Source organism: Trichoplusia ni, chromosome 7, assembly GCF_003590095.1.
Source record: "Trichoplusia ni isolate ovarian cell line Hi5 chromosome 7, tn1, whole genome shotgun sequence".
In the NCBI taxonomy this organism is placed as follows: Eukaryota; Metazoa; Arthropoda; class Insecta; order Lepidoptera; family Noctuidae; genus Trichoplusia; species Trichoplusia ni.
In genome coordinates, this window is record NC_039484.1 from 15,080,594 (window position 1) to 15,224,772 (window position 144,179).

The following is a 144,179-nucleotide window of genomic DNA, read 5'->3' on the forward strand; positions in this document are numbered from 1 at the left end:
CTATAATTAGTTCTCGAACTTTCTACAGTTCTGTATAAGAAAGTTGAAAGTGAAAATGATTGCTTATATTAATCGAGTAAGTGTGAGCCCCGGCCATGTTTATTCGATTGCACTAAGATACTGAACAACCACGCTATTAAAAAATATTTTTACATTGTCCAGCCGCATACCTAATTCGTACCGAGACTTAATTGTAAAGATATTAAAATATGCGACAGCGAAGTAATAAATTGTCATTAAACAGTGTCCAAATGTCTCCGTGATATTTATGTAGCATGAATTGTCTTAGGAAGCCGCTGATTAGCGGCCGGCGGCCCGCGCCACGCACCCTCTGCGTGCGGGCTGAGGGGGAAGCCCGCACCTCGCAGGTTCATTACGACCCATCTCGGACCTCGCACCGCCACGATAAATTTATTCAGATGCATGCACATTTTAATATGGCAGCCATACTTGCGCAACTACAATTTGAATTTCAATCTTTCGCTGTTATGATAAGTCATTTTTTGGAATCGCACGTTTTATTTTTTTCCTCTTAACGCTCCCTTAGTGCCTTTATTACTTGGAAATGGTTGGGAACAAGCTAATATTCAAATGTAATCGGAGTTTAATCGAAATGTTTTGAATTAACTTTTGTGGTGTTGTGTTTTCGATGGGGGGACGGAATTAGGTTTCAAGAATAAAACTGAACGCTTCAAAAGCTGTTAAATGTTTAGTCACTATTTTAATTGTTTTTTGATAGACAATTTTAAGGCCACAATTTCTGCAGCCGCGTGAATCGTTCGTTTCATAATTCCCAACCATTATGTCCATGACTAACCGCCATGTCAATTTTCTATTGAACGTGTGGCGAGTATTGTCACTAGCAGTGTTGGTTTGTTTTCGTAGAGAGGCATTTCAATTACCACCCAGTAACGCAGCTGACAGCACACTGCATACATTGTTATACCTCCGTCCTTCAATACTCGCCGCAGACTAGATACGAATTGTTGTCTATTGGGTAAGCTGCCAATATACTATTAAAGATAAAAAAGCATTTAATAATATTCCTTGGATAATCGATCTTTTTCGATTTCATTTTAACCAGATTATTCTTTCAAACTCGTAATTCTTCGCCTTTCTTTTATTTCTAAAGAGTCTTTTCAAAGTCGTTCAAGTGACGTTTCTTGTCTATTGGAAGCGCACCTGATATAGAATTTCATATGAAATCTGTATTAATACGTGATGCAAAACTTAGTCTTCTACGAACATTGCTCTAAGAAGGAGTATGATATTTCACCCGCTTTTAGTTTATATAAAGGAGAAGTGCAAAATAGTAGCCAAAACATGAATTTTCAGTATTGAACCAAAGATATAAGCAACGAAAATCTAGTGGTCGAATTTACATTCATAGTTAGTTCTAAACTAATAAAATCTGAGGTATATCATTATTTTGTAATTGTATCTAAAAAGGTTATCACTCCGCTATAACTATATCCACATAAAACAAACAGTAAATTCAAAAACAACAACCCTACATCCTATCGGGAAGGAAAGTATCAAATGTTACCACAAAATATGCTTTTAAATGGCACTACAGCATATAAAAGTGGTTTTAGCTGTGTAGGTGTGATTGCAGTGTTTATGCATATCCGTACGTGTTTGGAGTTTGAATCATAGAAATCAGTAACCCACTCACTGTGGGCGGCATCACTACAGATATAGCGTAAAATATGAATAGAATTTGTTTCTATTCAGGCATCGAGCTAGAATACGAGTATATTGTTTGCTGAAAGGGTCGAGAGATGACGCCCTCTTATCCGTTTGAGGATTTTACATTATAATTCTTATTGCCTGCATTTGAAGGAATGCGAATAAGAAATGTCGCTAACAGACAAAAGCGTCGGATTGGCGACGTTAAATTAATGGCCGCCATTATCAAACCTTTCGCGCTCCTAACAAATAGAAATTTCTATGGAAACTCCCACTTCAGCAGAGTGTGTGCTTTCCGCAGTATTATTGTTTGTAAATGCAAAAGACCAAGTGTATTTGGGAACTATATGTGGGTGTTTACGTTTTGTTGAACTAAATATACTGGACCGCATGAAGCGTGTGCTTTTGATCGGAATAAATCCGACGAAATAGCTTGTGAAGCACGGAGTGAATCAAACATTCTACTATCATGTTTGTTCCTCGTATGAACTACACGCTGGCCTCAGCCGCAAACCCCACAGCTAGCCGTGCACCTAATTACCAAATACCTGTTACGTATTCTCCTGTACCTAAATACTTGTGCTACTGTTGCTACGTATATCTTAAACAACTGATTATTCGACGTTACCTTAATTAAGACCCCTCGGATATTCTCTACTCTTTTAATAGGTCTGCTAATGTTTATCAATTTCTGCCACGATATTGTATAATTCCTGGCGCTTTATTGTTTAAATAGTTTAGAGAACCAATTAATTAAGAGCCCGGTCAAAGGGCTCTGTAACAGTCTGGTGGTTTACAACAACACATTTTGTAATGCTGGCTGACAGTCTGTAAAATAGGTTTGCATTTTAAGATTTAAATAAAACCTGATTCTTCGAGACGCCGACTGTTCTGATCCCGTCTTTAATACGAAAAATAATATGCATGCTCTGTCCTTCGAACATAATAGATAGTCTGACTCTTTCGATCATATCAGTTCATGTATAAATAATATAGGGGAACATACGTGAAAATTAATTTGATGCTTTACTGAAACAGCATAATTTAGCTATTGCGCACATAAAACGCAATGTGTAAAATGTATTTTTAACATGTACGAACCGAAAAATATGAATTAAATTTTTTAAGTACGTAATTTTTCGGACGTTAGTTGGTATTTCCCGGGAATATTAACAAAGCCTCACTTTTGCAAGTACTTGGACGAATAAAGCAGACAACAATTAGTGTTGAAAACTGATTGTCGCATCAATTACGAATTCAAGTTCCGAATGTAAATGAAAGCTATTATTTGCATATGTAGAATTGATCAAAAATGCAAAAATATGCGCAGTTATTTACATTTCAACTCAACGAAGCTACTGCGTATCAAATTACTGTTCATTATTACACATATTCTATTCCGCCGGGAACACAAACAAATAAAGCCGGCTGACGAGATGATTGTATCGCCAATAGCGGATTCAAAAATAACCTTATTTAACTCTACAACCGTGTATATTCAAATAATGACATTTTGGATCCAGTTATTCGTGGAACATCAAACGTAAATATCCAAATTCTTATAGCCCGTGCATACTTAACACAAAGAAAAATATTGTAATTGCATTAGGAACTTCTTAGCCAATAATAAGTTTGTCAAAGCGATAGGCATTTGTTATTGCGATAATTTACGATTGTTCTTAAAATTTATCTATATGTCATCCACAAACAATTATAATCTGCTATAATATATAATTCCACCGCCACGGTAACAATTCTTGTCATATGTAGGTACTGTCAGTTCAAAACCAACCCGAAACACGGCCGGAATATAACCACTACGTCATCTCCATACTACAGTGCTACACTGTAAGCTAAAGTTAGTCATAAATAAAACTTCTCATAACAAGACTACTTAATAGATTTATCGTTTGCTCTTTAAGTTGAATTTTAAACGCTTCTAAATTTTACGGTTCAAAGGGTAAAAACGGAACTCTCTCTCTATTCAGGCAATTTTGTGTGTCCGTCTATAGCCTGTTATCAGACTGTATTTCAGGAATCGTGATAGTGAAAGAAATGAAAGCAAATAAACTTGTGTGCGCTCAAATTTCTTTTTCACTTCCTTATATATTTTTATCCAGCTCGTTTGTAAGGAAACTAAAGTTACGCGAGTACGACTCGCACTTGACCGGTTATCAAGGCTTGGCGTGCTCATCTGTGACCTTTTATGGAGTTTCGCTTGAAAACTGTCAGTTTGTGACTTGGAAATTGTTAAACCTTTAATTTTCGGTAAAAGAAAAGAGATAAATCATGCGAGGGCCGTTTTTCGAGGAAGATGACTCGCGCACTCTACTTTTTAAGTATACACAAATTTATTTGTCTTCTACGCGGTTTGTGGAGTAAGTAATCCACGATTTTTTGCCGTCGTTTTTGTCCTATCGTGATTTGTTGGTGATTTTACGAAATGTTACTCCTGTTTTTGTAGATAACGGTGTTTGTGCGTTAATTTATAGTAATGGGGATTCCTTGTATAAATTGTGTTTGACAATGATTTAATATTACAATTAATAATAAGTCGTTTAAGCAGTGCGTTATCGTAGAAAGATGCGGAGAAAATTACATTGAGTAAAAACATATTACGTGCGCTTTTTATTGAGTGTGTGTATTTAAGAGTTAATGCAAAGCTCATTAGTTTAATTTCACTTATCTCTGTAACAAAATCTTTCGATTATTTTTAGTCCTTGATGCTTCCTGATGAGATGGATTGAAACAGAGTCCTACGTAGATATTTTCGTCGTTTTTTGTGAGAAATCGTTCAAATGACTCGCCATTTTTCTTACTCTTGTTCCTAAATCCCTTCGCTTAGGATTGCGACCGCATAATCGAGAATTATAATTTGCATGTCATGTCAAGTGACTTTGATTTAAAGTTAGTTTTGTAAATCTTATAATGTGATGCACTACTGAAGCGTCATATTAGGACAAAGAGCTTCATTTTGGCACTACACTTATATTCAGAAAGATAAAAGTTTATTACCAATTTAGGCAATCAATATTTGATGGATATTTTCTTTTTAATATGCAATTATTCTTTTTACGTAAAATCCATAAATTTCTATAGCTAACATTTCTTAAAATTTTGACATCGATGAGAAATACACCACCGCACGATGTTTAACATCGGTAAACATTGATACAGGCCAATATACAAGTTGGTTATAACAGTCCGCTCAAGTAAATTAACCCCGATAGTTCGGTAGGAAGACCAGCGTTACATATTGACAAATAGGTCACGGACGCAAACTAACTGCCACCTATAGATTTGTACATCAATAATGTTATAATCTCTCCATCGATGGATATAACTCGATGGGTAACTTCGTAACTAAACTTATCCCGATATTCGCATCTAACTTGATCTAACATATCTATATCCACCAAATGCGGGTAGATAAATTATTGAAAACGACCGTTAGATGTAACTCTTGGCTTACATTATGCGACCTTCATGCAAAAGACAGCTTTTTACGGGAGTGTGTTGTATAACTTTATTTTTCATAAGATTTATGACTCTTAAATTTTCTCTGGTAAGTCATGGCTCTGCGTCTTTTTTAGAGCTCAGAAGAAATGTAAATTTTAACAACGGCGTGTGTACGACTTTCTTTTTTTATTTCATAAGTAGCTCGAACTTGATATTGTATTTAGTTAATTAAAATTGAGAAGACACCTCTGTACAGGTGTCTTTTAGAAGAAGTTTAATAAAATGCCCAAAGTCAGTGTAAAGTCATACATTCATATTACCCTTTTATTTGAAGTACACTTCATCCGTGATACAAGCGAAAGATAATTTATTGGAAACGTTAGCTTGGGCATGTTCGGGGAAATGTTACCGTGTGTTTATAGCCTAAGCATCACAGAATTAAGTCCGAAACCCTGACGTCTGCAACCCGTACTGTCTGTCATCGCAACCCGCCGTCAAGAGCTCCCGTTGCAACCGACAGATACCTTCACTCGCAGCTAATAGTTTGCTAGGATAATCTAAACCGACTAACAGCCTATGCTCAGCAGTGGCAGGACAAAGGCTGTGGTTGATGATGATAATGTAATGTATCTGTTATTTTCGGATATTCAAGCATTTTCTATCTACGCCTCCAATTGTCAAACATGTCACTCCGCTAAGAGGGCTAATTAAATAGATCTAGTCAAGTGTGAATCCGATTCGTGACATTGAGCATTCCGTAAAAATAGGACAAAGAAGTACATATTTAAATATTGGTCAAACATACATTTTTAACGATTCCAATCGTTTCCGATTTATTCGTTGTAATAGCGGTAATAAATTTAAAATTCTAGCTATCATGGTTTATAGGTTTAGCATGGTGACAGACGGACGGACAAGGGAGCCTCAGTGACGGAAGAACTCAGAACGGTTTCCGTTCTTACCCTTTGGGTACAGAAACCTAAAAACCTCATACAAAAATACTTCAAGCTGGATTTTACACTAAACATACCGATAAATTTCAAAAGAATATTTATTTAAAAAGCGCTACTTTTAATTATCTTCTCGTATTATGATAATCGCAGTGTAAGTATGATACAGCTGCAGTGCATTATTTATAGCGATCTTAAACCTGCATTATAAAGTGCACATGCTAAAACACATTATCTTTGCAAAAACAGTATTTTATATCGAATGTGGTAATAAAGCCCCCGCTGCAGTTTTGAAGCTTAACCTGTTAATCCATAAGATAAATCACAAACGGTTTAAAATATTAAAGATATCGTGCATTGAAATTCATTGCGACAAAACTAGCAAATACCGGCGGTGTCACCCGCGTTACATTAAAATTTCTCACAATTATTTCAAAACTGAAACGGCAAGACTTAAAAAATAAATAACCCACCACAACTTTTAAATAGCTCTACCAATTATATTAAACATGTCTAAGTACACTCACACAAAATCCACTTGTATTACAAAATAAACTGAATTGAAATAGCTCAATCCATTCAGAAGCTATTACAGATATACACAGATACATATGTCTAACTAACAATTCCCTCTTTGGGGATCCCCGCGTTGGGGGTAAAAAAATTGGTTCAGCCATTTTCGAGTCACAGCGACACTAAACAAAAGATAGTGCCGTACACAGGGCAATTAGTTCACATCTATTACGTAACACAAGCTCTGATTAATACAAACAAACCCAATAATACATACATTACAGTACATTATCAAGTCGGTAAACAATATTAACAGTTTAACTAGCATACGTAGTTACGTAATAATAGAACACTTCTATGTTTACTCGCAAAACAGATCTGATTCAAACACGAGTCATTGCTAACTGAAGAATTTTTCTCGTATTAATATTGGAATTTTCATCGGAAAATATATTTAAATATCCATTCCCTAAGAAATATTGGCTTTCAGTTCAATTGAAAATATGTATCAGATTTAGATGTAAGATGCGCCGAATCGAAGTCGATACACGCTCTAAAATTCACTAGTGCACCTTCAATACCAATGAAAAATAAATAAAAGATTTGGTTTACATTTGCGTTACAAAAATCTAACCCAAAGTTATAAAAATAAATATCTGTATGAACTCAAATAAACTGTGTATTTATCGACAACAGTATTGTATTCACATTTAAGCGCATAATAATTGTTTAAAATCCACAAAAAAAGGGTTTTGACAATGAAAAACGATTCAGTAAACATTTTACCGAATATCAAATTAATTTTATACCTTATAATAGTGAAAACGTAACCGGACCTTCCATCGCAACTATGCAACAAAAGCGGCCACGTCAAAGCCAATGCGGATAAAAGAGATTCCTAGGAAGAAAATGGGCTTACATTAAAAAGTGAAGGGCTCATCACAACAAGGCAATTTTGGCAAGTCAACAACGCGTGTAGCGCATGACGAGGCATGACGCGAACTGACGTGACGTGACAAGAATGACGTTCTCGGATGAAGAGTATTTATTGACGTCTCAGGACATGTCAACGTCGCGTTTATCATCGAAACGTCGCTCATACATGGTTCGTCTTGTAAACGATACAAAACTAATGCTTGCCATGCACGGTACCGTTATTGCATAGTTTTTCCCAGTGCATTATTCAGAACAGTGATTGGTGGGTAAAAGTGCACATTTAAGCATGTTACCGCTCTGGATTCCTTGCATAGTTCAATTCTGATATCTTGAAGCATTAATTGCAATATTCGGGTACATCTATCCAAATTCCTGTGGCATGTCAAAGCAACATAAGTAGCGTACTACTCAACAGGGAATTTCATTCCAGAACGCCAGATCTGTCTGCCATTAATTTTATTAGTGAGTATCGTAAGACTTGCGAAGGAGAAATACAATATTATAAGCCAATCAGATGAACCTTTGATACGAATCGACGATAAACGACTGCAATTCAATTCGTAATTTATCAAAAGCCTTTATTAAATGAATAATTTACTAAAATAGCGGTCATTATAGAGCCAATACACGAAAATACCTCTTAAATCGTTTGCATGACATCAAAAATATATTTGTCAAATATTCAGTATTGCGTGCCCAGGTCACATTATCAAAAATAATATTTTTTGTTTGCTTATCCGAAAGGCTGACATAAAAGTAATTGGGTTTAGTCTGTTTTGTTTAAGTCCGATGTTACCAATAAAATGTATCGCTTGCACTGCGCTTCAGGCTTCTTGTGTAACCATTGTTAAACATTGACAAACAAGGGACCGGCCTTTGGGTCTGCCTTATGATACCCCTTTGTTTGATGAAACAGTAATTACAAAACCCATTTGTAAAGATAAAGTACAGTTTTAAAACAATTAATTAAATGATCAATACTCTTTCAGCGAGCTGCTTTTGGCATTAGCTTACGCTAGATATAACAAGTCGTCGTCTGCGGAGCTTTCTGTCAAATGCAATCGTTAATCCCGGTTGCGAAGTTTCTCTCTGAAACCACACTGTTCTACACAAACAATGCCCGCGCTAGACATGCTACAGAAAGCCGAGCCGACAATAATAATTATTAAAGTCTCCGTTTGCAACGACTGCCTCGAAATTCTTGAACCAGCAAATAAAAACAGTTTCATTATTATTTTTGAAAGCACGGACCACTAAATTCTCTTTCATCGCAGACAGAGGATGAAACGATGAAAACTTTGCTTCGAGAAAAGCGGAAATCAGAAAACATAACGATGGGTACATTTATAAACGATTCATGGCGTACAATTAAAATAGAACAATAACAGGTTTTACACATAGCGACCGCTTTCCGCAAATATAATAAAAACCGAGATCTAACAAAATCGTTGGGATTGCGGAGCTGAAATTAACGACAGTCATTATAACGCTCACGCTGCTAAAAACAAATAAAAATTGCAGCGCGGTCGTTTAGCCTCGGACTTAAATTTTGGCCTATACAAATGATGAAGAATATATTTTGAATTTTACGAAAATTTCTTCGTTTCAAATAAGTATTCTAAAGCTCCCAACCGAATACTTGAGCATTCATAAATTAGAACTAAACACAGTCGAGGAGCGTTTACTTAATAATTACGTAGATGTCGACAAATGTATTTGGTTCGTGTTATTACAGTTAAGTATAAAGCTTTTAGGATCACGCCGTTCCTATTAAAATACTCGCGGGACAGCCGATATAAATAGGAGTCTAATCTTTTGTTATTTCACCGATCTGGGAGGTCACATTGCTGTAAAAGCAAAACTCGGAGAATGAAATACTCGAAAGCGAGTCAAGGAGCTCAAAGCAAGGCCTTTTACGGCGACTCTTTGAACTTAATGCTTGAACATTAATGTATGATTGTGACGCCCTTTTGGAAGCAACCTTCCGCGGGGAACGTCAACATTGTATTGCGGTTTATTCGACATTAGTATTACCTTGTTCTACGGCATAGTTCGAGGGTTCTATCTCATATCTTCCCGCCTCCAAATATTTATTTAAACAGATTCAAGATGGTTGAAATGAATCTGAATATTCTGTTTAAATCTTAGCGGTTCGTTACCGTTAATATTGTTAATTTAATTATACGATATAGATGTTCTTAAGATACGAATTAAATACAAGCATCAAATTCCGGTTTTGATAAGTCAAATCCACACAAGTTTCGACGTTAAGGCTAACTTTATCATCGTTTTCAATGAGAAGACGCGTAATTAGTTTGTATTTGTTTGAGATGTTGCTCGAAGAAATACTTAAGATTTTTTTTATATTTTGGAACGCAGTTTTTTTTTAAATCTAAATGACCAGTAGTAATTTGGAAACAGATGTAAATCAAAGAGGTGACACACTAAAAGGGTTAATGATTCAGTTCTATTATAATGTGCATTCAGTTTTGCAAACAAAAGCTGACATAATATACTTATTTTCAACCAGTTTTTATAGCGTTCATGTCGCATTGAGTTCCCTCAGCCGCACAATTTTGGCAGAGCTATTTAGGCATGAATAAACAAGTCACAAAAATGCAGGTGTGAACATCGCGTATTAAAAAATAAAGTAGCCCTCTAAACAGCATTAAGAAGTGCGGTAAAAAATTCGTATTTTCTTGTTCCTCTTTAAATTGAAATAGGGCTTTTTAGAGTTTTTACCCGCACCTGTTTCGCCGCATCAACTCGATGTTAAGGGTCGAACACTTAGCAAGGGTACATAAACAATGTACTTTTTTCCTGTTTTATCAGATTTTTTTTTATCAAAATTTGAGATAAAACTATGCCATCAAAAATCGCTAAACACGAGTTAGCGATTTAATTGCTAGCCTATAGTTTCACCAAGAAGTTCATATTTATGTAATGTGACATGCGAAAGAGAAACTTATGACTTTTCTGAAATCTTCAACAGTTAGAGAACGTCATTTGTTTGAATATACAACACGGATGAGCTTCAATTAAAAACAAATACACATCATACAGAGAAAGATCCATCATCTTTATCGTAGACTGTGGATTTTTTTCTAAAAAGTTCTTGTTGATAATATTAGGACACCCACCCCACTATTATATGACGCACACATCAACTTATCCCAATAACTAGCATATTCCAGATCGCAACTTAAACTTGTTAATTCGTAAAATGTAATACCGCAATTCGTCTCTAAATGTGTTATGATTGCTATCGAGTTTGGAACCAGCTGCGCGGAATATGGTATCGAATCAAACTCTCACGTTTGCAAAATCAACGTTTGCAATACCTGAAACTTTCAGTCGAAATCTGTGAGAGCAGCTGATTTTTTTCTCGTAGGCGCAGTGTAAAAGTGCCTCTGTATTTATAAATACCTGAAATGAAATGACATGTAAAGTATTGAAGTAAATGTTGCTAAGGCGCGACTAGATGGTAACTGGATGAAAAGGCAACGGTAGTCCGTTACGGCAAAATGGCATCACGTTTCTGGACCATCCAGTTTTTAAATATTTTAATAAATTAAATATAAAAAAAGCAATTTTTTTTGAAAAAGAACTACTTGAATCGCGTGTGACGTTACACGCACTTCTTTTATTTATTTATATGTAGCCATAACACAGAGTATCTTAACTCGATAGACATGCATATAATGTGTAGGTGTGATTATACTATATAAAATTAATAGCTCCCACTCCACCCACACCGGTTATGTAAGAAAAAAAAAAGATTTTCTTATCAATGTTTTACATTAATCTAGCAGGGATATAAAAAGTCAACTTCTGATGACGGCGTATCAAAATACACTTAATTTTCTAATAACTTTAAAGGTCATTTTCCCGTGTAAATAGATCTTAATAAGTTGTACTTCCGTACTCTTATTGAATTTTCTCCTTGCAATGTAAAATTGAACAGGGGCTTACATCGTCTAGTCTGATTAGTTTTCCGTACCCTAAGAATACACTGCAATTACTAGCAGTCAAGGAGATCTGCTTATAAAACCACTCTATCTTGAACTTAGGTGAAGATCTGAGGGTGATGTATCACAGGTCGTTATAAATTGGATACTATTTATAAAAGACTTCATGATATTAATTTGATTTCGAGACAAGATTAGTTTAGTAGTTTTAATAGACTATTATTTACTTTTTTGTATTAGAAAAACATTATCTATATCTATACTAATATATAAAGCTGAAGAGTTTGTTTGTTTGTTTGAACGCGCTAATCTCAGGAACTACTGGGCCAAATTGAAATTCTTTTTGTGTTGAATAGACCATTCATCGAGGAAGGCTTTAGGCTACAAACCATCACGCTGCGACTAATAGGAGCGAAGATAGGTGCAATGGAAAATGGGAAAAGACAGGGCAGGTATAAATCATAACTTATAACTTCTACCCACGGGAACGAAGTCGCGGGCAACAGCTAATTTTTAATAAATAGGGTTACAAAAACTACAAAGTTTCGATAAAAATAAATAAGAACTTGCTTAAACAACCTCTGTCATAATTTCATACATACAACCTCTTTTAACAACGAGCTGCACAGTGTTCAAGAAATGTAGCGAATTGAACAAAGTTATATCCATAAGTATAGCAGAAAAAAGCTTTTAAATGTTACTTAATACAGAAACCGTGACCTTTGATAGGACTCGCTTTTAAAAATGATAACTCAATTTCTTAGCTCTGATCATAGATACTGAAATTCATCCAGTATTTATTTCAAGTAAAACCTTAATGTTTAGTAGCTTTAAAGATTAATGTAATTTATAACAACGGAAAAAATCTAATTATCAGATTTAGGTTTGAGCTCCAGACAAATAAGCCCACGATTACGATTATGACTCAGTACCGTGAATTGGGGATTTTATCAATATAGGTTTAAAAATAAAATAAAAATTGTGACGTATTTGCTTTTTTTATAATCTTATTTTATGCTGGTACCGACAGGGAAGAAGTTTGTAATCCCGCAAATATTTAGTTAATTGTAGAAACTTGTCATCATTTTAATTGTACTAGGTATTCCTGAATGAGACCGGTCAAGTTCGAGTCGGACCCGCGACTAAAGACAAACTGTGTAGACACAATGTCATAAATGTATTTGTTAGATACCTACCCAGCAACAAATGTCTGTCAAAAAATAGTACGAGTATAACAAACATATTTTGAACTTAGTAAACGTTAAACAGCGCAAAGTAAATCCTTTTTCTGGCCAATGTTTCTAAGTTGAATTACTTTATTACGATGCAGGAAAGCGTACAGTTATGTTGAATATTTAAATAAGCGGAAGCGACTGTCCTCGTCCCTAACAAATACGGCAAGCTCGATTACACCTCACTGGGGCCTTAACTCCTGCCAAATAAGATTAAAGAAAAGGCTCAGTATGAACAAGAATATATTTTATTTAATCATCATTATTATTAATAAATGTAGTAAGTCGTAGTAAGCATTAACGTGCGGATTTTGGTAAGCCTTTTTTTCATTTAATCCGTTGAAATTTATTTTATTACATAACTGATAAGAACTCTTACCCGTATTTAACCGAAATCGTTAATCCTTAAGGGATCGCAAGACGAACTGGTATCGAAAATACACGTAATTATATTGTATTGTTTTAAGTAATCCTAACGCAAGTTACTAAATAATATTAACTAAATGATAACAAATGTAGAGATAGTCGGACAATAAACCTATTTGTGAACCTTTAAACGAAAAGCCTTTGACGGGACACTCCGAAAAGGATCCGAACGTCTTTTGAAGCAAACTGTCAATCCAGTACAAAATGTAGGTACCGTAGCTTCTACTGAAATATAATATTTCATTATAAACAAATGAATGCTCAAGCCTTTCAAACGAACTGTGGTCACGAATAAACATGTCTGAGTCGAACCACAAATAATATGTTTGGGTTAAACAAGTTTTAACGTATCGGAGGCCATTTGCTTTCATCCATTGACAGTCGTAACTTCGAGTAATTAAGAGAATATATAACTATTCAATTAGAAAACGTTTTATTGGCAGTTGCCGATACTAATAAAACTTGTGCTTTAAAATCCGATTCAATTTACTGTCAAAGCTTGGCCAAGGTATCCATTGTAATAAAGAAGAAACGACTATTGATCACGTGGTTTCTTTACCTAACTTCCAAGCCACTACAAGGTTTTACGATTTTTATTAAAGATGGTATTACTCTAAAAATATATATTATCTACAACGGAAAGGGATCATTCTAACTCAAGCGCTTAATAAACCATTATATTAGTAAAGTCTTAAAAATACTGATACTTTTTCCATTTAGTTTTCATATATCGATTCTTTATAGGATAACGTTACAATCGTTTAGATCTTGACAAAGACCTACTTTGATTTTTGATATATAAGAGTTTTCTTCCACTTCATGGCTTGTTAAACAATTTAGTTGAGGAGAGTACCGGCTTACCCATCCTTACTCGGGTAGGGTTAATTTTCGCTGAGCCTCATCATGGCACGTCATGCCGCGTCATACAAGGCTTTCTCGCTTGATTGAATGTTAAACAGACCATATTAGCCAGTACTCGAGACTTCAAATTTGAATAAGTACATGTCTCGAAGCTTATATTCGGATTTTTTGAGTTGGAACTTTTGTTTTTCAATTTCCTGGAAGCTAAAGAAAAAATGGGCAACCGCATCTTTAGCTTTATCTTAAAGTGTATGTGACCTATAATATAACGGTTTTTTTTTACAAGACCCATTGAGGAATTTAATCCTTGAGTCGCGGGGTTTCACAAAAATTCAAGTCACATGCTTTATATATAGCACATAATCATGTACATACATATATTATAGTGCTTATGTGAATTAAATAAAACCCAAACCTTTATCTATCTCAATCATAAATTAACATTTCTGCAATCGTACTAAAAAGCGCAAACATTAGTTAAATTTTCGGCGCAGTGACTACTCGAACAACTTACTACATTCTGATGAAGTCCGCTCTCTGCCAAACAGCATATAAAGCTGCACAGCATGGTCAATGACCAGCGACTATTGCGTACTGATCAAACAGAATTACTGATTCATAAACAGTAATAGTCGGCTTCGTTGCAGACCGCACGGCTTTTAGCCGGGCCCAGAATTATGTATGAACACCATCACGCCTATCCCCAAAAGGTGTAGACAGACCTCTGCCCTAAAGTTTGTTATGTGATAGTGAAGTGGAATTCCTGCATTGGGAGCTAATGGTTCGCTATAATTATAGAGTTGGTTTTAATGTATAGCGATGTTCGTGTGTATAAGCTGTCAAAATTTGTTTTGATATTTTCTAGAGGTGTTTAAATATTACAAATATTATGATAATGTAATTTAAGGAACATTTCTTTTTAAAGTGTTTTTAAACGATTCCCGTATAAGTAAACGTTTTATTCTTTATTATATATCTAGAGCTTAATTAGCGGGACTATTCTAATATTTTATTAAGAAAATAGTGAATACTACAACACTTTGTTTACTTTTATTTCACAATCCCATAAGTATTAACATCGCATTAAATTCTAGCATGAATTATCAAATTCACCTGTACTCAACTTACATTAGAAATGGCTGAAAATAATAATACAAACGTAGGTGGAAAGCTGGCACGTATTAAAAAGGAGAAAGAGCGAAAATAGGATGCTTGAAATCGAATCATAAAATCACTGAAGTGCGTGTAGATTCCCGAACAGGATATTCACATTCTATTAAGTTTGGATGAGAAGCAATAACGAGATCAGACGAATCGACTTGTAGGGAATTCATAAAACTAGCAGACCGCAAAATTATTTGTTATTAAACTGGAATGCGATAAAAAAAGTTTTGGGTCGAACGGTATAGATTGGCTCACGATAGAAGTAGTAAAAAATGAGTCGTGGACGTATGAAGATAAAAATTGTGAATGATGATGAAGACAGTACTCTTGTCACTTGAAGATATACCAAAATCTTACGAGCCGATCATTTTATTATTATATTACACGAAAAAATATGAATATTAGCTTTGTTCGTCTCATAGTAGAAAGGCTCTACAATTTTATCGGCCATGACCATTGGTTTGGTTGCATGCAATAAAATATTGAATCACATATTAAATAAATTAGCGACTGATATATGTAAGAGGTGTATTTGATTGGGTATCTTTTCTGCGGTTTTTTTTTACATAAAGAAACAACAAATTTGTTAACCTTTCCTTGATAAGTACCTAAACAAATGGAGTATTCAGTTTTAATTCGTTGCCTTGAAATCAATTTAACCAAACTAGTGTGCACAATACAAATTGCATTTAAAAACACGATATACTACTAACTAAATAATATCCTCTTCCCTTTTTTTAGTTTTCCTATTATACAACTGTTAAATAAATTACACACAACTATAACTCTGAACAAACGAGGTTAATGAAAAACGTGAACAATCGCAATCGCTTACATATCGCCACTCTAAAAACCTTTCACAATTGCGCTCATAAAATTTTATAGAAGGTCAGAATGAGTACGTTTTGGACTTCAATTAGTAGTTGAACACTGCCCCAGACCAGTTACATTTGTACAAGCGACAGCACTCATCGAAGAGCTCAAACTATACTATGCGTTTGAAGTGACTTGATAACTATTATGATGTCATTTTGACATAAAAACTACTATTATAATTACAAAAAAGTTTTTATGTGCTTTATGTAAAAAGAATAAAAATCGCTGAGAGCTCAAACATGAACGTTTACGTTGAACCTATGGACGTGGATATTTTGTTGTTAGCTGTACTATCATGATGACTGAGGACTGAAGTTACCGGGATCGCGATCATCTTCTCAATTCGAACGCATAGTAAGAACGACCTTTTTTTAGACAATTCACGTGAATTTAACTTGTCAATATACCACAAATTATTGCCGTTTATCATTCAGCACTAACTCTCCTACAAAGGTTCCTTATCTTGGAGACCAGGTAATTAGGTTAGCAACTCCTTCAATATACCAGCCTGTCTAGAGCTTAATAATTTCCAATAATATCCGAGCAATACGGTAGCTAACCACTGCTGCATAATTGAGAATAGATTGGCCTTTAATTAATGCTATGGGTCTTATTGCATGGCTGTGGTCTATCGGCTTAGCCTGACCTCTTGAACGCTAATCTTGATAGAATTAACTAGCTACGGAGAAGCAGCGTTTTTAGAAATAAGAATGATGATTTTTTGCAATTCCGTCCTTTAATTATATGGATTATATAATGGATAATATTGGATGCGTATTTTTCTTTTATTCCGCAAACCTTAAATTGATCAAATTTCAGTGAATGGAACTTACGCGTGACGTCACTTTTTTGTATAAATTTTGTGAAGTGGTTACGTCGCACGCCCACTCTCCTAATCTTCAAAGCAGTTTATGTTTGTCAATTCCAATTGACTATTGACTGCACGGATCACCGAGTGGTTAAGGTCACCACCCCAAACCCACAGAGAGATGTCACGCGTTCGATATCCGCGTAGGACAAGCATTTATGTCATCCACGAATGCTTGTCCAGAATCTGGGTATCTTCGTGCATGTGAATTGAATGGTTGTGAAACCTCCACTACACAAAGTGCTTAATGCGGGAGTCGTTTTTATAAGTAATGGTAGAAATATAGTTGAAAATGATCTATTTAAACATCTAAGCTTTGTTTGAACATTCAAGTAGGTTCCGATTATAATGAAGCATTGAAGAAATCGTAATCGACCCGAGACCGTCGTTCAAATAACTCGACAAGTCAAGGGTAACAAAGAGAACGTGTATTTTGTTATTCTTTGAATTTGGAATCTGATAAAATAATCTTTTTCTTTCACTCCACTCATTCAATCTTACTTTAAGTCGGATTCTCTAAACAATAAGAAAGTTTTACGTGAAACTTTCCGGTCTACCTTCGTTTATACACGTAAATACAAGTAGAATATAAATTGGGTATCTAACGGTGAAAGTACTAGAAACGTGTATATTGTATTGTTATTATATTTTCGGTGAGGAGGCCTACCGTTTCTCAGAGTAAAATTATTATTGTTGTTAAATGTATTTATTTATATTTAACATGTGTATCATTTCTGTTACCGCGTGAACAAAAAATGAAAATGACACAGTAAGATGAAATACCGTGTGTTGTCATTCATCAATACCTACACTTTTTACTGAGTAACGTCATTAACCTCAACTTTCATGGCTTGCGTTTTACCGACGAAATATTGTAACTATTTCAAAACCGTATTCAATTTATTCACTTTAAAAATAGATTTTTGAAATTTTCATTGACGATATTTCTACTTTCTACAGATCAAATAAAGATCGAGGTTAAGCAACGTAACCGAAATAAATGTGTTGATGGATGACAAATAAATTTAAGGTTCATCCAACCGATTTATTTATCTTTAGCTTATTTGCACGGATCCCCTTGTGTCGCGTGTTCAACCTGCATTTAACAGGGGTTTTTTGAACAGATAACGCTGATGGAATTGTTCAGATTTTGGATAAAATAAGAATTTGTGATGACATCATGACTTATAAAGAAGACCTTGAGCGTTGTTTAGCGACATTAAATCATAATCGGTGCAGGTTTAAATGTTACTTAGTATCAATATCAAATGCATAGATTGAAAAACAAATGACAATGGACAAACTGGTAGTAAAATATAAAGATTTAAAACCAATCAAAGGTAACGTTTTTTTTAAAGATAGAAGGTCATTGTTTTTATTCCTAACTACTAAAAAAAGTAGACAGTATTTGTTGCGTAAGTTTTTTTTTAAATATAGAAACTTTTTACTGTACCAGTAAAGTCGTGGTCTTCTATAAACATCTTTGGCTGCCTACAGCGTAATGGCGTAAACCGCGCCACGATGTTACTATGAAAATGCTATCATCGCTTAAAAGAGACCGCAACAATATTAAGTAAACGGGAAATTAACGTTGTATGCACTTTGCTTTAATAGCTCGTGAGTGACAAGTGACAGTGACGTTGAACTGGCCGTGGTTGAGAGCAGACTGATGATGTGATATTTATAGCAAGTATTATAAACGGCTTATGTTGTTATAGGTTGTCAGAAGTACATGCGATATGAGAATCCTAAAAGCTTCTTACAGTTGGCAATAATTGGGAATCCGATAACCAATAGTAGGTAGTAATTAGTGTATCGATTTAATTAATTTCTATCCGATTAATATCTTACGATTATCCGATATTGATAGGAGGCCTGATAAGCTGACGTTACTTACGTAATTATGTTATATCTATTGCTTAACCAATTTCCTTAAGTATACTCGTAGCTAATTACAGGTACGTACACCTTATTTAATCAAGGTATCTATATATCAAGATTAATATGGAAGTAGGTAATTTAATTAATGGTATCACTTAATACGACAAAGTTTCACAACATAAGTATTATGGACTCTTTTGGGCCTATCTAAAACTCAAGTAGCTAAAGAAAGATTAAAGGATATAATAGATTAATAGTTTATCAAGCTAAGCTGTATCCATCAATGTAGCAGCGAGATCAAACTGGGGTCGTTTACTAATGTTCATGACAAAAATTTGTTAAAGACGTCAGATATTCGTAGAGATAACTACACTTATTTTCGATTCTCGTAGCAAATAGTAGTCATGTGAGCTACGAGATACGTGTCGCTACGAACATAATTTTCTATCGGAGTTGTTTTATTATTACTGGATAAGCCAGTCGTTTCGTTTTAAAACTAGAAGATGGGGTTTTCTTAATATAACCCTGAATGAGCTATGTCTTTTATAATTGAAAAAATAAAAAGTAATTAAAAATGAACTTCTTAATTTTTTTTGATCTCACGGTCAAGCAGTAAAGCTTTTCATAAAAACATAATACAATTTAACAACAAAGATTCCATTTTTATCCATTATTTTCAAGGCACATCTCAGTCGTTCCTGTGGGTTACTTTTGGTCACGATAATATGAAAATACGTTATGTCAGTTCGCTTCCTTGGTAAGCTTTACAGATGACATTTCTTATTTTCTTGTCAATGGCAGATCTCGAATAAATTATTTTTATCAAAGAAGATCACTTGATGGTCTTCAATTCATTTCAGAAGGATTGGTTTAGTAAAGGATATTAGTTTTAGTGAAACTAAAAATATATTTCTCTTTTATTAGTTTGAAAATAGTAGTACTTTACAGCTTACTTATAACTTGTCTTTAATTAATATCAGTTGGTATAAAAACTTTTTATGAAATCCTCCGAAATTATCCTTAGATACATTCAAATTCTACCCATAAAACCAGAATAGGTATAATGGAACTATTCGATAATAAAATTGGATGGATAATAAAAGAGAAGTTAAAACGAAAAATGTGCTTTTTTATCGCTGAATACATCAGTCGAGTAAAATAGGTCAGTCACAACCCTAGTACAGCAATCTGTCAGTCCACACATTAGGTGGTGCAATCTTCCGTTCAATACGTTATTGTACTATATGAATGGCTCCCGCAAGCCACAGCCGGCCCGGTGATGATTGGTGTATGTACTGAAACCACTGACACTTATTGTTAGCATCGTATCGAATGCCTTCACCTAAGTTTAGTCCTGCCAGTGGACTGTGGTCAGATTGAATATAGCGCATTCAAGAAATTGAGAAGATTGTGTATCACCATCTTATTATATGAGACTCTTTGAATGGGTTCTAATCTAACCTATTCTATTCTAATTCTAATCTAACCTCAACATTTCTTACGCACTCTCTGTACGAATTTTGACGTATCTCATTTTTAGCTAACTCTTGGAACCTTCTTCTTATGCTTACCAAAAAAAAACAATGAACTGAAATTATTTTTATAGGTTTCATGGACTTTCTCCATATTGAGGTAGGCGAAGAGGATTCTAACCGGCTTAATCATCAAAATTCTAGATCATTCCCTTGTACCATGAACCACGTGAACGAAACAGCGTACAGATCTACATTCCACTGTCCGTGAGCATTTATAGCACAACGCTACCTTTACAGAACTCTAAAAGGTTTCCAATATTGGTGCAGTAACAAAGATATTTATAATACATGGAATATTGCGGCCTACAATAGAATTGCTTCGGGCGTGCTCCAGGATTAGCCCTCGCTGCTATAGCCTCTGTCAGTGGTCAAAGTTTGACAGCTTATGCATTAGAATAGAGGTTCTACACTCAAATACACTTTGCCACCAAATATAGTTTGGACGTATTCAGATTTTTGTTATGATTAACGAGTTAGCTTAACTTTTTGCCAAAATACTTCTTGTTTTTGGTTATCATGTAGAATAAGAAGTTTTATTACCTCCTTAAATTCTCTACTCTTCATTTTTTTTTTACAGTCTCTGCCAGCCTCTGCCTCAGAAACAAAATTGTTATTGAATTAAAAATGATATACCTACTCGATAATTCGACTTTGTTTATACGATTAACTTGTGAGTATTATAATTACAAATCTATTAATAGTTGTATATGAGATGTGATTATGTAATATCTATTAAGTTATTGAATCTAGTATTAACTTCACAAAAGAACAACAAAAGCATTCAGTTTAGTTTACCTTTAATTGACGGTTTCATTAGAAAGATGAACATTTTTCTTTAGCGTCTTGTGAAATCACAACACAACACAGTATTTTTCCGGTCTTTATACGACTCCGAATTTTTCTCCCTTTTTTGAAAGACTACTAGAAGAGCAGTTAAGAGTTTAAAACTGCATACAGATGTTAATTACGAACGTGATCGCTTAAAACTCGTACTAGGCCTCACGTTTGAGCTCGTCCTTTATATACAGATCATTAGGGTTAATTTAAGTTCTTGCAACATGCAGTATTATGACAAATTCTTCGTTCCGTCTTTAAACAACGATAGTGAAAGATGAATAAAACAAAGGTTTTTTATAATATTTTAAAAAGAAAATTCGTTTAAATAAAAGAACGTGTGGTGAGGAAGGTAATAGTCGATATGGCTGCAAAGAGTGTTTCTTGTGAGATGACGTATGGAAGAAGAAGAAATGTTGCGTCGACCCCAAATAAAATGATTGGGATAAGGTCACGGGAATGATGATGATAATGAATAGAGCAGTAAAGCCACGTTTAGTTCAAACCCAAGGGGAGCATGGACTGACTTAAGTAAAAAAAATATGTTTGAGGAATCTGGATACCTGTATGATTTGAGAGATGTATCATTCAGCTATCGATGGATAGCTGTTCACAGGGATTCTTTGTTTTGTTTTTATTAGCACTTCTGAAAAGCCGACCTGATTGATTCGATTTGCAATATTACCTGTACCGCGATACCCTGTAAAAGGACTCCGTTAACGTTCAAAATTAGTTTAATCCTAGTTCAAATTGAAACCACAATCCAATTAATGGTTTCGCTGAACTGTGTTCATGATGGAATACATTCAGGTAATATATTTAAACATTACGCCAGAGTTCATTAAACGGAGTTATCTGTTCAGGATTTGTTAGTTTGCGTTTCTAAAAGCGCTGACGCTGTTTAAATAACTCCAATGTATTGAACTGACACGTCAAATTCACGTCACTCTTCGACAAGTGTCAAAAACTTTATATTCGTTTTCTTTTCTAACGCCTGTAGCATTGTCTAAGCTTTCAGATTAACACCAATAATAAGAAGGCATATATGTATTTTTAAGAATCTTCTTCGCTTTAGTAAACGCAAAAAAAATCAAATGTTTTTACTACTTTTTGTCTCAATAAGTAAAACTTAGGAAAAACTGAACACTATATGAATAGTAGAAATTTTCGCTTATATGATTTTGCGATAAATATTTTTCGCGTAAAATAACTCGGAAAGAACATTTCACTACAGAAAAACTTCTTTTAGTTGCCATTTTTCCAATATTCTAGTGGCTAAGTGGAAATTCGATAAAAGAGCTCATCAAAATCTATAAAATCATTCATTTTCAGATATTTTTATGAAAAAACTTTCTAAGTAAACTAATCGATAAGTGCATTTAAAGATGGAAAGGTTAATATATATATATGTATTTATTTTCGAACTAGGTAATGTTTTGGTACTAATTACATACGGCCTCTGTAAGGCTTCCTCTTTCATGGAATATCGATAAGTATCCTCAGTAATTGAACAAATTAACATGAAAATGATAATTTAATTAACATTTGTAGGGTTTGTGTCGGTTTATGGATTCTTTACCGATACTCCGAATACTTATTAAGTATCATAATTACTGCTTTTGACCCATTATGGCTTTCTTGCGGTTTCCCTCACCATTAATGAAAGGTAATTTTCGTTTATATGATGATAATTAATTAATTATATTTAGGTATTGCTCGTGTTCCGACTACATAGCAATCTTTCCTTGTATTTCCAAAAAAATGCAATAGAGAATTGAAACAGAAAATTGGAATCTACGGTAGTCCACGTAAAATGAGTGTCTTGTGCATGTGACTTGAATGTCTGTGAAACACAAGGACACGATTAAAATATTTTATGCTTGCTTCCTTAAATAACAAAAAAAAACTCAATGTCTTCACCTCAACTTTTTATTAGTTATTACAAAAAATCTCTCCTTATAATTATCACTCATTACAACCTCCGAAAATACTCTTTCTATTTTCATCATTGCATCTATAAAGCTATTAATCTTCAACAAAGTTTCACATGTACCTACATCCAATAAAATGACTCCATGAACCGACTCCTGGCAACTTGTTAAAAGACCAGACAGGAAGTTATATGCAAACAGGTTATTGATTTACCGAAGCATAAACGATGCTACCGAACGAAGTTAGTAACGGACGTACGAGTAACAGAATCCTATGGCCAGTTATAAACCATCCGGTGTTCAACAAGACTCACTCAGCAACGTTACTTAATTTACCTTAACCTGTGGTGATGGCAGAAAATTGCTTTACTCAATCAAACTAAACCTGAACTTCAACTGTACCAGGTTTAGTTTTAGTTTAAACACTGTTCTGAAGTTCGTTTAGTTGATAAGTTAATCATCTGCAGGTTCTTTATTTGCTGTGCATAATTATTTATTTCAAGTCGTGAATGTTGAGGTAAAATTGTTTATCATGGTATGTGGGATTTGAGTTTAAATGTGGGAAATGTTCTATTCTATCTGGAAATGGTTCAATCCTACAAAGACTTTCTATTCAATCCTATTATGTCCTCTCACTCCTTTAGTTAATACACTTTGAAAATCTGGTTTCAGGGTTCCATAACGTAAGAATAGAATCCTATTTTCATCTCCTGTTAAAGTTTGTAAGTCCATCTGGTAGTTTGTCAGTCCGTTCATCGGCTGCATGTATCTCAAGAACGGTGACAACAAAATATCTATTTAGCCTATCGGGGTGCACCGCTGGTACACATAGTCTCTCCTCACTTTACAACAATTAATAACAATATTTTTTTTTTTTTTAAATCTGGCACAATCATTAATATGACATATGATAAATGTTTTTCTATTTTTCCTCCTTGTAGGGAACCTCAGTACCGCGAGTCCTGCTCACTATACAACAGGTTTCTAAATAACTATTGATCTATGCAGTAGGTCTAAGCGCAGGCTTTGAATGCTTTACGGGACTACACACACAGTAAATCCCATTGTATGGACAAAAGTATCAAAGCAAGATACAAAAGAAGAAATAAGAAACTACAGTAGAACCAGAACGTACTTTGTACAGGTCTCGAAAGCCTTTAAAAGCTTAAGCTCTAGTAATCGCACTGTGAACATGGATGTAAAGAAAATAATCTTTCATTTTAAAATCTTCTTCGTTTCTCAAAGTAAATTAAATTAATTCTTATTCAATTTTACTGTGTTCACTTATTGTACTATGAAACTAACTAACGTTCCTCGGTATTAATCTGGTATCAATTCAACCGAACACAAGTTTGGTTCGTTTATAAAAATACCAATCACGTCACCACTGTTGGCTTTGTATGGTGGTGCGACAGAGATACAGTTATATTACAGAAACAAGACAGAAAGGGAAAGAAAAAGATCATGACGAATAGGGTCTTCCAATAATCGGAAATGAATCAACCAATAACAATTAAGTGATAAGCTTTTAAATTAATGATAATAAAAATATACCCTAAATACTACACTACTCTTTACGTTCGACTCTTCAATATTCGGCCAATAACAACTATATAATTGTAGATTAATAATTATCTAAGCTAGTTGGGTAAATTGAAGTAGCAATATAATCGTTTAAATCTCTTAACATGCCTCATATTACCGCTTAATTCAATTCAGCTCAATTATAAATTCACAGAGACAATTTATGAGCTTATATATCTGACTAATCCTTAAGGGATAAATTGTCGACATAACTATTTAAGTGTGTATGTTAGGACTGTATTAAATTATTTCTAATCTTCCTCATCGCATTCAAAGTGAAGGTCCGTAAACTGTTGTTGAAAAGATTAGCTAATTTTTCCCTACAATCTTCATCTTCCTAATTCTTATATCTAAAAATGTAAATAAGATATCTTATGTATTATTTTTTTCTCCTTGGTATGTAAATAAGTTTATATAATTTACATTACGGGTATACTAGTATAATTAGGATAATGTAGTGTTTTATCATGAGCATTTTATGACATTCATTTTTGTACACCTACTTCTACTTTGGAGGACCTACTGGTAGAGAAAGCCTCATTAATTCTGTCATTGCAAATTGTTTATGTATAAGACATAATACCTTGTTTCAGAACTGATACCGGTGTTTGAACGTCACGCCGGGAAGCTGTTCTGTGCGCCAGCCTTTGTCCCGTTTCCTGGTTACAAACAGCCAAGCATTAACAGTCATAGATCAAAACAGTTTAATATGCAAAAGCCAGATGTAACACTATTAATTTAGTCAAAGCAAAGCTGTCTCAAGTACACATATGAGCTACACATAATCCAAAGTCGTGCTCCAAGGAACGAAGGACATCTCAAGATAATCCTGTACACAATTATCAAATGCCATAGCAGCTTGGGAAATGCCAATGTCATTATGACAAACGCTATAAGGGTTTAATCCATCATCGGCAGTGTATACAACAGTGTTTGCCCATTTAGGGAACACATTTATGTGATAGATAACACGCATAGAGCGTTCCACATTGTCCTGCCTACCTCTGTTGCCAACCTGCCAACAATATAGGACTAATTTATTTAAAATACAAGCAATTGCTCTCGAACTAAAGTTACATGTACAATTAAACACTTAGCTCTATTTAAATTGCTCATTGTGGCGTGTTTCGGAAACGGAATAAGTTATATTGTTTCCAGAACTACAACTAATTAGACTGGGAAGGCGTACAAGGCAAACAACCTTATATATATATATACATTCTAATAAACAAATGCTGTGATATGATGAAAGAAGTGTAGTTTTCGCTGGAAATTGTCTACATCCTGGGAATATAAGAAATCTACGCTCGCTTCAGTACTTTCTACCTAGGGGTAAAAACGAAAGCCTATTATTGAGGCTTCGCTGACTCTCCGTCTGTCCGACCACCTGTCTCCAACTTTATCTCCTGAACCGTAATAGTTATAAAGTTGAAACTTTCCCAGATTATGTATTTTTGTTGACGCTATAAAAACAATAAAGAAAGCAGGAATAACGATCGGGGCTAAACAACAGTCGTTACGGTTACAAATTAAATTAGATGACAAATAAATTCGTGGTAAAACTTTAAAAATCTTGGAATAAATCGATTTGTTTTTCTTAGCCTATTTAGTGCGGAGCCCTCAGATTCGAAAGTGGACTCGCCATTGTTACTGATATCGATCGGTTACTTGTATGTCGTTCATTAATAGTTTGATCATAATTTCTGCCAAATACCAATTTCCTTAGTATCTTATATACTAGTACAGGTACATAAATATACGAGGATAGATCACCTATTTTATTATTTATACTATAATTTTACTAACGTTTTCATAAAACTTTACACGGCCAATTCCCAGCGGACAGCCGTGTCGTGACGTGTCGTAGTGACGCAGGTACCTATATTTATAAGAGTCCTTCTAAACTTCATTTCGAAGAAACTGTAATACGATGTAACTATATTATTCTGTGTATATGATTAGAGGTTCTCATGGTCAAAGGAAATTGCAATATTAATGAATTAATATGTTTATGAATATCTTAATGCATAATTTTGTCATACCTATGATTTCATCATCATAAATCCCATCCATGTCATCAACTGAGGGTCTATTTCGCAAATTTTCTGCGCGGAATGTGCTATATAAGAATAATCCGTTTATTTAACTGTTTCAATCGTCAAATGCGTTATTCGTTATAACTGAATCAAATCAATGAAATAAACTCTATGATTTGAATCTACGTAAATATTTGGTAGAATATATCGAAAAAGTATCCAGTCGGGAACAGAATTGATGGCTGCAACAAAAACTACTGCCTTTCGTAACGGATTGACACTTCGACAGCACACGGACAGGTCCAATTGGTTTCCTGGAAACATGCGCTACCAGTTACAGCAGAGAACCTTGTCCGACTAACACATGGGTTTAAATTCAACTGAAAAAAGCTCACTGTATTATATGATAGTGCAACGCAAATCCTGGAATTAGTTAGCAAAGACAAAGTGGGACTAAGTAATTAATTACCGTCATACCTTTATTTTCGCTGGACAGGTCACATGTTCATATTTAAATGATGCATTTTTAAGCTTACTTTTAAGATTAAAAGTTATCTAAAATTATTATGTTCGTGTAATTTTTGCGAGAATCCAATAATATTTGGACAACAGGACGAGCTACGCCCAAACAAAAATATACTTATAAATAGCAATAAGTAGGTAATATGATTATGGCGGAATTTGAGATATCGACGTCCCCCAGATGTTGTTTGACTACTTATTCTTGTAATTGTTTTATTTTTGGTTCGGCTTCGACAAGGAAAATCGTTTACAAAAATAGAACCAATTAGACCAATTTTTAATTGGATTTTTTCATCAACTTATCAGTTTCAATATAATAATTAAGCACGAATTCTTAAAATGGACGGTTCTTACTTTTTCTCAATTTTGAAACAACCTACTTTGATGTAGACGCTCTAGCTCTAATACCATGTAATACATGATACAAATTCATGAAACGTGTGCTTTTTGGATATGGCATTCCATTACCATGGATTTAATCAAGCAACGTAATGTGACTATAACAAGCAGCTAATCACTGCTCTTCGGTCTATAAGCCGCATCTACGACAAACCACGACATTGCTTACTCGATGTCTTGAACGTTAATTAACAATCTCTCGCAAGCGCATGGCTATCGGTTCAGTCCACGACTCAGTGTCATGTCTAATCTTGTTACAGAAATACTCATGCTATCGGCTACAGCAGAAGTTAAACTGAGGAATAGTTGAAAAGTTGGAGACCGAACTTAGAACTAAGATGTTCGACCAAGTTCTAAATGGAGGAAATGTTTTAGAACGGTCATTACGTAGAAGTAAATTGAATTTAAGAATGGTATTTCAATCCACTACCATAATATAACAATATTCATAAAGTTGTATCTGTAGAAAACATCTCAGATTTAAAGAAATCGTGATAACTTTGTTGGTAATGTACTTACCACTAATACCGCTTTAAAATTATCCATGACGAAAATTTATTCTTAATTTTAAGGTGATAAATTTTTCAACTGCATGTAATTCTTTGTATATTTCGAAGAGCTCTGAACATAATTATCATATGGTGACGACTGTTAACGTCGTCCAGAAGCCGGCCAGTGTGTAGTGCATGGCGTAACTTTATTATCACTGTTACAGTTTACGCTTCACATATGCAGACAACAAGGCGTCACGGCGAAAGTTACTATATGAAGATTATCATAATAATTTTATAGTCGTTTCACGCACAGATATAGTTTCTTTTTTATATTCGATGGAATCTTCAATTATAATACCACTGCTGGGCATAGTCTTCTACCCATATACGGAAGGCTCGAGTATTGATCACCACTCCAGCTCACTGCGGGTTGCCGATATCTGATTCCAATGTTTGTTTTTTCAACTTTACTCTTCAAAAATAATAAAACCGAGATTTGCTTTATATAATTCAGAGATTGCGGACCCTACTTTATCAAACAGGGAATCATACCAGAAACAAAGCCAGGGGTTTATCTTCTGCAAACACAAACACATGACTGTGTTTGAGTAAATATCCTCTGTGGACCCGGCGTGCAGACACACTTAAATATTTGTTAAACAACGTGTGCACATATCAGTCCGGCCCTCTCCATTCAAGACATATATAAGCTGCTTATGTAAATTCTACTAAAGCTCAACCCCTGGATATGGCTACAAAAACGACTTCATAAACATTAAACGATTCAGGAAACGGCAATAAATGATAAATTTATAAGATCACTGATACCTATTTACATTTCAAAGAAAGCTCTATTCAGTTGTTTGACAAGTATTCATTAAAGTCATAGAATAAGTATTTATTAATAACTTTTTACTATACATATTTACCTATCGAGTTTGATTACAATTTTCGCTACGCGGATTTTGTTAAAACAATTTATGCATAAATTAGTTTATGCATATTTATCGGCGTCGCACGACTAGTTTCGGACCTAATCTGATAATTCTAATGAAAGCGCGTGAAGAAACTGTTTCGTAAATTAATTAATGATAAAATTTACTTATTCAGAGACATAGAAACAACGCATAGAAACGCCTGTAGAATAGAAATTACTCGAATATAAAAAAATCGCGTGCTTTTCGAAACGAAATGTCATTTTCCTATATTTTGACATTACGTATTGAAGTTAATTATTGTATAAATGTCACTTAGCCAGAGGGGAAGTTTAATTAATCTCACAAGAAGCGGCTTACCTTTGGTTATACTTGTACTATTTAAACTATAGACATTAAATGCGACGACGCGGATATCTAATTACTAGTGATGAAGGTGCGGGAACTACAAGTTACTCCGACAGGTGTGAATATGTATCCTGAGAACTGAACCTCATGTAGGCCTTGCGAGATATGATATGAATTGCAGTACAATGCTGGCGATATCAGATCTGTTTTAATACCACAGCTGCGCGGCTACGTAATGTATGGCAACTTACGCGATATCACTAACATCTTCTAAATGAGAATTATGTATACATGCCACCTGGTAGGTTTCACGCATTATAATAAGTTTCTTAAAATTCTCATAAAAAAATACATTTACAATGAACCAACGACGTTTCTGCATACATTAACAAATTATAATTATAAATGGTTTTAAGTTAAAGAGAAATGATCAATGGACGCTTTGCAATTGTTTAAATAAAAACGAAGCCAAGATTCCAAAAAATGTATACGTTGAACAGAAATTATTTTTCGAAATAACGTCGATAAGCCTTTCATGAAAATAAATAAGTAAAAATTACTCGAGGAAAATTTTTAAATGTCTCTCTACATCTCAACTCAACAGCATACCAGAAGGAAGACTTCGATCAAAATTTATGAATTTTATTTTAATAAAAGTCACCCTCGTTTTTCCATAAGATTTTCAGTGTCTTTGTAGGGGAGAAGGTGTAAATAACGTTGTTTCTTGCATACGATAAAGCCGTTTGCTCAAAACCCGGGGAGCACGGACACTGGACGCCCCGCGGGTCTCATGTAATAACATCTTCAGACTGCAGTACTCAACTTTTGTAGCTTCTTTTACAATATTCTATGGGAAAAGAAAGTAGCTTTAAAAAAGAGCCTTCATGAAATAAATTGTTATTTTTAGGGTTCCGAACTCAAAGGGTAAAAACGAAACCCAATTATCATGGTTCCGGTGCACGCCTGTCCATCTGTCACCAACCTGTATGTCATTTTTTTTTCGGTGATGGCTAAAAAAATTTCCCAATTTTTGTTTTTCTTTACTCTATTTTCACGACTTCTGCAGTGTCTGTGACTCGCACTGGACGGGGTTTTCAATTTTGATATCGTTATTACGAGAGGTAGTCGCGTGACTTGACTGTTGCCTATATCCAGTCATAGACCATGACAGACTGATTTGATATGGATTGATTGACAAGGAATTTTATTATGTATGGGGTAATTTTGTAGTAACGACCTCATTGTCTAGTTACGTCTTAATGTAGACTGCTTATTATAATACCGCACATATGTTGCAGGTTTTGCTTTCAAACGGGCTCATTCTTCAAATTTAAAGAATAAATCCAATATTTAAAGAATAAACTTTTTTGTCGCATTGGAGGAGCGTCCAAAATGATTTTCGTAAAAAGCTGCGCATCTTTTTCGACTTATAGATTGATATTTAACAATATTTTATATTCTGCTTTCTATAATATACGAGTATACCTACCGGACAAATAATCTGAGCTATGTTTACAAACTTCATTTTCCAAAAATATATTTCCAATTCAAAATCAGCTAAAATTTTGCGCCAGACCCCACTTATAAAGAATTATATCAACTCAATTAGCAGTATTGTAAAATTAAATACTTAAACAGGTATTTACCATCCACTTGAACCTATTGAAACATCGTAACGCCCACTGCGATCTTTAATGAATACCACTTGATAATTACACCCCACACCATTCTGTTATACAATTAACATAATTTATTTTTGGAATATTTTGATTACCCCTTCTAATAAATGTTTATCAAATTTATTATTCATTTCATAAAATTTACCGTCAATAAACGTTGAGTTAAAAGGTTCAAAAGATTTTGCGATATTGCTGATAGTAATATTTTCCATAGATAATTCAACTGGCATCTGTTTTCGTAAATAGATTATTCATATTCAAATGCGAGTTAAACACCTACATAATGTTTTTTTACAAGTTTTACCAAGCAGGTACTTTAGGTTATCAGCCTTTTTTGAGACGGGTATTTTTTGTAGTTCATAAATGATCAAAAAAGAGAGGAGCCCACATTTATCACTTATCGAATCATAATGAAAGTATTCAAATCAATGTATAATATTAGTAGAAGTATGGATCGACTTCAATCTATTTCTCATGATAAGCATTATACTTTAGTCAATATAATTGCAAAACAAGCCTACAAAGGCATACTATGACCGAAATCCCTGTCATAGGGTTCTAGTAGATATTCTTAACATGTTTCTAATTACTCCTTATCTCAGTATACGTGTGTACAACGAAAACAATTGAACGACAGCGAGACAATTGTTTTCGATCCGACCGCCCGTCGTATCAAATCAGCAGACAATTGTGGGAATTAAGGAAAGCTGTCCTTTAACACGCATAGGTTTACTAGTATTTTCTTACACCTATTATAATGCTAAAGAAGATTAACTGATCTTACGCTAACGCTAGGTATTAGATACGTGGAACTCCAAATAGAAACAAACTTAGCATACGCCACGTGAGTCGCGTTGCACGTAAATCCAGGTGTATTAAGGCGCTGCATAAGTGGCATCAGTTTAAATCTCACAAAATTAAAATTATAAAAATGAAAAAAAAACAAAACCACACAGAAATATAAAAGAAATGCGTTCATTATTAAGTTTGTGAGATTTTTTATCTTGCTTTGATAACTTTATAATTTGTTCAAAAGAAGTTTCTTGGACTGTTGCATGAAATATGAATGAGCACCTCACAAAAACCTGAATGCGTAGCTGTGGATTACTTGCTAAATCCTTTTCTTAGTAGATGTATTTTTTTTTCTTTTCACTATAAGGCCGGTGGCGCATTGGGCGATACAAGAAACAAAGCAATATCGCTTGCCTTCTTCAGCGCGACCACCGATATGTTTGTGTTTGTTTTCACGAAATTGTGGCCACGGCGCCGTACTAGTGGCAGTGTGGCTGTGGCCTTATACCATTCTCACGAAACCCTAAAACTTTATAAACATTTTCTTCTCTCCTTTTTGGTATTATGTACACGAAATATATAGAATCTAGAGAGCACTTTATAATACAGGTCGTGATCCGCACTTGTTCAGCCGAATTGGAGATTTAACATCATAATACTACGGATTATGCCAATTAGAGCAAACATGAACGAGCGAGTTATTCATAAAATATTCGTTATATTATAATTTGTACCTACATTGCAGATTGTATTCATTTAAACTAGTGAATAGCCATAGCTAATCAAACCTTTCTTAGAAAAAGCGCTTTTACAACTCAAATTATTTTAGTAATAAAACATTTATAAAGACTGTAGCACTGTTTACTTGTGAGACATGCACCCTCCCCAAAAAAGATTAGGCATTTTGGGCTTATAAGATGTGGAGCTGGTGGCGCAAGAAAAAAATGTCGTACAATGAAAAAGTTTCTAGTGAGAATGTGCTTACTGCGTAAGGTTAAAGAAGGCAGAGAAATACTAAATAATATAGAGATACGTCATCTTAATAAGTGATTTAACCAAGGAGAAATTTGTCTAAATTGTTTTGGTATTCCAACAACACATACGCATTCCTTCATCTCGCAGACTGAGTATAAAAGTAGCCTAATGATCTTCTTTCAACATCCTTCAATTGAAAGCTCTAATAAAAAAAAAACATTAAGTATTTTATTTTTATTCAGCGCTAGCTATTGACGAAGCTTAGATTAGACTACCCCAGTTCAATAATGACACGCAATTACCAAACTAATTACAGTAAACATACTGATTACAATACATATTAAGACACAGAAGCGATAAGTTGTAATTAGATCGGCATTAGTCAGCATATAACGACCGTCTAATTTCACCACTCCCGGATTATTATTATGTTATACGAATAAGACGTCTCAATAATCGGACTAACCGAATAAATTTCTCGTTGCGTAATATTAACATTAATAATCGAACATCGAGAAAAACAAAGCATAGAGTACGTGGGCATTGATTTCCGCGCTGGTATTTATGAGTTGTGGAAGTTAGACCTACACAATACATTGTCCCCGGCACAGGCAACGTTATTGCGCCACTTACAACTCAAGAGCCTAGGAATAGACGGGGGGCTAGAAATTCCAACGTAATAACAGGCAAATTGCTAGCTAATAATTGAGGCGGACTGCGACGCTTGATTATCACAGAGAGCTTTCAGTGTTCCACGACGTCAGCGGGTATATCCCTGACCTAGCCTAATTAGTGAGCTGAATAATTGGGAAGCAGCATTATCTTCAGTGCACCTCAGAGCTTCGATCTCCGTGAAGACGTGAGGGGGAAATAACACCTTGTCCGTATTTATCTTGCACTCTCTCGCACCTTTTGTGAAGGAACGAAGACTTGCGCCATATAGCGCCAGTTTATTTCGCTAATTCGTAATCCGAAACTAAATTAACTTGTTTTATTTATTTTTACAGGCATACATTTAATAAGCGCAGGTGGCAGAAGTACTGCCTAGATATGCAATGCATGATAAATACATAAATCTTTTTTTAATCTAGCTGTGTTGCAAACTTTTTCCGCGTTTTGGGGCCACGCGGAGACTAAAAGGAATTTTATTTCTACGTTTTCTGTTAGATATGCAACATGTGACATAAAATTTACACACCTGGACTAGCGCTACAATCCAATAATCCGTTATTACATAACCCTCCCGCTCTCATTGTGGCGCGCAATGCTTTTTATGTCAAGTATTTATTTGTTGTTGGATTTTATTTACCTCATTAGAATTTTAAAACGTGTTTAAATAGATACGGTCAATTTTAAAACACTCTCTCTGCGTATTCTACATATACTTCCAAGCTTATTTTGATCAATTGACTTGAATTTAGTAAGACAAAACTATTGATTGTTTCTTTTTCAACTTTTCATTTTCTTAAATTTACTTAACACGTTCGGTGCGGTATCGGGTTGATTGTATCTGATGCTCATCTTTCCTCCGGTGCGGGGTAAAAATTACTGTGCTAGCCGCTGGTGCGTGACAGATATATTTGGTCTCCCAATGAATATGAATGAGACAGTTAGTGTTTTGGAATTGCCTCGTTAAATAGATAATATAGGTTCGAAAAAATTGCATGCCGACTGAAGCAATATTTTTTACGTCTAGTGCGTTCATCGGTTCTAAATGACCCGATGCCCGATGACCCGATAGACGCACTAGATTACATGCTAGTTGAGCTAGTGAGGTGCGTGTGTTTCGATGCGTTTTTATGCAACTGAACTGAACATGAAGCTATCCGGGAAAATGTTGTTTGAGTCATAATTATGAGGGTGAAAAGCCAAGAAAAAAAAGTGAGCGAAGGTCCCCCAAGACAAATAATATTGGGTAAGCGGAATATGTATGATAATGCCAACCCGTCAACTGGTCAAACATTACACGTCGAAAATACTGCAGTTAACAATCCCCAGCCACCACATTGACCGTCACCATAAACCAGTACAGCTCATAGTGAACGAGTAGAAATATTGGAACAGAAAAGAATTCAGCCAGCTTACGGTATAATTAATTTTACATGTTCAAAAGAAAACATATCATACATTTTATCGATGACGATGTTTTTTTTTTATCATCCACAGCACTAAAAACGTATCGATACTTTTAATAACCAGTGCGGATAACGGATCCTTAAGATCCGACAGACAATTCCTTTATTTACAAACAAACCATTCAGTGCATCTACCTACGATTTCAGCCTTTTATTGAGTGTTTCTTTGTCAACATATTGAAATAAAAGAGAATGCTTTAATCATTATATCTATAAAGATAAGTCCACCTAAACCAATGTAAGTCGATCGGATCTTTTTGACCCACCAACGCACCAGGAACAAGTCGTGCTTCGGATATAATAGACCCCATGCCGCACCAACTGAAAGTCATCAAATTTGACTAACGCAGTGAACGTGTTAAACCAACAATAACGGAGGACTAACAAACTGATCAAAAGTCAAAAACTCACAGAACCCTTTTTAGTCTTTTATTGCATCGCAAACAGCTTACTGTGTAATAAGCAATCAAGTTAATAACAAAATAGTTGTTATTCCCTATTGTCTTATTATTTTGCAAAACGTCTGTCTTCATAGACCTTCCCTTTTATACGGGTTCTTGGGCAGGCCTTTGTTTTAGCTGTAAAAAGAAGACCGTATCTAGAGTCGGCAGCATCCTGTTTAAGTATAAGGATAACATCGGTTTGCTTACTTTTTAATTAGAGGCCCGCATAATGTAGCTGATCTTAATAAAACCTTTGGTCGAGACAAAAATATTGTTTGCTTCCTAAATATATTTTGCATTGTTTTTGATTTTCAAACTAAATGTCGCTTATTGCAGAAACTCTTTTATCGTGAGAATTCGAAAATTAAAAGGACTTTAACTTTTTTTTGGTCTTTCATATTTTAGTCATTGGAGTATTCCGATTTTTTTATGAACTATATTATTAAAAAGCTAGCGATAAAAATAAAAATTAAAATTTACGCTTGGTGCCGTTCTTTTGGGCCTGTGTCAAAGGAAACCTTTTAAGAGGTTTTTCCGCAATAGTTACCACGAATATATTTCTAACTATTTTTTTACCGCCGAAAGAAAAGAACAATGGACCAACGAAATATATATTTACTTAGTAACGTATTCAATAAATTTACTAAAAATAACGACCGTAAAATTGTGTGACAAGATGCGGTGTACATACAAAATTAAACACACCTGTGATCTCTTCATAAAACTCACTTATTAGTAATTCGCTTGCTAAACTATTACTGGCATAAAAACCTTACATTTATCTCACTCACAACGGATTTTAGGTCTCCATTGTTAAAATATATTTCATAGAAACCAGCTAGTGCGAGAAGCAGGTAAGCCGACTGCTACGCCATCCATTAGCACGTAGTACGTAGCTCGTAGCACGCACGTAGCACGTAGTACATTTTTATCCCAGAACAGATATTAAGTTGTGAATGTGCGCACATCAAGGCACAGTATACTCTATAAGCCTTGGCGTCTATATCAACATAATATATCTGTCTGTGTGACCAAATTGACCACAGTTTAATTGTACGAAGGTAACAACAAGGTGCGCTAATGACATCGAATCAATTTGCATTGATTAAATCAAATATTCACGCTTCGATGCACATGATCGCATTATCGCAGTAACAACATGTCGCAGAATACATATCTACTTTATTTCTATTTTACACTTTCCGATAGTGTGTACTACTATTCCATAAAATCATTATAACACTTGTACCTTTTTTATCAAATACTTGATAAAATGGGATTGTCAGAAGCTTGAAAAGTCTGACGGCCAGTCTAACCAAGAGGTATCGTGTTGCCCAGGTAACTGGGTTGAGGAGGTCAGATAGGCAGTAGCTCCTTGTAAAACACTGATACTTAGCTGAAACCGGTTGGACTGGTAGCCGACCCCAACATAGTTGGGAAAAGGCTAGGCCAATGATGACGTGATAAAATGGGATTATACAATCCTTTCCATTACACGACTACAATTCCATCTCCAATAATTTATAAGTAGAACAAAGTACTAAATGAAATATTGACAGTTAAAACTTTCTTAATGATAGATTCAGAACGGGGTCCGTGAATTCAATTACACACAATACCACGGCGAATAGTCCAATTGTAACAAAGTTAAGACGGTGATTCGATTAACCCGGCCTCGAATTATTCAAAGTATAACTTACTAGTCCACAATCTGATAACTGTACCTTTAGTGAGTGTTTCGCTGTAACACAATGTAATGGGTACTTAAATACTGCGCCACGTATGTCCTCCGTTAAACATTAAGCTGTAAGACCCGGCTCACAACTTCGCATTGTTCTAATATGTTTTCGTACACTAGCATTTCTGGTTTCTAGTTCTGCTTTCTACAAAGTACAGTATTGTAATTATTTTAGAATGTAAATGTAAACTATTCAGTTGAAATATAGAAGATATTATTCAAGCAAAATACAAGTTTATGATAGAAACGGACATGGTTACTATCTTATAACTAGCTATGCCAGAGCTTTTGTATGCGTGGAAAACTGATTTTTGGGTTTTGAATATATCTTTTGAACAAATTTCCTACGTATATCTCTTTGGTGAGCTGGCATTACTTTTTATTCTTGAATCAATAAATACTAAATAAACATTAAAGGTATAGCTTACCCCAAAACATCAAAGAAAATTGCATTGCTACTACTGAGTTAATAGCGCCCAGACAAAAACAACAAAAATTGAAAAAACATTTATTTGGCATCGGTATCGTATTTAGACCCCGCAGAAGCGAGCATAAAAAAACAATGTGCAGATTTCACCTCATCGATTTTATGTCTATGGATATAAGATAGGAAAATCAATCCGACTACGTTTTACCCTGGTATATTATTTTATTGAAAAAAACTTACGATTCATTAAAAAATGTGAACTATGATTCTATAGGTCCTTTGGTTCCCCTTTCCATACAAAAGTACGTGGTGATAGTGGAATCGTATAATAATAACAATCTTAAACTTGGCCCCCGGATAAGTCAACAATTCCCAGTCAGTGGTATGGATAACCCTCGATATAACATTATCTGCTTATCCTGGTATACACGAAACGTAAAGGTCTTTAGGGTGTAACTGTCATAAAACTTTCTGCGAAGGTATCAATTAACGGGTATATTCGTCAGATATTATCGATCACTAGTCGATCGAACTTTGCCCGAAGGCCCCCGGATAAGTCAACAGTGTCCGGCCATCCTGACGCTGCAGATTTATTTTGGTCCGGATTACCCTTGTTACAACAATAAACTGATTGTGTTGAATATTGCCGAAGCATTTATACATTGTATATATGTTTTGATGGATGTTCGACATATTTTGTTGAATAAATGCAATCTTGTTAAGTTATAACCGCTGCTATCGTTTGTTTTATTATATTGATGACATTAAGCACACTTTTTTAATAACTCCTGGTTTTATTAAACATAAATCCTTCAGGCGTATTTTTATATAATCTCTCGTGGTTTTTACGTTTATATTCTATTGGTTCATCGCAGTGGGATCGAGATCTGAAGAGAAGTAATATTTTTATAACTGACCAGTTACTTTTAGCTTCAATAAACAGTTATTGCAACGAAACAGCAATCTTGAACCACTTCGTTACTTCTGCAATACCGGAGCTGGTCGCCACTCCAACAAATATTATTTGCTTTCTTGTTCCCTCATTGAAACTGGGAAACCGAAGTTGGAGGCAATCATTATAAAACTACATCAAAAGTTATCAACAGCTAATAAATCCATTGCTGGATTTGATAGCCGTCAACTTTCCTCATCGGTTTTCGAACAAATGGCTCTTTAACAATTGAACTTTCTTCAATCTAAGTCCAATACTGACATGTTACTTTCAATATTTGTTGAAGCAAAATAGAGCGTCATTATTTCGCATTTACTACAGGTTATGCGTAAAATTACCTATCCAAATTTTACTACTTGCTTTATAAGACGTACCTAAAACATTTAATGAAAAAGTTGTTTTATATGTTCGACGGTGACTGAAATTTATTTAGCAGAAATAGTTTCTTTTTTCTGATTTTTATAGATTCAGCGGTTAACGTCTCATCGTATTTCTCAAAGCCTACCGAGTGTATTAAAATAATCCACTAATCAGCGCTAACGAAGGTGCTTGTGAACGGCAGAGGTAACGAATAAGGTTGGCGAGTCCCGGTCTTGGCGCTATCTATTCAATTAGTCTGATGGACACCGGTCAATGATCATTTATAGGTGATCAGTTGTATAGTATGTGACACGGGACGAATGCGTAGTTAGCTAATGACAGGGCGCGCGGTGCGTGGCTGCCAACAAGTCGTGGACCCACCTCGTTAAAAGGCGCTTCGCTCATCTGACAGTAACGATGATCGATGGCTCCGGGACTTCCCCTGTAATATCCGACACCCCCGGGCCCACTAAACAGCCACCTCAACCCCCTCCCCCCCCCCAAGTACAGACTCCATCGAGACCGAGAATTTCTTCTAAACCTAAGCTTAATAACTATTCAGAGATCAATACACATTGATTAATAGCCCTAATCGCGTGTGATTATGCGTACGAATGGGGTGTGTGCTGAGGCAGAACGCGGGCCAAGCGTTTACGTGGCCCGCCGGTATCACCACATTTACATTGTTGCCAAAACGCTCCTGTGAATAATTTGATTGTTTGCTTACACAACCTTAATTAAGTAAACGCTTCAATGACAGTTAATCGCATCGCGTAATTAAAACGTGTTATGCTATTGATTGATATGGTCTCCACATGTAATCAAGGGCGTCTTATCGCGGTATTGAACGGAACAGATAATATCGACTAAGAATAAATTCGCATCATCAGTTTTAACGATAAGCTCAAGCGCGCTTCGCCAACAGTTGAGCATTTTATAACGAGGCCTTAAAAAGAACAAAGATCGGTATCTTGCGCTTGTGTATGAAAGCAAAGAAAACACTTAGACAGGGAAATGTTCTTCTGTGTATGCATAAACAATCTGAGGGTATCCCGAGACCTCACGACTTTTCCTTGTAGCATTATTTTGGAGCAAGGTACTAAACATGAACACTTCCATTATTCGCGTTAACGACATCATTGCATGCATGTTCACTTTGTTCATGTTTATTTTTGTATAATAATCACTTAATTATCAAAAAATTACGGTATTTTCTTAACGATGGTCGATCGATGGTCATAATACATGTTAAACTTTAATTCATTTTCATTCGGATGAAGTTTCGTTCAGTTGTGAAATAAAATTAAACGTCCGTTAGTATTGTTTTCATTAAGCCCGTGATACTTATAATTCCTGTAATGGTTGCCGACCGCAATGTGTTCATAAAAACAATAGGTATTTGTGAAAAACTTTACAGAAGATTTTTCCAATAATCGTGTCAATATAAAATTACCAACATTTTCAGTAGACAAATCTATGAAATACGTTTTGCTAGTTTGGCCACGTATAAACAAAAATTACTTTTACATATCAAAATAAAAACGTTTAAAAATGATTTTAAATAACCCCTACACAATGATTAAGACAAAGTGATTTGTCTTTTCCTTTACTTTCATAAATGTGACAGAAGACAGTTTAATTCAAACATTGTTTAAATATTTTTAGAAGCGAGGGGTTAAGCAAGTATAAGTAAAGGGTTTTGTGTTCGGGCCTTACATAAAAGGTCGGCGGGCGCATTCATGAAATGGTTTTTACTTTAAGCGCCCCATTATCTTTAAGACATGTCTATGTTTAACAATTAGCGTATCAACAATGCCAAAAAGTTAATTAAGTTGGAAGTTTATACAAAATGTTTTCATTAAACTCGTTGTTGGTTCAGAATTGTTAGATTTCTAATGTTTTAACACTGTTTTTGTGATAACAAATAATAGTCATGGTATTAACAGTGACAGAGATAATAATGTGTGATACGTGTCAAATCACTTGACCAATAAATTCATATTAATTAAACAGAGTGCATTTCATTATCGCAATTCTGTATTTGATATAATCATTATACGTGATTGACGGGGAATTTGATCGAATACCGAACATTTGGAATATTAAGCCCGTAGACAGATACTTGGATTGAATGGCACCTACCTTGGCTGATGAAACTATGCAAGGCATGTCTCATTTAATTAATGAGGTATGTTCGACCGGCTCAAGGAGTACGCTCTCCCATTCGCCCATGATTGGTCGCGCAACATCGCAGGAATGTCTAATAGAAAGCTAAATCGAACGAAGCTCACACAGCTGTTTAACGTCACAATATTAAGACATTAACGTCGGTACTCACAATGTCTTTGACGATTATAAAAGAGGTGTTTTAAAGTGGTCGTACTCGCTTTAAGTTGCTGTTAAGTCTTGTGCAGTCACTTAATTGAAGTGTTTGAGTTGTGACGGATAGAGTTCTAAACCCGTCACAAATGTGAATGTCGATACAATTTTTTTTTCTTTAGTATGTGATCTCAAAATTTGTTGTAGTTTTTTTTAACTAAATCTTGCTTATTAGGGGCCCTCTATACTTAGCAGTGAATCACAATAGGCTTGGTTGAATTGCTGATTTTGACGTTAAAAAGATCCACATAGCATATCTCGAACATATATGTAAGTACCTAGGTACTTTCTAACAATTTATAATACTTACAATATAAAAAACACCGTTTCTTAAGAATATACATACGTCTATACAGGAACCGAAGGACATAATAAATAATCAAAGTACATTCCTGTAGCTATGATTTAAGGTATTTCTATAGAACAGGCACGCATTTAGGCCACAATTCTTTTATCAGCCGACAATGGCCTTGGACCAAGCCCTATTTTATCTCTGCGTTTTTTGTTAGCCTCAATATGGATAGCATTCAATGTGATTTATAACAAGTTTTACAATTTCAGTTCGAGTTACTTTTAAACTTATATATCGACAATCGTCCAAAATAAATTCTTTCATTTAATTACTTTTTGAATCTTTTATTTCACAAAAATGTTCGCCCGTGTTCTCGACGAACGTTAAAAAGTCTTAAAAAAATAATATTGATCGGTAGGTAATACAGGACTTAGAACAGATACATGCAGAAGTACTCGTTTTTTTCTGATAGCACGGTCAGCAACATAAGTCGGTTAACAAAATCAATATTTAAAAAGTAATTGCTTCATTTTTCAAATGCAATGAACCCATGCTGCATTTGTTTTTAACAAAATCAGCTAGATGTCTAGACCACTAATAAGACTACATATTGTAGAAAATTTTCTAACAGAATACTGGCGTGTTGTAAATTCGAATGTGTTAACGACTTTTTTCCTGACTGTACCTAGTAGCGTATGTATATTGGGGTAGTTTCGTGCGGGTGATGGTTTATGAAGCACAGTCACGCTTTCCTGCGTTGCTGCTAACATTACTTAGGTAATACATGTATTTATACACACATATACAAACTTGATTGATTGTTTACAAAAGGCTCGAGTGTTCTTGATGATTTTTCCATCAAGGTCGATTTTTGTATTAATTTTGTAAGGTACGAGGTACAATATTATTAACCCTTTCAAACCATAACAATTAGATCTTTCCCCCTTTTTATTTTCGTTATCTAGCTATGATTGTGGCTTTTTAACATTTAATTCAAAATGGTACTCCAAATATCTCTACCGATTTTGGCTCTATACGAATTTGAGTGGACTTTAAGAAGAGTAAAGGCAAGGAGAAACAATTCATTATAGTAGCTACAGTCACTAAATGAGAAGAAAGGACAAAGAAAGAGGCGTTCACATAAGTTTATAAGTACTAAAACTTCTGATTTCCAAAGTTACGTTGGCGTGCTTCCATCGAATTTCCTATGCATCCCCTAGCGGCAAGCCACGGATATCCCTCATATATCTTGATCGGCCTACCTCACGGCGCATCCGTGACGAAACGCTCCTCTTTCAGAGGCCTACGGACACCTCTTACAATACCTTCCAAGTTGTGGAACCGGGAGAGAGCATTACAAAGTATAGAGCGCCTTCTCTCTTCCACATTTCAGCGATGAGGCGTTAGCCAAATGAGGTTACTCGCTCATGTCACTGCCTCTGCTGCAGATTGTGTGTTCATAGCTTGACCAGATTTGATAGCAACAGATGTGCAAATTTTGCGGTTGATTTAGTTCGTAGCTTGGTTAGTACCACAATGCAATAACACTGGCATCTTGATCAATTAAGTCTTCTTAATCCTGCAATATTTAATTTCAGAACAATGAAAATAAAAAAAACGTTCTCCTTTTTGACACGCTGTCGTGCCTTTAAAACCAAAACATTGGGTAATATTTCGGCTAAAATTATTTTACTATTTGAGCCTATGCTAAGCTTTAATTATCATGATACTGTTTGTTTTGGAATATTTACTTTATAATAACAGTGATTAATCCCAAACAATATTGACACCAATCAAAATCCCCATACACAAGCAAAAGCATAATCATTTCACCATTCCATTCAAGCACTACACAAAGCCATTTCAATTATCCCATACGAACTAATCCAACAAATAAATATCATTTAATAATACCCATGTTTATATACAGTATTAATTTACCCATAAATAAATAACAATATATCAAATGAAACACAATACAATATCCTGAAACATCGAATCGCTTATTGCATTTCGATTTTATCTTCAAATAAATTCACGAATCACGAAGACATTTAAAAAGTTTTCAACTTCACAACCAATTTAACAAATCATATTTGCGAATAGGTACCGTCTCGGGAGGAAATATTAAAGTTGTGAAAATATAAATATAGGAGAATATAGCGGGCGCCGCGCCGTCGAATATTGAAGTGCAATTCAAGCAAAAGCTGGAAATCTTACATGGACAAGTGACTGGCGAAGACTTCCCTTTTAAGGCTGCGATTCGACAACAAAGCTTAGCGAGAAGTGTTTTAAAGAACCAATTGTATTGCACTAGCAGTTGGAGTTCGTACAAGTTCAGGAAATAAAATGGTGTTCTTTAAAATCATACCCTCAGACCACATCAATAAATTTATCAAAGACACTATGCTATGTTCTATGACAATTGGATAATTCATTCTATATGAAAAACTAAACAATTACACTCAGAAAATACATATTGTGGCGTATGAGAAGTATTACTGAATAGGGTATTTGATCAAAAAATTGTTTAATCGTTTTACTGTTTGTTTGTTTTATAACGGATACGTATTTTTTATTCTATATCGTAAAAAAATGAAGTTTGACGTCACTTACCAGTACGCTTTTTACTAGCAAGTGATGTTACTTGCCCCCACTAAAATACATTTCATCACCTTAAGTGCTCTTAATCCTGATGTGATAAAATGAAAAACACGCAATCGATATTTTTTTGAAAATTGTCTGACGGGCTAAATAAATTCATGCTATTGTTTTGTGTTTCAACATTACATACGTGGGATTACTTTGTCTTGGCCTTTATAGACTCACATAGGCATAACTGTGTTGACAGCTTTAACGTCTCAAGGTTGATACATTAAAAACAATATCAATTGGTTGTTTTAATAAATATTTAATGTGCGTCATCTCGGAGTTCAAAGGTCGTTCAATCCCGCGCTCTTTGATCTAAGTTTAGATGTTTATTTATCTTTATAGATACCGAGTCACGTGAAATATGAATACACATCTAAGAAATTGAAGACGTCTAGATTTTAAATGAAAGTGAAGTGATTTCTCTGTTGCTGTTTACTTTTCAGATAGGATTGAAATCTATAACTTCGGAGAAATTATTTGCTGTCGAATTGCTGTAGTGTTGATATTTTTTAAGTATCTTGTTCTAGTGCATATTTTTTTGTTGTTATTATAGCGTAAGTAGTATAAACCCCGGTGCAAAAAGAGGGGTTTAATAACGCGCTTGCTTATGTTTTTGATTGTAGCCTCGAAGCAATTAAAGCTAGGAACCGATATGGATGTGGTTTTTGTATGTAAAAGAGGATTTCGTAACGATGCACGATGGATCTTAGACATTTTACCGAAAATCCAAAATCGGTCTAGCCAAGATCATGAGCTGTTTTCTATGAAGGATGTTTTAATTTCCCATAGATAATTACTGGTACTATTACTTAGTTTAAATAATTATTCCTAGTAGTAGTTTAATTACCTTAAAGCACACAGGTGAAAAGTTTAATTATTAATATTTAGTATTAATTTTAAATAACGAGTGAGGTAATTAACAAAAAATCTTGAAAAGTCAATAGGTAGATGAAGCTGTAAGCTTGAGTTTGAGCCTCATTTCTATGATTTTTCTTGATATTAAGAGTTATAAACCTCCTCTAGAGTTTTCCTGTACCCATGTAACTTGCCAACTTAAGGATCTAAAATGTTTGTAAAGGGGAAACGGTAAATTTGTATGACGTACTCCAAAGAAGGTAAACATTTTTGTTTCCTGAAAAGACGATTTCTTATTGAAATATAAGTCATTAAAGTAACTTTATTCGCGAACTTATATACACGTGTTTCATCGTCAAATTTATACGTATTGCATGGAAATACAACAATAGTCTAAATATAATGCGGCGCGTGTAAGTCAGGCTTTTGACTTTGAAGCTAAAGAAGTGGGCTGGAGAAAAACAAATGTGCAAAACTCAAATTCCATCAAATTTATCGCCGTACTGTATCCCAGCTTAAAATTGATATTTATTTTGTATAGTGGCATCTACATTATCTGTGTCTAGTTTAGACTTAATTACGGGACTTTAATTTGGGCTTCTGTTAAGACAGTGCAAGACACTCTCGAAGCAAACTGTTTTCATCAGCTGTTCTATTGTTTAGTGTGTCATGCTCATAATACTTTATAGTCACAAAATGAAAAAAAAAACCCAAATTAAATAAGCAGCAGTAAATGTGACGTATATATTTAAAAGTCGAATATAACGAAAAAAGGAAAAATACATTAAAATGTAAACTCAGACGATTTCGAATAAATTAATACAAATAACAAATAGATCGTTTAATTAAATTTTATTGCATGTTGCAACACAACAGCTGAAGGCAGACAGACGTAAAAAATAAAATGGAATATAAATATAACGCTTCAAATGTTACTGCTTTTCAATCACTTAACTCTTGGTAAATATTTTAACTTTTCAACCTCGTGCATTGTGAAACTTAATATTTTATTAACTTTATTTAAGTCGCACACTGTAGACGGCCAATGCCAACCACTTCTGCCGCGGGCCGGTTGGTAAAGATTTCTTATGAAATAAGTAGCACAATTGTACATCTTTTTCTTTTAAGTTATGTTTTTTGCCACATAAAATATAATATGAATTTAATATTGTCAGTACGGGCTAAGTAAAATAAAGCTATTTAAAATGACATCTATTTCATGTTAAATGAAAAAAAACAACTAAACCGTTTCATCTAATCCGAAGTTCTGAGGTAAATAAAAAAAAGAACCTCCTCCTGTATGAAGTCGGTTAAGGAGTCTTGGTTAGACGATCCGCTCAGCTCAAGCTCAATAAAGCATTATAGTATTCAACAGGAATTACCTACGACTCTTTAACGTATTGAATAAGTGATTTGAGAGAGTTAGCGTGAGCAAACCGGTTGTTCATAAGTACTTTGACTCCACTGGGTCCATGTTCAGTGTTCACGTAGTTTTTAATTGGATAGACCTATGCTCCTATTATATCCAGACTTAAATGCAGGATCAAACTCGATCTTGATGGAGAATCGAGATCACCATTTCTGATAACGTTGATGAGTGTAAGCTTATCGTAAAGATCGCTTCTTAAAGCGCCCCGAGAAAGTTCAAAGCGCTCTTTTATCAGCGACAAAGTGTGTTTCTTTTCTGTAAAATATAAGCACATCAACTTGTTAATTACTCTCGTAAACTTAGGTGACACGTACCGGTCGAAGGAAGGATTGAAAAATAGCTTTGAAACATATTGTTTACCTATCTGTCACCTGCTTTGCATAAATGAGGATATTACTAAATACGTATTTCTATGTCTAATACATATGTAAATAAAAAATAATATTTCTACATCTATACTAAGGTCACGACAATCTTTATTAAATCAATACTTAATTACATGAAGTCACAGCCTGTATTTCATAATTCTATAGGTAGGAGATTTCTCTTATTCTTAAACCGAATATAAAATCCGAAATTCTCGAATATTTGGCAAAGGAAGTTTGATAATTTATATTTAGGTAGTTCATAATACAAGAAAGTAAGTCAATTTTCATAGGAAAATCAGCAAGGTATAAGGTCTAAGGTATAAGGACATAGTACAACAAACAGTCTTCCACTAAACTTGGTGGAAGATTCCCAATTAATATACGGAAAATCGTCAAAGATACGTCCTTATTGGATCAATGTCTGTAAGGTAAAAATATGAGAAAAAGTAATCATGAAACCAACGCAAACACAGACTACATTAATGTCACAAGTATAATTATTACTGAGCGACATTTTTATTATTTCGGTTCGAAAAACACTTAATTAGTTCTATACGTAATACTTCTGAGAACATTCTTGTATTAATAATACTATTTTAGCTAGTAAGGGAAAATATCAAGTATCAACCTATAATACGCAATGGCCGGAATAACCACCCAGATAGGTTAACCACTTAGGTAGGTATTACGCGATGAATTTATAGACCATATAATTGCATAACTACCTATTATAGACGCATTGTTGTAGCAACAAGAACTAACTAAGAATGATACAAGCGCCTCGGAAAAACTCTGTGATCTTCAAACGGATAATTGGATTATCTGTAACATTCAGAGTTGGGGTAAGATACTTACAAACAAGGGGGCTAAATCTGAAGTAAAAATGAAAGCCTAAAATAAAGAGAGTTAAATACACAGAAAAATAAAATTAAAAACAATTAATTAAGATCGAAAGTCAAGTCCAAATTATGAATAGACCCCAAAGGCGGAAAGAAAATCTTCCGGATTTACTTAAGAGCTGATATAATTATAGAGAACCGGATGCCACACCGGCTCACGCGCGCTCATTAAAATATATTCAAATTGCCACGAAAATCCATTAAAATTCTCGGCGTAATGCGGTATCATCTACTCATTATATATACAAACGTATGCGAGTAAACATAAACACGTACGGGACACTGCAATGCACCAAGGCGCTGATTGCCACAAACCTACTTACAGCTAAGTTGATAATAATATAAACAGACCTACATGCAGCAAGGCGACCTTGTTTTACTAAGCCACTTGAGTATTTCTTTCAAACTAAATAAGCCCCAAGAGTCTAATTGAAGTCAAAACAATAAAGCACTTAGCAATTTGGCATGTACTGTTCCTATGGAAATATTTGTATCTACTTTAAGAGGATTTCATAAGAATCTAAAGAGAAACAAATTTCCCTCCAAGATTGTAAACACCGCAGAATTTTTAATTAGATCTTAAATTGTTATCCTTGGTATTCGCTCTGACTTCCTTTCAAAATTTCCTAATAATACTTTCAACTAACATTTTAGATATCATATTATTTTTAGATACTTTCTGCGCTAAATTGACTTAGAGTTCAGTAGAGCGTGTATCAGACACTTAAGAAGATTAAATGAGGCCTGTCAAGGATGTCAAATCTTCAATCCGAAGTTTGTGGGTGATAAATGGTGCATAAATAAATCAGTCCTACTAAAAACTCCATCATTGGTATAAAAATGTTCGGTATAAAGCAGGCAAATAACTGAAAATGGTTTAAGTATTCAAATAAGAATTGTCTTTCAATAAATCACGTAAAACTATTAAGACATTTTTATTAATGAAATACAAACCAATTTTATTCATTGAATTTAATGTAATAAAAAAACGCCTTGCAGTGGACATCATAAAACTACAATGTACTTTTTTACTACCTATATACTTAGACGTCTACTTATCTAAACATTTTCCGAACCAGTTAGATAAAATCGATCTATTTGCTGGCAATTTTGCTCAATTTTTTTTTGTATTGATTTTTATTTTTTTGGTTGAAATATAAAAGTCATCATTCAATCAACTGCACCGCTGGGCATGGGCCTACTCCAAGTTGCGACACAAGACTCGGTCATGCGCCTTCCTATCTTCTTCTTTGGTCATAGGTTCACCAGGCCCAAGGTCATTATACCTATCTATCACACACATTACTTACCTAGAGCAAGGAATAATGACATAACACTAACCGACATACTCAATATTAAATCAAAGAAATAGTAATCCATGTTAAGTTTGAATTTTATTACAAAAAAATACTGACTTCTTGGCAGAAGCATATTATCAGCCCTTGAAATATGAAGAAAATGTTGATATTAAGAAGTATGAAAAACTTATAGCATACTAGCTGTTGCCCGCGATTCCGTCCATGTGCCACAAAATGTAGCCTTAAAACACGCACTACCCGCCCCCTTCCTTAAAATCAAAACCTCTTATAAAAAGTTTCATTAAAACTTTTTCCCCCAGTAGCCAATGTCCTTTCTGACCTTAGACTATCTGAGTACCAAATTTCATTACAATCGGCTGTAGTTTTGGCGTGAAAGCAAGACAGACATACAGATATACTTTCTTTTTTTATAATATTGGTATGGAGAGAATATAATCATACTTAAGAGGTGTTTTCTAATTTGTATAATTTTATTATTCTCAGATATTTTTCTTAACAAGATCTCTACTCAGACGTTACTCATGTATGCCACTTAATGTCGATTTCTTCTTAAATGTCTACTTTACTACAACGATAACGTAAAATAAAATGTTTTTGTTTAGTATTAAATTGCCCATTTGACCAATAAATTCTAATAAACCCAACAGATATTTATTCAAAAACCACCGGAAGTTTTTTTTTTATAATTCTTTTTGTTTTCGATCGCCTCTTTATCTGTTTACCTAATTATAGCCACCTCTACCATATTCTTTATCATTGCCACTACAACGTAGATAGTCCGTCTACATTAATACATTCTTCTAGTGCATTGTATAATTCTGCAGTTCTGTATTCTATAACTCTTGTTCTATATTTGTACTATTGCATGTCACTCAAATACACCAACCATTGGATTTATATGTCGTGACTACTGAAGCTATTATTTAGTATCTGTCATATAACCGGATCAGTCCATTATACGACTAATGTCTAAAGTCTAAAGCATTGACTATTGAAATCCGTAGCCAGTGTACAGATCGTGTGCACAGAGATACATTCACTCAAAGGTGAAGTCGTAAGGCAAAACATTATGTAATATCTTCCATTCATTATATTATACCTATTGATTTCACATAAAGCCTTCCTTACATAAAGTTACAGAAGTTGCATTATCGCCCACAATCTCCAGGCAGGTAGCCGACTATATGAATACGGCAAGTTCAAGGTATGTGATATTCGAGCACAACGTTTCTCGCGGCAGGGTGCGTTCAGCGTTGGTAACCTACCCGGCGTAACGGAAGCAGGAGGTAAAACCGTCAGAAACCGGCGGGAAGTCGCTAGTACATCCGGTGCGACGTTCCATAGAGCACTCTCTATATTATTTTGCTTCATTGTTGTTGTTGATTTACATAAATGATTTACGAGCACCGGCTTTCTTTGGGCGGCCCGAGGGCGAAAACATTTTAATTGACGGCGAATATACTTGCCTGCTAATATACCTGTTTATATTTCTTTAAGTATACCCCGCTTAGGTAAGCGCCGCATTTAATTAGCATCGTATTACTTAAATTAAAATATGAAGGTATGATAACTTTGAAAGTGTGTTGGTGGGTCGTACTTGGTTACGTTATTTCATTTTATACATAGACGGATAGACCCATGGCAATAAGACACTTATTTATCCTTTTTTTTAACCGCTTAGTAAAAAAACCTTACAGTATCCTAATAAACTAAAAATAATATTACCCGGCCATCTGCATTGATATCCACAGCAAATCATTTCAGTTCAGTTCTTATTTTGATTTAATTTATTGTGTCATTTGTTTTTTGTTGCGTTTTATTTGTAGGTATACCTAGTATTAAGACAAAAGGAAATCAAAACTCCTTAACTTTTTAAGTACATACATAAAAAAAAATAAGTATTTTTTTTTTAAAATGTTGTACCTCTTGAAACCCACCCACAAGCTTTTCATTTTTAATGTTTGAACTTTCCAGATAACTTCATTCAAGCCTACCGCATCACGTCCTCGCTTCTTGTTTAGTAGTTCGAACAATGTAAAACAAATTCATTTCTGTTTTTCACAACAATAGGGTCGTTTGGTTAGCGGCTTTAAAGATCCTTAGCCTGACCCAGCCCAGATCATTGGCAAAACTACCAGCTTACGCAAACATCCAGACAGGAAAACGAGACACTAGGTACACATTTTATTTAGATTCTAGTTATTCGGGTATGGTTAATCTAAATTTCATCAAAATTGTTCCAGTCTTTTCTACGTGAAGAAGTAACAAACATACTTCACACAAAACTTGGCTTAATAACATGACTTAAATTTTAGTGGCACGAAGTATAAATATGTCTGTCTTGTAAAATTGAACTTTATTAAATAACTTTTAGTGTGCCTAATACTATGAAAGCCCCTCTCTGGTTTAGACTTTCCTAAGTATTTTCTCTAAGTACCTCCGAGTATAAGGAGCGCAATACAAAACCCGTTTTCCATTACACGAATTGGAATACTTTTTGTGAGCCCCTCAACAACACGCGAAGCTCCGTTCCGATTCTACTTGCACTGAGTTAGATTCACAAAACTATTCTGCTTCGGATAATGGGTATTCTACTCATAATAGGTACCTGAAGACGTATAATCCACTTTAGTGTTTTCATGTGAGTAGCGCACCTATCGTGGCCTGCTTTTATTGAACAGAGTGGGTATAATAAATGTTTTTGTTTAATATTCTTGGCTCTGCAATTATCTAGCTCGTAACTCCAAAAAGGTTTTATCTGTAGGTGGAAGGTCCCAATAATGCTTGTGAACCAAATTTCCGATTAGCCTAAGTAAAGCAAGCGCTGCAAGATTTCTTACGTTTAATGTAGTTATGTATAGTTTAGCGCAAAGTCACTTTATGAGGAAGACTTATTTGAAAAAATAATACTATATTACTTAATCTTTATGCATCATTCGCGACTAAAAAACATTAAGATCAGCTATCCGGTTAATAATTCGCCATTGTTTTTCAGTGTGCATGTACCTATTATTATAGATCAAATAAAAACGTAATTGAAATCTACAGTATGATTTTTATAGTAAGTTAGACATTTTGAAATTTATTATAGGCTAACGAAATGACGGCACCTATTTAATCATACAAGCGCACTAAATGTAACCGTTCATATTATTATTATCACTTTACTTCTTTTAGGACAAACTCTATACGATTATAATATGTTTCAATAAAGTACTTGATTATGTAGTTACACTAAAGTGCACTCACAAAAACTAAGACAAGGGAAGCGTATTTGCATTTCTACCGTTTTTTTTTTAATCCTCCCTCAATAAGGAATGACATCTTTGAGTCGCGTGGGGTTTCACAAACATTCAAGTGTCCCCGTCACGTGTGGTAAGTTTGATACCCGCGCAGGACAAGCATTTGCTTGTTTTGAGTCTAGGTGTCTTATTCTACAAAAAATAAATTGCCTAGTGCGGGATTTCTTTTTATTTATAAAAAAAGACCCAATATGAATCAAACTCCCGACTCGGTGCCGGACGTGCAGCTTATGAAAACTTTTGAAGAGTGAGACGTGTCTTACCAGACACATTGACTGTTGTTTAGGCTAGCGATAAAATTTATCACTGACATATTAGCTACGTAAGTCCATTTATTTTTAGCTGTATTTAATAACTGATATTTTAATCACCACAGATACTTTCTCAGGTGTAACTTATAAAACAGCAGTGAAGGAACAAGCAGGCTCTCTCATGCTTAGTACAGTCTTGTTTAAGCAAACGTTTTGTATTATTGTTTTCATCGCTGCTATGGTTTACTGCTGCCATCTAGGCGACATTTATTGAACCTAACTTTTAAATTGTGGCGCCAAATAAATCAACTAAAACATCACTACACTTTAGTAGTAATAAGTTTACTCTATGGTTACTAAAATGGTTAATGTAAAGCTAACACACTGACAGTAATGACAGTCCAAAACTGACAACAACAATATTTTATGCAATATCAGTATCGTTTCAAATAAAATAAAACAAGAAAATAAATTAAATATAACGCAAACGTTTACCTAACTATTTTACAGACATACTACCTAACCTACCGAAGATACACTGCCATTAATGATTTAATATTCTATTTACATATTACATTTTAATAACTTTGACCCTTGTCACCTTGGGATATTAATTATTAATGAACTGTTATTCTACGGGGTCTTAAATAATAACCGCTGCATTTTGAACTAGTCCTCGGGCGGTATTGTTGTGGTTGACAGCACGCAGAATTACCCGTCTTTTATTTAATAAATTATCGCAAAATGCTTTCTCTGTCGCCAAAATCTTGTGATACCTTCGTCGTGCTGCCTCCGTTGACTAACAAAAATGCAGTTATATTCGGCAAGAACTCTGACCGTCCTCAAAATGAGGTCCAAGAAGTAGTGCTTGTGAAAGGTGGAATCAGAAATGAGAAGCTTAAGGTAACTTGAGGCTGCTTGATTTATTAGTAATGTTAAAATGATGGCAAGATTCCTTAATGTATATCTGTATTGCAGTGTACTTACATAACAATAGAAGAGAGTTCATCTCCAGTGTATACAGTGATACTGAGCAAGCCAGCTTGGATGTGGGGAGCAGAGATGGGAGCCAATGAGAAGAATGTAGTCATTGGCAATGAGGCTGTTTGGACTAACAACAATGAGGGTGATGGAGATGCCCGGCAGAGGCGCCTGTTGGGAATGGACCTAGTCCGGTAAATCTTAATTAAGTCATTGCACAATCCACCTTCCAGCAAATTAATAAAATGTGACCCAATTATCATACTTTGCAATAGCATTAATAGATAAAGTAATTAACTTAAAAGCTTATATAAAATCTTGAAATTAATATGCCTCTAATTTTTTATTCTGTTTCCAGACTAGGTTTAGAACGTGGAGATACGGCTGAAGCAGCCTTAGATGTTATAACATCTCTTCTTCAAAAGCATGGACAAGGAGGGCCCTGCTCAGAGCATGATGATAGCCACTTCTACCACAATTCCTTCTTGATTGCTGACCCTAAGGAGGCATGGGTTCTAGAAACCAGTGGCAAGTTATGGGCAGCTGAAAAAATTGCAAGCGGGTACCGGAACATTTCTAATGGTCTCACAATCACTACAAAGATTGATAAACATTCAGATAACTTGATGGAGAAGGCAAAACATATGGGGCTATGGAGCGGACAGGTTAGTATTCACATAAAAGCTGTAGTGAATATTTTAAGCAATAAAACAATCTTGTGGTGTAGTCACAGATAGTTTGAAGTTTGCTAGCATCCTGTAATTGATTTCCAGGGTGAATTTAACTTCACTAAGTGTTTCTCATCTGGAGGTGATGAACTTAGGCAACAGGAAGGGGAGAGGTTGCTTAAAGAAGGGAGTGCTGCATCATTATTTGATGTAAAGAATATGATAAATGTACTGAGACACAAGGATAGCCGCATTTGCAGGGGATGTGATGACACCTTCCCCACACAGGGGAGTCAGGTAAATTCATTTTAGACCTTTTTTTGCTGGGCCTTATAACTGAGCTATAAAATAACAAAGACATAAAAAGTCTAAAACAAAGACAGAAATCTAATTAACCTACTTAACACTAATACTAGTATGACAAATTCTATCCAGATATATTGATGTTAATTTGGAAGTTTTATTTTTATTATAACCATAACATAACTAGGTTAATGACATAACATAACATGACATTTAGATCAATACTAATTAAACAGAATTTCCTACAGATTCCTATTTTTTTGTAATGGCGAAAAGGGTGTTTGTACCAGAATAGAATACTCCATATTTAATACTTTATTTGAACTTTACAGAGTATAATATTGTGTTATTGTAATTGAACATGTTAGATAAGTTGTTTGGCCATCTTTTCAGGTATCCTTACTCTGCCGTGAGAAAACCAGCATCCACTGGTTCACTGGTACCCCTGATCCAAGTGTATCATTCTTCAAACCCTTCATCTTCACTGAAAAGGCTCAAACTTCTCCATACATAGTTAGTCCTGATGAGGTAAATTATTCACTTCATATTTCACTTATAAATATCATTATTAGCAGCATTAAATATTTTTCTTTCTTTGTCACAGCCACCACGTGAACATCGCTTATACAAGTCACATATGGATTGCATGACAAAAAAAGATGCCGATAAAATAATAGAAAAACTCCGCCAAATGGAGACGGAACGTACCGCTGCAATTGAAGAACTTATTAAAACCCAGTCAGCACAAGATACTCATGATCTCGACAATCTCTTCAAAGACTGTGTGGAGACTGAGATTGAATTATATGAAAAATGCTAAATAAGTGTCAAATTTTACAAATGTTTCTAAAAATGTTTATGACTGTAATCTTTTCGCACTAGCATCAATGTTTGACTCTATCACCAAAGTTATTGTTAATAGCTAAATATTTTTTAAGTAGAATTTGTAGACGTAGGTGAAGCTAATTTGATTTAAGAGTATCTTAGGTATCACGGACCCTACTGTCTGACTTTTATTTAGACTTCTATTTCAAACTTTTGAATGATATGACTTATATAAATATAAAATACGCTTATTTTTTGTAGTACTTTGCTAAAGTTACCTGTTAATGTTTGTAATGAAAGCTATCGTATTTTGCTAAAATTTTAGATCTTATCTATCTCTACACTCGTAGTTAATGTTATATTTATTAAGGCCTAAATAAAAGGAATAATAAATATTCATAAATAATTATATGTAGATAAAAAAATATTATTTTTACATGAAATAGTAATCTTAAATCATGTTATTTGCATTGTATTTGAATGCTTGCTGCCAGTTACGATAAACAATTTATCTGATATAGATATGGCTTTGCTTTAAGCAGATATGACTTATTTAAATTTTTACAAAATATTTACAAATGTTAAGAAATCTGACTCGTGTATTCATCATTCGTCCATTTGCTTGGTACAATGTTGTATTCTTTATTTACACAATATACTAAATGGTTGATGTTGTAAGGTATTGTAATGATAATATACTACTAAAATTAAAAGACATTGCAGTGCCGTTTATTTCTGGTACTGATGCCATTCTGTTTGCAATAATAAATTATCTTTATGGATTAGTTATTGTTAATTTTATGTGTATTTTAAGAGTAACGCTCTTTTGTGGTGCTGGTTTAGCTAATGCAATAAATAAATACTTGCTAGGCTTGCGGCCTTCTGCAATAAGTGTTTCATTGTTATTTTGAATCACTATACACAACCAAGTGTCAAAGAAAACGTACTTAATGCGCTTTACTGAATTGAGACAAGTTTAATAATAGTTATACTTTCAGGATACTGACAAATCATGTTATGAAATGGAGGCTTCGTAGGTTTAAGAAAACGATGAAAGGCCAACCGGTTAAAAGCTGTATTCACAAACGATATGTCTATCTCTATTTGTCTCTAAATTCTGCTTTACAGTGACAGAGACAGCATAAAACTTGACTTAATTAAGTGAAGTTTCTGAATACGGTGTAAGTGTGCCAATTTCTGTTTCCTCACACACCATATTCCTCCTCTGTATAAGAATATTAATATTGTAAGATATTATTTTTATTTATAACTTAGAATCATTTATTACAATAACGTAAATTAAGTTGTACTATTTAGAAAGACCAATTTAGTTTATATTGTTTCGTGCAGCTAGTTATAATATTAGCTATAGCCATTTATTTGAGGACCTATTAAAAGACAAAATAGCATGAAATTTAAGACAATGCGGGTATTTTATGTAGATAACCTGCGTGCTGTGTACTGTAGATGTATTATGTATTATAACGGTTGCTAAGCACGTAAGTGGTCTCCAGCGTGGTAGCTTCGGCAGTATTGGTCTAACAAAGCAAAAAGAATTACTTCACTTGTCGGGCTTCATATGGCTTGAGCTGATTGGGGCGTTCATTCGGGTCAACGCATCATTCGATTCGATAATACTTATATTACGATTATTTAACCTAATGGGATTGCGATCCACAAAAATTCAAGTAGTTATATACACGGCTTTGCTGATGAAGTGAGAGCGGATTTTTCTCGAATACTGATCTATTTACATCCTTCCGATTTTACCTCCCAGCTGTGCCGATTAATGCCGAGCGACCCGCTTGTGTATAGCTACCCAGACTCAATTTTCGTATTCATGTAATGTGCTTGCTTTATCTATTTTGTACGTTTATTATAGAATTGATAAACTTAACAGCAATATGATAATACCGTGATTTCAACTGTGATCACTACTAAAATATCTAAGTAAAACTGGTTGTTTTAATAAATGCACTTTTGAATCACAATGGGGCTCTTTTATTCATAGAATGTTAGTTAATATTGATTATAACTGTTGAAAAATTACAAGATCAAAAGAAGTTAAAATGAAAAATTATTTACAAAAAAATATGTTAATATTGTTTAAATTTGTATTAGGTACTTAATCCCTTATTATCATAGTCGTTCAGAAGAGATACAAAGATATAATAATAAAGGCTTCATGCAAGTCGCAAATAAAAATTTTCATTTCTAGAGACGAAGTTCCTTTATTTCCATGTACTTATACAACTTAGTCTGAAGTATCACATGAATTCGTAATTAAACCGAAGTTAGGAATCTTAAATATACGGAAGATAAATATTTAAGCTACCTAATTCAATAGTGTGTTATATACACTACTAACTTGTACACTGAAATATACCATTTTTGAGATTATCTAATAAATGCCACATTATAATAGTATCTACACAGCAGATTAATTTACATTCATTTTCATTTTCGAAATATATAAAACAAACTACTTTATTATAAATAGTTTTAACAAAACATTAAACATTCAGACAAAATATTACTGAAATCGTAATGTTACTATTTTGTCTAGAGTGATATGCAATTTTCTATTGTTTAAAGTCGGCACGTTAAATACTAAGACGGTACAATGTCAGAATTTGCTTTCGTCTAGTTTGTACCTACATTCCTTATTGTGTACACGACTCATAACATCTATTAGAACAGTTAAATTCCGAATATTAATTAACGATTAATGAGATCTTATTATTTTATGCCAAGTGAACAGTGCAGTAAAAATCGGGTTTAATTGAAAACATTTAACAATCGCCTCGTAACGCTGTGTCATTACTCGAGTGAAACAATTTAACTGCACCGCAACGCTACACACTAACTGCTATTGTTAAAGAAATCATAATTATAAACTTACTCTTAAACAACAATCGTAATCTACATAATACTTAAACTTAACACAAGTCCGTTGTATCATCTCTACAGCCACAAGTAGACCGAATGCTAACGTATTCATTTCTAATTAAAACCTATATTATACAAACCGTAAGCAATTTAATAAAATGAAAATTTGGGACATTATTAAGACGAATTATAATTATTTTATACATTAAACCTTAATATTTATAGACACAGTAAAGTAATCGACAACTATAAATGTATGTAAATTGCTTTGAATTTATAAGGTTAATTTTGGGTTTCCAAATAATGTTTAATGATCATCGTACAGATCAATCATTTAAGCATAGTTGAGGGTTGATAAACCAAGAATGACGGCCAGTGGATTAACCAAAAATAAACAACATTACGCTTAAAGCTTATTGACTAAATAATGCGTTAACATGTCGTGTACTTGTGACTTCAAATCGATGAAAATGCAAACAGGACACCATTGTCATAAATACTCAACTCAACATTATAATATTAAGTTCCCGAAACTTATAAACAACTTCAAAAATCTAACATTTACCTACGACCCTACATACTAATTAAATCTATACATAAAATTAGACCAATACGGTCACAAAGAAAAATCTCATGCAACACAAAAAAAAGTATTGTAAATCAATCATTTTATAATGAAAAATATTATTCGAAACAAAAAGATTTTTCTTTACATTATAAAGAACATATACAAGGCGTACAATTTAAATCATAATTATACATATTATAATAAAAACGGAATTATCAGACAAACATAAAAACACAATATTAGAATTAAATTAATATTCAGAACAAAAATTAAAGCATTAGATTTCTTAAACACACTACACAACTTATGAGAATAATTGTCTTACTTTATATAAGACTTATTGATTTTATTTAATTTCATCAATAGACAGACAGATAATATTATACTACCTTATTTTGTTGCACTCATATCACCTGTTACATATCTCACATTCAAATAGAATTCATTTTAGTTTTTCTACTGTAGTGAATACTGTCAACGGATTGTAAACCGATAAATGCAAAATGGATTCTCTTGTATTATTTATTTATTATGAACTCTTTAATTTAGAACTGTTGCGTTAAGGTGCAGGGAAACTTTGAACCTCACAGCAAATTACACAAAATGTATTTATGGCCACCAATAACAAGGATCAGTAAGAATTTTTCTATTTACAATCCGCTGGCAGTCAGAAAAGGCTTACAATTATTCAATGGTAAAGAACTACATAGATACTATAAGAAGGACGTGATTATCCGGCATTTCGCTGACGTAGTGATAAAGGTGCGTAAATTATTGATCTACTATTTACTGATTTGTGAGGAGAGGTCACCGATCTGGTACTTTGATTTTTAACTTTGCTATTACTTAGGCATTAATTTCACCTTATGTGTGGTTTATGTGGTCAAGACCCTACCTAAATACCAGAGAATCGATAAATATTTTTTAATTGGATAAAGTGCTAAAATGAAAATTTATATTCACTCATCCAAGTCACCAGACGCGCATTAAGCTAAATAATTTGGATTCGGACATTACAAGTATACGCAACATCAAATTCCTACGATCGCAGAACATTTTAGATTATTTAAACTGTAAACGAATAAATCTTATGTTAGTAGACTCTAGTGATTATATACTAAACATTTAATATATATGACTTGGTGTTGTAAAACCAGAATGTTAAAAATCCAGGTACTGGCACTCTCTCAAACAATATGTTTTTGATATAACATTTATATTTCTACTATTAGTATTTTATGTTTACATATAATATTAACTTCGTCCTATCTGTAGAGTAGCCCCGTAGTTCTCTTATGAAGTTGTATTGATTTTTTATTAAGAGTTCTTGAATGGACATTCAACGAAATTTCGGTTGGCTTCTCCAGTACTTATTACAAGAAAAGATTTCTAAGTTTTAATAATTAGACATTGACGGAATAAGTATGCATAAATTCTATTTCTAATGATTAATTTATCACTTTACTATATAGGTAAATCTAGCTCAAATTTTATAGGGTATGTAACATTTAATTTGATTTTGAAGAAAACTAGAAGGGTTTGCAACGAGCTCCGTATTTGTCTATTGTTTATACAGAAGTGAAAGATCTAGAATACGATTCTTACCTATACAGATATAATACCTATGATGTAGATAATTATACATTTTAGTTCTTTAAGAATGTTTGAATCGAAATGCTGTTAGATTATAATTTCATGTATAGTCATATTACCTATCTATATGACCTAACATTAATACATCAGAATACATGATCTGTGACTAAAAAGTAAAGGAAGAGTTAATATTTTCAATTTCATACTTTCACATTACACTAGAGAATATTTTTTATTTTTACATATATTATTCGTAAATGTAGATAATATATCAAGACACAACCTAAATCATCGCCACAAATGTCTATGTTACACATACTCTACGTCAGAGAGAAACTATGTAATGTGCGATTACTTACAATACGTGAATACATTTTTCTATGAAAAGAGTTACGAACGGAACCTGACTGCTAGTCCACCAAACAAAAGAGTATCTACATAGATAATGGGGGCTATGTACAATCTGTAACGAACAGGAGATTAGGTACTCTACAATAATAAGAACGAAATACGTAAATTTACAATTTAATTGTTATTCGTGATAACTATTTTGCATTGTAACGATTGTGTTACGTTCCCAGAAAATCTGTTGCCTATTAAAGCGTATTTTCGGATTCCATGTTGGTTTCATCCTATATGTCATACTGTCCTAAATATAAGTTCTGAAATACTAAACTACGGTATACCTTCATATTCGTAATTTAAACTTTTAAAATGTATGGCCGCGAGATTGTGATTCCAATCGTCATAAAGGACTCGGATATAATAATAATCCTTATTTACGATGAAATCTATTATAATTATGGTAAATAGACTTTTCTTATTAAGAAAGTAATAAAGAATAATGGGCCTGTGGTAAAAGACGTGTTCAAATTTATGAATCGGTTTTTATGTGAAATTATCTACTGAGTAAATACGAAGACTACAACCTACTAATCGATCAAATGACAGAATTTTGTCCACTATTAGGTACATTTACATTTTTACACATGCTACGAATAAAGATTTATTAATGATAATTATCCTATTTTTATACGTTCAAAATGTATATATCCGAAGATTTATTTGATATATGACGATCGAAAAATCGGGCCTAAGGTACGGGAATGTTTTTGTATTTACACTCTACTAATACACATCGGTGAACGAAACCGTATGCATTGTGCTTACGGAAAATGCAATCGGTAATACCAATTAAGATTTTGAATCTACTGGGTAAATACATGAATAGTATCCAATAATCGAATCAGCTACGTATCTACCTATACATAACGGAATATGAGGCTATATACATACAACCTGTACTGCAATGACTAATATTTGATCACTGTATTTTATTTACAGAGCGATTACACAATAAAGTTTAAATAGTCTACGTCTAGACAGATAATAGGTAGGTAATTTATGCAAATGGCAACTTTAGCATCAATTACCTTGGAAAGAGAAACATTTTTTTTTTAAGTATGACTAAGATATATCTAATTCGGATAGCACAGATACAGTACAGGTTAATTAAGAATTATGTACAGGTGACATAAGACGTGCTTCCGTCTGCAAAGCGATTTCCCATCATCAAGTACTGCGTCCCATTATAATTTCTTGCCCAGTCTTCTATAATCACAGATTACCTTACCCCGCGTGTCTTTAGGCTAAAACTTTATCTACACACCAAAAAAGTACATTACTCCCCTAGATTATAACCTAGACACGAATATGCTGAATATCGCTTTACTGATTACATAATCTATACGAACGAATTCACGTGCAAATTTTATCGCACGTTGGTACGAAAAGAAAATCATTTGTATCTAGTAAATATTGTGACTTGATAATGAAAACAACCAGCTAGGTACCCACCTAACAATAAAAGCATTGCAATAAATGTATAAATTAATCAAAAGCTTTTGTTCAACTTTATACAATGCTCAAAATTCTCAATCAATTTGTGTTTATGTAAAATAGTTCATATTAAATTTTAAATACATACATAATATAAATACTTCATGATAGTTTCATTTGGGACCGTGTCTCCACATGCAAAAGATTATCAAATATAATAATAAACTTGCGTTATACGTGCAAGTTTTAAACACAAATCATATTTAGTATATAACAATGCGCGTGAATTTATCCAAACGTATCATTTTATTCCAGTAAATACATGGACATAATTATAGCAATTCAAAACATTAAATTTTAATAGATATAGATCAACTGTTGTAATTTCGCAATTATTCATTAATTTCATAACTATTCACCTAAACTATTTCAATACATCATTAAATATTAATTTATGATTAATTTACGATTATTCATTATTATATAGATTAATTTTGTAAACTGAATTCAATCCTTGTGAGGTTCGATTTTATAAATCTGAAATCACGCGGATACACTATTACAAAATAAAATGGTAAATTGGAACAATTAATTTTGCATTAAGAATGTTATTGCTTTTACGAACATATCTTGAACTAGCGACCCGCCCCGGCTTCGCGTCGAGCAGTGCTAATATACACCACAGAATTTCTTTAACGTTCTTTATTTTGATAAGGATTCATACCATTGTCGCTGCATCGTAATGAAAATACTTTGGAATAAACGTTTGAAATTTGAAAAATTTAATATTTGTTGTATTTATTTTGATGTGGATTATATATCTCAACAAAAAAACAGCTTTGAAAAGAAGTTTTGGAATAAAATTATTAGCCAAAAAATGGTTATGGTGAGTCAAACTTAAAAGATAGACATATGCTGTCTGAGACTTTTTTGTAGATCTCTTTATGGTGTACAACATTGCAGAACATTATTTTGAAGTATCTCTTGCGGTTAAGCCAGTGTTTGCAATGAAAGCGAAAAAAAATAGTAAATACATTTGAAATCGCTAAAATTGACTATGTTCCTGTACGAAAATATACATAGATTATACTTAAAACGTTTTATCTATTAAATAAAACCGCATTAAAATCCGTTGAGTACTTACAAATATTTAAGTGGTCAAGGGGAAATAGGGTCGAAGTTGAAATTAAATGCTTGCTTTGTATGGATAACCTAACGAGGATCGCGATATTTTTGGTGCAATATTATATTTTAAGGGCTATAACTTGATGTTACAGTTTAGTAGAGAAGAGTAAAAAAGTATAGTATATTCATACTTGAATATAAATAATTTTAGAATACATATTAGTGGAGAAATGCTTCACCTGATACCGACTTAAGTTCTGAACTTATCCTTCGAATATGTTTAAAATTTTTGAATAAAACTTGCCAAACCGTGATTCTTCCAATATTTACAAAAGTTGTGTATTACTATTGCAACCGAGAGATTTAGAGAGCTTGCACACCATAGCGTTGCCTAAAATGCCCAACCTTCCCTCGCCTCTTGGCAGGGGCAATAAACTATACAAAGATCATTATTGGCAATGTCTCTTAGTCGAGATAAATAGTGGTAGCCAAGAAAAGACCTAAACTTTGAATGTTTTCTTCAGCAGCTTATATTGAACGCAAGTTAACATACCCAAGTCATGGTCCTAGAAATCATGACAGACGAAATACTACGGCAACCATCAACTATTTGAATTTATCGTCAGACTGCAGTGCGTTCAAACCGTAGCACTCAATTACTATATAGTTCATATCGGCACAGCACGTGGTACACAGATACAATCATGTTAGTACACAGTCGCAACTTAGAACCACTATGTAAATCTCGACAAGTCTCTCCAGGCTCGCCTAACTACAACATTGTGACTAAAACAACAAATAAAGTCTTTAACAGATGTATGCAACTACAATTACACTGCGGCTTGCAGTAATTACTTAAAGAATATACTTAGCATCACTAAAATAGTCCAATTTTCTTGTTTACTAGTCGCATTTGGAGTGTTTGATGTTTTATACAATTCGTAGAACTGTAGTGCTCAGCAATCATTATAAATACCAATTTGCGTTTTTGCCGCCAAATTGTCAGGCGGGCTATAAACGCTAGTGCAACGTTTTCGATCTTTTAGATCTCTTCAAGGCCTTCGAGGTCCTCACCCAAGGCAGCATAAAGTCCCTGGAAATTGAAAGCAGATCTTTTTATGTGTTTCTTTGGACGGTCAGACTTTCGGACTTATTACTTTATTTTTCTTGTGTACAAGTAAAGTAATATATCATGCTTATAATATGATTGCAGTCTACATAGTGAATTGGTACGATACAAAATGTACTAACGCTCTCGGTAAATCCGGGATATTCTCCCCAAAGGCCATCACTGGGATCGTATCCGTAATCTCGATCATACGGACATCCCGCTGCGGCTGCGGCCAGATTGTGTACATCGAGGGCTGATAGGGAATTGGCCCACTGTACCAGGGATCCCTCTGTCTCAAGCGAAGTCGCTCCACATGGCGCTGTTCCCGGATCCTCCGCATATGCCACCTGTAATGCATTTCAACACGATGGAATTAACCCTGCTCATGAGTCTCAATCTCGATCTTTTAATAATTTAATCATAGTATATAAGAAAGAAGTGCTTAAACACAAATTAGTGTAAATAAACCTAGTAACATTTATTCTACTATTTACTACCTGCCTCATTTCACGTTGTGTCAGTTCGGTTCGTAGGTGCATGATGAGGTCCCTTCCACTCTAAGCTGACATTCGACATGCTAGCATTTACTCATTTTTCATTCCTATCATCTTTTACACAAATTCATCATATTTGTCCACCTTTTTATAATACCTACTGGTAAGGTGGTCACTTTAATCGGAAACAAATCAGGACGACTTTAACCTACTTACAAATAACTTATAGGAAATACAGAAAAAAAAATACGACAACAACAATATTGATATTTAAAAATATATCAGTTTGAATTACCTCAGTTAGAGTAACATCAAAACCGCTGGGATTTTGAATGCAATGGGAATGAAATGGAATATGAATTACTTCTTTTTGTCACTTGGATGTTTTAAAACACTTTTAAATATTAATTTAAGGTGGATAGTGTCAAGATGAAAAGTGTAATCAAAATTTGTTTTTATGAACCGAAAGCTGTACGCTTACGTCATAAATAAGTGACAAAAAACATCCCATTCATATTTACACTTGCGCAAGATTTATGGCTCGGCGTACTTTTGTCGCCAAGTCATAAATGTTGCGTCTTATGGCCGGCTCCATATAAGTGCCGTGGAATTAGCGCGTGAATTCGCGTAGTGATTTCACCGCAAAATTCGTGCCATATATTCATGAAAATGATAACTAAAAATTTGGAAAAGATGATACGTTGGTAGATTACTGAAATATATCGAAATATCAATACTACAAGCCCCCCAGTGAAGATTAAAGCGCGGCGCTCCGTAAAAATCGTGAAACTACAGTCGCGATCAAATTTTTTCAAGATGAAAACCCGACCGTGGCAACACCGAAGCATGGAACAGGCGTGAACTTCGAAAGAACCGTCTAAAGTAAGGCCAATTTAATATCGATATCAGTACCCAACTTATACTTTGAACTTTATCGTGTTTCAAGTTGGTTTCATTTTATAACATAAGTCTGTAACACTGTTGCTGTTGCTATTGTGTGGTTGTAGTGGCCACTGCTTTGCGTACATCAAGCGTGAATTTTCATTCCAATGAAAAGCCGTCAATTTCTATCAGTGATAGGGAAAATATATTCATTGTTTTTTTAAGTTTGATAACAATAATGATGTAATAAACTAAACCCACCTTGGGCGATGAAAATATTATTGATATCTCATCTCATTGGCCATACTTAAAGTTCTCGGTCACGCCTGTTCGCAACGCTTCACGGCACGAATTTGGAGCCGGCATCAAGTACGAAATCGTACTTAGACAGCGTTTAATAGATTAGTTCATATACCCTACCTCAATTGCCTTCGTTCCTCAGCTTCCAATTTTTGATGTCGCTTCTCGAAAACTTTATCATCCAAGTTTTCTGTCCCCTCCATAGTGTAACTGCTAGTGTATGGCTTTTCACGCCACCTCGGTACCTATTCAAACAGAAAAAGGTTTTTATGAAACGTGTACTAGGTAAAATGAACTTTTAATTGGTAAAGCGGTGAGCAGACGACAGACAATTATGCAAGCGATTTTTTTAGTCTTGCAATTAGTTTATAGTACGACTTTTAATTCGAGTCAGTAAAATGACATTTGCAACTGTCATTTATACAAAAAAGAGTGACCCGCTACAATAGTGATGTTTGGAAATCTTACTTGGACATTTAGTCATGCTTTATTTTATTATGTATCAAAAATGTATTGTAAGATGATATTGAATTTGTTTTTCATCCAACCACTGTATAATGTCAGAATTCATTCAGTTTGGAGTTGGCTACGCTCGACTTTTCTTCCATGGTGAGGTGCTTCATCTAATACCAGCACCGCATATAGCTTTAATTTTGTAAATTTAAATTAATATTATTTTTTTAACATTTGAAAACAGTCACCGTGTATGTCTTTTGATTAATTATCGTAAATTAAATATTTTTTTATATAAAGTCAATCTGATATTGAATAAAAAAAATGTAAGCTCGACTAACTTTTGAGTGTAACAAGTCGATTCTAACACATCACTATTTATTTGAAAAACCTGCCACACTGGAAATGTCATTTTACTGACTCGAATTAAAAATCGGACTATAGTCACATTCCAGTGAAATTTTATTCACATAATATAATCTAATAAAACAAAGAAAATGTCGGTCGCCTGCCCCATACATGTAAGTTAGACAACCTACCTCTACGGTAGAAGCTTTGCTCTCTTCCGTAGCATCGATGTCGTCAATTTTAACGTCGGGGTCCAGGCCGAGGTACCAGGAGACGTCCGGGTCTCCCACCTGCGTGTGATACAGCTTCCTCGTCATCATTCCCGGGACTGGAGGGTTCTTGCCGCGACACGCAGCTAGAAAACACGCAAACACGTAAGTTCTACTTAACCAAGGAATTGGATGTACTCGAGCGGTGCAACCTAAGTGTGTACAAAAACACTGTAGATTGGTATACAGTCGCAGTTAGCATTTGTCACAGCAAAAGTGATATTGTTTTCAATTATTCATATATAGCTAATTTTTCCGTCGCGCTCAAACGCACTTGTTTATATATATTTATAAGTTTAATAAACAACTTCTTACCTTTACCCTTCGCGGTCCTGGGCTTGGGCCCGACTGGTTTAGGAAAATTTTGTTTGGCATTCTTTGTAAGGCCAGCAGTGGACAGAGCTCGTTTCCTTCCACGTTTGCTGTCCATCCCCCTTTTAACCTCACCAGTTGGGTCCTGAAACTATTTAATTGTACATTGAATCCTATCTACATTACTACGTGCTGGAGTCGAGGATACTATGTGCCATTTCACTAAAACTAGAGAAAAAAAAATGAAGATTATTAGACATAAGACTCATAACTGTAAAAAATCATTTGAGAATTGGCATTTATGACCGGAATTAAGCTCGACTTAGAATTCTCTTGTTTATTAATGTTGGTAAAGTATATTTTAAGATAGCATAATAAGCATGCAGCATAAATGTTTGTATTTACTTACCTCCATGCTAGAAGGCGACATCAAACTCGTTGTTCGTGCTCCTCTCTTTTTAGTCTTATCACCGGTGGTCGTGTCACTGCCTTGTTCATAAGATAGAGTATTCATGTTATTTAGAGTTATAGTAGAAGTAACCGTTGGATCCACTTCGAATAACTTTCGGAACTCGCTCAAGTCCAGATTTGCTACAGGTGTTGTCAAGTTCGAGTTCTCGCCGTACGAGAAATCACACATGCTGGGTTGATTTCCTAGAGATGCAGACATTATTCGCCAATTTATGTCTTGTTCCAAATTAGTCTGCTGCAAAGGTGTTTTAATCGGTGATAGCGGCGACGTCTCTTCGTTTGTTATACTTTCGGGTGCAGTATGAGTGGCCGTAGTCGTGGGTGTGTACGCGGCAGGGGCAGCAAACGTGTTCGTCAGCGGAACTGGTTGCTGGAACTTATTCAGTGGCGAATGCGAAGCCTTGTGCTGGGCCGAGTGCGAGCCTTTATGCATAGCTGAGTGCGAGGCTTTGTGTGACGGCGCTTGGAGGTTCTTGTGAAGTGACTTGTACGACGACGTGTGCGTAGACGTACGCGTAACTGTATGCGGGCTTGAAAGTATTGTTGTATGCGTGGATGTATGCGTAGTCGTAAGCGTACTTGCATGTGTCTTCGTTATCGAATGTGTAGTCGTATGCGTAGACGTTTGCGTCACCGTATACGGAATTATATTTGGCAAATTGTATCTTTTCTCTAATCTTATTTTATTTGGCATTTTGGTACTTGTTTCAGTTGCTGGTGCGTCGTATATCGTACGCCTCGTACTTTCTCCTGGCGTATCTGAGCATATTTTCATTCTACCGTGATTCGTTTTTTGAAGCATTAGTTTTGGGATAGGCGATTGCTCTCTCATATCAGCTTCGCCCAATTGGTAGGGGTCTTCCCCAGTAGGTGTGGTATCGATAAGCTGCAGCCGATCAGACAAAGACCCAGTAAAATGTGGCGTTTTCTTTGGAACAGTAGAGGTCTTTGATTTACCATACGTATTTATCATTTTAGACTTTTTGTTTACACTGAACGAACGTTCAAACGATTTGTCATCTTCAAACACGTTAGCTGAAAATAAAAGAAAAACGTTTTTATCTTAACTTGAATTAAGATTTATAATTATTTAATTACGCCTGGTACATTTGAATGTTTAGGTTTTGTGATAGGCCTTTACTCGCACTTCTTACTCAATCAGGTACATAAGGAATGCCAGGTGCAGCTAGTCTCGCTATAAATTTATTTATCAGTAGAGTACCGTTTTATTTAAAGACCAATCGATTTCAATAAATAATTCTGTTGCAATCATATTGATTAATTGACTATCAACGACGGCAACGTGTCCCTTAAATTAAATGCAAGACGTAGTTACGCGAAGACTAATTAACGTGCTTACTATATTGTAGTGCGCTGTTTCTTTTCAAACAGCAACCAATTATCTTTGAGAGCTTTTAAAAAAAGTACAACATTCTCAAAAATCCTAACTATTCAGACTATCGTTCATTAGTGAGACGTACCATTTTCCGCAGGCTCAGGTTTAACAGGCGGCGCTTTCGGAAGCCGGCTCAAACTGCCTAAACCACCTGAAGTTCTTCTTCGACTTCTCTGAATCTTCTGTATCACCGTGTTGCCACTGCAAGAAAAACAGGTGAACTCTCGTAAGATATAACCACACACGCGCAACTTTAGAACTATAAACTTCTAATATACTGAACAACCTGTTTGAGGTGACGGTGTACAGCGGTTCAGGTCGTGATTCTGTCTTGATTTCCTTCTGAACAAATGACCGCTTATTCTCAATCATTGTGCCGAAGTTGTCTCTTTGCAGATTATTTGGATCCAAAATTGTACCTCCTCCAATGTCCCCTGGTAAGTAGTTAACTACGTCTGAAAAAGAAAAGTACTAACACGTCAGTATCATATAGAATTCGCTTTGTATGTCTGTACAAATAAGGCTGTCAAATTAATGAAACATAAAAAAAATTACAATTGCGCTCAGTAAATGGTAGAAGGACAGAACTATGCTACTCAGTTTATTTTTTAATTATAGAATCATAAAAGGAACCGACTTATTTTTGTATTACCCCTCAAGACCTCACCAAATATTTATAACAACGTAGCACATACGTCAAGTAATAAGGGAATGGGTGAAGAGAGGTTTTATTTATTAAAAGATGCCGCTAGAATATTGCGCAGTTGCCTTTTAAGTCTTCTTAAGAATGGTATGGAATAAGCAATTGACTTCCGATTTTACAAATTTTGACAAGACATTGACACCAATCTATAGCTGTATGGGGATAGTTATCACTGGGAAAATCCTAAACAGTAAGCTTATATCGTAATGCCTATTGAAGATACAGAAGTAAACATTGATACAAGCAATATTACGTAAATACCATCGAACAAAACGAGCGGATTCACGATGCCAGGATGTGTCAAAACATTGGGTTTACGGGGATAATAATAAATAAATACACCAAATATAGGTAACATTGATCTACATACAACATATAAATGATACATACATAATGGCAACATTTGCTACAAACAGGCAGCGTCGTACTACATACTCGGGTACTACTTACCTGACTGTTCCAAGTTATGCCAGAAAGCTGGTTATTACACTATTCGATTTCTATTGAAACCAATAGGTATTCGACCAATGTTCTTAAGCGGGTTTAGTTATTATAATTACACATAAATTCATGATAGTAATACGGACTAACGTTATCAAAGTATCGATTATATAAAGCGTATTTGTGTATTTACTAACACTACCACACGCGCCCGTAACTAACAGCTTCTAATAAGCAGTAATTCAATAAAGACCTAGTAAACAATTCTTAGGTAATAAAATTTGCAAAAATAGCACATGGGAACTATAGCTCATAGTCACCAATTCACGTAAGTGTAGGGTCCAACCAAGTTACACGACAAATCTCATAATACTGAAAAATGCTCTGTTAATCGTTTTGAGTACTCTATTTTCATAAAAAAATATAAATATTCAAATTGAAATCCAGCACAACAGTAAAAACATCGAGAATGAGTCCAGTAATCAAATGATGAACGCTCCTACAGAAGCTTCTACTCAACACTCGGTGTAAGTCTAAATGTATCATATACTCTGTCCGCGCTAGGATGGCCTTTTTGACAGGTTGTCAAATGTCAAATTGTCCATAAAATGATGGGCAGTAAGCTACTGATGCGATTTAAAGTAATATTCGAGGTAATGCTGGAACGTTTGTCAATCAATTTACTACGTAGAAATAATTTAGAAATTTTAAAATAATGCTCGTTTTTTTTATTAATTAAGAAGAAATTAAGTCATGGACTTACTGTCGTTGGTATAACATATACGTTGAATTTTTTACACGGTTTAAACGTTATTTTCTAAATATTCCTAAATTGCTTACACAATTTACAATTGAAGGTAAAGTCAATAGGTGTTTATTAATGTAAACGTTCAAAACGATTTTGTACATAGCATTCCCAAACATTACTATGGCTAGGTAGATTGCAATGGATTAAATTCTGTCACTTTAAAAGAATAACAATTTTGAATGTTATATTTTTGATATAGTATTATTGTTTAAGAACAGATTAAATATGTTTGAATTAAAATTGCGTCATTTCTATAGGCACACAATTAATAGTAAAAAATATTAAAATCGTACTTCACATACTTGCTACATAGCATGAAATATATCAAAATGGTTAACCTAGCGCGAACAAAGTAAAACTTGATAATTTACCATGTGAAAACTCTAGTACATTATTTAAAATGAATCATAATGAACACTGAATCAAATTTGTGTATTTTTCTAGACAAATCTATTAAATTATATAACTAAATAGCAAAAACGATTATTTTATATCATAAAGCCAAACCATAACTTGTTATAATAAAATGTTTTAAATATTTTTGTTAAAGCGTAATTATTTTAGTGTTAGAATAATTTGTTAATACATAAATATTTATAATACGAGGTAATGTTAAGGTAATCAAAAACTGCTGACATGACACATCCTAATTCAACCGCTACTAAGTTCAGAACACTAATTTTCGATCAATTTCGAATCTTATGAGTGTAATCGAACAAGTTCTTGCTATATACATTTTATACTACATATTAACTGCCTACCAAAATTTACAGTAACACAAGTGGTTATTGGAATCAGGTCGGTGAACACAGGCACATCTCAGTGGGACTAACTATTAAGGATTAATTTGTTATAAGTATAAAGTTGTAATCATCAAAATGCTTCAACGGGTCAATTTCTCTATCAGTAATTGTTTAGTATAATCCGGGAGTTATCAAATTTTGGAAGATTTTGGGTTTGGGATAAATAAAATAACTTTTTGGTGTTAATTGTTATTTTTTTTACAATAATTGAATTAGGTAGTTGGATTGTCTTACCTGTTTCTGGAATTCTATTTAATTCCAAACTGTCCGACACATAAGGTTTGATTTTTGGAATTTCATTATTGAAAACATAAGGATTTGTTCTACTAGGCCTATTTGTTCTACTATCTGGTATCAAAAACTCTGATAGAGTATTGCACATCTGAAATACAAAAATATTGTGTCACAATAACAACATAAAATGTTAATCTCATAATACACCTTTTGTCTGCATAGAGATCAAGTGGTACCATATCTATTTTCTCAGACTGAATGTCCGAGTGCATGTGATTTAAATGACTGTGTAACCCTTCTGACTAGGCTCCAAGTTTTAAGCTATATCATTTAAAAACTTAACATGAATAAAATACATACTATAAACTGCTTTTCACAACATTTTTTTCTTATGGAATGAACAACCGCAGTTATATATTAGACAAATGATCTTAAATATGGATTAAAGGATACCACTCATCTCTCAAATTGATTTACAAATGTCATTAAAAACCAAAGTTCTTGTAGATTTGAGATTGACAAACTACAAAGAGCAGACAGATTGGCCCACCAACCACTGCAACCATAAAATCACATATAACAACAATTATTATACAAAGTTTCCATAATTATAAATATCAGCTTTACCTGTGAATCTGTACTACTGGGTTCGAGCTTGACGGTTTGATTAACATTTGAAGGTGGCACATGCGCAAGAGGTAGAGGACTTATACTGTGTCTCTGTCCCACAGTTATTCTTCTATCCATACGATTCACTTTGGATTTGAGCTGAAAATGTCAATGCAAGATTTGTAAATAAAAAAAATAAACTTTTACAGTACACCATTATTTTTTACACCAATTTTATGTAACTATGTATATGATATTCAAATCAGTAATTAGCTACTTATGTACTTAGACTAATCATAGCGTAAACAGCAATAAAGACCAATAGCAAGCAATTTGCAAATTCGCTTGAGCAAGTTATCATTATATTAAGTATCAAATACTAACCTAAATAAGGCAAGCAAATACAATTAAATAAATAAAATGCTTTGTATAATTGGTATCATGTAGTTTCATTCATCTTAACATAAGTCAGGTGTTCTCAAGAACAGCACAACTTGTACAAAAGAAAATGCAGATAATCTTTTTTCCTTTAATTTTTATTACAATCTTTCCTACTAATCTTTAATGTCTTTGTATAGTTATTATATTATCTATATTATAAGTCACAGCTAAAAAACAAATATTTAGCAAAGGCAAAGTGATTTTGTCATAATAGCTTTGCATTTTATTTCTTTTACTATCTTAGAATAGACACACGCTAATCATTATTACATTTGCAGAGCATGAAAATGTATTCGTAAAGCATAGTTGGATGTAAAAACTGCAAAATTGATTGATACATGTAATATGAACTCGTCTTTTAAATGGATATTTCTAATGATTAGACTTAGTTGTGTTTCGTTTGTTAGTAAATTTGTGTCTGTCCTTTTACTTTCAGTTTTTACTATCAACAATATATTTTATAAACAAAAAATGTTCTAGTTTAGTATTAATTATGTTAAATACCACAAGTGAATAGAAATTAAGTGTTCATAAAGCTTCTTTTTGTTATAACCTATAATGTTTTTTGAAAATGACAAAGTGTTATCAATTTATATCGGAAAACGTTTATTGTTAGTATGTTTTTACAGATTTAATAAAGTAAGTATGAAGAATACACATAATATATCTATTTTGATAGAGGTACAGATTAAAAAGCATTAAAACTCTGTATGAGATTACATAAATTATATTAAAAACATGTATATATTACAATGGCTTGAAAATGTATAAGAATTGCATTACACAGCACATCATTTTGTATCTATGGTACATAAAAGATATCTTATCTCAGCATAGTAATAAACAAATTGAGTACCTAATGCATATGAAACAATACTTACAGAATCATTTTCCAGTCTCAATGCTGAATTAACTTTATCCTTGTTAGTAATTAGTTCGTTTTGTTGTTGTATTAAATCCAAATGATATAGCAGCAAACTTTTTAGCCTCTTATTTTGTTTTTCAGCTTGGGTAAGTCTCTCTGAGAGTTTGCTAACCTCAAAAGACTGGTCCCCAGTGGCTACTAGTTCCTTATCATCAGTTAGTAGAGGGATTTCGACTTCCTTGTCTAGAATTGCCTCTTGTCGATCTGAACTCTCGGAATGACATGCGTATAAATGGTCGAACGGAAAACTTAATGCCAGGGATTCCTTTGTATCCAATTGATTTAATGTCGACAGATCCCCAGAGAGATTCACCAAATTCGATTCATTTACACTACTGCGACTGTTCATCTTTATAAGGAGCCAATTGTAAGTCACTTACGACGAGCCTGCCGGCTGTCAAATACTAACTAACCGACACTACACTTTTGTTCGTTTCATTACAACTGAATTGATCTTCTGTTTTGTCACACACACAAACACAATACAAATAATTATTATCCACACTTGTTCAATAGCATCACATTTTAAAGCGGAGATAAATTTGCGTATTTTACCATTTTACTACACTGACATTTCTTTCACGCACATGCAATATGATAAAACGCGCATTATATATATGCATGTAATCCTACCACGGTTGTTAAGCGCCAAAAATGCTCGGATTGAAATCATTTGTAAATATATTTAAATATAACTATTATTAGACTGTTTAAACCACGAATATATGACGAAGTTTTCGAGTAAATTGATTAAAAATTGAAAAAAATCATCAACTAGCGTCAAGGCGTCAACCGTAGACATTTGCCTTTTTTTCTGTAGAGCGCTATAGAGTTGACGCTATGCCAGAGGGCGTCAGTTTGGATTCGATATGATATTCTCGCACACTTTACCGATTAAGTACCGGTTTAGGTCATTTTTATCAATTCTTGGGCATGTGAAGTATTAGTGAAGTAAAAACTGATGGAAATGTTTCAAAGAAAACTTATGTATGAAATAGTGTCATGTATAGTTAAAAATTTAACATTTGCGAAAACTGGCCCATACAACATCCTTATACAATAATGATGAAAAAAAAAACCATTTACCGCCTTTTCTCGCCGGCTAATGTAAGTAATATTGTTGATGTTAATCGTTTAGTTATTTTTCGCATGGTCTAGTACTGGGTTGTTATATTTTGTACCCATAATGGTTATTTTATTATTTGGGTTACAGAGCCTTAAATGTACTAAAAACGCGGGATATTTAAAAAAGTCAACCTAAAACGGCGGGTTGGATGAAGTAAGAAGCACATTGTCATGTTAATTTTTGTTTTTAAAACAAATGACAAAAACAATATTATTGACTTACTTTATTTCCCCTTTAAAGTAATTTGCGATTGAATTACCTTCCATTATTTATTTATTTCTGCGTTGAAGAAAAAAACCAGCATAAATTATGGCTACGATTCGCTCACTATATTTTCCTCATTTTGGAAAACCCGGAGCATTTTCATAAATTATATATTGAGATTAGACTTCTACAAACTTTCACCCTTTTGTCCATCTATAGCTAATAAAAGGCGCAAACCCGAAAAATAAAATATTTACTCGTTTCCACTAGTCTACCAACCAACCTAAAAACGCGCTGCTCATCGATTTACGTCTTTGGCACACGTCAAGCTTGTTCTTATTCGTCCAAAGCTCATCGTCAAGCTATATTGTGCGCGTAACAAACCAACTACGTAACTGACAACGCGGGGTTTAGTTTCCATGACAACATAAATTCAACGATTCGACTTAATTATTTATTACTGCTGTTACCCTCGCGACTCTGTCTGCGTGGACTTAGTTTACAGCGCCCAAAAACCCCTGTGCATAATATATGTTGCATTATTTAAATATACATTTAAGCCAAATTAGTTTTATATAAACTTTGACCCCCATTACAACCCTTTTTTTTAGTTAAAGAGTAGTACGTCCTGACTCAGGTTCTAGACTATATGTGTACTAAATTTCATTACAATGGTTGCAGTTTCAGTATTTTTGGCGTGAAAGCGAGACAGATAGATGGACAGAGATACTTTTGCATTTATAATATTAGTATTGAAGTATGGATTATGGATTAGCTACATTGAGAATTTGACCACGAAGACACGCAGCTGCGTCGCGGTCGCAAGGCGCTCTTCTTTGTGTCTTGCACCTATTCCCCCCTTAATAATCAGATGGGGTCGAGCACGTATTGTGGTCAAATTAAGCATCCTTCGCAACAAGGTCATGATAGATTCATTATTATAAATTAAATAGAAGAAGTATATTTATAGATGTATGTAATATTAGGTCTTACTTTTGACTTAGGTATCTACTGTTTCGAAGATCTGAGAGCAGTGTATTTAGGACACGTACAACCACATAGTTTCCAGTCTCCGCAAAAAATCTAGAGTTAAAAATGTAGATAGTAAATACTAGGTACCCAAGAAAAACTTTATCACTGAATTCTGATTTCTGAAAATTTTATTCTAAATACTTATAAATCGTTAGTGTGTTTCCTTACAACTCATGCAGTTATGTATCCTTACATCCTTACATATTATAAACAAAGTCCCCCGCCGCGTCTGTCTGTCTGTCTGCCTGTTCGCGATAAACTAGAAAAGTGGTGAACGGATTTTTATGCGGTTTTCAACAATAGATAGAGCAATTCTTGAGGAAGGTTTTAGTGTATAATAAGTTTAGGTTTTGTGTAAACTGACGATATTACAACGATTTTAGTTAAACATGTCGGAAAAAATTAAGCCATTCGAGAGCTTTCCTCGAGAACGCTGCCAAAACCTTTTGAGTTACAACAAAACAATGTATGGCGGGTTTGTACCTCTTTAATAGATCTACAAAAAAGTCCGCCGTGGTATATGTCTATCTTCCAAGGATAACCCACAATAACCATTTTTATGTGTTTTCATAATACAGTAAAATTATGGGTTATTCACGAACCTATTTTTAACAATACAGTATTAATCCTTATCCAAATATTATGCGTGTAATATAGAACAAAATTGCCTTTTACACTACACCAAAAAAGTTAATAGGTAATGAGTTATCGTAATATTAAAATCTCCGCGCGAGAAATTAAAAATCGATGAAATGTAGCGAAGATTTCGTTGGCATCTATCTATACTAATATATAAAGCTGAAGAGTTTGTTTGTTTGATTGTTTGAACGCGCTAATCTCAGGAACTACTGGTTCAAATTGAAAAAATATTTTTGTGTTGAATAGACCATTCATCGAGGAAGGTTTTAGGCTATATATCATCACGCTGCTACCAATAGGCGCGAAGAAAAAGTCATAACTTATATCTTCTTACCACGCAGACGAAGTCGCGGGCAACAGCTAGTAAGCGATAAAATCAAATTTTCTGTAAATCTGAGGGCACGGCAGTGCCCCTGCCAAGTCTCGAGCAAAACGGGCACGGCCGTACCATCTTTTCTCGAAGCGATTCGCGGCTGTTTCGCCCCCCCTGTATCTTCGACGTGGACAAAGCTAGGAGTTTAGCTTTTCGGGGAATAATAGTAGGCATTAGAACAAGCTTAAGTTCGAAATTACATGCCAATTGAATTAATGGTTTAGGAGTTACGGTCGATCAAAGTTACACCATTTTGTCACTCACTGACTCACTGACAGATCATCAAAAATCTAAGGTACTTCTAGCAGACTTAGAAACTTCAAATTTTGCACCAAGATAGGTCCTTAGCCACATATAAAGGAAAAATTATAAAAACATTAAAAAATAATATGCCATAGAAAACAATTTTATATTTGCGGTTTGGCAAGAACATTATGTATGGATTTTGACTGCATTGTTAACTTTGTTCGTTGTTTAAGTACCTATTCAATTGGATGAATACATACATAGAATAGAAAAGAATAATATAAATGTAATACACAGACTATCATGAATACAAATTAATACATAAAATTCATAATTCATTAAATTAATAAAGCTAAAACTCCATTGTATTGCGATAAATATTGTATGCGCGCTCGATAGATGGCGTTGTACGTGTCTGAATCGCGCTATGGTTTCGTTACAAAGCGCAGTCTAAGTAGTACTTCAGAATAATTCGATAATTTTCATTTGATAGCGCCACCTGTCTATGAAAAACCATTTCGAAACTAAAAAATATTGTAGTGATAATTGATATTCGGAGAACTTTACGTGTTATTTAGTTTAGTTTAGCTATAGTTTGTAAGTTAGTAGATATATATATGCATATATATATAAGTTTAAGCTTGTTTACATTAGAAGTAACGAAGTCTCAGAGAAGAAACAAAAGAGATAGAGATAGAGAATGGGTTCTAAGCAAAGCAGTAGCTGAAGTCCTAGAAATTATGACACCTAAAAAAAAAGAAAGAAATACACTTACAAAAAATAAATGAGATCCCACCAAAAACATTAAATGTAAAAAAATGCCAAGTCTCTCGATGCAGTCTTTCCATCGTAAAAAGTTTTGAGATCTCATAGAAGCCAAGTCCTATTCAAAATATTTTGTAGTTATAAATCAACATTTAGTAATTGTATCAATAGTTTTCTTTATATTATAATTATAGTGACTTGGCAATGAGCACAAATTAAAAGCTGCTTGATGCCTGGAATTATGTGCAAATGTTACTGACGAGACCAGTGATCAGATTATTTGTTATGTGTGAATCATGATGGTCACTACCGACTACATGCTCCAATACAATAATTAAGAATACCTTACGGGCCATCGCTTTATGAAAGTAAATGAATCGAGAGTACACTAAGACTGACTGCCGTTGCCGAAATTCGGTTGGGACGACACGGATAAACCAAAAGAAAATTAATTTTGTGATATTAATGTTTACGCATGCGGTGTGTGTAACTTTCAACTCCTACAAATATGCCGTTTTATTTGTTTCTTCTTGTGCTCATTGCCAAGTCACTATAATTATAATATAAAGAAAACTATTGATACAATTACTAAATGTTGATTAATAACTACAAAATATTTTGAATAGGACTTGGCTTCTATGAGATCTCAAAACTTTTTACGATGGAAAGACTGCATCGAGAGACTTGGCATTTTTTTACATTTAATGTTTTTGGTGGGATACTTTTTACTCGTTTCAGACTAGTTTTATTGATAACAATGATATTAAATATAATGCAGTAGTATTTATTTTACTGTGAAGCGAAACAGCAAAAATCCACGTTTAAATTACAATAGCACTAAACTTTATTATTCATGTGACAGCTTGTCATAAAATGTAGAGATTAAGAAATATAGAAATCATTAATTTCAGTTAAATATTTAGCTTACCTCTGTGGAGTTGGCACTCTTCCTAATCAGACCCTAGACCTCGAAAAGCTTTTTTCTATATCTAGAACCAAACTTGTCGGGATCTAGACGAAAAAATAATGAAATAAACCTGTTATACCTATATATTACTACATCTATTTTTTTAAAGCTTACTTTATGTTATTTTTAGGTAATTATCTATTTGAGTTTGGAGAAAAAATCAATTTATGAAATTTTCTTTTTAATTACGGCCTACTCTTTCTATTCTGACTCTCTTTTTATGAATTCCAAGGATACTACAAATTGGATCCGTAACTCTTTATTTAGGTACCCTTCATTATGTCAAATATACAAAAACAAATTGTGGTCGAATAACAAAAACAATTTTGACTGACACTTTACCTACTATTAAATTCTTTATGACTTTCATGGAATAAGCAGAACAAGAGTTCTTGATCAGAAAGTATGGAAGATAATATTAGATTAATGGAATAAATATGAGGTGACGGATATTGAATTAAGTACGTCTGTCTGTAAACAGTTTTTATTGCTTATATGCGTTCTGTGACGATCGGAGGGACGAGGACTTTTGCGACGACGACGTAGCGTTGGCATCTTGCCAATCGGTTCCATACAACGTAACTCGTTGTGAATCTACCATGAAAATAAACGTCTATGAATAAAATCTTACGGTTTATACGTTGTTCAGTATTCGGTTGGTGTTCTGTGCGGTAATCGCATTTTATCCCAGAAAGAGTCAAGGTCTTTCTGTACCGTGTTTTCAAGTTTTTAGAGATGGCTCATCAGTTTTGGATTTCGTATCATCCGCCTACTGGTAGGTTTTATTTAACTTCATAGTAGTACGAATTCCTTGCTGTTCGTTTGTTTTGTATTACATGTATAATTAATTATTATCCAATTAGGAGCTAAACATGGGTCTAGCGGAGATGAAACTCCGCCAATACCGGAAGAAGAGCTTGAACAGCAAAAAATTGAACATGAAAAGCATCTGCAAAAGGTAGCACGAAGTTACAATATATTCACACTTAACATTTAATACACATTAATGACTATTAACACTGGAAGCTAGCTCTATATTCGAATTACAATTTTACTGCCTCGATAACATTCCATAAATTATAACAGAGACAGCTGTAAACATTCATGTGTCAAAAAAGCTTTGAAAATTTAAAGGCACTAACATTTTTAACGAAGCTGTAACTCCAGATTGCTCATAACATGTTATTCAAGAAAAAAAAAAAACTAGAAACCTAATTCTTAAAGTAACTTCTACTAAATAAAATCGCAGAACTCATAGAAGAGTTAGTGCATGGTACAACTGCCTCAGATTACATACTTAGTCAACACAAATTACCTATACATTCTGTTAAACATATGTGGGTTAAACATTCAAGGAAAAGGAGTGCCAAGCTAGAGAGGCGGAAGAAGTTAGACAACTTGATATAAAGCTCCTCCACCAACGGGCCATTGAAGCTGAGGAAGACAAAAAAAGAGAGGTAACATACATAGGTATTCTTGCAATGTATATGCGGATAATTCTTACTTATTATCCGAACCCAAAATACCAACCGTCCTTAAACAGCCAGTATTGCAAACTATTATTAAATTAGTTAAATACCTTTTGCCATTGCTTTTGCCTTTGCCTTTTGGGCACGCGTTAATGGTCGATTTTCGGCCATCACTACGGAAGCTGAGACCTGTAAAAGATAATACAAGGACAACTTAATTACCAGATTCTAGTGGAACATGTCCAGACTAGGTAATTAACACTCTTAAGTATAAGATACGGAAATCGGGTAGCATCAATTTTGGATTAACTGAAAACCGAAATCTTTATTATGTCTATGTATAATATTTTTATGACTGTTTGCAAACCCACTGTTCTTTATTATAGCTAATTGTTGAACCATAAAACAAATCTATTATATTAACTCTATTGTCTACCCTGAAGGAGAAAAACCCTTTTAAATTTTCTGGATATGTTCGAGCAATTAGTAAAAATCATTACAATCTCGCTGCGCTTTAATCTTTATCCTTTTCTCCGAATATTATTTCACATTCACCATTGCATTCGCAGAATTAATTCACAATCACACACATTATTTATTAATAATTAATAATGGAATTGGATCACATTTAAAAACAGAAAGAGTTTACTTAATGCAACAAGCTGCTTCATATCTACAAGATTATTAAATTTACTAAGGTAGGATTATCTAAGGAAATGAAATGACATACCTAATAATTGAGTGAAGTTTACGGTATGGTGGCAGATAGCGGAGGCTGTGGAGGGCCTGCGCGGCATGAACACGTCGTGGTCGCACCACCGGCTGTGTGACCTGCAGCGCCAGGCCGCCCGCCTACGTCACAGCCGCCCTTCTATCCCCGACACTACCAAACACCACAGGGTAACCGTTAACTATGCTAGCCCTAACAATTACCATCGATTTATGGAACTTTAAGGCATGCGCATGTAATGTAAGTATGCAGTCATCTCAACTGTATTATGAAGGGCTGTAGCCTACCTTGTTACATTGGTAAAGGGAGTACATGTTATTTGTTTGTGTAGCGCCTTCCCTCTCTGACACAGGAGCTAATGTAGTTCTAGCCCAGCCGCAGGGCGCGAAATAAATATGTATATTGACGTAGATGCGCGCCGAGCTGCGTTTTATCAATGTGGGTGACCGGTGGGTGGGCCGCAAGAAGAGGCGCGAAAATGTTTACAGTAAGGGAGGAAGCAATACCTGTACTACCGTGTATTGTCATATATCATAAAGCGAAGCATCTATACATTATTTTTATTAATTACTTAATTTATAAAAAGCTTTTAGGGTTTTTAAATGTCTACATAAACGATAATGCGGATAAGATAAATTATTTCAAATTTCTGAGAAAACGATAAAAGAAATAATAAAACTTAAAAAAATTAAATATAGTTATTAGCAGTATTTTGTTATAAATTTGAATCTTATTAAAAAAAACAATTATTTTGTTATAAATTTGAATCTTATTAAAAAAACTATTAATTAACAACCTTAAACTTCATTTTATTAAATTTACAAAAAGATATATTAAACAAAATTGCATAATTCACATTTTTATACTCACACTGTCTTATCCTCGTACTTACAAGTCACAAAATGCAGTACTATTTCAGTTCATTAATTTAATCCACCTCACATCCGATAAAAGCTACATAGGTATCATTAGTACAGATAACTGAATAAAATAACTCGCCGAACTAACGCGGCATTTACCTGAAAATTCGAATGTGTGAGTAAAACGCGCACTAAATCAAAATCAACCCACGGACGGTGTCAATACTGCACACAAGCATGAGAGAGCCAGACGAATCAATAAATTACTAATTGAGTTCAACCTATCGGTACTTAATTCTGTGTATAACCTCACCGGTAGCCATCGAGAGCGGCGAAAAATATGGCTGACGCAGCGTTCCGAAAATCTGAATAAAACTGTTGCATGTCGGAAGCATTCGGCAACAAGGCGAAACCGACAAGGAAGGAGAGGTCGAATCTAGGACATCGAGGCCCCGTACCTAGTGCTCATGTCATAATTTATTGGGTTTCGACACATGCGCGAATATATTGACCTATAAAAATGCACCGGGAATAGCCCTGGAGGAGCTACCTACGCCATAAATGCAACAGTCCTGGCTGCAACAAGTCGCCTCCGCGGCGCTCCGCTCGGAATATTAAAATATTTCAATTTCGGTTAAATCGGATAGAATCGTGCTCGAGTGTTAATCAATTGTGAACAATAAATTGAAATGAGTGTTTTTAGTCGAAAATTTTGATTTTTGGTGATTTTTTTAATCGCGTTTTTTTTTTAAAGTGCGGCCCGGGCCGCCGCCCGGCGGTTAGTGCTTGGATTTTATTCGCATTTTATTATATATATCGCCTGCAAAAAACTGTAAAAAATCATATCTGTACAGAGCATGTTGAAAAAAGCGTGCAGCGCGCAGCTCACGAAGCCCGAATCCAGCCAGAGCATCGAGGACAACGACACAGACGGGATCTATTTCAACTTCAGCCGATTTGGACCTTGCCGCGGTAAGCGCTAGTCATTAAAATTAATTTATTAAGCATTAATTGAAAAAAAAGTAGGGCGTGGCGAGTGTAATTTTTAAAATTTTGATTTATTTAATACGGTGGTGTCGTTTTTACGTGTACATCTTATCACTTTACGGCTTTAAAGCCTTAAATAAGTTCTATATCAATTCCCTTTGTCGTGCCACGCCCTTTGTAGAGTGATGTCGGTGGTAAAACAAAGCAAGAAAATGTTTACTTCAGCTCAACTGGTGTATGTAAAACCCTTACAAACAATAAAAGGGGTGACTTTGTAGCTTCATACGTCACACGTTAATGTGCGTTCATTCATACCACGCCCATTGATCACGAGAACAAAGAAAGCGCCCCACACTTCGTTTAATTGATATTAAAACGACTGAATGATTTTTCTTTTTGTTTGTAGATGAGTCATTGGACAGTGACGGTTGTTGTGAAGCTGCAGGTTGTACTATTACGGTCAACGCCGAATGCAATGTCTCTAGTAGGACATGGCGCGGATCCGCAAGTGATGTTGGTGCAGATGCAAATATGGAGCTTGTCCGTGCACCCTCGTGTCCTGGGTAAGTGGAGCTCATATCCCTTGCGAAGCTGATGCCGAATGTTCCTAAAACACGTAAAGTCGCGCTCAAGCAATTTTTGTCATCTGTGAAATTTCGGTATCTGCCTAAACAGGGGATCAGTCGTAATATAGAAAGGTTCTTCTTGAAGCAGCCGCTGGCTTAGAGAGCGCGGAGTCGACGAGGAGAGAACAAAGGATTGGTAAAAATTATTGTGTGTCGTTCATGTATAATCTTTAGCGTCAGCGATGGACTAACGCCTGAAAATATTTTACATAACGTTAAACTCAGCAACCTGTTTCCGTACAGATAGGAGTTACGCTGGAGATACGCTCAAAAACTCTTACAAGACATTCGGTCTCGGTACCTAAACAAAATACTAAAGCGGCTTTTTCTCATACTCAAAAAAATAACTAAATATTAGAGGGTCTAGCAGTTTTTGTGTTAATGTTTAAAATATTAATAACTTAAATCAGCTTCCACCCCGGCCGGGGTCTAGATCGATCTAGCTTGCACCGGCCATCAAATGTTATGTAATACGCACATCGGATGTACTGAAACTTGAAGTGACCGAGTAGATAATAGATTTAGGAATAGCACACGGCGCACATTATCCCGTAGCATCCCTTATTTAAACAAAACATAATAATAAAATCAGCATAAAAGTATAAAGGAAATAGAGATGGCGATCGAGCAAGTCTAGAAATAGGTCAGATCGGTAAAGGCTGAGCGCGCAGGCGCGGGCGGAGGCGGGCCGGCCGCGGCGCTGCGCAGGGTGGTGCGCGGCGGCGGTGGTGGCGTAGCGCCGCGCGCCCCGCACCCGCAATACAGTCGAGTAGGTTCGCAGTGTATCCGACGACGTGTCGCACCGCAACATCACATGTTGAGTACGTAGAACCTCCAGGCCAACCTGGTGAGTGCGACTCCGCTCGTGTACACGGCTCTGTTTTCGCGGCCATCGCCAACTGTTTGTGTTAGCGGTTATTAACTGTATCTACTGTTTCTTTGATTTCTAACGCGACCATAGTTCTACGCTTAGATGTTATTCAACGTGGATCACTCGATTTTGTGTTCCCTTAGTTGACTAGCTGTTAGGGCTTGCATGAGTCTCTGTGTCTATTATCCTTCAGTGTGTTACTTAATTAACCCGCCGTGTCCTATCCTTGTGGGGTCGAATCTGTGGGGTTGAATCTGTGTGGGTCGGTGTGCGGAGACGTATGTACGTTTCGTTACAGATAAGATGTTTGTAGGGAGATAAGATGCCGTTGCTAAGCGTAGGAGCAGAATGAGGCGACACGAGATGCAAAGCAAGGGGGTGGAGGTCGGCGGCGGCAAGGAGGGCTCGCAGATGTCTCGCAGCGAGTCCACCATCAGCCGGTGCACTCCGCACACGCCGCTCGGGCCCCCGGACAGCGTCAGCGTCGACTCCAACCCCATGCCCACCATATATCGGTAACTGTATGATCGACGATCGCCGACCAGGGAGAAGACGTACCGCTACTGCCGCCACAGCCAGTGCCTGCATGACTACATTGCGCTGAGCGAATACCTTCCATTACAAAGCCGACAACAACACCACCGTACACAACATGCCTAAAGCGATACAGTCGGCGCGAACTGCTGTAATCATCAACACAGTTATGTCTTCTCCCAATGGCAAATAAAGCTGAGAGCGCACTCCGCAGCATCGCGCACCGCGATCGTCGCATGCGAGTAGGTATCACGACCCGCTGTTATCCGTGACCACTGCTACAGCAATGGTCTTCCATATCCCGTACATCTAAAACTTGTTGAGCAGTTCTCTAAGATAGCAGCGGGTATAGTTTTACGATCGCTTGGCTTGCCTCATGCTGTTCGACGAGTCAGATGGCGCGCGAAGGTCCCCGATGCACAGGTACGGTGATATACATTACTATTGTGTCACAATGTCTCTTCACCACCTTGCCTTACACCTTACTTCCTTGCTTTAAGTATTTTTCCAATAGTAATCCTTATTTATTCCGTTTTTAGTTTCGGATATTTTTATTCCTTAGTATCGTTTTAGGAATTTTAAAATACAATGCGGTCGTTTGTGAAACATTATTAAATGACAAACGTCATCACAACATAGAACACGTGCCTACTTAGGATTATTGCATGTTTTGTTCACTGTAGTGTTTCTTATGAATTGGGATAGTTTACAATTTCAACAAACTCATTATTTCATAATACCAAATAGAATATCACACAACACGGCAGCTAGTTGTTGCCGAAGTCGTAGCTCTAGAACCGACGTCCATGAAATTAGTTGTAACTTGTAAGCTTATTAATCTTAGTACAAAGTAGTACAATGCATAGAATGTCAATTAAACTGTAGAATGCGTAGAACAATCATTCGAGTACCAAGCACACTAACGTTTCGTACCGCGACGCAATAATCTAATATTATATCCAATCAAACAGCAAATATGTAGGTATCGGCGTTTTGAAAGTGAAAACACAAAATTTATTTCGGAAACTCTTCTCAAACAAACTTTACTACGCCTACGCTTAATAGGACGAAGGAGCGAAATGAATTGTAACAGAAAACAAAACTCCTGAAAATTAATTGCCAAATTTCAGGTAGCAACGATAACAATTAAAATAATAAAATTGGTTAAGAAATAGTTTAGGATTTTTATGCCTACGTTAAATAAAACAATAAAATAATATAATGCGCGTGCCTAATAAAAAGCGGAAAATTGGCGTAAATGAGATTACGGCTTAGTAATACAAACTACTTAAACTGAGTAGTAGATTTATTATAAAAAAATGTGGTCACACAAAACATTATGTTTAGCGGGGCGAATAATGCATATATATTTTTTTGTAACATGGTTTAAAAAACTCCAAGAGAGGCCAAGGATGAACATGTACAATAAAAAATATAACATTCGTTAACATTATCACAATTATTTGGAAATCGAATTTAAATTAACCGTAAATAATTATTTTTGTTTAGGTGTCGGGCACCCATCGCGTCCCTTGATTGTATGGACGACTTCAGTGCAAATTCACAACAGATGTTGGATCAAGGTAGGTCGTAGTTAAAGTAATTACTTACCGTAAATAAACAACACTAATTTCGAATCACGTCACACTAATTTCAATTGAATTATTAATTTTAGTTTAACACAATAGGAAGACTTGGTGGTATCAGCAACGGGATTAAATGGGAAATAGACGTTCTCTGTTAGGATGCGTGCAAAGCTAACACGTATTTGCAAGTCAAGATTCATCTCGTACATAATGCAAAATTCTTACTGATATTTCTAGAATGTTGTTGACTTACATTTTCTTGCTCGCGAAATTTACATAAAATATTCCAAGCGTTGACATATGACTTTTCAGGCTAAAATAAACATTGATGTTCTGATAAGTAAGGTTCAAGAAACGTTTCAATAACTAAGGTGCTAACAAGGACTTATTCAAAATGTTGCAATACAACTTTTGCTATTCTATTATGATCAAATTATGTTTAAGTTCGAGAATAAATTCGCCATTAGATGTTTAAGCACAAAATATTGTCACATTTATTCTTAACTATAAGTGGAGGCGTTAAAAGACACAGCAGCTGATTGGGCTTAATTACAGCTGGTGAAATAAACGTGTCTCGGCACATTTCAACTTATATGGGAAATCACTCCGCCATGCCATCGGTGGTGACTCCAGGACTGCGTTACAAGAACTTAGGAAAGTCGGGACTAAGGGTGCCTAACATCGGCCTGGGGATATGGAATATGCTAAATGAAGATTGCGCTGAAGACGTCATAATGACAGCCCTGGAGAATGGCATCAACCTTTTTGATTTATCTGAAGCACATTGCGGTAATTAACTCAATACCTTCTTGGGATTTTACTTTCTTCGTAAGTTTAAATATTAACGAAAAACTTGTAAAATCGTAGCTAAGGGGGAAGCCGAATTAGGCAAAATATTAAAGAAACGGAACGTGAGGAGAACAAGCGTTATAATTACCACCAAAATATACTGGAGTACCAAGTAAGTCCCATATGAAGAGGTACTTCTATTCCCAACACTAACCTCTACAATCCTTATTATAGCATTATAGAATTAGTAACTAACTGCACGTTTAAATGTGTTGTAAAACGTACGGTAACTTTTTAAACAGTTGAACATTAAATGGATGAGTAGCAATTTAAAATTTAGAATAAATAATATCTTAGATTGGTGTTGTAAACTAGCGAGCTGATTGTAAAACCGATGTAATATGACTAATCGATGTATGTTGTTCTTTCTCTTTAGATGTCTATAGTCTCCTGTCGTCTCTTTTATACTTGTCTATAGCTCTGTTAGAAGATGTACGTTCTCAGCTAGCAGCACTTTGGTGTTCTTGCCTGAAATACGTAGCATACATGTATTAACTAATACATTCTTGCATCTTTAGTGTAGCCACCAGGAATTGTAAATTGTACCATGTAAAGATGAGTGACGAAAGCTTTGGTTTTGCTATAAGGGTTTTGCTGTGTACACATTGATACACTTATGCTTCATTAGTTGCGCTTGTCGCTGTAGTCGCTAACATACTTGAAACTCTCCATTTACTAGGTTTGCTCATACTAATAACAGGTCAGATGAAAGAGGCCTCTCTCGTAAACATATTGTCGAAAGTGTCAAGGCATCTCTGGCACGGCTTCAAGTTGAATATATTGACGTAGTCCTCCTGCACAAGGTAGACCCTGTGTGCCCCATGGAAGGTCAGTACACAATTCATTTTTTTAATTAAACATTTTTTGATTTGTACTTTAGAGCGAATGTTATACAATTATTTTGTACTGATATTTTAACAGAACTTGTTCGCGCAATGAACTTCGTGATAAATCAAGGGTGGGTGATGTATTGGGGAACCGCCCGCTGGTCCCCTTCAGAGGTATGGGTAGCAGCTATTTAAGCTAATTTTATTGTTTTGTTGAAATAGTTATATCACCGTTTTACCTCGTTATCCCATAGATCATGGATGCCTACACCAACTGCAGACAGTTCAATTGCATAACACCTATAGTGGAGCAAACTGAATATCACATGTTCTGCAGAGAAAAGCCCGAGCTTTACATGCCGGAGTTATATCACAAAATTGGTGTCGGTAAGTAAGCTTCAAATAAAATTAATATTTCTTGGTACCTTCCGCTATTAAAACATTTTGTTTACTAGGCATGATGGCATGGTCTGCCATTACAACTGGCAAAGGATTGGGACGCGAAGAAATCACCGGCTTATTCGCAAAATCACGCTTTAACAGGAAATATAGCACCTTTAGCTGGTGCGAAGAGGATTTAGCTGTACCTGAGGTATATTTTAGTATATTTTAGGACAAAATCTAGATATGTAGTTATCAGAAAACTTACGGTATTATTGTGAACGAAACTCTTTTTTAGATGCGTTTATCGGGTAGCAAAGAACAGGTGAATGGGGAAGAGCCACGCACATACGGCGACAAACTACGTGATCTCTCCAACCTGGCTAACTCCCTAAGTATGTTTTTGCTATAGATCCTTTCTTGAGATACAATCTTTGAAGAAATGGTTTTAACAGTAGCCTTGTTTTACAACAGATTGCTCCATGAGCCAGTTGGCTGTGGCCTGGTGCCTGAAAAATGAATCAGTGAACTGTCTCCTTTTGGGAGCAACCAGCGTCGAGCAGTTCAAAGAGAACATTCACGCTCTGCAGGTTGGTTATACTTCTTCAGTCTTGAAGTATTTTCTTTGTTATTTTGAACAGCTGACAAGACGACTTTCTTTTTAGATCGTACCTCAACTGACTCCAGTTGTGATGGTGGAAATAGAGCGCCTGCTGTCGAACAAGCCGCAACGCCCGCCTATGGTATCCACTCTAGCGATGCGCAACCAACAGAACAATAACACCGTGCGAGTTGACATGACGTTAGTTTCTTCAATCATTTTACTTGCGGTACTAAGTTTTACTTCTGGATTGTTCTAGTGAACTCTTTTTTGTATGATTAGGGGTGCCACCACATCTGGAGCCGGCTCACCGAAGCCTGAAGGTGAGGCCGCTGAGGTCGAAGCTTCCACCCCCGGTAAGGAGTCCGGGCGTGGCTTTTGTGAGATTCAGTGACCGTGGTGGCGCGGAAGCACTGACTCTGCTTCCAAATCTAGCAAATCAAAGGTATTTAACAAAAACAATAGTATATCGTAAAACATTGTTTGCTTTGAACAAATTAATAACGGTTTTCTTGTTTCAGGAATCTCTAAAAGACAAGGATAAGGACAAGGAATCAAAACCGAAATTCTTCTTGAACAACGCCGGGGAAGTGATTAAACGTACTGGTAAGAGTCTCGTCTAAATTTTCTTGTTTTTTGTCTGTAACTTTTATTAAATTTATAAACTATGGTGTTTTTTTTGTTTAGAGCAAGATGGTGTATCGACGGACGTTGTGGTGTCGGTGTCTTCGTTGAAAGGTAAGCAACCCGCCAGTGGCGGGAGCAAAGTGAAGAAGTCGAGGTCCGAGCCGGCTCGCCCGCGCTCCGCCTCCTTGCAGAGATCGTCTTCAGGTCAGTTGTCCATCGCTCGAGAGCGCAGAAAGTCACGCCTAGACTTGTCCTCGCCAGCAGACCTGTAAAGCAAAATTATTCTCTTTTGAGTACGCTATATATAGTATACGTGTCTATAATTACTCATCGGATAGACACGGCGTGTCTCTACATTTATGTATGTGTGAAACAAATTGTTTACTCTTTAGAATAAAATTAGGTTAATTATCGTCAAATATTGAAACTCAAATCAAGTTTAAGATTCAATATTTATCCGTCAAGTTCATCTGACGCTTCTTCAGACCGTCAAGTCACAAACACTGATCTTAATTTGACATTCAGTATTTGATCATTAGCTCTCATATATGAGCTGAAAAGTAGTAACCAGTATTATAAAACTTATTTAAGAAGTAAATATAGAGAAAATAGTTCATCTATTGTGATAAACAATAGATGGATAAGCGCAGTTAAAGCACTATTCTTAGTTTAAGTGTAGTACACGGCGGACTCCGAAACCGCGTGTTTTGTTTAAGACAGTTCTAAGCAAGTATTCGTAGGTTAAAACTATATAGAAAATATAATGACAACCTTATCATCTGCACATAATAAAGTAACTGCCGAGCAAAGACCCCAGATTTGACTATTTTACCTATTACAAGAACCTCATCAATGTTTTTTAACACAAATTATGGATTAGGCAAATTATTGGTCGGTATTTGGCTCTTCATCGTAAATTTGTTGTTGGCGACAAAACATCCTCTTTTGCCAATTATAATAGCATGACGTTCTAGACAAATAAAAAAAGAAATTGATCCATCATGTCTGTTTGTACCGTATAAAGCGTAAACTGTCAGCTTTCACGCTTCAACAATCTAACCGGCCAGATGCTTAAACAAAACGCTAGACTTCGCTAATTTACCTAGTTCCAAAAAAATAAGCTTCCTCTGCTCAATTAGCCAAATAAAAAAAAACCAGTAATATTAAAATTATATTCCTGAGGGCCTAGACAATGTTACATGGCTTAAGAGTGGAAGTAGAGTAAAATCTGAGAGAATGATACCTATTCCTTTTCGACAAGCGATAGGACTTTTACTTGTCAGTACAATACGCAAAAGTGATCTTTAAGCTCGTAGAACCGTAACTTGTCTGCAGGCCTTGTACCATACCCTTATAATGCCTTGAAATAATATATTTCTAAAGTTTATTTGAGGTTCTCATAGACAGTAAATAACGCAGAAGTATCTAGCGAGGCGAAACAACTAGTCGAGTGCATGGTCTGTCAAATATATTTATATTAACCATAGAAATTAATGATTAGATAGGTATGGTTCAGAAACATGTGCAGCAATCCCAGTAGACTGTAAATAAAATTATATTGTAGGGGTAAATGAATTATAATGAAGTAGTTGTAAATAAACAACGTTAAGGGCCTATTAGATCGATTCATGTACATATAGCAATGAAACGCAATAGGCAAATAGTCGTAAATAGTCGTATTAACATAGATAATAATTAGATAGGAATTACATTGTTTTTGCATAATTTATCTAACACTTATTGGTCACTAAATACTGGTTTCAAATTCGGACGGACTTCTTTTATATCGTGTCTCGTCATCTGTCACAGACCAACCATGTGACGTAACCAGCAATAAGAATGTTTGCTGGACTTCAATAACCAAAAACCTCGTTTAGCACCCTAAGCGGTTACTGTAAGGGTGGAACTAAAGAGCCAACAATAAACTCGCTCAATATTGAAAAAGTATTAAGAAACCAGTAAAAGAATTAAAAATTGCTGTGAATGAAAAATTAGATCTTATTAGCTAATGCGTGAGATTGCTCTGCGTTCTTACGTAGGCGCCTTATAGTTACAACATCGATGTAAGCGGTTGACGGACGATTTGAGTCTCGCTTGAGGGCGCTGCCTTTGCGCATCTAATTCACAAAACATCAATCGCACATTACTTGCGCAGCTTTTCGCGACACAGCCACGTATTTTATAACTACTCACATTAAATAAAGCTTGTTTAAAAACTTTAATTCTGGCCCTTGTTTTGCAGTAAAGTTTTAGCTAATCTTCAATAATCTTCGACATGACGGCAATATTTGCTGTTCATACTTCTATTAATTTTGAGCTTTGAGTAGAATAAGTTAGGAGTAGGTGCAACGTACAGTTAGTAGTAAGATAATATATACCGACTAACAGATAGAGTTAATTTAAGGTATTTTGCTTCAATAGGGAGCTTGTAAATAATAGGATAGGAGGTTAGGCTTAAGTGAGATATATTTTTATGACCAACTTACCATAGCCAAGTATAATTTCAATTGATATTTTTCGGCCAATCTTCGTCTATTGCTAATACGGGAGTGACTGCCCATGACATCTAAAATGCAGTATAAATGTATTCCAATTCCAATATTGATGATTTCCACCTTTGAAAACTCCCATGATATAAGAACTTGATTCCGAAATAAAGTATAAAACCTGATAGGTACACAGTTTATCTGAAAGATGAGAAAAAAAAGACGAAGATTTAAAATTACATGACATCCGTAACCAAAAAAGTTTAGATTTTGAGAAGTTTAGAATTAAAACGTAATGATTTACGTCTGTATCGAGAGTGTAGGCCTTGAAAAATAGATTGTACAGTTAGTTATAGTTGATATAAACTATAAGTATGTAAATTTGTAAGTAAATATATATATTAGTTTAATAAGGCGTATGTAGTTTATAGTAATAGAATTAAGGTCTTAAGCGAATGTTTTTTTGCGCCATTTACGTTAAATGCTGTGCTGTATGATTCCTAGCATTTTTATTACTGATTTTCGTTGGCTCAATTAAAAAACTAATTTACTAAAAATATGCTGTTTAACACCACTAGTCTCTAGTTCAACGATTAGGTAAAAGATTCTAAAATAAAACCACTAATAAAACTAACTAAAACTGCACCTAATTCACGACACGGTTTTAATAATTAAAAGCATCACCTTATTCTGTGTGGTCACAACCATCTTAACGACAGCTAAATTTGTATTATTGGGTGCAATTGGCTAAGTAGTATTATTTTCGTGCATCGCATTTGTTTTCCCAAATGTAAGCTTATAATTATTTTGCTCGCAGTTTTAAATACATTTAGTTTGAGAGTATATATCTAGATCGTAAAATGTATATAATAGTTTAGGTAAAGTAGGTATATTAGAGTAGTACGATCGAACTCTTGATGACATGCTTTGAAAACATCCGGAAAGTCAAGGATTTAAATTTGCACTGAAAGTGAAAAGAAAAGATCTGTGATGGTTAGCGATTTTGAAAGTACATGATAATCAAGTAGTTTGATGTAATCCTGTGCAACCAATAGTATTCGAATTAACACTAGAATAAATGCTCGTTGTGAACTACCAAGTAGCGATAGGGTAGGTAAGATAGAGACACCCTAACACCATGTGAGCATTGAATAATAAATCACATAGTATATATAGCGAGTACTCATTTGTAGCGTAACATAATTGTAATTATAAAACGTAAAAGTTGAACACACGTTTTAGAAATCATGGTCTCCCAATTACTAGTTGGCAAAGTTAAGATTCGGGGTAGTAATTAGTTCGGCTCTCAAAATTTATTGAAGTAGGTACTTATTAAATCTGACGGAATGTATTTAGATGATTCCTTTGAATACTAATTTTAGAAGTCGAGTCTTTTCAATGATAACATTTTCAATAAATTTTCACAATTAAAAAGCTTTCACTTAACCGCGTTTCTCTTGAAAAATCTGGCTTAAACATAGTAGTATAGATTTTCATTTTTTGCAAACACGCAACTTCGTGACTATTTATTTTATAAAAAGTCAATATTAACATTTCCAAATCACCCTTATTAACAACGTAAGTTTAGTTTAAGTGATCCCATCATTCTAATTTTCTACATTTCATCTAAGTATACTGCATTAATTCACCTAAAGTAATAAAGTTAAAATAATTCGTATGAATGGTCTGATCGTAAGAGTTGTTCGGTTTGATCGTGGTCGCAGCGGCACTGATTTCGACATAATAATCGGTACCCATTGTATTCCTTTTGACGGCAAATGACATCGTATGAATTGGCCGTCGCTCGATAGTTGTTACCAGGTAGCCAAGATGATTGCTGCTGTACGTAGGGTTGTTACAACACTTTGCATTCTGCGAAATAGATAATTTTAATTTATAAACCTTTTAATTTAATGTTAAAATAAGTTTCTAATATTATAAGTCCATTTTATTTTTAAAAACAAAACCGGATTTAAATAATTAAAGTTAAATCCCCACTGTCTAATCAGTCCTAGTTGTAACTTTATATCTACGTAGTAGATGTAAAAATTCTCTTTTATTTCTCTAGTCACGAAACGTTTCTACTATCCCTGATTTATCTCATGAGATAGGGTTTGTGATTTAAAATAAAAAGTACCATGTTACTGCAATAAATCCTACGGATCTATGTAATTGGTACCTAATATAGGAGTTAGTTTTACGCGACGAATCAGTAACCGTCTACTGAAAGATAACATGTACCGCTTCTAGATGCGAAGTATCGGGTTCACCAAGTAAGAGGGATTGCAAAACAAAAAAATAGTCATTTATATATTATTAGTACGTGCAGAAAAATTATTACACACTACTCAAAATAGTTCGAGAAGATCTAAGAATTGGTCAGTTCACATCGATGTGTATGTAATCTTAATAAATGTCTTAGAGAGTATTCATTTTCTTTACCGTAAACATTTAAGTGATGTATATGTATATATATACCTATATTAAAAGACCGCGGAACCGTGTTAGGACTTGAGTTTCGAAGCTTGGCACACCACAAGCCACATAGGTTATTCGATATTAGGTATTCTGTACATAGGCACCCAGTGTCGCAACTCTTAGTTATATAATCTTGTACCTAGTTTTAAACATAAGGTGACCATCACTACACATTTTCGAACATCTTATAAGCAAATTGCGTTCCTACTCAACACCGAAATATTATATTATATGTGAGTCCACCAATCACATTGTTTTAACAGCTTATATCGTAGACGTATTTGCCCACAAGAATAGGTACCTTATATTAGTTTTAATTAGACCTTATTCATATGTATGCTTAGTTATAATTATTATTGTAATAATAATTATGTACACACGAGGTATTATACAAAAAAAAAACTAAATTGATTCCATCTATTACTGTCCAACCAGCATGATGTTCTGAACAATTCACCCTTTGTGCTCTAAAAATATGATACGAGTATCTAATACTATGTGAAAAAAACTGATAGCTACTTAAAACACTGAGCTTAAAACATCTTTACAAGTTCAGGCCTTTTCTCCATCTGATCATAGTAAAAGGGAAAAATATTCTTGGTACAGAAAGTACTTATCAATTATTTGTATTCTGACTCGTGTGTTCATCGTTATTCATTTAGTACGACGCGGAGCATACAAGGGACCGTTTCATACCAACTGATAGATATTGGATCTTCCAACTAAAAAAAACAAGATCACGTTTGATCTTGATGCTTCTTCTCTCAAATATCTTATAGGGAAAACATAAATCCAATTCATACGAAGGGCGCACAATGCATATACTCACATCCAATCCAATTTCGGTCAAATAATGGAACATTTCACACACACAATTTCTTCTTGAACATCTTTATAATATGGAAAATGAGCTCGCAATTAAGTGTAACGGAAACAGGCCGCTCAGCTCCTGAAAGATAAAACATCTTGTTAGTGTGTATGCGCTTGCGCAGATAAATATTCCAAGCCGAAGCCTAGAATTATAAAACGAAGAGCAATTGCGCGACTGTCACTAATTCCAACCAGTAACTATTGTCCATTTACCATCACATTATATGACCACTTGCCAAAAATGTCGCTTTATACCTGACATATCACTAATATTTGGGCACAGCACGTGAGTTAAGTCTACCATCGACTCAGAGTGAGAAAAAACAGCAAACTCTCTCACCGTTCTACAACCCCTAAATTTATAACAGAAACAGTAACTTGTACGCCTCTTGTGGTACTAGTAGTTGTCCTATTGGTGTGCTTTATATAGATACCATCAAAAGATGTGTTTAGTTCCCCGCGCAGTCCCTTAATTGGATAACATAGGATTAATTAAGGATACTAGTGTAAAAATTTCATGAGATACACCAGAGATACCTCCAGATTTTGTACATACAGTTGATGTCTTAGCATTAATTGTACAGAAGAACCGATGTCGTCTAAAGATATATTTATCATTAAGTTGTAATATAAGAGATTATATTTTTTTGAATAAACTAAGCAAAGTATAATAGCAGAGTCTATATTAGATTAAATTAAACATAACTTGCCCTAACATTAGCATCGTAAGCTTGCAAACTATCGGAGTCCTGTACCTGTCGGATTAACTAAATACCTCAATAGCCGATAATTGTGTCGCGAAACAGACTCTAGGATATCAAAGAATCGTAGATGTGTCAACATCTTGGAGTGCCGGAACAGAGTGGGGCAAATACTCATTATCTATGCTTAGGATATCATAGATCTTAACCTAGTAGTAACAGAGTGTATAGTATATTAGAATTAAGTTGTAAGTTGTAAAAATAAAGGAAGAAGCACACGAGAGCCAGAAAATAGTAGCTATACATATTAACTAGGATTAGGCGTATAGATATTAATCAATGTCTATTATCACTAGTCCGTGTACTACCGTATGTAACCACCGTATAAGTTAAGCAAAAACGTCAAAAGATGTCAGGTTAAATATGAATGTAATCTGTAATAATATGTAGTCGGAAATATTTAACCAATTCATGATATAAACTCAATAATCACTTATAATAATTTATTCGCTGATCTCTAAATGTTATAAATGTAAGTCAGTAATTCAATTTATTGTCGTAGGAGTAGTAGCAGTCACATTTGAACGATGATCGTATTAATCTTTATCACATGTACTAGAAGATCAAGCAGCTATTCAATTATACCTTCGATCTGTGTTTTGATGTTTAAGCCAGAAATATGTATTAACAATCATTATATGTCAATAAAAATTAATAAAATTCAATTGTTTCTTATTTCATTTCCCATATACCTTTTACTATCAAAAGAAAATTCATCCCGAATTTCGCCCACCTTTAAAATACCAGATCATACTTTATAAAGAACATGTTCTGCGGAAAGCATGATAGTCGATCTTGCTTTCCACAAATTATTGGTGATAAAATTATGAATGCTGGCCACTGTGAAATCAGGAAGTACACCTTAGGTAAGTATCCACAAGAAAAATGGTGCTACACGTGACACTCTAACGAGGTATAATAAGGAAAATATAACCCAGAGCATCAGGTCGCTTGTGAATAAGACGTACTAGAGAAGTGAATGACCCTAACAGTTGGCAGTTAAGAGAATTGCGTCCACATTTTTTTCTGTTTTTGGTACTTACACTATTTTTCGGTGGAAAAAGACTTAAAAGTATATTCTTGGTTTGCATGACACCTTTAATAAAAGTACCAACACAGTACCTAACCTATAACTCTACAAATCACTGTTTTGTGAATATTTTTCAAGCAATTGCATAGAATAATAATTATAGCAGGTTTTTGATGATGATTTAAAAATCATTTTTATTTTATCTGATAGTTTTTTTTTATAAATACAATGAACCGGATCACTATAGATCACGTGAGTGACGTGAGACAGTTATTAATAAGTGTGGGCCAGTAAGTCATAAAGTACGTAAGATACGACTACACCGGTAACTGGTCAATTAGCCAACCTCATCCCTCAAATGGGTCTGCCCGAGATCCTTCCAAGGATAAATATAGAACCGTTCCAGCTGCAAGTTCCGCTCGGTAAATGCCTATTATATACCGAGATGAAGTTTAAGTGTCATAGTGGACGGACGCGCGGCCTGACTCTGTGCTCGCCACGCAAACTAAATCATGACGGTAATATACTTCGATTGGCTGGACTACCTCGTCTTCGGGGGGATGCTTCTCTGTTCGGCCCTCATAGGGGTCTACTTCGCATTCTTTGCGAAAAAAAAACAGAACACCACGTCTGAATATTTGATGGGCGGGAAGATCATGGGGATGTTTCCCATATCCATGTCGCTGATAGCCAGGTACATATTTAGTTATTACCTAGTGTACAACACATGACTTTCTGTAAGCGAATTCATATTGAGCAAGCGTTGTGTCCCCTAAACTATTTTGTTTATTGTTCCCTAGCTATATCTCGGGAATCTCCTTACTGGGCTTGCCGGCCGAAATGTACACCTATGGAACACAGCTGTGGACGATAGTGCTATCTGAATGGGCTGTTTCACTCACTATAGCAATTGTTTACTTGCCAGTTTTTTATAATTTGCAAATCACTTCAACATACGAGGTATAAATTTCCACTTTCTTGAATTTGATGTTTTGTTATGCAATGCCATTACGCTCAATTAAATGTCACTTTTCTTTACAGTACTTGCGATTGAGATTTAACCAAAATGTTAGACTCCTGGGTTCAACAATATTTATAATAAAAATGATGTTGTACATACCTATAGTGATATACGTCCCAGCACTTGCGTTCAGTCAAGGTATTTTCTTATATTATGCAAATTATTATCGTGCCACTAATTTGACTTGTATTACACTCATTCTTTCCTTTCAGTGACCGGTATAAACTTACATTTGATCACGCCCATCGTTTGCCTCGTGTGTATATTTTACACGACACTTGTAAGTATGTCGATCACATCGTTGTTCACATCTCTCTACTGACCCATTCTATCCCTCGCGAGCAACAAACAAATTGCTATAGTCTAGGACCATTTGTTAACGAGGTCAACTGTATCAGACACGGCTACATTATCCGGATTGGTATTTTAAATAGTTTTGACATCTGATGCCTCCGCAACTTAAAACGAGATTTATTTCGCAGGGAGGACTAAAAGCTGTCGTTTGGACGGACACTTTACAAACTGTACTCATGTATTTTGGAGTAATATTTGTACTTGCATATGGTACATGGCGTCTCGGTGGGGTATCCAATGTTATTGATATAAACAAGAAAGGAGATCGTTTAGAATTCTTCAAGTAAGTAAGCTGTGATAATTCACCTTTTTGTTTAGGTAGGTTTTGAGATCGTTGAGTTCTAAGCGTTGTCTTTTTAGTATGGACGTCGACCCTACGATCCGGCATACTTTCTGGTCAACTGTATTTGGGAATTACTTCAGCTGGCTAGCTTCATGCTCGGTTAACCAGGCAATGGTACAAAGATGCTTAGCTCTGTCTTCACTTCGAAGAGCTCGAATGTAAGTGCTATCAAGGTGTTTTGACCAGGTTCATTAATTACTTCGCTTTTGAAAAACTGAAGATAATATTCATTTGATTTTAGTACCATATTCATAATGGCTGCTGGTATATTTATTATCGTTTCGCTCTGCTGCTACACTGGGCTCGTGATCTACGCTACGTTTGCGACCTGCGATCCCCTCACTACGGGTGCCATCAGGAAGAGCGACCAGCTACTGCCGTATTTTGTGATGACTATAACAGGATCGATACCCGCTTTACCCGGAATCTTCATGAGCGGAGTCTTTAGTGCTGCTTTAAGGTATGGTTCATCACACATTTCATCCGAGTTAAAACGCAAAAAATAATCAAGTCTCATAAATCTATTCAAATTAATGGACTAAATAACAATGGATATTATATATGACTAAAACGGTATCTCTTAGTATCGACAAACCATGACAAAGGGGTATCCAAATGGAAACCACTGCCCAGACCTGTTATGGCAATATATACACGGTGATTTTTTAGTCGTCTTACAAAACCAGCCCAGTTCATGTATCCTACGTAAAATACCCCTAGGCGCGATTTTAATTTTTTTATCATCAACTAAGATAATAAGTACGAAGAAAAATTAAACAAGAGGAATCTGAAATATACTCTTAAAAATGATAAAAACACCGCCGCCCGCAACCCAAATGATTGTTACAAGGCTCGGACCGCGCTCGCAACAGAGATGTGTTTCTAAAAAACTACAAATTGCATCATAATATTGAATAAAAATTGCATTTTAAATTTATTCAAATCTCATAAATACCTATTTTTTCTATCATGAACGTGTTCTAGTCATTGGATACATGAACTGGGCTGCTTTTGTAAGACTAAAAAATCACGGTGTATATGTACAGCCTATTGGCCCTTATCTTGTTTAAGAGTGGTTAATCAAATGTAGGTATACATATATAAACTCTGCACTTCAGACTTTCCTAATAATGAGCAAAAAGCTCTTGATCCCCGAGCATGCTGCGAAGCGTGTCAATATTATCATAATTAAGAACATCTCAAGTCGGTTGTTTGTAATTTTATTAATAACCTTATAATTTCCGTGTTAAAGTTCAATGTCCACTGGCCTTAACTCCATGTGCGGAGTCATATTTGAGGATCTCATTCGACCTGCTTACAATAAACCTATCTCAGAGAGAACCGCCAGCTTTATCATGAAGATAATCGTAGTTGTCATTGGTAAGTGAAAAATTTACGAGAAAAACACTGGTAAATATACTATTTCATGAATTTGCATTGAAATTCATACTAGCACTATAATTAAATTAAAGTGAGTGTGTTCGTTAATAGCTGTTCTGTTATCTTGATCGACACATCGTGATGTTAATTACCTTTATGAATTACACCGTAGCTTCCTATTCCGGGTGACTGTTTCTATAGCATCATTACTCATTAACGCCTTGGTAAACAGCTTAAGCGAATTATATTGCTGTTTATTTCACTAGCTGATGCCGCTTCCGCACTTTAATATTGCCTATCAAATAACTATACCACCAAATTTTAATTACAAACCAGCCCCATGTTCAGCTTCACGCATCGACGCACACATTAAATATTGGTACGGTCTGGCTCGTAATGAAAAATTCAATAAACAGTTTTCCAATTAATGATAGTCAGTACTCGAATCTATACCAATATGTATGTACCTGTCTGTCTACTCAATTAGTGGAAGCTATCAGTGCAAAAGCGCTTTTGCAATTATATTTTCCGACGGATATCAGTGCCAATCGAAGCGAGCCGAGTGGTTCAAAAACTATTGAAGTACGTATATGAATAGGGATTGCACCGGTATTAATTATTATTACTGCAGGGCAGAGGGTGTTTTTGGGTTCCATCGCTAGTTAAAACCATTTTATTGATTCGCGTCTACATAAATGAAAGGTATTTTCTTCGAAACTGGCATTACGTAGTGCTACGAATAGTAAGTAGCCTATTGTAGCGTCGCCAATTTTCTTTATCTGAGTGTGGTCATTTTAAAAAGTAAAGAAATGATTTTATCTATTGGAAATTACATCTAACAGATTGTTTTCACGGCTACTTTAAACTCCCGGTCTATACATTTCTTAATTCTAATAAAAAAAAATCACAAATTTAAAGGACTACCAATGAAGTTCTCAACATTTCTGAAAGATACACTGAAATAGAACGCAGACTACTAAATAAACAATTACCAAAGACGATTTAATTTCCATCCTTCTGAAAACCTTTTGCATATACGGCACCATGATACAACCCTTTGATCTGCTTATAGGTACAACTATCGCGCAATACCAACCGTTATTATTAGTTGTCTAGTTAGTGAATAATTTCGGTTTATCCCCCCTGTACAACCCCCACTCCGAGCCTCCCCTTTCCACCCCTGGTCCGCCATTTTAATCCTCTGTCCATCCCCATGTAATTCGAGTCTACACTGTGCAGTTGCAGACTCAATTTTGTAATAACTCTATTTTAAATAAGCCTGTAGTGAACGATGTGCTGAGAGCACCCCTTTCATTTAATTTTAAAACCGTTTTTGGAAACATTTAGTGTGGAAATTAAATTTCCGACCAGTTTTCATACTGTATGATGGAAAACTGGTTACGGGATTGAATGTTATTATACGGGACAGACATTTGTTTGACAGTAATGAAAATGTTGTGTAAGTTTTTGATGAAAGAGTTATTTTCTTTCATTTGAAGGTAAAATTTTCATGTAAAGCAGTTTGTCAGAGGCTCTTCAAAATTTGCGGTTATTACGTCAACATGTCTGTATGAAATCAAGTTACTAAAATAGATATTAAAAAAAAACACATCATCAAAGACTGAAGGTTTATAAATTCTGACATTTAAACTTCCTCAAGTTTTCCACATGATTGTTGAAAACACGCATCAGCTGACTAGATGCTACGCACTTGACCCTTTCAAGGGCACCATCAGCGTAGGGCTGACAAGGGCGGATCCTTCAATTCACCCTTCGTTGGATTCGCATTAACATCTACATCACCCCTCTTGTTTATCTCTTTCCATTCATACGTGAAGAACAGGCATAGGTATTTTGTTTTTTTATCTACGATAATAACCTTGATAATGTGCTGGTAAGAATTAGTGTTATTAAAAAATGCAAAATGTTTAGCATGCTTAGAAAGTGGGTAAACGTCTCGGGGAAAACCTTAGGCACGTAATCGTTTATTTCTAGGAAACACTAGCGTACTTTATGAGTGCTAATAAACCTGACTATGAACAAACCTATAACTTAGTCTATTGTCCATTTCCAATTGAATACACATAAGGAAAATAAGCGAATATCGGAATTCTGCGTGTAATTCAAATTTCGACATCGGCAACTATAAAACTCTCTCAAATTATAGTGGTTTCTTAGGTTTACGCGAATGTTAGACATTGAAATGAAACTACTTTTACGGATTTTATCGCGGTTTAATTTTAGATTTTAGTTCCCGACGTTTCGAAACCTTCTAGGAAAGTCTGCCCGTGACCATGATACCTGCAAAGGTTTCGAAACGTCGGGAACTAAAATCTAAAATTAAACCGCGATAAAATCCGTAAAAGTAGTTTCATTTCAATCTCTCTCAAATTGTTTTTAAATAAACACCAAAAAAGGTTCAAATGAAGAATAACAAAGAGGTTTATCCTCCCTAATCGATTCAAGTGCTATCCAACTTAATATTCAGAGCGGATATCTGCTCAACAGCCCTTAACAACGTGTTGTTGTTTACTACATTATTTCATACGTATATTGTTAGTGTCCGGGGTTGATAGAATCCTAAACAAGGGCTCCAGGCAATTACCGATAGGGGTGCATATTTCGTTTAGGTAATATTGCTTGTGGTTAATCGGCTAGCAATTAAGCTGGTGTAAACTGTTTAAAGTGATATTGATGTGTTAACTCTTTGCATATTTTTTTTCGGAGAAATTACGAAGAAGTTGTATTGGTAAGTCAGATAGATCCATGAATATTAGACCTATATATGTATATATTAGTATCTTTGCCTTTATCTGAATAATAAAAAAGACACAAACAACACTAAGCCATTGACTCCGCAAAATGTATACACAGAATTGATGTCACGCGTAAGTTCCTGAACTTTAAATTTACACTGTAATTTGAGTAATTTAACTTTGCGGGATACGAGAAAAAATGGTATCTATTATTATTAATTAAAATACACGACGGACATTGAAAAAACTATCATTCCCAATACCCATAGGAAGCAGCAGAAAAATACTTTAAAACATTCTACAAGTTACTAATTAAAATTGTACGTCTGTGAGCGCACCGAGTCAAACGGTTAGACAAATTATCTAAATAAACTCCACCCCCTGAATTTCAGCAGTTAAAATTGGATACGAAATTTAATTGCCTGGAAAGAGCCAGAAGTCTGCTTCTTGCTAAAAATAAAATACAAAAGCAGAATTTTAAAACGTGGAGTACGTTCAAAATTGATTAGGAAGCCAGACGAAACTGGCCCCGGGCACTTTATTAAAAAAACATCTTTAGCGAGAGACGATGCCTCCCTGCTTTGCTGCACTTCTTTTTCATCGCATGAGTTCACATTTCAATGAGGTACTATTTATAATGTGGGTTTATTCACTCACATAATAGCTAATAATCGTAAAACTGTCATTTTAGACAGGTTAGAATTACGAGTTATACATATGTATGCTGTTCGTTTAGCATGTTTTATATTTCCACAGGCTTCGCGTGTGTTGCCTTGGTTTTCTTGGTAGAACATATGGGTGCTCTCATACAAGCCGGTAAGAGTCTGGCGGGTATCACAGCAGGCAGTCTACTGGGTCTATTTTCAATGGGACTGTTTCTTCCTTGGATAAACTCTACGGTATATTTTTCTTTCATTTGATTCTATTTATCGCTAAATTTGTACTACAAACACTTTTGTAAGGCTTATTCTGCATCGTAATTTATTTACCTTAGATTAAACAAAAAGTTGCCTTTACATAATAAAACTAATGTTATATTACATGACAGTTAATATATAAAAGGCATAACTATACCTTGTATAAAAATATCTATACTATACCTACGCTATATCATCAAAAAAAATAACTTATTTAATTACCCATTAATAATCTAGAAATTCATAATTAATCTATATCCGTTAAAAAAAGAATGAATAGTATTTAGTATAGTCTCCATATAACAGAACTTAACTGCATACGGAATCATTCAGTAAAAATCAAATAACTAAATTGAAACCTGGCTTTATGGAATTAATTAAACGTTAAAGCCTGGCCAAGGCCTGAGTGCAAACGTATGTTATCAACCCTCGCAGACAATTTCATTTGTTTGTTTTGTCTAGGGCGCGCTGACAGGGGGCCTAATTTCCACCATGCTTGTTGGCTGGATCTCATTAGGGACGCAAGCGGCGATGATCCGAGGGGATATCGTCGTCACACCGAAGCCTGTGTCGGTCTCCGGATGCCCTGGAAACATTACTTTACCTACCACTTCTGCGTCGCATACCACTGTAGAATTCGACAGGTAAAATACAACTGGTAGAAATTACAATTCTACATTTTTTCTGTCTCTTTGCTCAATTTGATATCTATCTCGGAAAAAACAAGGCTCAAATTCCGTTTATATCACAAAACACTATTTGAATTACTATTAAACATAAGACCATTAAATTTCCAATCTTGGAAACGTCGCATTCAGACAGTGCCACAAACAGTTTTCCTTTGAAATTTAATCGTCGTTAGCGAATAACAAATCCACAAAGTTCCCCCTCCTTTTGACGCTCAAAGCCTAGAAGGGATTACGTGGGGTGATCAGGCTTTGAACCCATCTCCCTGTATCAATACACTCGTATGAATTTCCGTTTTAATATTTCAAAGGATTTTATTGAATTGCAGATTGTTTGTGGTAATCCCCTTTGCTAGGGGGTAGGATAAAGTTGATACACTCACTTTAACGAGCAGAACAATGTAATCTTTCCTTGTAGTGCAATTCTTTACTATGTTTTTGTTTGTACAAGAACGTTGTTTATTGCGACACTGTTTCAATTTACCTAAGTTGTAAGTTTCTATTATTAAACATGGCCTTACACCTGTGTGCAGCAGTATATTTTTAGTTCTACAGCGGAACATTGAATTAATAGATGTATTGTGTAACAGGTCAGGCACGTTCTTCCTGTACAGACTCAGCTACTTGTATTACACGCTAGTTGGGATGGTCGTGTGTATCGTCGTTGGTTCCATCGTATCATATTTCACGGAGCCCAATGATCCCGCGATGGTAAGTGATTTTAAACGTTTTGGAACAAGCGCTCCTGTTAGCCAGAAACTCAAGTATTGTTCTTGCCCGCCTACGCTGACTCTTTACATAAATTTGTGGCCAGCATTTGAGTTTTACAGTTTAGTAGAGTACATTGCTATTTTAAAATGAGAAACCTTCCAAGCATTGATTTAATACAAAAAATCAAACCTTCGTAATTGAAATATTGCTTTTGTGAATTATCAATCCAACAACAAAATATTGCTGAAACAAAAGCTACAGGTAATACCAGACTGAATCTGAATCTAATACAGAACAATTGCATGATGAACCACAGTTAGTATCTAACAGTAAAAAATAGAACGACATTACATTTCCAAGTATCGCAGTAGGTACCACAGTCTGATCAATAAGGAGTAGTGGTATTGCATAACATGTTATTCAACTGCAGTTGAATAATTCAGAGCAAGGCCATTTCAAACAAATATACCACCTGAATAGAATATAGGGACGTGTTTTCTTGATGGTTTCGAACCCAAAAATAAAATTGATCTGTATATATTGATGTACTTGTACCCCTAAATTTGTGACTGTCATTGTGTTGTAGGTGCTCCTACGTGTGAACTAAAGTGGTGTTACATTTTAAGTTCTAGTAAAATTAAAACGTCCTCTTTGATCCCTGCCAAAGTCATCCAAAGTCATGATAAAGTACCACCAGCTCTGGCGAATGGTCGCGACCTATAAACGTCGCATTCATACGTTTGGTTAGTTCTATTGCATGTTCCGTTCGACGTGTCAAATGCCTATAAAGATCTCGAATGCAAGATTGCCATCCCGTCCCTTGATAGGCGATTAGCCAAATTGGTGGTCAAGGCGTGCGAGCCTCGGGCTCTCGGGCTGTCGGACTCTCGGATGATCAATCATAGTAACTGGGTCAATGGTCAGGTGCACCGGGACCTGCTGACGCCGCTCGTCCACCGCTGGCTGCCCGCGCAGCACCCGCACTGCCGCCGCCCGCGCCTCACGCAGCACGACATCGAGCTGCACGCCAGGGAACTAGACCAATTGAGGGCACACACCTCTTACGATGTATGTACCCCTATTATATCGTTACAGCACACTTTATTGCTCACCTCTTAAATAGCACCTCCGACAATCATCTTGATCGATTTGTATCTTGAGATCTTCATTCATAGAAAAAATATTCAACCCATGATATTTACCTGATTTTCAATAAGACTAATTAGCATCATTAAGTTACCTTTTAGAGTTTACTTTGTTGTTTCAGAAAATGGCCGACAGTCCTGATCTAGCAAGGAAGGTGAACAACAACATCGACGGCACTCACTAATTAGAGTACTAAGTAAATAAATAACAATTGTTGAGATTGGTTTTTATAAAAAATAAATGAATTTATTGGGTTTTGTTTCTATTTGCATCTGTTATTTTCCCCTAAACCTGGTTGATGTGGTTTCAATATAGCCGGTAATGAGTCATTTAGGGGTGAACGTACCACCCTCCCCGCCTGTAACATTCAATCAGTGTTACTATACAGCTGTATGTTGTGTTAGCCTCGTGTGGCTGGTTTCAGATAGCCAAACGTATCGATCACCACTAGTGCACGTTTAAATTAAAAGCTGCGCAGAGCTCGCTAAACGTATTTATTTGCATCACGGTGTAATCAGCGCTGTCTAGCTCATGTACTGTAGGCATAACAATAATTTTAATTAAGATTATGACGGTTAAATATTTTCTCATTAGAGATAAATATTCTTCTTTTGAATTTATAAAATCAAAGATTTTGATAACTGCTAATGCTCATGACCAAACTGAGTTTGGACATTTGATCAAAGTGACTGACTCACACTATGTTACGATATAAGTATCAATTTTGTGTGTGTCCTCCGATATTCATCCCCATCAACTATAACTGGTCAATATTACTGAAGTAGTATTTCGAATTTTCTTACGTTACGACATAGGTATAGGATAGACTCATATAATATTTTCTTGACCTGTTTTTCGCTGTAAGCACAGTGTGTTAAAATTATACCAGAGGAGAAAGAAAGACAGAAAAATGAATAAAACATTAAAAAGTCTATAGATATATTTAATTACTTACAGACAGTTACATTACGTCGTATATTATGTATTTACATCAACTTATCTGTATCGAGATTACTGATAGAGAGAAAATGTTGATTGTAGATCTTGCTTTTGTACCAAACACTCAATATAACTAAAGTACTCTTAACGTAAAACATTTACATGAACGATATGGGCCACTAAGGAATAATGAACGATGTTCTTTTATTTTCATAAAATAATATGAATTCTAAGTTTTGTCACATATTTACCGTGTACAATGGCACTAAACATTTTACATAATAATACCGCTTTGCCCTGCTTGTCGTACATAATAAATGAAATATAATAATACTGTGGGGATTATAGTTAATAGGTACTGAAGACGATAGGTCAATGCTCTTAACGTCTGAGGTATACTGCAACACTATCTTTACTCTAATATACTTTGAATACAAACGGAAAATTCGTCGCAATTGATGCTATTCGCAAATCTGCGTCAATTATATCTTCTCAATTTTATAAATAACGTTGAATAGAAATTTATGAAATGACAGAGCTCTCATCTAAACATGAATATAATTAAAATTGAGACATGATCGGGAGAAAATTTCCAATAAAATATGATCGAATGCTTATAAAGTACACGTTAAAGTTTCAGCACAAATAATGAGCATGAAACGGTTTGCTAGAGGCATCACGACTGCCTCTTATACACTTCGTCTAGTCATTAAGTCCAGAACACTTGGCAGCTTAAGATTTGAGTTCACTTCTCTTGCACGTGCGCACGTTGACCGGGAAGAATACGTTAAGCTCTATGAGCGTGGCCAGCACCAGGAACATGGCGTACATGGCGAGGCAGGCGCGACCCACCGCCGCGTCCAACTTGAACTTATTGAACCAAAACGTCAAGTACAGCAGCAACAGCGTCGACAGCAACGATATGGCCGAGTACTCCAACCCCATCGAGTTTATCTTCACCTGTTGACATTATATGTTATTTATCCCGAACGCAACTTAATCGACTCCGAATACGAAAGAGGTAAAATCGCTTGGCATATAACATTTAGTTTCGCAAACTCGCATTGCTACATTTTTAGGACAGGTTTGAACACAAGCAACATTCGCAGAGTGAACTAAGACAAGTTTAAAAATGTTTCAATTCTAACCCAGTAGTGACCAGGCTCGGCAGGAGTGAGCGATGCTTTGATGAGCCACGGCAGCCCGAGGCATAGCAGGATGTCGAACGTATTCGATCCGATGGAATTGCTGATACCCATGGATCCGTGTCCTGTATTACACAAATTTAAAGCATTAGAGGCGAATCATGTACCCATATGAATGAGTCAATTTATCAAAAAATATACAATAAAAAATAAATTAGCACCTTGTTTTGCTACTATTACACTGGATACAGCTTCTGGGACCGATGTGCCGGCAGCTAGGAAAGTTATCCCCATCACTGAATCCGGTATCATTAATGTGTCCCCTGAAATGTAATAATTTAATGAACATTGCTCAGTGATGTTTACATAAATCGACGTTTGATGTTCGCTGCGCTCTTACCAATTATCGTGATCATCCAAGCTACGATGTAGGATAGGGAACCAATCCATACAATGCACATCATAAATGTCAGAGGAAACCAGTTCTTGAAGCGAGGTTTCTCGCAGTCGGGAATCGTGAACAAGAAAACAAGATGGATGGGCCATGTAAGTATCCATGTACACTGAAATTGATCAAAATAATTAGGATACAAAATGTTACACTTAAAAATGAGGTTCTGTATTACTTTATATATCACCTTAGTAAGCCAGCTCCTCCCAGTCGGCCACTTCCAAAGCGAGTGCTCGTACTTATCTTCAGCCTCTTTGTTACTTTCACCAACGCTGGCTGGAGTCACATTTTCCTCAGGGTTTGCAATTTCTATGTCATTGACCTTTGACTCGATATCGATACAAATATTAATTGCTTTGTCACCGTCATCGACCGGCAACTTCTGTGCAGTGCCAATTTCACTATTCTTTTCATTCATATCTGGGAGAAGAGATAACGCACTTTTTATATTCCCATTGTGTTGATGGTGATCCAAAGACAAATCATTTTTGTTTGCAGGTGAAGGCTCTTTAGCATCTTTAAGTTCTGCAAATTCAAATAATAGCACAAAAGACATCTTATATTCAGCTGACTTTTAAATTTATATAGAAAAGTAAATAGATAAGTTACCACATACCGTTTTCAGCCGCAATGGCGTTTTCTGGTTTATCGCCATTTTTCTTCAACATGTCCGAAACACATTTCCAGCTACCTGTGTAGCAACACATTTCTGTGATAAATTTAAGCATATAACTTGATCTTAAACCTAATCACTTTAATAAACACCAACCTTTTGCGAAGTTCTGGATGGACTTGTCATAATACATTATGCAAATGTAGACTCCATACAGCATGACAAGGAGGAAAGCCTCGTACCACTGGACGTACTCATCGTGCATTATACAGATAAGTATGGATACTGTGATTCCGTAGGCAAGGCAGTCTCGTGTCAGCGGCCACCAGTCTAAAGGAACAACCTGAAAAGTTCATGGCGATTAAAACATTTCAGGTGTTAGATGATAGGTAGTGTAAAAGGTTATAGTGTTTACCATCCCTGCCCCTATGCCGCAGCAAGCTGCAACAGCAAGAATGTTGAACACAGCTGAACCGACAATAGTTCCAACTCCGATGTCTCCCTCCGTGATGAAGGTTCCAATCACGTTGACAAACAGTTCTGGTGCCGACGTCGCAGCCGCCATGAATGTTGCACCGGCAACATCATTCGTCATATTTAGAGCTGTAACATGAAAATGGAAAATAGTACGGATGGGCACAAGTGTTTGGAATCTAGTTATTGGCTTCAATCAGAGTAAATGATACACCGTTAAAATATATTCTCTTCTAATATATAAAATTCCCGTGTTACGATATTAGTTACCGTACTCCTTCGAAATGGTTCGACCGATTTTTATGACATTTTGTATACATATTGGGTAGGTCTGAGAATAGAACAACATCTATTTTTCATACCCCTAAGTGATAAGGGATGTTCACACTAAAAAAAAATTATTTTTTATTAAAAATACATACAACTAAAAAAAATATTCGGCAAAACAACGTTTGCTGGGTCAGCTAGTTTTTAGGTGAAAGAATAAAAAAGCGCTTAATTTTACTCACGCTACACGTAAGCATATAAATTTTTATTGATGTCTATGTTACTGTATTATTAATGAGACCAATAATGTAGGAATTCAATTTTTTTCCTTCACCTTTACTTGTAGATATTTTTTATTTTAGTAAAATGTAAATACCAATCTACATTGAAAAATGTAAGGAAAGTCGCTCATTGTCTAATCTATTAAGTAGTACCTGAAAGTCTGTCAAAAAGCCATAATGTGAAAATGTTCTTAAGGAATTATGGCCTAAAAAATTAACTGATCAACGTAGTTACTTTTTTATTAGTAATGCTAAGTTCCGATACTTAGAATGTTTGACGGTTTGTGTCTGATTTTGTTCAGACACAAACCAGATAAAGATATTATAATGTTTTCCATTGTCTTGGGTGTGTGTTGAGTAATAGAAACTAAAATTTACTATTAAACAGAAACGAAAAGGAAATAAAAAGAAAGAGTAAAAATTGTTTTTTTAGGACTAGTGTTTTTGAGCAGGAACCTAGTACTCTTAGATTACAAATAACAATAATCTTGAAGATACTAGGTACTTATTTATGTGAAGAGGCACAATTATGTATAACATATACATACAGTGACATTACGAGCTACCCGATGTTTTCGAACACGGATTATTATTATTTTAATTTTCCATATGTAATGAGAGCACCACGCTTGTGATTGAAGGACCACGACAACTTTACATTCTAGACTACTGATCCCATCCTTTCTCAGACAACGGTATCTTTCTAAATTACACTTAGAAACACTGTCTCATAGACAATGTCCATATATGTATATACATACCATGGCAGATTTTTTCGACAGCTGGTACGAAGAACTTGTCGCACACCACAGCCAGGGCTAGGAAGAGATAGATGGAGATGAAGGCATGGATGACGATGGCTCCGTGCTGCCGCTGCTGTTCCGTGAACAACCCGGCCGGGAAGTCGTCGATGGCTGGCGGCGTGCAATTGCGCAGGTAGCCCTCTGAAACTAAACATCCACGTATGTAATGAAACTCTAACATATGGCGACTATGTTCAGGCAGAGATTTTGGTTTCATTGTATTATGTACTTGTGGAATAGTTGGAGATGAAAGGTGTGTTTCTAAAAGCTTAAGTAAATTATCACTTTTCAAAACCTAATATTTAAATTTTATTGATAATATATAAATGTTTTTGTTTCTTAAAATTACATTTCAAAATATGGCTTCGCTGCCTACTGAATAATTTCAACACATTTCAGTTTAATCAAAATTTGTAGTATAAATTTGTGCAAAGTATAATTTATTCATAATTACTGTTGGCATACTAATTAGTTATTCTAATATTGCTCTCGATGTAAAACAGATATTATCACAGACACAGAATAAATTAACAATTAATACGAACCCATTTCAGCAGAATAATTGTGAATCAACTATCGGTCACCCGACTGACTCTCCCACTAAAGGGACGTGATCTAGGACCTTTTGATTAACCCCAGCGCCCTCTATGATTGATTTTATATTCGAGAACTGAGCAACGGACAAAAATAAACTTTGAAAAGCATATGTATTGACTTTTTCCTCACAATAGATAGGCTAGGAACGACCAATAAGAAAGTAGTCTGGAATACGTTTTGTGGTTTCTGAGAAAACTATTTGCGCCATTTGCTTTTTCTCTTTCATAATATTTTAAATATACTTAGAATATAACTGACCGTGGAGGTGACTTAGTTACGGATTATTTACCTCCCATTGCGTATGCAAAGTAACGATTTTAAAGTTTCCATTGTTAAAATATACAGTTATGAAAAAAAACTGTGTTCGTGATAATTACCTAAATTAGGTCATTTTGATCGAAATCGGCTGGACACTGTTTGCTGTAATGCATGCTACTAGATGAACATAAAACAAGGTTCCTCACAGGTGATAAAAACCATAAAATGCAGTAAAGTCTGTTCCAGTGCCTAAAACAAATGGTATTTTAGAAGTTGTCTCTTTAGACGATGATTCCAAAAATGTCCAAGTTGGTACGCAGTCATCGTAACCGTAATAATCACATCAACATCAAAAAAAATATGTTTTTACTTGTATCAACACTAAAATCAAATAAGTTTACCAATAGGTAGGTACTTGGTACTAGGTGATGAGAGGGACATCTCAAGTAGGCTCAATTGTGCATAAGGTAGCCTTCTACTGGCTTCTGGAGGGCATTGGGATGGCTGGATAGACAGCCTCCTAAGAACCACGTAACCATTATTAATACTGCTAAGAGAAGCCGCACTCGACTGTTCGAGTGTTGAGCTCCGGTACTATTCGCCCATTCATGGATAAATGTTCATGAATGGACGCATGGATATACGGCTTCTTTTCCTCAAAGTCTTGATGGTTAACATACGTCGACCTTTAGCCGATGATTCTCCTAAGCCTCGATGATTTAAATTATTTGATTTTCGCACAGGCAGTTTGAATAAATCGAAATCAATAATAACGATGAAGAAAGAACAATCCAAGCCTAACAACACTTAATTATAAATGAAGGATAATTGACAAGTAGAGAAGGGTAATTACATCATTCATCATGCTAAGGTACTCAAAATTATAAGTGCACTAGCATCAAGTACTTCCTGAAGACCTTAGTGCTATCGATTGATATAATTGTTATCTTTTTATTAACAAATCCTTTGAATTTTATTACCTATTGCAAGTACTCCACAACAGTTTAAGTTCAACGTATCTCAATGTAGTAACTCTGTAGTATTGACTTAAAGTTACATCTTCCAACAACCCATTCAATTGCCATATTAGACTAGTTACCATTGAGACGGCTCGACTACGTACCTACCTACCGCTGAGCGGCGTGCTATGGCGTGCTTGATTAACAAACGCACATCCTGTGCCACTCTAAAAACGGCTCCTTCAAATAGCAAAGTCAACAAGCCAATCGTGAGCAAATTGTCTCAAATTACTGCTGCACTAACTTGTTTAACCGAATTAACTGATTTTAGAAAATACGTGTCGTTCCGCTCGTTATGTTATCGTGCCAAATTGTGCATGTCATGACTCGTTCGTTTAAACTCTCGCATACAGCGAGTGCACTATGGAGGAAATTGACAGATCAAAGATGGCAGGAAGTCCGCATTAGCGACGCATAAGTCGTCTTTCGATCTGTTGCTCTTACTATTGCTCAACGACCTAACGAATGTAATGGTTATCAAATACATGATATTGCTGCTTTAAATCAACGATTTTTGTAAATTTTAAAGCAAAAGAAACCTCATCTTCTTCATTTTCTATTCTTTTATTGTTTCCATGAGTTTTTTAATGGTTTGATAATTTAGTTACTCATTTGTTTTTATAGTCACATTTTTTTCTTGTTTTCGTCTTCTTCTTTGAGAGGGGAATATGAATCGGAAGTACTCGCGATTTCGGACGATCTCAGAAACAGGTCACGTGAAAATGGCCGGGGCTCAACCTTGTTCGCTGACAGCCCTGAGTGGACGACGGCCAATTGACAATTTGCGCGAGGAGCGACCGGATGAGGCGCCGAGTCGGAGCTCATGCCTCCCCCTTCCAACTTAAGAACGATGGCCTAACTGCGGCAAATAGCTATAATATCGAGTTTACCTAATCAAATCATCGCTGGTAGGCACTACATCATTCATCATGCAGATAAACAAGAGGCTGTCAACGGAGCGCCCATTACTCTGCGTATTATGACAAGTGGGTTAACTTGTACACCAATTATAATCGCCACATCAAGGAATATAGGGGAAAAGATGCTAAAAATAGATATCGATCTGAATCAATTACCTGCTGCTCACAGTACATTCTTACTCAGAATTTTCATTTCGCCGACCAAAGCTCGAATGAAACAGCATGTTCTTAATACTATGGTAGTACAGATTTCATAATATTTTCCTAGTCGGACACTATCAGAAAAATCGCCATTGATAGGATACTACTAGCAGCATTTTATTTGTTTATGAATGTTGTCATTATTGAGGCAGGTCAGTCCTCATTTGATTAGATCGTTACAATGGACGTCGGCTTGTAGTAAAACAAGGTGCGGTTACTAGGTACTCTCGTGTTGTTGAGCTATAATCAACACTAATTCGTTTACAGAAGCCACGCCCGAGTTTCGACAATTTTGTCAATAGATTCTGAATAATCTAAAATAGTTTTGTTTAATGAAAATGTTAGATACTTATGATAACAAATTGTCAGAAATAGTAGTATAACAAGCGTTGAAGCAATTTTTTCAATCACTTTTTTATGACGTTATTGGGCAATAGTTTAATAAAGAGAATGTTCATACCTGGTGCGACAGCAGCCATGACGGGAGAGCTGGCTCTTCTATACTTACAAGGCGGTGCGGCGCGGGTCGGGGCGGCCGGCGCGCTCGCGCTGCTTCCACCGGCACTACATTCACTTTCAACACTTGATTCATTGATGTAATCTTCATCGCCACTCCATTTGATTCACTTCTTCAGTGACCTAGCCGTTCAACTGGAATTGGACGCACTTCCGACCTCCTTCTACATAACCTTGCTGTGTTGGTACGCGCACTTCACCAGGATCAGCAGCCCCACGAACGGATCTCCAGCTCGCTAAAAATGTATGGAAGTCCTCGCTGCAGGAACTCAATAAAAGTAAGACATTGGACTCGTACCTCGATCCGAGGTAGTCATATTGGTGTAGTTTCGTGTGGAGCGCGACGCAGGCGACCGAGGACGTCGCCACTGGCGTCCGAATGCCGCCGCTCACGCTCAAACGGACATAATGGACCCGCCGGAGAGCTCGTCAAAAGAAGAATACGGGGGCCAATTATTTATTTCCATACAATACACGTACGTCGGCCGGCGCTCGGGCGCAGTGCGGGAGTGACTCCCTGCGTGAGCATTGTGCTGCTGCCACGTCTCCACGCAGGATACTTGCCGATTTTTTAACACGTACGATTAATGTTAATTCAATCAATACTGCCGAACTTTATCTTTAAAAAAAATAGTGGTGCGATCCTCGTAACCCCAACAAACGAAATGTTCAAAAGCCTTTCATGATACGCTTAGGTTCTTTTTTGACAAAATATCAAATTCACAACACTCTGAAACTTAATACCAAACAACAAAGCAAACATGCAATTACAACATGTACGGAGCTCTCGGGCTCATTGAGCTCTGATTTTAATAATCCGAGGGGTCAAGCGTCAATTTACAGGCCCTTCCCGAGACGCCGCACAGTCGGCACGCGACTTTTACAATTAGAGTTAATTAAAAGATTTGAGCACGAACATAGTAAAGCAGCTATCATGGATGTGACTCACACGGCAATACTGCACCTATGTAGGTGTGCAGGAAACTAAGATCGTTAAAAAACAGATCAACGATGTACAACAATTTACATGCTCCTTGCCAGTGCTTGTTTCATCCCATATTATTCTTTTATTTTGTTCCTTGCCTATAATCAAGACGTAATTTTAATTGCTTCTAAATCTCAGTCTTGTGCGTAGATGTTGAGTTTTATCTGCATCAATCGTAATGTCAATAGTCGATGTTTGCATTTGAAGATAGGAAAGGGGAAAATTCTCTTGTACTTTGTAGTTTGAAACAAAGTATACATTTTAATTCATAATATTTTATTCATTAATATACCGAAGAAATCCGCAGCTTATTCTTTTGATCGGTCGACTGAATTATTCTGAGAAGAAGACAGCAGAAAACGGCACATAGTTGGTCGATATAGGGATGAACAAGACTTGCGAATATGATTACGGAACAGGGCCCCTTTTCTGCTATTTATAATGGTCGATGAATGGATATCAATTGGACTAAGTGAGAAACTATTCCTATTCTCTTAAGCATTTTGGCAACACAATAATTGTAACTTCATTGCATTCACCGCCCGTGAATTTCGAATAATTGTGTAGTAAAATTGCTTAGAATAATACGAATAGTGCCAATTTAATCCATGTCCTTTAGTTCATCGGCCATTGTAAATAGCAGAATTGGGTCCCTGGTCACAAATAGAACTTAGATACTAATTAAAATACTTGATAGGGATGTCAACAGTAGTGACTATTTCCGTGTGCTTTCATACTGTTTCCTGAATTGATAAACGTTCACTTCCTTCTAGTTGTAATCTTACTACAATTACTACGTGTACTATGAGCTCTTGGGGGGTGGAGGATGCATTGAAGCGAGACGGCGAGACGGCTGCACGTAGCTGCGTCTCACGTATGTGCGGATGATGATAAGAGATAGGATAACTTTCAACGGTATTTCGTTCATACTTTTATAACCTTATGCATTGCTTCGTGTTTTTTTTTATAATTGACAAGGACAACTGGAATTGAAAGTATTTTGAAAGATCTCGGAAATAATTTCACACATTATTTTAGATTCGTTCCTTTCTTTTAAATTATAAGTATGTTACATAATATGTACGTCGATTTGGGGAATATCCTCTCCCTATACATGGTGATTTTTTAGTCGTCTTACAAAAGTATCCCACGTAATGTTTATGTATCCGACGTAAAATACCCCTAGGCGCGATTATTATTTTTTTATCATCAACTAAGATAATAAGTACGAAGAAAAATTAAACAAGAGAAATTTGAAATATATCCTTATGGTACATCGATCTATTGACTGTAAATCCTAAACTTCGAATTTTTATATGCACGTTTGTTTTACCGAATAATTTTACTTCTATATATTTCTCTAACTGTATTTCTCAGCACAGATGTCTTAATTAATCAGTCAATCTTTAAGCCTATGTGATAGGCGGATTACCGAGTGTTGTAGCGCCTATATCCAAACATCTCAATGATGTTACTTAAATGAAGTTAGGTTTAATTAGGCTTAGAAACCTACCCCGAATCTCCCCGAAATTATCAAAATATAATTGTTTATTATTAACAACAACTAATAAGTTGAATAACTGAAACAAATACTAGTAACTTAAATAAGTCTATTGTTTTATTGAATTGTTTTAGTGAATCGCAACAAACGCACTGTAAAAAATAGTTTATTTTTTGCCGATTTATTAACTTATTATATCCATTTGTTTTCAGCGATATTTTTACGATACACGATGTATTAGTTCGATAGAATTTTATATGTATTTTCAAATCATCAATTAATTGACAAAAATTAATACGTAGTAAAGGAAGTAAAACTTATTTTACTCTCACTATTGTCTAACAAATGATGAGCATAAGAATTTAATTTCAGTTTCTACCAATCTCATAATCTTCTAAACCTAACCAACTCAAACCGAAAATCGTGCAAACTTTTAAACATTTATTAGCAGTTAATATTTATGTACCTAAGTTTAGTAAACAAATGTTGACTTTATTCAGGGACCAATTCGGGATTAGAGTGGCTATGGTGTCAGGCGGCCATGATTGAGGCATGTGTGGTTAGGTAAGCCCGGTAGCGATAGCAACAGTAAAAGTGAAACTGTGGGAGCGAGATAGCAGACTGCATTGCCTGCGGTAGCGTAGCACGGCATCTCGCTTCTGCATCTGATAGTATTAGGTTAAGGTGTGTTAAGGCCAGGGTACACAGTTTGTCTCATTTGACACCCTATCAGTATCGATAAAGTTTGTTATTGACAGGCTACGCGTACTACGCGATGTCTCGATCGTCCGAGCAAACAGTGGAAACTTACTTACCTACCTGTTTCGAGTGTTTACATTTTAATCCACGGATTACAATGTAATGGAATATTTTTATCCAAGTTAGTGTTGTATTAATTGTTTACTACACGTTAAACCTTGAAAGAGATTAGTTTGTTTATCTATATGCGCAACTAGAAAATAAATAGAATATTATTAGAAACTGAGTTGTGTTTATTGATATTGTCTTTAAGATTTTTTCGTGGATTACTCGTACTCGTTCTGATTCATCATATCTTACTTTTTAAAAGCTATTAAAAAGGTCGTAAGTACCTTTGTATTTTTTAGGAAAGGAAAAACAACAAACACTTTGAACAATAATAATTATATTGAGGTATTTAGACAGCCTCTCATAACCTCTCAATACCAGGATTCGCTAGATTAACGCTTTAATTTTATCAGTAATCTATAGTGCTTTGGAAAATCACTAAAGATTACAAATCTACTCAGCAATACCAACTGCTCAAATATTATTTGAGGTTTAGTCAATTAGTTATCTAGTTATCAAGATATATAACAATAATATAACATAATTGTAGTTATCAAAGTAACATGAGTTAGTAATGAAAAAAATCCACCATTGACAAAAATATAATTTCAATGTTAAATCCACCAAACCGTTTGGGCAGCAAGGAAAAGTTACAACACACAGACATTTGAAATAAGAGAAAATTTAAATAGTAAGTAGGTAGCAATATTTAATATCTACACTATCGCAAAAACCTAACAAAATGATCTAAATAAATCAACTCAGGATAGCATCAAAATCCAGAAAGAAAATACGTGAGCCTAGACTGTTTCCATCGTTTCTCCGATCAAGCTATTTCCTGCGATTTTCCCCCATTTTATCATCATAAATAATACATCAATAATTCAAAACACCTCAATGATATCCATATCTACACATTTTTTTGATTCTTACTCAAATTACAAGGACTGGCCTGACGAAAGTCGATTACCGTAATCCCATATCTTTATATTTTTACTGCAACTACTGTCGATTAGATTGTCTGTTAAAAACTCCAAACAACGCCTAATAATCAGCTGTAAGCTGTAAAAATGATTCAGTATATCCATTAGATTACAGTTAAAACGTGATCTTAACGGTGTAGTATATTAAATTGAATTCCTAGTAAATAAACTTTAGATGCACAATTTAAAATTTGAAATAAAGCTTCTAATATTTAATTTCTTCAAACTTGTTCGCCTTGTTCTGCCTTTGAAGCACTTCCAAGTATTTTAATTCGAATCCCATTTCTTTGTGCTAAACGAGTTCTTATAAGTTGAATGAAATCAAAGTCTGCAAAGTTCTCAACTTAGTCCTGTTTGTTTTGAAATTAATCCTCCACTGAAATAGAAGTACCTCTAGTTTTAGAAAACATACAGAAATTCATGTTTGAATACTCGAACATGCGCTTAATAATGTAATAAGTTTTATAGATATTCCGTGCGCAAGGCCCGAGAGTGTTAACTTTATAACGTTAGCTCCATACATTGTACGCTTTGTTTTCTCTTCCAATATTGACAGCACTGCCGTCTGTACGTACTTATAAAAGTTATCTAATTAACATTACCACATGCAAGCAAAGAAATATAAAATAATCTAGCTATAGATTAGATGTAGTCATCAAAAGAGCCTATTTTATTTACATTGACATCGATAAGAACGATACGAATGTGTACAGAGTACATTATTAGTAATAGTAATATTTTATTGATAAATCATTTATTTTCATCAAGGGCCGCAAGAAATCACCGTGTGCAGTAACTTTCCGACGACTGGTGCAGCTACACGTCTATGTTTACCTAAGTACATCCACACGAGATAGATTCATCACTAAAACTGTTCGGCACTATCACAGTTCGACACTGCACCTCAATATTTCGGTTCAACTTTACAAATTCAAATTCAGTTTCCGAATAACGGTGTTCGCGTTTCAAATAATTAAGTTTTAGTCGTTCTATTTTGTTTATTTCTAAATGGCAAACATGTTAATAAGGACTAGACGGTACAAGTGCTACAAGGAAGCTGCGATCTTAAGAGTGATTTTGTTTTTGGGGATACCCTCGTTTTATTTATTATTTCTTAGTGATAATACAGGACAAGAACATTTTGATGTGGCACCAGGTAAATGTGTAGGTTCAGTTGCTTCAAGTTGTGAGATGAAGTTTGTTTTTCTAATATTTTGTGGTATTCAGGTAATGAGCCTTTTGTGTCACGTAAACTGCTCGGAGTCGTCGAGCGAGCCGAGCAGAACTGCACTCACGCAGCCATTTTGGAATTCCCTCCGGACGGCCTGTCTAGATATCAAAGGCAACATGTAAGCGTTATTTTAATTTGTTTATACTGATGCGCCATTAATAAAATTACAAGAAATTTTAATAAATTTAAAGCGATAGTTTCTTGATATTCATGTTGTTGCAAAACAATAGACAATTATAGCTTGAATTTTAAACTATTCACTACATATTTTTTATAAAGACTGAAATGTTACACAAATTAATTTCCCGAAATTGCACTGCAATAATCCTTAAAGTCAACTCATTATTGTACCGAAAACATATCTCAATTATTATTTCAAACTATATAATTCAATGTAAATCCTTTATTGTAATTTGCGTGTTTCGTGAATGGTCTTACATAGTACTTAGAACAATACCTATGTCTCGTAACCATGTCATTGTTTATATTACAGGGTTACATATTCATTCACTGCGTATTGGCAATATATTGCTTTCTGTTGCTCGGGACAGTCTGTGAGCAGTATTTCGTGCCGGCCATCGAGATGATATGCGAACGTAAGTCTTTCTTGTATAAAACTGTTAATTAATGTTAATAACAAGTGATATTTACGTATGTCTTCGTGCCAAAAGTCTATTAAATATTTATTGCCAGCTAGCAATGCGAATGTATGAATCTAATGTAATTAGTTGGTAAACATGACGGTTGTTCTTGCCCCTTTTGCAGTTACTTAACAAGAACTTAATTAAATCAATGCAAACATTTGGTATGGTATAATTTATTTATTTTAATTTTAATTTTAATGGTTTCATTCATAAAAAGGTGGAAAAGGTTTTTGATGAAATGTAAGAAAAAAGTTTTAATGCTTTACATTGAAAAAAGCAGAAAGAGCTAAAATAAAAAAGATGTTTTCGAATCAACTTACTGTACATTTAACTGTAGACAAGATACATTTTCTCGAATGGTTAAAACTCACGAGTCTCTCATTTTTTTTTTGTACTTATCTGTCGCGTAGTCTTTTTCTGTTGTACCTAATGCGAGCTGACATTTTCTTGACCCTCAAGCTTTTTTTATTTATATAACTGAAAATATTTCAGTTTTCAAAAACGCATAGATGAATCTCAATGTTTATAAAGTTGACTTGGTCGCAAGGAACGCCTACAGAGCGAACGATTTTTCAGACGAAATATAGTGATAAAGTTTTGCCTGTATATTATCTTTGATAGATACTGAAGCCTCCGTTATGACAAAGTATATTAGACACCTGTTTAATAAAATAACTTAAAAAAGTAATGTTTCTTATACAATTTATACTCTCCAATCTTACTAATATTATAACCGTGAAATTGTTATGAATGGATAGATGTTTGTCACTCTTACGAACACAAAAAAGGCGTAAATTACAGTAGGCGTAAACTGGCTGGACAGTTTTTAACGAAATTTGGTACACTGGTAGTTTATAAACTGGATAAACTCAGGATTAACCTGATTTCATATTCCCGTGGTATAATTTTCGATTAGTCTCGGGCGAAGCTGCTGCCAACAGCTAGTATAATACAATAAATATTATGACAAGCTTAAAAAAAACTAGAATCGTGACTGTTCATCGTACACTTAAATAACGGTTAAATTATAGAAATTGTTGATTGATATCACAAATAGTGTCGAACTAGTTTTGGTAAATATCATCAACAGGATTTTAAATTATTCCCTAAGGAAATTAAAAACGAAGTATATTATATTATTCTAATATGTAATTTATTAAACAACACGGCAACCAGCGTCCCCGTTCACTTGAAATAGCTCATCACAACATCCGCGCCACTGAATGAGTTGAGATAAGTATATTTGGTTGTTTCCTCGCGTGTTTCGTACGTGTCGTAGCTTCCAGATCAATTAGAGGAAGAGGTTAATCAGGCTCAAAGTCCACGTCAAACGTCGCCTTTTATGTCACGAACAAATTACATGTCAAATAATACAAAATTGTTTCTCGGATGTTCTGGAACAGGTAATGTAAGTTCTGGCTCTAAATTGCAGTTGCTAGGTAAGAAGGTAATGGGACTAAATTGTGTAAGGAGTTCGTACTGTTTTCTTGGCTGGGAGTAATCTTTGGTCACTATACTCACTATGAACAGTACTGGCAGTGAATAGATCTAAGATTGTTACAGTAGCTTGCTACGAGAAAGATCGTAAAAAATTTGAGGAAAAAAATTACTTGATTTCAGATATGTGTTTTTTTGTGTATGTGATTTTAGTGTTTAAAACTTTATTTGGTTCAGGTGATAAATAAGAAAAACCGGTCCGTGCGAATCCGACTCGCGAAACTGAAAGTTCTGCACAAATGGGTTAATGAAATACAAAAACTATGGCGACGTTGTTTTCCAATTTTGTTTTGTATGTTCAATATATTTTTTGCTATAGCGACAACAGAAATAAATAATCTGCGAAAATTTAAACTGTCTTGCTACGACGTATTAGTAATAGAGTCCCTTTTTTATCCTTTGTATTCGCAATACTTAATATTCAATTAAAACAGAACTTTACCTATATAACCTATATTTTGACCAAAAGTTCTTATTGTAATCGTCCTACTTCTACGAATACAAAGAACAGGAAAAGTGTGACTATCCCTTCCTTTTTAAGAAAGGCCTTTTGTTTAGAACCTCTTTCAAGACAAAGCTTTCCAAGTTCGGAAACACTTACACTGTCTCTGAAAAAAGAATACGACATACATTTTGCTGGCGAGTAGGTCACGGCATTAGTTGCAGAAAAATAGAACATAGGTGAAAGAACTTAATACCATAATTATTTACCGTTTAACGTTCAAAACATGGGCGAAACAATCGCGATAGATTAAAATAATGCAGTATAAAATTTTAAATACAAATTTAAAATAAACCGTTGCAATTGTCTTTTTTTGCAAAACATAGACTCTAACGACATAAAATTTCATTTTAAACGACCCTCATAAGGCGTATAAGTTTCAGTCTACTACTCACACTAATAAAACTCGTTAAGTTCTCTTTTCAAAGGACTATACTGAAAACAGAAATAAGAAAATAATACACAGCCTTTGAAAATAAATTGCCTCCGTGCTCAGCAGATACCATGCTTTGAATGTACTAAAAAGATCTACAAAACGCCCTAGGCTGGGTCTATCATATTTACGAGGGGCCATTGAACGCCTCGTCGAAATCTAATATTACGCTTCTGCTAAACATTATTTCCCCTCTTTGAGTTCACTACAAAGTCAAAGTAAAAATTTAATCAAAGTAAAGGTACACGGGATCCGTAAATAGAAAAAGAAGCATTAAACTTGTTCGGATCGATACGTCGCGTCTCGTAGCGAGACGCCTCTTGTACTGTATACTTATAAAATAAAATATTGAACACTCAATTTAGCTTCCGGCGAAGAGAAAATCTGGGCTTAAAAATATAATGAGCATCTTCTCTGTCGTCTGTTTGAAAAGATATTCATATCGCCCTCTAACACTCTGCTAGACGATGCAAATGTAAGAAACTGAGAAAAATAAAATAATTTTACGATGATTGATGTAAATGATTTTTTTTTCTATCACGAAGTCTTCGTGATAGTAAATTAGTATTTAATAAATTCCACCAAAGTTTCGTGTATCACTTGTTACAACTAACTAGCAAAATAACTTCAAGTATACCTCGAACACTATACTACACTCGAAATAGTTACAATTACAAATTAAGAATAACATGTTAAAAATGAAGCCAACTTGCAGCGTAATGATGATCAGATAAATCCTTCTCTGGATGAGAGATCAGCCAACAGTATCAAAATTTATAGGTTGGTATTTTATTAAAGAATAATTGAAACGTCTTCTGTTTCGTAGGCCTGGACATCGGGATGGACATAGCTGGAGCTACCTTCATGGCGGCTGCCAGTTCGAGCCCCGAGCTGTTCATCAACTGTGTCGGCACCTTCGTGACTGAAGGTGACCTCGGGGTCGGCGCTGTCGTCGGCTCGGCGGTCTTCAACGTGCTGGCTGTGCCTGCGTGCTGCGCTCTTGTAGCTGGCAAGGTTAGCATCACCATTAATTTCATGGATGATTGATTAATTGATTCCTTTCATCCGAGGAAATTTTTGGTGAAATCCTCATGGAATTTGGGTAAAGGAGAGGTATAAGAAGAGTTCTCTACCGGCTACAACTATCTGGATATAATATACAAACTATCTGAACATGTGAAACTTTGTCGTAGCCACAAGAACTGGATCGAAACTACCCCAATAATTCACAAAGTAGTTCCAAGGCTAATACCTACTTAAACTGTCGATATTGCGATGCTTTTCGCTGTATACTTGCGGTATACTAGGTCTTGAACAATGTGTTTGCAAAGCTATCACGAATTCGTGTTATAAAATAAACTACTGAAAAGGCATTGCTCTGATCATCCAAATTTTATAAAACATAGAAAATTCCATCAAACAGAAATGGTGCTACTTTATATGACTATCTCAGTCTTCCAAAGTTTAACATCCCAATTCTAGTGAGCCTAATAAAATTAACGACATAAGACCTTAATACGATCATCATTATCAAGAATCCTAGAACCATTTTCCACACGCACACACAATCAAGCCTACAGTTTGACCTGTTAATGAGGCTTCATTAACACCTTTAATCTACTTACTACATGGGTTACGCCTTCGATAACAGTTAAACAATTTAAAGCTTTTACTTTAGAGCTAATTACTATATCAAAATGCCGTCACTCGATTTTACGACAGGCACGGGTATTCAATGCATTGTTGTTCTTGTTTCAGCACATGTATGCTGTTATCAATTATCTATTAATACTGTACTGACACCAATGATGATACTTAAATACATATAAGTGTGCATACAAACTACATTGTATTATGTATACGAGTAGACCTTTACAAGGAAACGTAGCCATCGAGTTGTTTTAACAGTGATAGTATGAAACAAACACGTTATAAAATAACTCAATGTCGAACGTTCATTTCCGAACGTTCGGTTACAATGTTACGTGAATAGTTAGTTGCCGACGAGGAATATTATTGATTTTCGCATGACATGAACCTTGCTCAATATTGTTCCGTAATATTTTAATTTTTTAAATTGTTCTTGTTGCTATAGCATTTTGATAGCCACATTTTAACTTTAGCTGTTTTTATTAGGTACTTATATCGATTAATAAGATACAAACTTATCTATAATATGTACACTTAAACAAAAACAGCTTTTTTCCAACTAAGCATACTTAAAATAAATTTATTTTGTTTGTATAAAAGCTACATTGCCTTCATCTAAAAATATTCTCGAAAGTTAAAAGACATAGTCTCATTAAAACCGTATTAATCTTCTAATATATAAAATTCCCGTGTCACAATGTTAGTTACCGTACTCCTCCGAAACGGCTTAACCGATTTTTACCAAATTTTATATGCCTATTCTGTAGGTTTGAGAATAGAACAACATCTATTTTTCATACCCTTATGTGATGAGTGTTGCTGACACTAAAAAAATATATTTTATTTCTTGGACGAAATTGTTTGTTTTTATTTTTTTTATAATGTGGCATTAAAACTACATACAACTAGAAAAAAAATCGGCAAAACCACGTTTGCTGGGTCAGCTAGTATTTATATAAACCCTCCTTTCATCAATAGCAAATCAGGCTTTGTTTAATATAACAGTCAGATACATTCCCGAGCCTACATAAACGGATTAACAATCAGTTTATTATTAATAGATTAATCCTCGCCTGAGCAATTGTGACTCGTAAGAGGTGAATACCCGATGAATGGCAAACACATATTCCTTTGTAGTAGGTACATACATATTATACGGTAGGTGTAGTTTCCTACACTACTGATAAAGGAGGAGTCTTTTGTAGTGTGTATCTGAGATTTACACATTGATAAAACCGTTCTCTTTCAAAACGAATCAAATGGATACGAATTAGGAATAATATTTTCCAGTCTAGGGGATTTCTGTTTGATCTTCTTTAGACTTACAAATATCTAAGCACCTTATTAAATTTCGTATTTGTAGTACTTAATTTTCCAGTCTGGGGAATTTCAAGTTGAAAGTATTTTTCATATAATAAATCTTTTGATACAAAAAGCATTTCATTTAGTATCTTGTTTCTGTGTGATGTGATGCTCCAACAAGTATACATAGTCACAGACGTACAAAAAAGTGTTGCAATTTATTCTTGCCTTTCGTGGTGCTAACCGAGAGATTTCACATGACTTTTTCTTTAATATCACCTATGTGCAGACGTCGATGACCCACAACTATTTATTTTTTTAACTAAAAATTAAAAATCGTACAGTGTCATTCATGTTACAGTTAAATGTGTTTTTATATTATAATTTAGGTTTCATGCAGATCTGACTCTGTTAAAATTGGAATATCGAATTTAGGCATTAAAAAAAGCCAAGGTATTATCGTAGCCCATTTTATTTTTAAAATTTAGAACATTTTTTAAAATTCTCTATTGTCTGTACATTTTTTTTTCATTCGACTATTCGTATAATTTTCCATCGACTAATTAGTTTGAACAAAAGCGTCGCATAATTCGAGCAGGTTGATACAAGTTGCATATTGATTGGTGGTCCACCTTGCAGGTGGTGGAGCTGGACTGGTGGTCGGTGTCCCGGGATTGCGTGATGTACGCCATCGCGGTAGTGACACTCATACTCACGCTACTCGACGACGTGATTTACTGGCACGAAGCCCTCCTCCTTGTGCTAATGTACACTCTCTACATATTAGGTAAATTGTACGGATTGTATCATTACTGATTACCTTCCGACAGACGTTGGTGGTATTAATTGAATTCCCGTTCAGTGGTTTATGGATTGCTAACGATATGTTTATTTGGATCACTGATCGGGCAATCAAATTACACGCTTCATCGATTGCATATTATTTTCTTAATTACAAATGATTATGTAAAGAATTATATACTTGAAAACAATGTTTCCAATTATAAACAAACGAATGTTATATTTATTTTGGAACTATTTTCATTAACTTCTCTTCAATTTGTCGAACAATAACAGACATTTAAGACGATGCAAATTTTTCAGCAATGGTGTTCAACGGCCGTTTGGGAACCTTCTTCAAGAGCGGATGCTGTTCGTTCAAAAAACCAAAAGCATACACAGAAATATCACCATTACTCGCAAATGGTAACTTATGACAAAATGTTATAGCATTTTTTAAATTAAAAATAAATGCTTTTTCTTACATGTTATTAGATTTATATTCAAAACAAAATTACCAAAATATAATGCTCTAAGTTGTATACACATAAAATAAAATGAAGTTCGATTTTTTAAATATTTTATTCACAGAAAAACGGCACATCTTAGACGCAGCTCGCCGTATGAGCCACTCTGTGCAACACAACGATGTGGAGACCGGAATCCATATTAAAAGACACGACTCTACAGACTCAGGTCAGTTCCATTTCCTGAGACCTAGTTTCCATTTAGACTCCAGCCTAGGATGAAGGCTATCGGAAAACTATTCATATCGACTCGCCTTTATTTGTGCACCGAGTTCTGTTAGTTCAAAATCTCTGTGTTAGAAGAATACGAATATTTTATAGATTCGCTTTTAAAATTTTAAGTTTACATTATAATTAATCAAAACTGATGGATAGTCTGAGGTTTGTATTTTTGCTCGTATTTCATTGCAAACAATTAGATAATATTATATGTTTATAGTGAGATCCAAACTACGCTTGTCTCGTGGGCCTGAATGATATTAATACATCGTTTACATTAAAAATATCCTAAGACAAGGGTGTAAAGCCACATCAGAAGTCTATGTCTAATTAAAATTCTGACTATGGTTTGTAAATCAAGATACAAACAGGCTACAAATCAGACTAATTGTTTGATCATAACAAACAAAAACCTTATTAATTTTCCTTGTTTCGATAATTGAGCGATCGCCTGCTAACACACGCTTTGTCACAATATGTTTTACCAATACAGCTCTACATAGTTATTAAACAACCGGCTGTAACTGAACTTGATTAATGTTGATTAATTACTTCATAAATCGTATAGATTTCAGTTTATTTGTAGCTCCTTGTAATAGTGTTGTCAGACATAATTGTCGTTTATAATATAATACGGGGGCGGCAAAAAAATGTAAAAGCGTCTAGGCGAATTGATTTACTAAGGTTATTGAGAGACGAGAAGTGGCTTATAGAGAAATAATGAGCTAGTTATGAACAATGTATCTTAATGAGCATATTTTCAGAGAGATTTTGAATAGTGGGGTATAACAATAGGTAAGCGTAACTTTGATATGCAGGGTATGTTACAGTTACTGTAATTAATAAACATACGTTATATAATAATTAAGGTCGGCCTAAATTACGGAAACGAGGAAATAAGCTTATTTAAATTTTAGTCTACATTTTAATAGTAAATTTTTCTTGGACTTCGAATTGTTTAATTTTACATTCACACAACCATACTGTAAAATATAACCGGCCTTCTCCAAAACACGTTGAAGTTGAGTATTTGACAAAAAAAAGTGTTGTCCGTCTTACAGATTTCCAAAAAATATTGGATACGTATCTTTTCTTTCATCTCGTAAAAATGAAGGGTATACAGTGATATAAAATCTTGTATGTAATACATTTCCACATCTTAAACGCTTTCAATATTCCATGATCTGATAAATTGAAAAATACGTTTTTTTATATAGCCTGTTTTAAGATACCACTGCTTTGCAAAGGCCTCCCCCTTATATATTATTATATATCTTGCAAATTAATCTGACAGACCAGACATATATAAATTGGAAGGTTTAGTCTAAAGCCTCCTTTCCATCTCAAACAGATTCGAGTATCAGCTCGCTCTGGTCATGGCCCGGGGAGAAGGTGACGGCCTGGAAGAAGCTGCTGTGGGTGTTCACGTGGCCCATCAGCCTGGTGCTGTGGGCCACCATCCCGGACTGCCGCCGCCGCCCCAGCTTCTACCCGCTCACCTTCATCATGTGCATCACTTGGATCGGGGGAGTTTCGTATCTAGTCGCCTGGATGATCACCGTACTCGGTATTTATATTTTTGTGAATTTATATAATTTGTAACGTTTGCGTATTAAGTATTAAGCTGAAGTTTGTTTGATTTGCGAACGCTGAATACTTAGACAGTTTTACTTGAAAATTATTTAAGAATTTGATTGCTGAAACCTTGAGCAAGGTCGTGCATTTATTAACTGCATCAGAAGGCTTATTAACAGTGCGTTCTTTATTCTTCTTCTGTTTCAGTTTTATCATGTAGGTAAATATGTGTAAGTTGTGCCAAAAAATAATTCAGTGTGTCAATAAAAAAAGACTTTTCTAAAATCTTGTCCCCTTAAGATCTAATAACATAAATTAGAGACAGATCTCCAAAATTAGCATACTCTTTATACCTGAAAGTTAATTATGTTCACAGCAATAATTTGGACATATTTTCAAACGACTTCAAAAACATATTTCTTAATAATCCATGCAGCATAATTTATAATACCTATGCAACAGCAATTACAATACAACAACATTAGCTATGAATACCTAACTTTGTATCAAATCCACCCCTTGCTTGATTACCCAATCTCCATCTCTATTTGAGTAGCAATAATCATTGTTCGTGTTTGCAAGTCTGATTAGTGCGCGGCTAATATTAATTGCCAAGCTTTGGTTATTTGCCGAGCGAATTGATTGGAACTATATGTTTGCATTCAATTTGAAATGTATATTGGCGAAATGCGAGATCGTGTTAATATATATGTAAGAATATGTAGCACTGAATTATGTATAGTATTAGTAGAGAAAATGTAGAGTGCATTAACATGAATCAGTAAATTATTTTTTTCAATTTACATTCTCTAATATTAATGATATTTTCACAACAGCGGCGATTCCAAGATTCAGCGTTTTTTTTAAGTCAGCTGTATGTAAATAACACTAAGTATATATTTAATATTAATTTCGTTTCTTAAGAATACTTGTAATAAAGAATGGGTGCTGTGTAACGTAATTGGATCTTCAGAAAGAGCGACTTAGAAGCTCAATTTGAATAAATGTCTAGATTGTTTTGTATCTGATAAAATGTGTCTTTTGTTTATAGGTGACACTCTGAACGTGCCCGATAGCATAACAGGTCTGACGATCCTCGCTGCCGGCACCAGTCTGCCTGAAGCCGTCTCCAGCGTCTTAGTTACTGTACAAGGTAATGGTATAAAACTCCTTAGATATACTGCATGGAGGGAAAGTTACTATCGACGTGCGCTGATAATGAAATGCTTTTCTAATTATTCCGGCCTAGCTACATGGTAATTGAAGGATCACAAAAGCCCTTTTGGTCAATTTTGGTGCGTATTTTGTTGATTAAACTTAAGAATGAGATTAATACATATTTTTGAGTTTGTTAAAAAAGTGTTTGCTTTTCATTTATCAGGTCACGGTACAATGGGTATAAGCAACTCCATCGGATCGAACACGTTTGATATTCTGCTCTGCTTAGGACTTCCTTGGCTGATCAAATCTTTGGCGTATCCTTCAGTTCCGGGAAACCACTGGGTAAGACGAAAACACTTTATTAAGTTAACCAGAAGCAACTTTGTTGAAACAGACGTCTGAAAGAGAAAACTCTCTTTGAATTACCTGTTCAACAAAGTAAATAACATCCATAGTTAAAGCAAATTGGATTTTCTCCTAATTAAGACGACGTTAAGTAAAGGCTGTCTCTAGTCCTCTTTCATTAAAAGTGGAGAAACTATACTAACAAAGTAGGAGTCTTTGGGAATCCGATTTCCATAAATTACCTTAGTTTTTTTTTCGTCGTTTTTCAAGAGCTGTATAGTTTTGTAATTTTAAGGTAACATTTTCAAGAATACACATTCTTTGTTCTACAAGGTGCTAGCGAGATCTTCCATTTAGTAGCAAATACACTGTATTCCGTAAACCATCGTCAAATTACACTTTTTTCTATTTTTAGGATATATTTAATAAGTATTGGGATTTGGGAATTTACCCGTCGTGTTTTTGTGAAGGTAATATTCTTACTGTCCAACAGACTTTGTTTTACGTTAAAAAATATGTTTACCTTTTCATCAAAGCTAAATTGTAGAAATCTGTCTTAAGTAGACAGGAATCCAGAAACATCATGAATTTTCAGCTAACCTAAGGAATTATTTATTACAGGTCACAATCAACTCAAGCGGTCTCTCGTACAGTGCTATATCCCTATTGTCAACTTTATTCGCGTTGTACGGATGTCTGCTGCTGAACAAGTTCCAGCTGGACTGGAAGATCGGCATCACCTGCGCCCTCATATACGTCGGCTACTTAGTGCTAGCCGCTCTGATCGAAATGAACGTTTTCTTTGTTGTTAACTTACCAATTTGCCCACATTAGAAACCTAGAGAAATAGAATACCTCAGCCGTAATTTTGGAAGGCTGGATTTCAAGTTCAAATTTTTTCGATTCGTAATTAACAATCCATTTTATCAATGGATTTATTCGATGATTTTTTCTGTTGCTTTGAATTCGGTGTTCATATGAGCCCTGGCTTGTACTTACATTTAAGAAAGTTCACGAAGGATTCTGTATTCAGCTTTATACCGCAGAGGTCAATATATCTAGCTGGCCAGATTGTGTTCAGACCCCCGACACCTCTAATAAGATATGCATGGAGGCAATCTATAGTTTGTTTTCAAGGCTTGTTTGCGCATTGCATGGAGTTTTATTTCTAGTACTTAAATATTTTAAGTAGCAAGTAATATAATGGAATCGTAGGTTAAGTAGATTAAGATAATTTCTCGAATATCTTTATAAATTGTCAATTTACAGAAATGCATATATTTTTAATGCATGTGCATTATGGAATTCATGGTACTTAACTATGTTCTTTGTGTACACCTTCATGCCATAATTATTGTTCCGGGAATTGGATATCAAACGTATAATTTGATTACTGTGTGAAAAGAAAAGAAAGAAAATTATTTGAAGAAATACGATAATAAATATAATACTTTTACGTTATTGTATAGCTTCTGTTCATTAAGTATCCGTTACAGTACGTTAATCTAATGATCTATCTGTATCCTAGTTTCCTCCCCTCTGTACCCAGTGACTTTACGTGCTCGGCGTGTCAATATAATGCTTGTTACGCTCTACAGTATGTGTTAAAGATCGGAGATAATTGCAGGTTTATCGACTAATTGGGTTTTTTATAGTTATTTGGCTCATCAACAATTGTGTACACGTAAATTATCACATTAGATTTGAGTAATACAGTATATCCTAGTATATAGACACCGTCAGTTCAATTTCAAAAAAATATGAGTTTCGTATTTTTTATTTATTACATTGACATTGATGCAAACAGTGAGTTCAAATCTTGTATGACGTCACTTGCCTGTACCAATCGATGTAACACTAGAAACACGTTATAACATCCCACTACTTTCACTCAGCGCCATCTAGTCTCGAACGCAGCAATGCTTGTATTGTGAGTACTAGGCAACTGGCTACATATTATATATTTCAAAATACACAACTTTCGGGTTAATTTTACGAATTTACAGTTTGATATTGTTATTCAAGTATTTCTTTTTTAACTTTCTTGAATATAATTGGTTAAACGAGTACAAAATAACATATTTTTTAAATTATTTCCATACTTTTCAGATTCATATTTTACTGCTGTACACTACTTACAACAGTAGCAAACTGTTTAATAGAGCGTAACACTATGATCACTTCCATTGCCAAGAAGGTGTCGTTACAAATTTTGTTCAGCTCATTTTTAACTTTATTCAAAAATACCACTTATTCCTCCCTACACAAAATGCCTTTTTACATAAATGATTTAATTCACGTTGAATTATAAATCGACATTCACAACTTAACGTGGGCAAGGTATTATTTATTTACCAAAAATGCTACTAAATCTTTAGATTTTCTTGTATTATGAAATATCCTGTTTGTATATCCTTCATATTACAGTAAAAGGTGACTTCAGCAGGTACCAATATTATATTCGTCCAATTGTGTTTAAATTAGTCGATAACACTCATTTTAAGTCACTGCAAGAGCTTCTAAGACCGTGATTTAAGATGCTTAAAAACTCTGTCATTTTTTTGTCTAATAAAGAGGTTTGAAACATTTTGCAAACATGCTGAACTATAGACTTAATTTAACTTTGATTCATCTTGGAAAGTGTTAGAGCAAATTTTGTGGAGTCTACAAATGCGTAGTAACAATTCGTATTTGTCCTGCAAACTTCTGAAAAAAAAACGCACGCAACGTATCGCTAACTTTATCTAAACTCATATTAACTCAAGTAGGTTGGAGTTGGAAGGCAAGGTTAAAATAACAACACTACTTTAAAATGTACTTATCAATGAACATATTAACATTATTTTCCTAATCGCCACGAAATCTATTCGTATAGACAAATATGCCAACATAATATAGGTAATACCTACCTTTATATATAACAAACATTATGATAATATATTACATCTATCACTTGAAGAACAAAACCTATATTTTATTCTAATATTCTAGTTCTCGATTACGCACAAATAATACCAGTATTATTTCAGAATTTAAACTGTTAAGTTTGTTCGTTTTAAGTTATTGTAATTCTTTTAATTATATCAATAAAATCAAGTGTTTTTATTTTTATATTCAATCTAATTCGTGACACAGAATATTGTGTTTTGTAATCGTCCTAATTAAATTGCCATATACCTAAAATGTCGTGCGAACGTTCTCATAAAGTTGCCGACAAAAACTCGCTTTCACTGCGCATCGCAAGTATTTAGTGACAATGTTATTGTCTTTATGAGAGCACATTACTCCGCCAAAACAATACAATGCGATCGTAATAAATTAATTTGGTATAGTGTCATCAGAAATAAAAGCTTGATTGATTTTATTATTGTTGTTTTAATTTATTATCTCAGTACTTCTTACACAGCTCTTAAGCTGATAAGAGAACATAAAGATGTTAAGATGACGAGCAATGTTAATTGTTAGAAATTTGACTTAAAATGTGTTCTTATTTTCGTAGTAAAAAAGCTTACGGCTCCGTTTAAATATCTCATGACGTCACTGTTGTGTCGTGACCTCTTTAGGCGGAAAAAATTCTTTCCTCATGAACCGAACCCCTTTTTCCTGAAAAGTTTTCACCCTATCGACGAAGTTGTGCAAAGTTTCCGCTTTGGTTACCTAATTACCTACCCGAAACAGTAAACAGAGAAATTATATATACTCTACACAACAAATTCAAAAGTTTTTATTTCAAATTGGCCGTTTTTCAGGCACTTTTTAAATGTTAGAAAATGGCTCTACGTGCACGGTTCCAAAATGTAATTCCTGTGGAGAAGAACCTGCAAGATACTCCATAAGACTTTACTCTACTCTACACCATCTGCCGTATATACAACACTCCTAGAAGGATAGGAAATACACCAAAAAGAAAAAAAGACCAAGAACAGGTTAATAGAAATAATTTATTGGTAACATTTCATACCAGACATCTTAAACTCTTTGGATATTAAAAATCTTAATGTTCGTACATGATTGTTCAGTTGTATCATGCCCCATGTCAATTCACTAAGATTGCAACAGACAAAAAGAGGACGCTACGTAACTCGTCACATAATTAATGAAAATTTCTCACTGGGAATCTACTAGAACTCAACAAGAACTAATGACATAAGCCACAATGAAGAATTCTTATTTTGTCATAACACATAAGACGTTCAACTTTTCCATTCGTACGCGTAAAAGTGTAAAAAAGAAGACAATACATAATCGGCATTAGTAATTAGACGCAGCTCGGGCAGCACACGCGATCTGCGGCATCAATGCACGCATGGAACAGGTATTCATATACTTACTAAGTGATACGTTAAGCATCTAGCGAGCTCGCGTTATGTGCGCGCTAATGTTAAGTATCACTCGGGAAACACGCCTTCCGTATACCGATAGCTGACAACTACAACCGCAGCTAATAGCTATCTAATAATTTTGAATCGTACATACAAACTTTAATAGCAAAGCTTACTTAAACAAATAAAATTAATATCACTATTAAAATATTTTAAGCTTTATAATAAACATATCAATAATTTATCTAGGTAACTTATCTACCTAAACTACGGCTTGGTATAAAATAATCTATGAGTCGATCCCAAAACGAGGGCGGTCGTTTCGTTGTAGGAAACATAGGCGGGAGAGATGACATGCAGATTTTAATCGGTTTCCGCTGAGGTGAGTGCATCACAAAAGGATAAGGATGTTTCATTAGAGGTGACACGGTAGTTCCTACCAAGCTGACTGTTGGCTTGGCGAAGTTAATTGGCTGACTCTTTACAACTTGCCGCTGACTCGCGCCCCCCAGTAGTATGATTGGTATCGAACTTCCTTTTGTCGAACTAGTCGGTGACCTTGTCGAGCTTACAAATGGTCTCAGCGACGACGGCCTGGATGTTGTGCTAGACGCCGTCTCAATAATTTCATGAAAAATAGAATCGTCGTAATCCTTATTCTCTTCCACAAACGGAGTTATGAAGACCACTTGGCGCAGACTATTTATGTCCTGCACTAATTTAGCATGTTCTTTTAATAAGTGCTCACTCCGCGGTATTATGTTGTCTATAATGTTATCCACACGTCGTGACATCGGGTCCATATTGAGAGTAAACTGTACGGGTACTGAGGCCGAACGTTTTATCATTTTTCTCAGTACAGGACTCTGGGAACGCCATCCTATGCAAATAACGTTATTAAAATAACGAAAAGGCACATATTTTAATTTTTTATTTGCTACATGTTACCTTACCTTCTCTTAAAATTCGTCCAATTCTGTCACGATTCATTGCCCCATATTCAATGCAGCTCACCTGAAAACCATTGAACGGAATATTGGAATAGCAGTAAAAGTCTATTTAATTACATCAAAATGAGCATGCATAAGACTTGCGTTAGCGGCAAAATATTACGCATGAAGTTCATTAACTCGCTTTAGGCGTATAAACAATGCATTTTCGCTGTTAATATAAAGTTCGCTAATATGCAATACTTAATTAGAAAGAAAAACATCGTGTTTGAGCAATGACGGGCAGGCATGACAGCTATCAGGAAGATAGTATAACTTCAGTTTAAATATGGCAATTTCATGGATCGTTAACTACCAACGGTCATATAATACCTTATAGGTATAGTAAGTATGTTTAATTAAACGTTTGAAATAACTAATGAGGTAAGTATATATCAGTTTTTTAGCTACTAAGCTAAAAAATAAATTTGAATTGGTAAAGGTACACGCGTGTTTGTCAATCGTTTTAATCGTTGCCTGAGTATCGGTTTTAGATGCAAAAAATAATGTTGTTTATATTAATCCTACCTATCAGCTACGAATGTGAGAAATTTTAACAATACTTTACATCCATTTGAGCTTGTAGAGGTAAAAAACGAACATATGTCTGTACATTGAATTAACCTCAATAAACGTTGAAAAAATACGACTGAGTACTACTAAATACTAATTAACATAACAGATGAAAATAATTCAAAATTAAAATGTTACTTTGCCTGGATAAAAATAAATGAAATACATAAAAATAAGTAAAAGTAAGTATACAGTTGTCTGGTTATACAGATATATGGTACAGGATCTGCCTTGTTTAGACCTAGATGGCTTTTGAAGTTTGAAAAGATTTTACTAACGTAATATAATAGAACCATCGACTGTTCTATCCCTTCAGGGTATTGGGTTGACCTGATATAAGTAAGGTATTTTTACAGACAAAAGACTGCTTAAAACTTAGCTTTATAACACTGTGTCTAGGTTTAATTAAAAAGTCCAAAAAGAATTCACTGTAACTTAACCGCGGCAGGACTCGTACCCATTTCTACCGACTTTAAAGCCCTTACCTATTGGCCCACTCAGCCAGTCACTATAAAGATATGAGAAATTGCTATAAGTGTTCAAGCGAACCACGCTTATTTAAAGAGCATTTGTAAATAACTAGGTACGTGACCAATGATATCACCGTCAAGATGCAAAGTTGGTACAGTTAATTATTTGAATTTTGAAAGTATGTCTCTTATTTTTTTATAATGTTAGCATATAACTAGCCGGATATTGGTATTTTGTTCATTTGCCATCTGATAGTTTTAAATTTGAAGTCTGTTCCCTTTTTAGAGTTATTTTTTTATTCCTATACGATTTCAACTTAATACTCTGAGAGAATCCAACTGTCAATAAAAAGTAATATTAATGAAAATAATATTCAGCTACTTTTTTATATTAAATTTGACTGCTCCCATTGCTTACATTTGAGACTTAGATGACTTTACTTGTAATTACTATTATTATCGTCATATTGAAAAACATACAATTAAATGAGTATCTACTAAGTAGTGAGGTAGGTACATGATGTATCTGCGTTCTTATCTATTATCAATATTTAAACGATGCAGTTTCTGCGTGTGCTTATTTAAAGATAAGAAACTCAAAATCTAAAAACCTATTTAGTATGACATAAAATAAACAATGGCACTAAGAAATTATCTTTAAGTCGCACCAAAAAAATAAACCTTTTCAATATTTTTATTTAAATGTGTACGTACCTCTGTTGCTGTGCCGTAATGCCGCTCGGGCATTATGTGCATGCCCTGTGCGACGAGCAGGAACTGCCACAACACTACCAGCCACCACATGTTACTACCACTGACTGTTGTCTTCTGGTGTCACCAGCGCGGCCCCTCCACGCGCGGCTACGATACTCCACCGTTAGTTAACCACCACTTCCTTCATTCTTTCATGCTAACAATAAGTTACTTACAAATACCAGCCTTTAATAACTTGGAAAATTATTAAAGGTTTGATCGGTAATCCACAAGTGAGCAAACGTGGTGAATAATACTCATTCTTTTTTTAAATGAGTTGTCATTACCAAGCTAAACTTCTGAGAAGATTCGAATAAACCTCTGTCGAATGCAGGGCCGGATTTAGGGGAGGGCAACCGGGGCGAAAGCCCGGGGCTACCACAAGCCGGGGATCTCCACAATAGAGACCTTGGGAAAAAAGTGTTTAAATTTCAACTAGTAAACCAAGTAAACATCTTTTCCTCAAATAATTTGGGGACCTCTACTCCTTTGTGGCCCCGAGGTTTCTGGGCCCCTGAATCCGGCCCTGGTCGAATGTCTTAGTTAAAGTACCAAAGATACGATAAAAAGTGAACACGTGAAACGTTTCGAAACAGTTGCGTTTATTAAAGCCGTTGAGTTTCTATAAACATTTCGATAGCGGTCGTTTTATAGGGTTAAGCAATCAAAGGGTAAAAACAGCACCCTATTAACTAGGGTTCTGCTGCCTGTCCTTTCATCTGCCACCAGGGCCCCGATTCTGCTATTTTACAATGCCCGACGAATGAATGGCAATTGGATTAAATTTGAAATTATTCCTCTTCTCTTAAGCATTTTGCCAATACAATAATTGGAAGTTAATTGTATTGACCTATACCGTTATGCACTGAATTTCCCATTATTGTATAGAAAAATGCTTAAGGGTCGACGCAAACGGGCCACCGGCCACAACTACAAAACGCCGCTACAGGCATATTTACTGTAGTTTATAGGGACCCGCCGCATGAGGTTGAAGCTAGTGGTCGCCACACGCTACAAGAAACTGCTCGCTCTTCTATATAAACTGCGAAAAAAGCACAGGAAATATGCCAGTAGCGGCGTTTTGTGGTTGTGGCCGGTGGCCCGTGTGCGGGAGCCCTAAGAGAATACGAAAATTGTCATTTTAAGCCAAATTTCATTCATTCATCGGCCGTTGTAAATAGCAGAATTGGGGCCCTGGCTGTATCACATGAACCATTATAGTTATTGCTGAACAAAATGAAAAGTGAAGTTCAAAATTGACGTTAAGTATCCACTAGTACGGTCATAAATTTTAAGTGTGACCATTTTCTTATATTTTCCTTTAGCCTCAGGACAATTATAGCTACAAGGACATAAGCAGTCATAGCTGTGCCCGGGCTAAAACGACTCGACACTCGGTTTCGGCCAGCAGATTTATAATAAATACTAGTACGGCTCCGGGCTCCTAAGCTATTTAGCGAGTTTTGGCATAGGGCAAAAAAATAAAATATACTAATGAAAAAAAAAGATGTTAGGGGTATGAAAATATTTGTCGAATTCTCAAACCTATCCAAAATGCAAACAACATTTCTTGAGAATCGGTCGAGCTATTTCGGAGGAGTTTAATTACGTACCGTTTGATGAGAATTTTATACATTAGATAATAATAGTATAAACTGCTGGGATTAGCCGGTTTAAATAACATGAAATTAGTGGTGCCAAAATACACCACAGTTACCTTTAATTGTAAAGGCAAATAAGCCATAATTACAGTCCGACTAACTTACTAGTTGTTGTAAGTTACTAAACACATACTCGATAGATATTCGCAACGGAGAAGAACCAAAATTATTGGAACATTCTTCTAAGCGATTGATTCATTAACGATATTTGATTGTTTGTCAGTTTTACTTAGTCTGTAATCGGGTGAATGTGGTGAGACTAGAAGCAAGACGAGGCATGCAAAACGTACACGGTGATCCCACAATATCTATCCCCGCAGATTAAAATCTTGCTGTCCGAACTCAGTTACGGGTAAAAATACAGATAATTAAAACATCAATAATGGTAAGGTATCTTTATTACAAATACTTAAAGGATACCTGTTATTTACAAGTTAACAAAATGATACAAAACTTTCGAGTCATGATCGAGTTGTATATGATAATAGACAAAACCTAAACAATTAGGTTCTGCTAATCGCAATCATGTTAAATCAAAGTTAAGTCAAGTTCAAAACAAATGTTTAAACAGAAAACACAATAGCAGAAAATAAATCTTTATTATTTTTTACTTTCAATTTAACTAAAAGCTAATAATTAAACAACCTAAGTTTAAATAATAAATATTTACCACGCACCTCCGATATTACTACAGTGAAAGAATTCTAAATTCAATTAGGAATGTGCCATCCTAAACACAATCATGTAGTATTTCGACGCACTCTTATCAGACGCAACAAATACAGCCCCATTTACAATTCACAGAAACCGGGCTTCGTATATATTAAACTTAAAAGTATTAACACAGCAGCTATTGCTATTAGCATCAGGTCATGCAATCACACTGACTTACAGTATATTGTAAACAAACATCAATCTGCATAGTCGACAACTGTCTGAAAACATCCTGTCATAAATACTACAGACTTTTGCTGCATGTTACCACCAATGTATAAATGAATGCTGAAATTTTGAACAGGCCAAAGAAATATGTTCGAATTCCGCTTTTTTAATATAACGCAGACATGGTGTTTTAAAACTAGGCAATCTCAAATGAATTGGACTTTGTTAAAAGATTTTAGAATACAGCATTTAACACATACTTATATAATTGTGATGAAAACACAAAAATAATTAGTTACCTAATTTTTCATGAAACGTAATTTACACCCAACAAATTCGACTTATCTCGTAGTCTTTTCAATCAGTATAGATTAAATAATATAACTTTGATCCTCTGAATACATCACAAATAATTACACTTTTGATTTCGTATTACAATTTGTACACCTATTATTTACACATCGTCGGTAACATTGAAACCTACACAGCAATTTTCATGCTACATACATAAGTTTGGTATCACTCGGACATCAAATTAACAATGCTACTTATAACAATAAAATAAAGATGTAATAACCTTCTGTGCCATCTATTTACTGATAGGTAAAACAAACAAGACTATTTATCACTATATTCTAACACAAAAATGTATTTGATGATGCTTCATAGTGCATTTCTATAGGTGAACATTTTGCATCACTTTCATAATTTAAAACACATGCATAAAATTTAAAACCTTTCTAAAGGAACTTCCTATAGGTTCTTTTAAAAAATATTTATTTTGTTCAAGTCTCACAGTTATTAGCTCTTAATAATCACCTTTGTTGTTGCCTTTTAAGGCAAAGAGGTTGCAATTAATAGTTGGACCACTTTCACAAAGCATGCATCTTTTCAAACAACATTATAAACGAAATAGTTTATGAATTATTTATTGCTATTAAATACGACTACTTCGATGGTAAACAGTGTAATTGGATTTATTTATTTTTATTTTCTTTTTTAAAAGTTCTTTAAGCAGGCACTAAACAAGAATCTTAATAAGTTAGTAGTGTTTTGTTTAGTATTAAATATTATCACTTTCTTAACTGACTGCCATAAAAAATGTAAATTATTGTTTTTAAGTGAAATTGTTTATAGTTAAATTATGTTGATATTATTTAAAACAATTGATATATTATTATACTTTGCAAAAATGATAAAATATATAGTAGTATACAATGTTATTACTCTGTTAAATAAATAGTTCTCTAGTAACATATTGCATTTAAGTTTTCTCCCTGTTTATTAATAAAAACGGACTCGGGACGACTGCACGTATTTTCAAGTTTAAACAATACTTTTTTGGTAGTTCCTGTTTGTTAATTGTGAAAAAATACTGAATTTGAAACGTAAGTAATTTAATAAAAACAAAGGTATATAATAAATAAAACCATGATAAAGACTTAAGAGAAATAGGTACTTTACGCATTCCTTCTTTTTTCTTCCGAAAGCAAACATAAAGGTACAGGTCGGTATAGCTTAGTACTAGTGCAGACTACCTACGTAATCGAATTACCTCAAATTACTTCTTTCTTAAAGACTCAATATTACTTGTCGCCACTGATTATCATTGTCTCCTATTAATCACCCATAAATCGAATACTGTAAAGATCAGTAGTGGAATAAGGCATTTGCTTATGTTGTGTGTTACAGTTCTGTTATCATGAATATTTGAAGCTATAATATGTAGGGAAAACCCCTAGACCTTTGCTACACTTATCAGAACAGATTTTAATGTTTTTTATTATGCAATAAAACCTAACATTACCGACCTGTATTTAGTTTCAGAACCGATAATCCTATATGTTAGTGTTTGGACCCTATGCATAAATGAATATCTATGAAACATATCATTATAATTTCAACTGTCAAAATAATCATAATAATATTACGTGAAATTCTAACCAAGATTAGCCAATAATAAATTAATAATTGAAACTACCCAATCTAAGCGCTAATCACACTTGACTAAAAATTGGTTTGGACGTCTTACTTGAGCACATTAATAAAAAGTATTCAGACTCAATACGCATATACAAAAATGATATTCATCTCATCCTAATTCAGTTTCTTGAATTTGTCAAATACAGGTCTGGGGCATGTAAAATGAGAGCAACTTGAGTAGTTTGCGAATACAAACGAGCAA

At 34.9% G+C, this 144,179-nt stretch overlaps 8 protein-coding genes across 16 annotated transcripts in view; 4 read left to right on the forward strand and 4 right to left on the reverse strand.

Annotated features, from left to right (window-relative positions):
• Positions 1 to 53,091: 53,091 nt before the first annotated feature.
• On the forward strand, positions 53,092 to 57,456 carry LOC113495543 (secernin-3). Its single transcript, XM_026874299.1, has 6 exons — positions 53,092 to 53,591; positions 53,667 to 53,863; positions 54,028 to 54,334; positions 54,443 to 54,634; positions 55,034 to 55,168; positions 55,245 to 57,456. The coding sequence occupies exons 1-6, from the start codon at positions 53,433 to 53,435 to the stop codon at positions 55,458 to 55,460; spliced, it is 1,206 nt and encodes a 401-aa protein (XP_026730100.1). The 5' UTR covers positions 53,092 to 53,432; the 3' UTR covers positions 55,461 to 57,456.
• A 4,032-nt stretch (positions 57,457 to 61,488) lies between these two features.
• Positions 61,489 to 75,369, reverse strand: LOC113495542 (protein male-specific lethal-1-like). 2 transcript variants are annotated; one of them, XM_026874297.1, is made up of 11 exons: positions 74,436 to 75,369; positions 73,132 to 73,272; positions 72,505 to 72,652; positions 69,799 to 69,970; positions 69,601 to 69,716; positions 68,058 to 69,154; positions 67,652 to 67,799; positions 67,259 to 67,422; positions 66,387 to 66,511; positions 64,731 to 64,937; positions 61,489 to 64,572 (listed from the first exon to the last, which is right to left on the reverse strand). In XM_026874297.1, exons 1-11 carry the CDS (start codon positions 74,826 to 74,828, stop codon positions 64,500 to 64,502), a joined length of 2,784 nt encoding a protein of 927 aa, XP_026730098.1. In that variant the 5' UTR covers positions 74,829 to 75,369; the 3' UTR covers positions 61,489 to 64,499. The 2 variants fall into 2 exon arrangements, with proteins under 2 accessions (XP_026730098.1, XP_026730099.1); XM_026874298.1 differs by having other exon boundaries at positions 69,802 to 69,970; positions 74,436 to 75,368.
• A 4,819-nt stretch (positions 75,370 to 80,188) lies between these two features.
• On the forward strand, positions 80,189 to 91,058 carry LOC113495936 (voltage-gated potassium channel subunit beta-2). Of its 3 annotated transcripts, none has more exons than XM_026874938.1 (19): positions 80,189 to 80,606; positions 80,695 to 80,789; positions 81,187 to 81,288; positions 82,066 to 82,200; positions 83,745 to 83,862; positions 84,284 to 84,440; positions 87,418 to 87,491; positions 88,050 to 88,283; positions 88,362 to 88,455; positions 89,023 to 89,171; positions 89,265 to 89,344; positions 89,425 to 89,557; positions 89,626 to 89,762; positions 89,850 to 89,946; positions 90,026 to 90,141; positions 90,217 to 90,353; positions 90,435 to 90,597; positions 90,674 to 90,758; positions 90,840 to 91,058. In XM_026874938.1, exons 1-17 carry the CDS (start codon positions 80,567 to 80,569, stop codon positions 90,544 to 90,546), a joined length of 2,010 nt encoding a protein of 669 aa, XP_026730739.1. In that variant the 5' UTR covers positions 80,189 to 80,566; the 3' UTR covers positions 90,547 to 90,597; positions 90,674 to 90,758; positions 90,840 to 91,058. The 3 variants fall into 3 exon arrangements, with proteins under 3 accessions (XP_026730739.1, XP_026730740.1, XP_026730741.1); XM_026874939.1 differs by having other exon boundaries at positions 89,044 to 89,171; XM_026874940.1 differs by lacking the exons at positions 80,189 to 80,606; positions 80,695 to 80,789; positions 81,187 to 81,288; positions 82,066 to 82,200 and adding an exon at positions 82,839 to 83,668.
• Positions 91,059 to 98,916: 7,858 nt separating this feature from the next.
• Positions 98,917 to 108,270, forward strand: LOC113496133 (sodium-coupled monocarboxylate transporter 2-like). Its single transcript, XM_026875257.1, has 13 exons — positions 98,917 to 99,098; positions 99,205 to 99,364; positions 99,446 to 99,563; positions 99,638 to 99,705; positions 99,908 to 100,062; positions 100,140 to 100,280; positions 100,364 to 100,582; positions 101,375 to 101,502; positions 105,015 to 105,157; positions 105,638 to 105,819; positions 106,452 to 106,572; positions 107,497 to 107,640; positions 107,840 to 108,270. The coding sequence occupies exons 1-13, from the start codon at positions 98,917 to 98,919 to the stop codon at positions 107,900 to 107,902; spliced, it is 1,824 nt and encodes a 607-aa protein (XP_026731058.1). The 3' UTR covers positions 107,903 to 108,270.
• A 424-nt stretch (positions 108,271 to 108,694) lies between these two features.
• Positions 108,695 to 116,637, reverse strand: LOC113495791 (sodium/potassium/calcium exchanger 3). Of its 4 annotated transcripts, XM_026874734.1 has the most exons (10): positions 116,501 to 116,637; positions 112,650 to 112,838; positions 111,282 to 111,469; positions 111,023 to 111,209; positions 110,870 to 110,962; positions 110,441 to 110,778; positions 110,203 to 110,365; positions 110,024 to 110,125; positions 109,806 to 109,927; positions 108,695 to 109,617 (listed from the first exon to the last, which is right to left on the reverse strand). In XM_026874734.1, exons 1-10 carry the CDS (start codon positions 116,517 to 116,519, stop codon positions 109,390 to 109,392), a joined length of 1,629 nt encoding a protein of 542 aa, XP_026730535.1. In that variant the 5' UTR covers positions 116,520 to 116,637; the 3' UTR covers positions 108,695 to 109,389. The 4 variants fall into 4 exon arrangements, with proteins under 4 accessions (XP_026730535.1, XP_026730534.1, XP_026730536.1 ...); XM_026874733.1 differs by lacking the exon at positions 116,501 to 116,637 and having other exon boundaries at positions 110,870 to 110,944; positions 112,650 to 113,565; XM_026874735.1 differs by lacking the exon at positions 116,501 to 116,637 and having other exon boundaries at positions 110,441 to 110,673; positions 112,650 to 113,565.
• Positions 116,638 to 120,854: 4,217 nt separating this feature from the next.
• Positions 120,855 to 133,771, forward strand: LOC113495792 (sodium/potassium/calcium exchanger 3-like). The gene is made up of 11 exons (XM_026874736.1): positions 120,855 to 121,634; positions 121,706 to 121,827; positions 122,203 to 122,305; positions 125,612 to 125,799; positions 128,377 to 128,524; positions 128,842 to 128,943; positions 129,109 to 129,213; positions 130,615 to 130,830; positions 131,890 to 131,991; positions 132,220 to 132,341; positions 132,966 to 133,771. Exons 1-11 carry the CDS (start codon positions 121,487 to 121,489, stop codon positions 133,176 to 133,178), a joined length of 1,569 nt encoding a protein of 522 aa, XP_026730537.1. The 5' UTR covers positions 120,855 to 121,486; the 3' UTR covers positions 133,179 to 133,771.
• A 3,123-nt stretch (positions 133,772 to 136,894) lies between these two features.
• Positions 136,895 to 140,238, reverse strand: LOC113495617. Its single transcript, XM_026874439.1, has 3 exons — positions 139,413 to 140,238; positions 137,620 to 137,680; positions 136,895 to 137,546 (listed from the first exon to the last, which is right to left on the reverse strand). Exons 1-3 carry the CDS (start codon positions 139,500 to 139,502, stop codon positions 136,921 to 136,923), a joined length of 777 nt encoding a protein of 258 aa, XP_026730240.1. The 5' UTR covers positions 139,503 to 140,238; the 3' UTR covers positions 136,895 to 136,920.
• Positions 140,239 to 143,922: 3,684 nt separating this feature from the next.
• Positions 143,923 to 144,179, reverse strand: part of LOC113495618 (MOG interacting and ectopic P-granules protein 1) — a 10,699-nt gene continuing 10,442 nt past the window's right edge. For all 3 annotated transcript variants that reach the window (XM_026874441.1, XM_026874442.1, XM_026874440.1), the window contains exon 9: positions 143,923 to 144,179. This exon is cut by the window's right edge. The gene's annotated coding sequence lies outside the window, so the exon portion shown is untranslated.

Bases quoted from the DNA above. Each gene is read 5' to 3' on its own strand.
- LOC113495543 (XM_026874299.1), top strand. From the start codon at position 53,433: ATGCTTTCTCTGTCGCCAAAATCTTGTGATACCTTCGTCGTGCTGCCT. The intron at 53,864-54,027 runs GTAAATCTTAAT...TTCTGTTTCCAG, and splicing joins TTGGGAATGGACCTAGTCCG to ACTAGGTTTAGAACGTGGAG. The intron at 54,635-55,033 runs GTAAATTCATTT...CCATCTTTTCAG, and splicing joins TCCCCACACAGGGGAGTCAG to GTATCCTTACTCTGCCGTGA.
- LOC113495542 (XM_026874297.1), bottom strand. From the start codon at position 74,828: ATGAACAGTCGCAGTAGTGTAAATGAATCGAATTTGGTGAATCTCTCT. The intron at 67,800-68,057 runs GTAAGTAAATAC...ACAATTAAATAG, and splicing joins TGTCGCCTTCTAGCATGGAG to TTTCAGGACCCAACTGGTGA. The intron at 64,573-64,730 runs GTTAGTACATTT...TTCAATTTCCAG, and splicing joins ATCCCGGATTTACCGAGAGC to GGACTTTATGCTGCCTTGGG.
- LOC113495936 (XM_026874938.1), top strand. From the start codon at position 80,567: ATGGCTCATCAGTTTTGGATTTCGTATCATCCGCCTACTG. The intron at 80,607-80,694 runs GTAGGTTTTATT...TTATCCAATTAG, and splicing joins TTCGTATCATCCGCCTACTG to GAGCTAAACATGGGTCTAGC. The intron at 82,201-83,744 runs GTAACCGTTAAC...ATATCTGTACAG, and splicing joins ACACTACCAAACACCACAGG to AGCATGTTGAAAAAAGCGTG.
- LOC113496133 (XM_026875257.1), top strand. From the start codon at position 98,917: ATGACGGTAATATACTTCGATTGGCTGGACTACCTCGTCTTCGGGGGG. The intron at 105,820-106,451 runs GTAAAATACAAC...ATTGTGTAACAG, and splicing joins ACCACTGTAGAATTCGACAG to GTCAGGCACGTTCTTCCTGT. The intron at 106,573-107,496 runs GTAAGTGATTTT...GTCAATGGTCAG, and splicing joins AGCCCAATGATCCCGCGATG to GTGCACCGGGACCTGCTGAC.
- LOC113495791 (XM_026874731.1), bottom strand. From the start codon at position 112,908: ATGAAACCAAAATCTCTGCCTGAACATAGTCGCCATATGTTAGAGTTT. The intron at 109,928-110,023 runs GTGCTAATTTAT...TGTGTAATACAG, and splicing joins TGTAATAGTAGCAAAACAAG to GACACGGATCCATGGGTATC. The intron at 109,618-109,805 runs GTTAGAATTGAA...TAATGTCAACAG, and splicing joins CCGAGCCTGGTCACTACTGG to GTGAAGATAAACTCGATGGG.
- LOC113495792 (XM_026874736.1), top strand. From the start codon at position 121,487: ATGGCAAACATGTTAATAAGGACTAGACGGTACAAGTGCTACAAGGAA. The intron at 128,525-128,841 runs GTAAATTGTACG...CAAATTTTTCAG, and splicing joins GTACACTCTCTACATATTAG to CAATGGTGTTCAACGGCCGT. The intron at 132,342-132,965 runs GTAAGACGAAAA...TATTTATTACAG, and splicing joins CAGTTCCGGGAAACCACTGG to GTCACAATCAACTCAAGCGG.
- LOC113495617 (XM_026874439.1), bottom strand. From the start codon at position 139,502: ATGTGGTGGCTGGTAGTGTTGTGGCAGTTCCTGCTCGTCGCACAGGGC. The intron at 137,681-139,412 runs GTACGTACACAT...AATGGTTTTCAG, and splicing joins ATTACGGCACAGCAACAGAG to GTGAGCTGCATTGAATATGG. The intron at 137,547-137,619 runs GTAAGGTAACAT...TTATTTGCATAG, and splicing joins TGGACGAATTTTAAGAGAAG to GATGGCGTTCCCAGAGTCCT.